This window comes from Pan paniscus, chromosome 22 (genome assembly GCF_029289425.2).
Source record: "Pan paniscus chromosome 22, NHGRI_mPanPan1-v2.0_pri, whole genome shotgun sequence".
Classification (NCBI taxonomy): domain Eukaryota; kingdom Metazoa; phylum Chordata; class Mammalia; order Primates; family Hominidae; genus Pan; species Pan paniscus.
The window spans coordinates 40,920,255-41,059,196 of record NC_073271.2 but is presented as its reverse complement, the minus strand read 5'-3'; the positions used below and the strand labels follow the sequence as shown (position 1 = coordinate 41,059,196).

The 138,942-nt window shown below is 57.5% G+C and overlaps 4 protein-coding genes and 1 long non-coding RNA gene across 10 annotated transcripts in view; 4 read left to right on the top strand and 1 right to left on the bottom strand.

Annotated features, from left to right (window-relative positions):
• The first annotated feature begins 5,154 nt into the window (after positions 1 to 5,154).
• Positions 5,155 to 10,679, top strand: LOC130541123 (uncharacterized). The gene is made up of 2 exons (XR_008955167.2): positions 5,155 to 5,437; positions 10,231 to 10,679. It is a non-coding gene; the product is annotated as an uncharacterized LOC130541123 (long non-coding RNA).
• Positions 10,680 to 33,348: 22,669 nt separating this feature from the next.
• SLX9 (SLX9 ribosome biogenesis factor) lies at positions 33,349 to 74,188 on the bottom strand. 5 transcript variants are annotated; one of them, XR_010111079.1, is made up of 8 exons: positions 71,703 to 71,940; positions 68,118 to 68,226; positions 51,972 to 52,040; positions 44,953 to 45,100; positions 42,791 to 43,017; positions 42,248 to 42,307; positions 38,780 to 38,848; positions 35,621 to 35,687 (listed from the first exon to the last, which is right to left on the bottom strand). XR_010111079.1 is itself a non-coding variant. In XM_034948155.3 (6 exons), the coding sequence occupies exons 1-6, from the start codon at positions 71,829 to 71,831 to the stop codon at positions 35,564 to 35,566; spliced, it is 648 nt and encodes a 215-aa protein (XP_034804046.2). In that variant the 5' UTR covers positions 71,832 to 74,188; the 3' UTR covers positions 33,349 to 35,563. The 5 variants fall into 5 exon arrangements, 4 of the variants coding, with proteins under 4 accessions (XP_034804046.2, XP_034804047.2, XP_034804048.2 ...); XM_034948155.3 differs by lacking the exons at positions 42,248 to 42,307; positions 42,791 to 43,017 and having other exon boundaries at positions 33,349 to 35,687; positions 71,703 to 74,188; XM_034948156.3 differs by lacking the exons at positions 42,248 to 42,307; positions 42,791 to 43,017 and having other exon boundaries at positions 33,349 to 35,687; positions 38,780 to 38,845; positions 71,703 to 74,188.
• Positions 74,189 to 74,252: 64 nt separating this feature from the next.
• On the top strand, positions 74,253 to 77,190 carry LOC100985595 (uncharacterized protein encoded by LINC01547). Its single transcript, XM_008977536.5, has 3 exons — positions 74,253 to 74,368; positions 76,027 to 76,290; positions 76,821 to 77,190. Exons 1-3 carry the CDS (start codon positions 74,303 to 74,305, stop codon positions 77,103 to 77,105), a joined length of 615 nt encoding a protein of 204 aa, XP_008975784.1. The 5' UTR covers positions 74,253 to 74,302; the 3' UTR covers positions 77,106 to 77,190.
• Positions 77,191 to 83,089: 5,899 nt separating this feature from the next.
• On the top strand, positions 83,090 to 125,956 carry ITGB2 (integrin subunit beta 2). Its single transcript, XM_003823822.5, has 17 exons — positions 83,090 to 83,396; positions 91,008 to 91,237; positions 101,044 to 101,104; positions 101,457 to 101,545; positions 104,737 to 104,917; positions 108,286 to 108,456; positions 110,103 to 110,344; positions 111,361 to 111,516; positions 112,676 to 112,771; positions 116,629 to 116,718; positions 118,132 to 118,272; positions 119,684 to 119,871; positions 121,657 to 121,901; positions 122,383 to 122,602; positions 122,983 to 123,185; positions 125,007 to 125,173; positions 125,479 to 125,956. Exons 3-17 carry the CDS (start codon positions 101,047 to 101,049, stop codon positions 125,539 to 125,541), a joined length of 2,310 nt encoding a protein of 769 aa, XP_003823870.2. The 5' UTR covers positions 83,090 to 83,396; positions 91,008 to 91,237; positions 101,044 to 101,046; the 3' UTR covers positions 125,542 to 125,956.
• An 11,772-nt stretch (positions 125,957 to 137,728) lies between these two features.
• Positions 137,729 to 138,942, top strand: part of PTTG1IP (PTTG1 interacting protein) — a 26,035-nt gene continuing 24,821 nt past the window's right edge. Inside the window, exon 1 of one of the 2 annotated variants that reach the window (XM_034948232.3) lies at positions 137,729 to 138,380. In XM_034948232.3, the coding sequence (XP_034804123.3) occupies positions 138,266 to 138,380 (115 nt within the window). In that variant the 5' untranslated portion in view covers positions 137,729 to 138,265. The remainder of the gene's footprint in view (positions 138,381 to 138,942) is intronic. The other variant, XM_034948233.3, reaches the window with a different exon arrangement.

Below are 138,942 nucleotides of genomic sequence, written 5' to 3'. Positions count from 1 at the left end.
AAGACAGAAGTTATCCCCAAATTGATCTACACATTCAGCAAAATCCCAACTGAAGTCTCAAAAGGCTTTTTTTTTCGAAGAGGATTTGACAAACTCATTCTAAAATTCATATAGAAAGGAAAAGGCCCTATAACAACCAGAACATCGTTGGAAGATAAGAGCAAAGTTGGAGGATTTACACTAGCTGATTTTTAGACTTTATAAAACTGTAGTAACCAAGACAGTGTGTTTATAAAATGCTCAGAAATAGAGCCATACACACATGGATAATTGGTTTTTGACAAAAGACTCTCAGTGAAGAAAAGAGAGTCTTTTCAACAAGCGGTGCTAAAACAACTGAATAGCCACATGGAAGAGGGAACATTGATCTATACCCCAGGGCCATATAAAAAATGAACTCAAAATGGATTATAGACCTAAATGTAAAACCTAAAACTATAAAACTTCCAGAAGAAAACATATGAGAAAATCTTTGTAGGTTAGGCAGAAATTTCTTAAATTCAACACCAAAATAAATGAATAAACTAGAATTCATCAAAATGTAAAACTTCTGCTCTGCAAAAGACATGTTTAAGAGAATGAAGAGATTGGCAACAAAGCAGGAGAAAATATTTGCAAATGATGAATCTGATAAGACTCCAGCATGCCTTAAAGAACTCCCAAAATTCAATAATAAGAAAACTAATAACACCATTAAAAAATGGGCAAAAGTTTTGAATAGAAAATCCCTCAAAGAAGACATAGAAATTCAGATCAAAACACAAAAAAAGATGATCGACATCATTAGTTACCACGGAAATTAAAACCACCATAAAATGCCACTGTCCACGCATTAAAATGGCTAAAATGAAAAAGACTGACAGTATCAAGTGTTGATGAGGATGTGGAGTGTCATGGTTGAATGTCTGTGTCCCTCCAAAATTCGTATACTGAAGCCTTAGTCCCCAGCAGGGCTGTATTGGAGATGGGCCTCTAAGGAAGCAATTAAGGTAAAATGAGGTCCTAGAGGTGGGGCCCTGATCCAATAGGATTAGTGTCCTTATGAGAAGAGACACCAGAGAGTTTGCTCTTTTTTCTCTGCATGTGTGCACTCGTGAAGGCCCTGTGAGGATACAGCAAGGAGGTGGCTGTCAACAAGCCAGGAGAGAGCCCTCACCAGGAATCAAATCTAGCAGCACTTTGGTCAGGGACTTCCAGCCTCTAGAACGGTGGGAAAATTAATTTTTGTGGTTTAACCCCCACCCCCTTTCTGTGGTATTTTGCTAGAGCAGCCTGAGCAGACCAAGATATCAAAAACTGAGGATGTGGAGAAACTGACACTGCTGGTGGGGGCAGAAAATGGAACAGCCGCTTTTAATAGCAGTTTAACAGTTTCTTAAAAAGTTAATGATATGTGGCCAGGTGCGGTGGCTCACTCCTGTAATCCCAGCACTTTGGGAGGCCGAGGCGGGCGGATCACAAGGTCAGGAGATCAAGACCATCCTGGCTAACATGGTGAAACCCCATCTCTACCAAAAATACAAAAAAAATTAGCCGGGCATGGTAGCGGGTGCCTGTAGTCCCAGCTACTCGGGAGGCTGAGGCAGGAGAATGGCGTGAAGCCGGGAGGCGGAGCTTGCAGTGAGCCGAGATCGTGCCACTGCACTCCAGCCTGGGCGAGAGCGAGACTCCATCTCAAAAAAAAAAAAAAAAAAAAAAAAAAAAGTTAATGATATGCCTTCCACAGGATCCAGACCTTTGACCCTAAGTTTTTCGTCAAGGGAAATGAAAGCATATACGTCCATACAAAGACTTGTCTACAAATATTCACAAATGTTCACAGCAGCTTTGTTTGCAGTGGCCACGGACTAGAAACAGCCCAAATATCCAGCAACAGGGGAACCGGTAAACAAACTGCAGTCTCTCCTTACAGTGGAATCCTAATAGGAATATGCCACATTGATCCACACAGCAGCACAGACGGATCTCAGAATAATCACTGCAGTCTCTCCATACCATGGAATCCTAATAGGAATATGCCACATTGATCCACACAGCAGCACAGACGGATCTCAGAATAATCATGCTGAGTGACAAGAGCCAGACCAAAAACAAACAAACCAAAACAACAACAACAACAAAAAAAAAACCATACTGGATGATTCCACTGATATAAGTTTCTAGAAAATGCAAACTAATCTATAGTGACAGAAACAGATCAGTGGTTGCCTGGGGATGGGGTTACTCGGAGAGCAGAAGGGGGATGGGGTTGCACAGAGGGACAAGAGGGAATGTTGGGGGTGCTGCATAGGTTCGTTATCTTGATTGTGGTGATGTTTTCATAAGTGTACACGTGTCAAAACTTGCCAAATTGCATGCTTTAGAAGTGTGTTTATTTCATGTCAGTATTACCTCTGTTTTTAAAATTCTAGATAATGACGACTGCAAAATGGCAGGATAAGGATGTCCAAAAAGCCTCATTGATGAAAGCAATGAGAACGCTGGCAAAAATGATCAGAATCAGCTTTTTCAGACCTCTGGAAATTAACCAAAGATTTGCAGTGAGGAATGAAATTTCAGTGAAAAGCAATATCCTAGCAGCCACTGGGGTGGAGAACCGAAGCCGAGCTCCCCCAAAGCCTCTTCCCAGAGAACTGTCATTATCTAAGCTGCCTCTCTGTTCGGTGGAAGACTCTACTTGCAAGACTATCTTTGCCTGATTGACTCGGAGCTTAACCAGTAGGAACAGCCCAGGGGCATTTGTTAAAAAGAAGAAGAAGAAAAAAAAAAAACAGGCAATTATTTAACATTGCAGGTGCCTGAGGCAGTGGATAACAGGTTGGGGGGGAAATAGGCTAACAAAAATGTTTAACAGGAAAATCTGGGGGAATGAGACATCCATAGGGAGATCTGAAAAGCTCCTGCATACTCCTGGGAACCTCAAAGGCCAGGCTCATGCCCAGGGCTGTACACGTGCTCAGTAAAGGCTTGAGAAGACCATGTGCTCATCTCCCACTAATCGTTAGGCAGGCAGCGAAGGCTGAGGCAGAGTTGACAGCTGCCTGGCTGAGTGTTGACGGCATGCCCCGTCACTGCACGGAGCTCCTCAGCATAGACGGAGACTCTTCAGTCCCAGATGCTTAAGGAAATCTCTGCCCAATTATTCGATGGCCACTAAGCTAAGCGAGCAGAGACTTCAGCGGGCACACATGATAAAGAACATAGATTCAACAGAATTTGTCCAGAAATCACTAAACAAATAACAATAACAAGTAGAAACAACAAACTCGGGGAAGGGAAGAGAATTTGATTTCTAGAATTACAACATTCTATTATATTAAATGTCCAGTTTTCAAAAAAGAGTTTTAGAGATATACAAAGAAATTTTAAGAAGTCTCAAACATGGGGAAAAAAGCAAACAATAGAATCTGTCCCTGAGAAAGCCCAGAGATTAGAGTTACTGGACAAAGACTTTAAATCAGTTGCTTTAAATAGGTCCAAAGAACTAAAGGAAACTATGTATAAAGAGCTAAAAGAAAGTATGAGAACAGTGTATCACCAAGTAGAAAATACAACAAAGAGATATAAATTATTTCTTTAAAAAAAATTCTGGAGTTGAAAAGTACAATAACTCAAATGAAGCTTTCATTGTAGGGGCTCACCAGAAATTCGAGCAGGCAGAAGAATCGACAAACTAGAAGACAGGTCAGCCTGTCCAGCTTGAGAAACAGAACAGCAACGAAAACAACATGAATGATGAAAAATGAACAGAGACCTTCAGAGACCTCTGGGACACCATCAACCACACCAACACACACATCATGAAGTCCCACAAGGAGAGAAGACAGAGGCAAGGGAAGAAAGAATATTTGAAAAAATAACAGCCAACTCAACTTTGATGAAAACATTAATCTACGCATCCTAGATGCTCAACAAACTCCAAGTAGAATAAACTCAGAGAGATCCACACCCAGACACATCATAATCAAGCTGTGAAACGTGAAAAGCGGAAAGAATTCTAAAAATAGCAAGAGAGAAGGGACTCATCTCATACAAGGAATCCTAAATAAGATTAACAGATGACTTATTAGAAGTCATGAGGCCAGAAAGCAGTAGGATGACATATTCAAAGTGCTGAAAGAAAAAGACTGCCAACCAAGAATTGTATAATAGTATAGCTATCCTTCAGGAGTGAAGGAGAAATTAATACAAATAAATAAACAAAATAAAATAAAATATAAATAAAATTATATAAATACCATGTATTATATATAAAACTATATATATTAAAAATTCTAAATATAAATACAATTATATATGTGTGTGTGTATACATACTATATATCAATATTTTTAACAGTTTTTAAACAAAATCTGAGATAATTCATCACTAGCAGACCAGATACTACAGGGAGGTCTACAGGCTGAAATGTAAGAACACTAGACAGCCACTCACACCAGCTTGAAGAAATAAAAACACTAGTAAAGGTAACCACGGAAGTCAATACAGAAGACGGTGTGAATGTATTTTTTTAATCTTGTATGCTTAGACACAGAGTTACCATATGTGTTAAGCTGTTTTTATGGAGCTATAAATACCTGAGACCAGGTCATTTATAAGAGAAGAGAATTAAGTGGCTCACAGTTCTGCAGGCTGTACAGGAGCATAAGGGCTTCTTCCTCTGGGGAGGCCTCAGGAAGCTCTTACTCATGGCGGAAGGTGAATGGGGAGCAGGTGAGTCACGTGGTGAAAGCAGGAGCAGCAGGGTCGGGGAGGTGCCACACACGTTTAAACACCAGATCTCACAGGAACCCAGAGTGAGAGCTCACTCTTCACCACGGGGATGGCTCAAGCCATTCCTGAGGGAGTCACGCCCGTGACCTAAACACCTGCCACCAGGCCCCACCTCCAACACGGGGGATGACAGTTCAACACGAGGCTTGGCAAGGACGTGCGTTTAAACTGTATCACCATACAACGCGGGAAGTCTAGGCCTGGGCTGATACTTAAGGACAACTGAAAACAGGTCCGCACAAAACTTGTGAATCAATGTTGATCACCGCGTTATTCATCATAGCCAACAGATAAAATCAGCCCAAATGTCCGTCAGCTGATGGACAGGTTAAAAACGTGGCCCATCCATGCAACGACATGTGGCCCAGCCTCGAGAGGCAGGAAGTACCGACGGGTGGAGCGACACAGAGGAGCCTCAGAAACACCCACCATGCTGCTGCCCGCAAGAGGCAGACGCGGAAGGCCACGCGCTCTATGACCTCATCCATGGGAAACGCACACAGGCGAGGGCTGCCAGGGCCTGGGAGGAGGGGACACAGGAGCGCCGGCTGTGGGGATGGTGTTTCTCCCGCGGGGGGTGGCCGGCTGACCCTGGTACTGCACCGCAGTGGGGGTGCACCGGATGCCACTGAACTGCCTGGACTTTCAAGAGGTAAATTCCGAGGTATGTGAATTACATTTTAATTTAAAAACACTCTGTGAGAGCCCATTTTTGTTAAAGATGCCATCTATGCTTAAAAACCTGCACCAATGCCAGGCCGTACCACTGTGGGCCCTGGTGCCTCCACCCAGGAAGCAGTCCAGCTGCGAGCCCAGGCCGATGGGGCCAGCACGGATGGGAGGGGGCGTGGAGGGGCCCACAGATGCTGCGGCCCAGCCTGGCCTGAGAGGGGCCACCTCTGTGCTGGGGCTCCCAGGCACTCACCTCCCGTGGCAACTACTGGCTCCAGTCCGCTCCCAGCCCCTCTGTGGCTTTGGAGGCCGAATCTGCCTGCCTCTGCCATTGATTTCCAATTCCAAGGATGTTGTGTTTACAGTGTAGTGAGATGGGTTTGTGTTTCTGCAGGAGATTCTAGAAGCCAGACCTCGGAGTGGGGGAGGTGCTAGGCCTCCCTCCCACCCGGATAACCTGACCCGGAGCCTGGGGAAGCTGGCTCGGCACCCCCAGCCCTGACCTCTCCTCGTGGGCCTGGCACGGCAGGCTCTGGGCACAGCCAGGACCCCCAGGGCCTCAGTCTAGCCCCTCATTTTCCAAGGAGGCAACCAAGGCCCAGCCAGGCTTTCAAGGCCGGGCAGAGCCAGCCTGGAACTCAAGTCCCCAACTCCCAGTCATGGAATGTTGTACAAGAGGATTCTGGCAGCCAACCCTGACATCTTTAAAAATGTTCTTTCTGGCCCTTAACTACTGGGGCAGCACAGTTCCTAGGCTGTCTGTCTTTGTGCTGGGCTGTGCCTGGCTTTGTCTGTAGCTGTCAGTCCTATTTTGTCCGCTAGGAACAAGGCCAGGGCAGCCTCTGTGATCCCCTCGAGCTGGCCAGTCTTCCCTGACCCTTCCCTCTCGGCCCCTGGCCTTGCTGTAGTCATGTCCATGGACACCTCCTGCCCACCCTGGCGGGCACCACTGTGTGGACACAGTCCTGGGAGGGGTGGGGGGCACCACTTTGGGAACGGAGGGTCTGAACTCTGCCCTGTCTTTGAGCCTTTGTTTTCCTTGTGTGCAGACGAGTGCTCCAGCCAGGTCCTTTCCAAAGTCTCGGCCCCCTGCCTGGTGCAATCTCTGCCTGACAAACCCGGCCCCCCGAAGTGCTCTCACTCCTTCAAGTCTCATTTTGTTAACAGGGGGCTGTTCTTGTGGAGGGTCCCACACCCATTGTCTTAGCTGACCCCACAGCAGGGAGGTGGGGAGGGCAGGGATCTTCTGCCCACTCTGAGGACAAGGAGACAGCCTGGAAGGGGTGGCTGGAGGGTCTGGCTCTGTCCTTTCCGCTCGCTGGGCCAGGAGCAGGATCCCAGTTGCCCGACTACCCTGTAGTCCACACCTGGAGGATGCTGTCACTCATGAGTGCCCCGGACCTGGGGCGCTGTCCTGGCACTTAGCACCCCTTCCAGATGAGGGGGCAGCCCAAGCAGGCACCTAGCAGGTGGGAGACAGAGCTGGGCCTGGCACCAACCTGGCTTCCTTCGAGGCTTTATGGGTCCCGGGGGCATCTGGGAAAACTCTTGAGTTGGGTTTTGGTAGCAGGAACGGGTCAGGCCCCACATCCCAAGCAGAGGCCGTGGGGACTGGGAGGCAGCTCGCTGCCCTAAGAGGACAGTACTGGGGCCCCAGGCCCGGAGATGAGCCGCGTCCCACCCCACGTGATACACCCCTCCCCCTGCACGCGGCAGGCCCCTCACAGGGCTCTACTCCAGGGCGTGTGCTGGCGGCTGGGGAGGCCCGAGAGGATGGTGGTTCCATGGAAATGGGAGAGTGGACACTGTCCAGGGCGCCGGTCCCAGCCCCAGGGCCAGCGAGGTCAAGGTCTCCTTGCTGGGCCTTCCTTCCACTAGGGGTGACCACAGGAGGTGGTGTGAATGCCCGCAGGGGCTGTTCTGATCAAGTTCACTCAGCCTCTCCCTGTCTGCGTGTCAAGGGCACGCCAGCAGGCAGGGCACTCCCTGCACCGCCACACAAACCGGCATCTTCTTCGTCCTGACTTGAGTGGCCTCCAGCCCCCTCCCCAGCCCCTCCCCAGCCCCCCACCCAACTCCCTCCCCAGCTCCCTCCCTAACCCCTCCCCAGATCCCTCCCCAGCCCATCCCCAGCTCCCTCCACAGCTCCCACCCCAGCTCCCTCCACAGCCCCTCCCCAGCTCCTTCCCCAACCCTTCCCCAGCCCCCTCCCTAACCCCTCGCCCACCCCTCCGCAACACTTCCCCAGATCCTTGCCCCACCCTTCCCCAACCCCCTCCCCAGCCCCCCTCCCTGACCCCTCCCCAGCACTCTCCCCAGACCCTCCCCAGATCTTCCCCAAGCCCCTCTCCAGCCCCTCCCCAGCCCCCTTCTCAGCCCCTGGGTGTCAAGGCTGTATCGCGGCCTCTTGCAAGGACAGACCAGCTGGCCATGGTGCTGGCTCTTGGACTTTCTGGAGCAGCCCCCTGGAGGCCTAAGGGGGCTGGGGCAGGGGCAGGGGCAGACACAGTCCTTCAGCCCCCGTGCCCAGCCCACTCACAGGAGAGTTAGCAGGGCAGACGCCAGACCCCAGGCGGGGACTGACTATGGGCTTGGGACAACAGTACCTCGAGGGGCAGCAGCCCCCAGGTGAGCAGGGCTGACTCAGTAGCTGCATGGGACGTTGGGCCTCCAGCCTGGCCGCATTCACACCTGGCCATCCTGGCAAGCTCAGGGCTGAGACCAAGTTCTGGGGGTGCAGAGCAGCGCCTCCAGGCCTGTTGCCCCAGCTCAGCATCTCAGGATCCACTGCCCCAGCATGGGTGCCCTGCAGGGGGCCGGTCCTCCCGGGACCTCCACGTGGGGACATGGGCTGCCACCGGACCCACCCCCCTGCTGCCATGGCTGGATCCAGGGCCGCCTTCCTCTGCAGACACTCGTGGGCAGGGGGGTGGGAGCAGGAGCCTAGGGAATGCAGGAGACCCCGACTGCAGTTCTGGTTCAGCCGCAAACCGGCTGCGTCCTGGCCCCTGGTGGCCACGTGGGCGCGTGCCATGCTCTCAGGCGTGTGGGGCTCCCATGTTCACGGCTCCTGCCTGGATGCCCCTCCACGTCTGTGTACATCCCTGCTGCTACCAGGCCCGGGCTGATCGAGCGCAACCAAGGCCCAGCCTCAGAGCCCACGCTGCCTCCCGGCCTCTCCTGCCCCACAGGCCCTGGCCCAAGCTGGTGTCCATGCTCCTCGCTCAGAGCTCTGCCAGCCCATCCTCCCTGGCTTCCTGCCACTCTCTGTGCGTGAGTCACTGGGCAGGAGCCACCACGCCAAGAAAGGAAGCCGATAGGGTGGAAAGCGTCCTCAGTGTGTGTGGTCAGGGGCACTGGCCTGGCCACCTACTGCCGTGCCCCCAGGACGAGTGACGGGGGGCTTCTTCTCGGGTTGCACTTGGAGTCACAGACACCCCGGGGCAGAAGAGCCATGAGTACTTGCGGGGTCCAGGCTTCGGCTCGCGCAGACGCTTAGGCTGAGGCGCTGCGGAAATCTGCAGGGTCTGGTTTTGGATCCGATTTACGTCTCTGCTCTGTCGCCAAAGTTTTGCCTTTTCCGGAATGTTACAGAAATGAGGTCTCACAGGATGCGGCCCGTCTGGCTTCCTTCACTTAGAAAAGCGCGTTTAGGACTCGCCTGTGCTGTGAAGGGCCAGCGCGAGCCTTTTGCCCCCAAGATTCTGCGGTATGGGGGGTCCGCAGCTGTTTTATCCCCTCGCCGGTGATGGGCACCTGAGTTCTCTCCAGCGCGTAGGGGGTTACACACCAGCATCTCTCCACATTCACTCCCGGGTTTTGTGTGAATACAGGTTTTCGGTTCATTCGGGTGCACGCCCAGGACAGGTTTCTGTTGAGCCCTGGCTCCTCTGACTGGAGGGTCCGCCCGCACAAAGGGGTGGTCACGCTGGAAGTGCTGAGTGTGGGCAAGGAAGTGCAGCAGCCTCAGCGGCAGTTTCCAGAATGCTCTTCCTTGGCGGGCAGAGGCAGCTTGCTGGGAACCCAAGGCTCCGCAGGTTTTGCGAGTTTGGTAAGAAGGCATCACACGTGAGACGCACAGGTGCCTGCAATCACTGGTCCTCTACGGCAGCAGCGAGCAACTCCCTGACCCCGGAGGTGGGGACGGGTGGGGCCAGGCCACCTAACAAGTGGCCCTCAGGACTTGTGGCCTTCCCATCCATGCTCCACGCCCAGCATGGGTGCCTGGAGGTGTTGTCCTCACTGTGTTAATGCCCATGACACAGGAACTTGGGGGAGAGATGCCAGCATGGCGCCCAGGGTGGAGTCCCTGTGGGGCAGCCTGCGTGGGGCACCGCTGTGACCCAGGAATGGACTGAGCGCCCACCAGGGGAGGACCGTGAGCACTGTCCCTCTTGGGTTTCCTGTGGAATTGGGGGTGGGGGTCTGGCCAGTGAAATCTCCAGCACCAGGGTGCCCATCCGACACCCGGCTGCCCATGTGCAGTGTTTGCCAGTTACTGTGGTGTAAATATTCCTGCCTGGCTGATCTCAAAGCAAAGCGCTGAGCTAAGCTCCACACGGTGACTCGGACAGCACCGCACGGCGGCCCCAGCACCTGCGCAGCACGGACTCCCTAAGGACTCTGGGCAGAGGGAGTTTTAGGGGTGCAACAACAGCTGTGAGGTCCCCGGGGCATCCTCCCGGCCACCTGCCACCAACACAGCCCAGCCTCTCCATCCTGGAGGCCCCTGCCCCGGGTACTGCAGAACCATGTGATATTTGTCTGATGCCCTCTGTCTTCCAGCTCTGCTCTGAGGCCTGACCGTCCCTGGCCGCCAAGTGTCTGCTGACTGAGAGCTCCAGCTCCGGAGAGGTGCCCAGTACCTGGTGAGCAGAGGGACCTGAAGGAGCAGGTGCCTCTTCCTCAGATATCTGCAGTCACTTCACAGTGAATGAGGCTCCAGCCGGGTACCCTGAGAAGTGGCCAAGACCCTACCTAGGAGGAGACCGCACAGCCATGGCCAACGTGGAGCTCTAACTCAGGGCTCCAGCCTCCAGCCCAGTCTTTTTCCTTGAGTAGGGACGACCCCCACAGCGGCCTCTCCGCATTGCTTAGGCGGGGAGCACATGTGGTGAAGATGGGCAGCCTGCAGGTGCCTGCTACGCGTGGGGGCCACGGCCGATGGAAAGCTCAGTCATGAGTGAAAACAGAGGAAGTGTGTCTGAAAATATAACAAGTCAGTGGGAAATCAATTTATCAAAAGCAATTTAAAGCAGCCTTGCAGGAACACGGGTCCACACTGGCAAGGCCATCGCTCACCTGTGGGCTGTGTCTGTCCATCCACTCAACAGATCCATGAGCCTCTGCCCGGCGCCATGCCCAGCCCAGGGGCGCCAGCCCCCCGAGCTCATGGCCGGGGTGGGGCTCCTGACAGATTCCTGTGGGCAGTGAGGGCCGAGGTGCTGAGGTGCCAGGCAGCCTGGCAGCAACCACAGTTCTGCTTGACCCTGCAGGGGGGACGTTTGTGCAGAGCCGCCATGCTGCCCGGTCGGGGGTCCCAGGCACTGGTCACGCCCAGGACTGGCCCCACGGCCAAGATGGTGCCGCACAGCCTGGCCTTTTGTCAGGTTCCTGGGATCCACACAGATGCGAGCCCCGACCCTGCACAGAGCCCCAGAGCCCTGGAACCCTGGCTGGCAGAGACAGACAAGAGTGAAGGGTTCCTATTCCCCTTTTCTGAGACCGGAAGGGCCCCCTGGGCTGCTGTCTGGTGAGCCGTTGCTCTGCACGGGGCTTGTCTCGGGCGAGAGGTAGGCAGAACTGGCCTAGGAAGCAGCTCTGGCCATGCCTCCCCCACCGTCTTCAGGGAGCCAGGCCCGTGTTACCAGCCCTGTTCTCCCGGGAGAGGCAGGGTGGCACACAGTGCCTTCCCCAAGAGGCTCCTCGCATGAAGCACAGAAGCTGCTCCCCCTGCGAAGCTCCCAGCCCAAGGTGAGGGGACAGGGCACCATCCCGCCAGGCTCCCTGCCAAGGTGAGGGGACAGGGCACCATCCCGCCAGGTTCCCTGCCAAGGTGAGGGGACAGGGCACCATCCCGCCAGGCTCCCTGCCAAGGTGAGGGGACAGGGCACCATCCCGCCAGGCTCCCTGCCAAGGTGAGGGGACAGGGCACCATCCCGCCAGGCTCCCTGCCAAGGTGAGGGGACAGGGCACCATCCCGCCAGGCTCCCTGCCAAGGTGAGGGGACACGGCACCATCCCGCCAGGCTCCCTGCCAAGGTGAGGGGACAGGGCACCATCCCGCCAGGCTCCCTGCCAAGGTGAGGGGACAGGGCACCATCCCGCCAAACCTTCTGGAGCGTGGGTCAAGGACTGTGGCGTGGGCAGAGGCTCCAAGGACATGTGGTCCAGGTTCCTGTTTCAGATGAGGGAAACTGAGGCCAGGGGGTCCCCAAACCACTCCCTGCAGGGTCAGAGGTTGAGCTCAGCCCGGCTGAGCCCCGCTCCTCGTGCACCTGTCTCTCCCCGTCCCAGGGAGGCTGGAAGGTGCCTGATGGGGCCCAGGCCAGGGGACCCCTCCCACCCTCAGAAGATGGGGACTGGGGCGCAGGAGGTCCAGAGGGGGCAGGCCAGACTCTGGCTACTGTCCCTGCTGCCAGCCCGCGGCCCGGTGCGGGGACAGCTCCACACAGCAGGGACGGCGAGGGCGTGCAGGAGGGAGGCCAGGCTGTCTCCACTGCCACTACCACTGCCCAAGGGACGCCTCTACGGCACAGCACTCGTGGCCCTGGGTGAGGTGGAGGGAGAGCCAGGCATCAGGCCAGCGAGGCTTCAGAGTCCACACGGCGCTGGCATCTGAACCAGCAGGGCTGTGGGACCTGAGCAGCCAGGTGGCATCGTCTGCCACAGGCCCGGGCCTCCCCCGACACCCCTGGCCACTGTGGAGGCTGCAGTCCGGTGCCACCTCCCAGGGGGCAACTTCAGCCTGTGCTCCTCCTCCTGGCCGTGAGATGGGCCCAGGTCCTGCCCCGCACAGCTGGGTGTGCTGCCTCAGACCGAGCCCACCACTGAGGGAGATGCAGGGGTCCACACACAGCTGCTGCCACTCGGCCCCGTCGGCTGCTCCCCTGCAGGGCTCATGTGAGCGACCCCCATCGCCGGGGGAGGAGGAAGCAGCCCGTGGCCCAGCTCCCATCGCCGGGGGAGGAGGAAGCGGCCCGTGGCCCAGCTCCCAGAGCTGCAGGGGCATCAGGACAGTGGCTCCCTCCCGCCTGCTGTGGAGGTGGCCTTGAGGCCTCAGCCTGGCCCCCGCCCTGCCACCCTGCTCAGCCCAGCAGCAGAAACAGGACTCAGGGCCCCATCTCAGAGGGCAGGAACAGAGCTGGCATTGGGCCGAGCACCCCCGTTCCCAGCTGCTCAGGGCTGAGCAAATCACAGCTCTGAGCAACTCTGACCCTTGGCACCCACCCTCCTCCCGGAGCACCACAGTTCCCGGGGCACCCACCCTCCTCCCGGAGCACCACAATTCCCGGGGCACCCACCTTCCTTCCCAGCGTACCCACCTTCCTCCACGGGGACCCACCTTCCTCCAGGGATACCCAGGTGCCTTCCTCTCAGGGCACCCACCTTCTTCCCAGGCACCTACTTTCCTCCTGGGGCACCCACCTTCCTCCGGGGGCACCCACTATCCTCCCAGGATACCCCATCTTCCTCCCATGGCACCCATCCCATCTTCCTCCCAGGGGCACCCACCCCATCTTCCTCCCAGCGGCATGAGGCTCCTGGGGAGCTGTGTCTGCGAGGGCAGCATGTCTAGCCTGTGTCCAGTCCTGGGCAGGGAGTCTCACGACAGCCTCCAGATGCACCTGCACCTGCCCAGCCAAGGTGGCCTTGACCAGGCCGTGCAAACACCAGGGCCTGGCCTCTCCCACATGGGGTCATCTGCTCACTGAGGGAGGGCTCGAGGCTCACCCCACAGCCCCTTCCTCCTGCCACAGGGAACAGGGGACCAGGGCATCCTCCAGAGCAGTCCCCAGGGTGCAGATGGCCCCAGAGCCCCCAGACCAGCCCCAGCCCCGGGCTCCTGGACCATGGCTGGAAGGGATCCTCCCGCTCAGGGCTGGAGATGCCTGGCCTGGCACCAGCTACTCAGCCTTCTCCAAGGCGCTTTTAAAAACACCCAGCAGCAGCACCTCATCCTCAGGGCACCCGCAAAGCTGAAGATGCAGACAAACAATACAGGGTGAGACTCCTGGAGGCGACAGGGCTGAGCTCGTGCCCTGTGAGCTCTTTCCCAGGTTACAGAGCTGAAAGGAGCCCAGGGACCTGGAGGAGGCTGTGCCAACCGCTGCCTGGTGGCTGGAGGTTGAGAGGCCAGCAGCCGCCAGCCTGCCCACGGGCACTCAGACCCACGGCCAGCGGCTTCTGGAGCAGGCCAGCGGCTTCTAGAGCAGGCCAGGCGGAGGCAGTGAAGCCCCCTCTCGGGGTCTGTTTCTTGCTTCCACCCAAAGCCACTCTGGGATCTTTTTGATGTGCCCTTGGATGCCCTTGTTCAGTGAGGGGGGCAGGCAGGGGCAGGCGGAACAGACCTCACCACTGAGCGGCCCCCAGAGCTCCTCCCCAGCCTCCCGAGGACCTCAGAGGGGGGCCCTTTCTCTCCCCTGCATCTTGGCCAACGGGTCCTGCACTGGAGCTGGGGCCTTGGTCAGACTCCAGGGGCCTGAAAGTCTCCTCCTTCCCCACTGAGGCTGGGAAAGGAGGCAGGTGGGCCTGGAGGCTCAGGCGGGGCCGCTGCTGGGCACCTCACTGGCTCTGCACCTACCTGCCCATGGTGCCAGCTGCCTTGCCTCTGCGTCCCCAGGTCACACATACTGGGAACCCCATGTGGCCGCCCCCGCAAGGTTTGCAGAACCCGTCCCGAGCCCCCCGCGTGTCTTTCCCAACATGGGTCCCCTGTGGGGGGTGGGTGGGACCCTGTCTTTGGCTCCCGTTCCACACCTTGCCCTAGCCGGCAAGGGCTGCAGACTCGGCCGACAGGCCAAGCTTGCCAGAATCACTGGTCCCATGCAAAGCCAACACCCAACTCCAATGGGCGGCAAAGCGCCGCAGGCACAGAGCCTCCTTTCATCTCTGCAGCAGGCTGAGTTTAAAAAGCAGATTTTCTACACAATGTCCTACGCGAGTCTCAGCAGAGCTCAGGCCACGACCTCCAGCTGCCTGCAAGCCTGCATCTTCCTTTGGGAGGCTTCCCCCCTCACCCTGCATCAGGGCCCAGGCTTGAGGGGTGATGGAGGCAGGTTCCCCTGCAGCCGGCGGTTCTGGGAGCAGGTGCCTGAGGCGGAGGCCATGGCCTCTGAGCAGGTGGCAGCTTCGCCCCCACCAGAGCCTGCAGCCCTCACAGCATCCCACATTGCCCCAGCCTCTGCCTGGGCCAGGCCCTCAAGCTGCTGGCTGGGGTGCCCAGACTGTGGAGGCAGTGGTTGAAGGCCAATGGCTCCTGGTGTCATTAAAGACTCTGTTTTTACCTCCTCTGGGCCTCGGGAGACCAGCCTGGCACCAGAGGAGGGGCTGGCAGAGCCCCAGGCTCCAGTCCACACCCACCGGCCCCAGGTCTGGCCACGGGCTGGGCCCTGGTGTGCAGACAGCAGTGGCCACTGCTCCAGGGCCTTTGCACGAGCCTGCCGCAGGTCCAGGCGGTCATGGGGAGTGGAGCCGCAGCGGCCTCTTGTTTTCCTTCCCCTCTTGGGAGACGGCTGCTCCTCCTGGCTGTTTCCAGAAAGTGTGTTTGTTATTTGGCTCCTGGAAACACCATCTGATGAAACAGCCTCTGTTGGGCTGGCCTGCCAGGCGGAGGCTGTGGGCGCCCAGGAGTCCCACCACGAAGCAGGTGGCAGAGGCCCGATAGCCCCACCCTGCAGGCCGGGACCTGGCACCTAAACAGGGAGATGGAAGAACATGGAAAATTCCCTAAGAGCAAATTGATGCTCAGCTTCCGCGGGCACCAACTTGCTGCGGAATCCTGCTTTGCAGATCATCGTTCCTCGAGCATTCGGACGCCTCGGGCCCCAGAAGTTCAAGAACAAGAAAGCTCTGTTTCATGCAGACACGCTCATGCATGCACACATGCTCACACATGCACTTATACGTGCACACACACATGCATGCTCACACGCGCACACGCACTCACACGCACTCACACACGACACAGGCACGCTCACACGCACGCACTCACACGCACACACACTCACGCACTCACACACAACACACACACACGCACACTCACACATCCATGGCCATGTAGCCCCAGTCTCAGCATCATGTCCTCTATTTAGAAATATTGGCTAAACACCTAATAAATAACTAAACAGAAATGTAATCTTTAATAAAGTCTCATAAACCAAAAGCCAGCTGGCAGTTCCATTTGGAACATCCATGAACATAGCTGCATTTATAGGAAAACTTCTCCGTCAGTGATGCTCCCATGTGTGACAGCCGCCCCCAGATGTCCTTCCTTCCCCTCCACACCCCCTCACAGCCCAGGGCCCTGGGGACACCGGTGCTGAAGGGCTGGATCTGATGGACAGGCCAAACCCAGGCCACGGGCCACAGTACTGAGCAGGCGGGGCCCTCAGGGAGGGACGGGGCTCCCTGGGCCAGCCCTCTGCCAGCCGACCAAGACTCACCCTCGATGGTGCCCTCGACCTGTCCTCCCTCAGCAGCCTGTGGCATCCAGACCAGTTCGTGGCCCCTAGGAGGGGAAACTGAGTCCCAGCCCCAGGGTCCTCCCTCGGCTTCACTGGGTGCCCCATGGAGGAGATAGCCAGGATGTGTCACCTGACAGGCTCACCAGAACCAGCACAGGTAGGGGGATGGGGCAGGTGGGGACAGGGTAGGTTGGGATGGGGCAGGTGAGGACAGGACAGGTGGTGGACAGGTGGAGGACAGGACAGGTGGTGGACAGGTGGAGGACAGGACAGGTGATGGGGTAGGTGGGGGGATGGGGCAGGTGGGGGATGGGGCAGGTGGGGGGATGGGGCAGGTGGGGGGGATGGGGCAGGTGGGGGGATGGGGCAGGTGGGGGATGGGGCAGGTGGGGGGATGGGGCAGGTGGGGGGGATGGGGCAGGTGAGGGGATGGGGCAGGTGAGGGGATGGGGCAGGGGAGGGGATGGGGCAGGTGGGGGGGATGGGGCAGGTGAGGGGATGGGGCAGGTGGGGGATGGGGCAGGTGAGGGGATGGGGCAGGTGAGGGGATGGGGCAGGTGGGGGATGGGGCAGGTGAGGGGATGGGGCAGGGGAGGGGATGGGGCAGGTGAGGGGATGGGGCAGGTGAGGGGATGGGGCAGGTGAGGGGATGGGGCAGGGGAGGGGATGGGGCAGGTGGGGGGGATGGGGCAGGTGAGGGGATGGGGCAGGTGGGGGATGGGGCAGGTGAGGGGATGGGGCAGGTGAGGGGATGGGGCAGGTGGGGGATGGGGCAGGTGAGGGGATGGGGCAGGGGAGGGGATGGGGCAGGTGAGGGGATGGGGCAGGTGAGGGGATGGGGCAGGTGAGGGGATGGGGCAGGGGAGGGGATGGGGCAGGTGGGGGGGATGGGGCAGGTGAGGGGATGGGGCAGGTGGGGGATGGGGCAGGTGAGGGGATGGGGCAGGGGAGGGGATGGGGCAGGTGGGGGGATGGGGCAGGTGGGGGGGATGGGGCAGGTGAGGGGATGGGGCAGGTGGGGGGGATGGGGCAGGTGAGGGGATGGGGCAGGTGAGGGGATGGGGCAGGTGGGGGGGATGGGGCAGGTGAGGGGATGGGGCAGGTGGGGGGATGGGGCAGGTGGGGGGGATGGGGCAGGTGAGGGGATGGGGCAGGTGAGGGGATGGGGCAGGGGAGGGGATGGGGCAGGTGGGGGGGATGGGGCAGGTGAGGGGATGGGGCAGGTGGGGGGGATGGGGCAGGTGAGGGGATGGGGCAGGGGAGGGGATGGGGCAGGTGGGGGGGATGGGGCAGGTGAGGGGATGGGGCAGGTGAGGGGATGGGGCAGGTGGGGGGGATGGGGCAGGTGAGGGGATGGGGCAGGTGAGGGGATGGGGCAGGTGGGGGATGGGGCAGGTGAGGGGATGGGGCAGGGGAGGGGATGGGGCAGGTGGGGGATGGGGCAGGTGAGGGGATGGGGCAGGTGAGGGGATGGGGCAGGTGGGGGATGGGGCAGGTGAGGGGATGGGGCAGGGGAGGGGATGGGGCAGGTGGGGGATGGGGCAGGTGAGGGGATGGGGCAGGTGAGGGGATGGGGCAGGTGGGGGATGGGGCAGGTGAGGGGATGGGGCAGGGGAGGGGATGGGGCAGGTGGGGGATGGGGCAGGTGAGGGGATGGGGCAGGTGAGGGGATGGGGCAGGTGGGGGATGGGGCAGGTGGGGGATGGGGCAGGTGAGGGGATGGGGCAGGTGGGGGATGGGGCAGGTGAGGGGATGGGGAAGGTGAGGGGATGGGGCAGGTGGGGGATGGGGCAGGTGAGGGGATGGGGCAGGTGAGGGGATGGGGCAGGTGGGGACAGGACAGGGTTGGACTCCAAAGGGAGGCCGGCAGCACTGTGTCCCGGGGATGCTGACAGTGGCCCAGGAGGGGTCAGGTCTCCTCCCCAGCCAGCAGCAGGGCCGTATGCTGGGAACAGGACCTCGTGGTGAGCAGGTGGGAAGGAGGTGGGTGGAGATGGTGGGTAGGGCTGCCTGGAAGACTCCCCAGGGATGGCCATGTGTGTTGGGGGCACTGCTGGAAGGACGGTATGGCCAGCAGGAAGTCCCAGGGACAGGGGTGAGGCGGCTGGGCCAAGAGCCTGGGTGTGAAGAAGTCACCCTCAGCAGGCTGGGCCCCCGGGCCCCGGGGGGTGCTCAGGGAGGGTGAAGGGAGATGGGGAGGAGGCTCAGGCCTGCCAGGAGCCGGGTCCTGGTGGGCAGCAGAGGGTATGGTGCCCGGCAGCGCTGAACGGGAGTGGGCGGGAGGATGTGGAGCCAGGCCAGCCTCAGTTCGGGGGTCCTGGGGCCTGTGTCCAGAGGCGAGGCCCACACAGCAGCAGGACTGGTCCTGCAGGCATGTGGCCACAGTGAGCAGGAGTGGGGGCTTTGGGGCCCTGGCTGCCCAAAGCTTGATGCTAACCTAGGGCCAACCAGACCCCACATTCAGGGCATACCCCACAGCGTATCAGACATCTATAGCCGTGTAGCAAATAACCCCAAAACGTAGCGGCTTAAAAACGCCTCCACATGTTAGCTCCCCCGTTTCAGGGGCAGCATGGCTGGTGGCTGTGGCTCAGGTGGCAGCCACGGGCAGCCCCTCGTCCAGGACGGGGCTCACGGGGCTGTGGGGAGGCCTCAGCCCCTGACCACGTGGCACCCCCAGGCTGCCAAGTCTCCTCCAGGTGCTGGAAGCCACAGTCTAACCCCCTAGGCCTGGAAGTAGCCTCCCTTGTGCTGTGCCCGCCATGGGCTGTGGTCACATGGGTCACCCTAAGGCCACGCGGGCGGGGCTGCACCAAAAACATCAACACGGGGTCAGGGCGTCCGAGCCGCCACAATGCCAGCTCCTGCAGTGCTGGCCACGTGCCCGGCAAGGAACCCTGCACACAGACCCTGCTCTGCCCACCCCCCAGGGGTCACGAGGCACACAGACCCCGCTCTGCCCACCCCCCAGGGGTCACGAGGCACACAGACCCCGCTCTGCCCACCCCCCAGGGGTCACGAGGCACACAGACCCTGCTCTGCCCACCCCCCAGGGGTCACGAGGCACACAGACCCTGCTCTGCCCACCCCCCAGGGGTCACGAGGCACACAGACCCTGCTCTGCTCCCCCCAGGGGTCACGAAGCACACAGACCTTGCTCTGCCCACCCCCCAGGGGTCACGAGGCACACAGACCCTGCTCTGCCCACCCCCCAGGGGTCACGAGGCACACAGACCTTGCTCTGCCCACCCCCCAGGGGTCACGAAGCACACAGACCCTGCTCTGCTTCCCCCAGGGGTCATGAGGCCCTCATCCTGCTGGGCTAGAGGCGGTGGCCTCTGCCCTCATAGTGGCTACTGGGAGACCATAAGGTGGTGGCAGCAGTTGCCTGTGCAGAGGTGTGCTCAGTGCTCAGGCAGGGAAACGTGCACACACACACTCTCACACACACACACACTCACGCATACATGAGGAGGGGCTTTTGGGGGAAGAGGAGCCCAGGGAACATGACTCCTGGCACCTTCCACGGCGGGACTAGGGGTCGGGGGTGCAGCAGGAACTCTGGCCTTGAACCCAGTGGCTCCGCCTCATCTGGGGCTGCTCTCACCAGCTGTGCGGCCTGGGTGACTCCACGGCTCTGGGTCGTGGGCCATGCTTGGTGCCTGGGGGGCCCGGCCTTCTGTGCCTCAGTCTCCCCCGCCCCCTGCACAGCAGGCTAAGGGCGCCTGATCTGTGGGACTCGGGGAGCTCGCCTGATCCGTGGGATTCGGGGAGCTCGCCTGATCCGTGGGACTCGGGGAGCTGAGTGGGATAATTTTTGGAAAGAACTGCCAGGGCCGGCATCAGTGAAGGCACGAGCTTCTGGCCGCCTCTGCCCTTCCCTTTCCCAGCTGCCCTGCAGGTGCCCACTGTGGTCTGGAGACGCGGCTGTGGACGCCGTCTGCTTGCGCTCTCTCCCTTTTTTAGCCCGAGGCTGAGCGGTCCCTCCGGACTGAGGTGCGTGGCGCCTGGCTCTTGACTGGCAATGGAGACGCTCCCCAAAGCTCCTGGAATGTTACTGACCGCCGGGCTGGGATGGCGCTCACATTCTTCTAGGTGTGGATAGTGGAAACCAAACCAAAATATTAGCACAAGGCTAAGTTTGTTTTACAGCCTCCTGTAATATATGAGGTGCTTGTTTGGATTTTATCTAAACAACTTTCCCTGCACACCCAGCAGCTGCTGAGTTTTGGCTCCCGGACCCTGGAGCCCCTGCCGCCGAGGCTGGGGATGGCGGCTCCAGAGGTCATTCCTCCCCCGGAAGACACACGCTGGCCCTGGGCCAGGGGACCCTCAGCGACGGGGTCACCCCAACGTTCTGGAGGCTGCGGTTCTGCTTCCTCCTGGGGCTGAGCTGAGCAAGCTCTAGCTCTCGGGCCGAGCGCAAGGAGGGCAGGAGTGATGTCTCCAACTGTGCTGAGGTCTGCCCTGGGTGCAAGGGCCCTGTGTTTTCAGCACTGCCGTGTGGCCCGTGGATGCCCTAGGCCCCTGGACAATTGATGCCTGGGGTCCACACTCCTGGACAGGCCCCCGGACAGTTGATGCCTGGGGTCCACACTCCTGGGCAGGCCCCCGGACAGTTGATGCCTGGGGTCCACACTCCTGGACAGGGCTCTGGACAGTTGATGCCTGGGGTTCACACTCCTGGACAGGGCTCTGGTCAGTTGATGCCTGGGGTTCACACTCCTGGACAGGCCCCTGGACAGTTGATGCCTGGGGTCCACACTCCTGGACAGGCCCCTGGACAGTTGATGCCTGGGGTCCACACTCCTGGACAGGGCTCTGGACAGTTGATGCCTGGGGTCCACACTCCTGGACAGGGCTCTGGACAGTTGATGCCTGGGGTCCACACTCCTGGACAGGCCCCTGGACAGTTGATGCCTGGGGTTCACACTCCTGGACAGGGCTCTGGACAGTTGATGCCTGGGGTCCACACTCCTGGACAGGCCCCTGGACAGTTGATGCCTGGGGTCCACACTCCTGGACAGGGCTGAGGAGGTGGTGTCCCCAGACTTGCCCCAGCACAGCTGTGGGGGGCACCCGGACACCCGCCCCAGCCTCAGTCTCCCATCCCAGCTGGCCCTGACATGGGTGCATGTGACGCCCTCCTGGTCTTGGCCTCTCAGACCCAGCTCAGTCATGGCCATCCAGACCCTTGGGCTCCGGTGTCTTCCCAAAGCTCTGAGAAGCACCCCCTTGGGGCAGCCAGACCCCTGACCACCCTCCGAACCTCGGCTGGACTCCCTGTGGCCCAGTCCGGAAGGGTTCTCCTCGGAACAGAGGGCAGATGAGGCAAGAGTCGGTCCGAGTTCTGCCCTCTGGCACCGGCAGTGCTGTGAGGGCCCACGGGACGGCTCAGTGGTCCCCAGGGACCTCAGCCTTCGGGAAAGTGCAGCAGAGACCTCAAGGCCCCCCGCGCTCAGCTAACGTCGCCCTCGCTCATCCAGAGCACAGCCCGAGCTGCAGGAGGGCCAGGAGGGCAGATGCTCCACAGCTCGGACAGCATCCATAAGACCCACATGGAGAAAACAGCAAAGGCCGGTGTGGGACGGAGAGGACGTGAACGGCGAGTGCTCGGAGAACAAGCACGCCAGCAGCGAACCCAGGGGGACCAGCCCAACAGCCAGTGCTCTGAGACACCGGCCAACGGCAATGCCCCATCCTCACCGCGAACGCCACTGTGACGCGCTGACAGTGGATGCGAATGCGTGACACAGACAGCGAGTGCCAGTGTGACCGTCACGGCTGATGCTGAGCACTGCACCGACACACCACAGAATCTGCAGGCCCAGGGCTCAGCTCCTGCTTGCGGGGCGCAGGCCAGCCCCACCGTCCGATGTACAGACCAGCATGGGCACCTTAGGCCTCTCCACCCTCCTCTGCCCAGAGCCTGCCACCATCCGTGTTGCACAAGGGCCAGGTGTTGCACAGAGAGGCCACGTGCCTTGCCCCAGGCTGCCAGCTCCAGAGAATGGTGCGGGGACACCATGGTCATCTGGCCCCAGGACTGCTCCTGACCCTCCTGGGACGGATCCTCCAGGCAGAGAGGGGACGCCATGGTCATCCGGCCCCAGGGCTGCTCCTGACCCTCCTGGGATGGATCCTCCAGGCAGAGAGGGGACGCCATGGTCATCCGGCCCCATGGCTGCTCCTGACCCTCCTGGGATGGATCCTCCGGGCAGAGAGGGAATGAATCACATTCCGGATGGTGGCTTCAGGTCAGAAAGCTGCCAGGTCACCCAGGTGCCATGCGAGCTGCTCCCCGGAGACGGCTTTCGGCCTTGGGTTTATCACAGCGGCTGTTTTCCGTCTGCCAAGCCAAGCCTGGCTTTCATCTCCCCTCGCACAACGGTCTGCTTCCTCAGCCTCTGGGCTTATAGTGGTTTTCTTTTCTACTGTCTGAAATTGAATGTTTAGTTCATCTATTTTCTATTCTCTCATTTATAATAAAAACATTTCAGATGAGAAGTTTTCCTCCCAGTGTGTTTCTGGCCACCTTCTGGAAGCTGCCCCGCGCTGTCTGCCACAGCGGCATCAGCTCCTCTCTGACCTCACAGCGGCTCTGGAGGGCATCGAGTGAGTGTCCAAGCACCTCTCACCTCAGTGCGACACAGGGCTTGTTTCCAGCCTTCCTGTGTGCCTGGGGGGCGCCTCACGTGTGCACATTGCAGCTGCAGTGGCACTGTTCCCAGGGGGCCGACCTCAGCTGCATACTCACCCGCCAGAGTGTGGAATCCCACAAACAGGGTTTCATCAAACAGTGACAAGGAGACAGGAGCAGGCCCCACGGTAGGATGGGGAGGGGACTGTCTAGTGAGAAACTCAAGGGAACAACCTTGTCAGAGGCCCACAAACCCAGAGAACACAGGGATGGGGCTCATCCTGGAATGTCAGGAGCAGGACAGTGGCCCTAGCATCAGGACATCCGAGGGCCAGACCAGTGCTGGGACCCCTGGGAGTAGCAGGTAGTAGTGGGCAGCAGCGGCCTCAAAGAACCCCAGGACCCCCACCCAGGGGGAAGTTCCAGGTGGGGACAAGGACAGACAGGACACCTGGTCCTGAGAAGCCACACAGAAGCCTTGCTGTCAGACAGGCCTCCCTCAGGCCTGGGCTGCCTGGCTCTGAGCCCCCAGCAAGGTTTGCAGCTCTGGGGAGGGGAGAAGTTAGGGGTCCTGACCTCTATGCGCACCAGGTCGGGGAGCAGCAGGGCAGGCAGGGTGGGGTCCCGCCTTGGGGGACCACCTGCCAAGGGCAGGGCAGGGGCAGGGAGGTGGCCGGCAAGCACGTCCCCGTCCCTACCGGCTGCAACTTCAGTGACACTGCTGAAAACCTGCAACCCCAAGGTGTCAGAGACATGACTCCTGAGCTGCAGGGCAGGCCTCTGTTCAGCCAGGGCCGGATACCAGCCAGGAGGAACCCTCTGCTGCCCCAGAATATGAAATTGGAACAGAAGGTTACGGGCCAGTTCACTCATGGGCAGAGGACAACTCCAAAATGAGGCCCCAGCAGGCAAAATACAGCCCGGCCCGGGAATTCCCGTCCCTGAGCTCGGGACTTCAGAAACTCAGGCTGTGCAGCACGCAGGAGGAAAACACCTTTCACCTGCCAGCAGGACAAACAATAGAAAAACACAATTTTCTCAAAGGGCACCGAGAGGAAAGTCAATAAAATCTCCTCCTGACAAAAGTGTTCCACAATTAGGAATGATGGGCTTTATCCCTACTCTGATAGACTGCGTGCATAAAAGCAAATGCCTACATACTGGTTGAGAATGCTTGGGTTTGCCTCTAAAACCATGCACATGCACACGCACGCGCGCATGCACACACGCACGCGCGCACACGCACGCACATGCACACACGCACACACACGCACACGCACACATGCCCGCCTGCCCGCACACACACGCACACACATGCACACATGCACGCAAAGGCGCCCACATGCACACACACACATGCACACACAGGCGTGCACACACGCACACGCACGCACACACGCACGTGCGCACACGCACGCACATGCGCACATGCACACACAGGCGTGCACGCACACGCACACACATGCGTGCACACACATGCACACATGCCCCCTAGCTCCGCCCCGGAGAGCACGGGCGAGACTGCGGGTGTGTCTTGACTTTCTAGGTGCAATTGTGCTTTTCAGCAGGCTTTCCCCTGAGGACTTTGGGAAACCCTGGGGCTTCCTTCCTTGGGTTGCGGGAAGGACGAGGCCACTTGGATGCCCCCTCGGCAGGGGTCAGTGCCGCGTGCCCATCCTCTGCAGCTGCAGCACCTCCCCTGGCTGCGGAGCACTCACGTTGTCGTGACAGGAGGTCTCCTTTGGGGAATCGGGTGAACGGGGACCTTGCAAGCCGGTTGGGAAGCCCGTGTGGACCAAGAGCACTGGCCCTGGCTCCGCCGCTCTCCACACCCCAGGGGGGGACACCTGAGGAGCCCACACAGCCACAGACCAGTTGTTCTTCCAGGAACGGGGGCTCTGGATGGGGCCAATCTCATTGCACGGCCTCCACGGCAGCACATGGCCCCTAAACATCTTTGTGCAGCTTCTACGACTCTGCCCTGGTCCCAGCCCACGGGCTCCAGCCTGTCTGGGTGAAGCGCCTGCAGCGGCTCTGGCCTGGCCCACACCTCCCTGGCCAAGTCGGCTGTGAATAAGCCCTCCCCATCCCAGGGACCACAGGAAGGGGTGGTGAGGAGTGGGAGGGAATTGGGGGGCTCTGCCGAGCTTCCCCTCCAGGAAGGGCCGCAGGGCTCAGGCACGCAGATCCCAAAAGGTGTCTGACTTCCGGCCTTGGAAAAGAGGGCCAGGAGGGATGCACAGGGCCACGGGACAGAGGGGCAGGGACAGGGCCACCCATGGAGCAGCTGGGAAGGCTCCTCGGAGGAGGCAGCCTTGGAGTACGCTGGGAGGAGACTGCGATGGGGGACGTGGCAGAGATGAGTCTGCGGGCAACACTGCTGGGGGCCTGGGGATGAGCAGAGGCCTTGGCTCCAGCTGTGGTGGAATGGGACCTTCAGGGAGAAGGCGGGTGGAGCAGTGCCCGGCGGGAAGCCCACCCCAGCCTGGCTCTCGGAGCTGGGCCTGCCTGGCTGCACTGGCCTCTCCTGCAGCCGAGGTCGCAGGTCCTTGGAGCACACAGGAACCCCAGGGCCGAGAGGCTGGTCCCAGGCCTGTCCGTCTGGCAATGAGAACCACCAGCTGCTCTGTAACCAGCCTGTGCTTCTGGGTCCCACCTGCCTCGTCTAAACCTGGACACCAGCCCACCCCCTGAAGCTTGAGTGGGGAGTATGGGGCCCCCCACCCTGAGCAGCCAGTGGTCAGCACGGTCCCCGCCCCGGCCCCTGGCATCACCCCCGGGGAGTATGGGGCCCCCCACCCTGAGCAGCCAGTGGTCAGCACGGTCCCCGCCCCGGCCCCTGGCATCACCCCTGGGGAGTATGGGGCCCCCCCACCCTGAGCAGCCAGTGGTCAGCACGGTCCCCGCCCCGGCCCCTGGCATCACCCCCTGGGGAGTATGGGGCCCCCCCACCCCGAGCAGCCAGTGGTCGGCACGGTCCCCGCCCCGGCCCCTGGCATCACCCCTGGGGAGTATGGGGCCCCCCACCCCGAGCAGCCAGTGGTCAGCACGGTCCCCGCCCCGGCCCCTGGCATCACCCCCTGGGGAGTATGGGGCCCCCCCACCCCGAGCAGCCAGTGGTCAGCACGGTCCCCGCCCCGGCCCCTGGCATCACCCCCTGGGGAGTATGGGGCCCCCCACCCCGAGCAGCCAGTGGTCGGCACGGTCCCCGCCCCGGCCCCTGGCATCACCCCTGGGGAGTATGGGGCCCCCCACCCCGAGCAGCCAGTGGTCGGCACGGTCCCCGCCCCGGCCCCTGGCATCACCCCCTGGGGAGTATGGGGCCCCCCACCCTGAGCAGCCAGTGGTCAGCACGGTCACCGCCCCGGCCCCTGGCATTACCCCCAGGCAGGGCCTTGTCTGAGTGGAACCAAGTGCCCCTGGGCTCGGCTGTCCTCTGGCCTGAGTCCTCGGCCACTTCTCACTGAGCCCGGGGGAGCCAGGATGCTTCTGGGAAGGAGGAACGTGACCAGCATGGCACCCCGGAGCCTGGGGTCCACGGGCTGGGTCCTAGGGATCCCAGGGCCCTGCGCCATCCTGAGCAGAGGTGGCTGCTGCCTCGTGTCTGCAGACCTGGAGCCCCAACCCTCCCCATGCACCAGGCCACAGAGGCTGGCTGACACTGACCAGCAGCAGTGCCTGTTGGAAAGGATTTTGGGTTTTCGAGACACCCATGCATAGATGCCTCCTGGTGGCACTTTCAGCAGGGCCCTGAGGGTCAGTCCAGCTGGGCTTGGCCATGTGCCCACTGCCCAGGGCGGGGAGGCCCAGGCTGGTTGGCAGCTGAAGGGTCCAGTGGAAACAGGCGGGGAGCAGCAGCCGCCAAAGGATGGGGTCTGGGGCCAAGGCAGCGCGTCCATTACAGGGGCACAGAAGCCCCAGAACAGAGCTGCCGGGAGGGTCTCAGGGGTCAACTCCAGCTCCCCTGGCTTACGGAGGGTCAACTGAGGCCCACAGAGGGAGCATGACCTCCCCAAAGCCTCAGCCACCAGGTCTGAGGCCAAGCCAATAGCAAACCACCCACTGGGCCTCATGTTGGGGGCAGAGACCTCACCCTGGGTCCTGCTCTCCAGCGGGCAGCGATCACGGCATGTGGTCAGCGGACACAGGAACCCGGGACCGCAGGCCGCAGAGCTGCCGACGGGAACAGAGATGCCCTGGGGCTCCCTCCCAGCTCTGTGGAGGGCTCCCCAGAGTCCAGGCCTTCCTGAGGCTTCGATGGTGCCGGGTTCTGTCCCCAGAGGCCAGAGATGTCCTGTTGGGGTTTTGGCCACCCCTGCCCGGGCTGGCCTGGGCCCCTGGCTGAGCTACCCACTCTCTCCCAGAGGTGGTGCAGGCATCTCCTGGGGGCATACTGGGGTGCAGGTGAGCGGCTGTCTTCTAACAGACAGCAGGTGTGCCCGTGTTTCTGCAGCAAACAGGGCACCGTCCCTGCTCCTTGGGACAGGCACCCTCTCCCCCTAGAGCACTCCAGCAGCACCAGACCACAGGGGCCTGACAGAGGATCAGCCCTGGCACGCCGTTCACCCCCCACCCGCTCTGGACTTTCTTTCTCTCTGGAAAATGCAAGCTCCTGCCTGTAGGGCTGGGAGTGTCTGTGACATGGGGCCCCTGCCCGAGCCCAGTCAGCCCCAGAGGATTTGCAAGCTGCTTTCCTGTCCCTGCCCATGGCCTGGGCAACAGGGGTCAGATACCTTCCCTGGAGGCCAGGGAGCTTCCTGCCAGCTTCCCTGCTGCCTCCATGCTCAGTAGCTGTAAGCCAAAGCACCAGCTTTGTGGGGCCCACAGCCTCATCTGGGGGACTGGGATGCAGACGTGACAGCTGGGGCTCTGGCAGCCGTTTGGCATGAGAACGAGGGAAGGGTGGTGGCCCCGGGCTATCAATGGCATCGTAGAGGCTGCGACTGCCTGTGCCCAGACTTCTCACTTTGAGACGGAAAGGCCCACTGCATTTTAAACACAAGCCACCAGGACTTGGGTCTTCTCTTACAAGCAGCCTGCCATGAGACTAGGAGGCCGGCAGGCCCCGCTCATTCCCGGGCCTGGCGAGCCCGTCCCTGCCTGTTCCACATGGGCTTGAGTTCTGCCTGCCCCTGCGCCCCACCTGCCAGAGCTCATCCTAAAGCAGCAAAGTCGGGAGTGGGGATCCTGGTCCCCGAGCACCTCCTGGCCGGAAGCTGCCTGCTGCCCACCCAGCCTCACCTCCACCCTCCTCAGTCCCCACTGGGGCTGTCTCTCCAGGGCCCAGGGCTGACCACCCTCCACTCAGAACTCTCCCGCCTCCCACAGGTGCCCCTTTCCCTCCCGGGAGACTTCAGGGCCGGCCCAAGGGCACAGGGGACAGGACTTCCTGTGGCCATCCTATGCCCCCGTGGCTGAGCTCCGAGGGGGCGGGCTGGAGCAGGGATCACGGCTGTCGCACAAATGAGACAGAGCTTGTGGGACCTGCCAGGGACAGGCTTCAGGCAGCGGGAGCCAGGCCCTGTGTGGGTGGGGGCAGTTTCGCCGGGGGTGGAGGGGCCGTGGGGCAAAGGCCAGGTCCAGTCAAACCCCAGGCCACCCAGGAGCCATGCAGAGTTCCAGAGGGGAGAGACAGAAGGCTGCCCCCATCCCACAGGAGCCGCACAGACAGAGGCCCGGCCGCATTCTCCAATTAAACATCAGGGTTAATTAGAGTCTTCCGGGCCCAGGGGAGGGGGCCGAGGTGGAGTAATCACGGCTGTGCCAGGAAATCCAGAGCTAAGGCCGGGGGAGGAGGGGAGTGTGCTACCCACTGGGAAGGCGGGGAGGCCAGGACTCTGCCACCCATGAGGGGCGCCCCGGCCATGCCAGCTCCAGGCTGGAGCACACAGGTCACACTCGGCTCAGCGGGGCCCTCACGCTGCCCGTCCTTACGACTGCGTGTGGTCACCACCACCATCGGGGCCAGTGGGGGATGCCAGAGCCCGAGAGGCCATAGGCCCAGCATGGGGGCTTCTCCTGAGACAGCAGGGTGGGCGCCAGAGTGTTGGGGGTATGTGGGGGGCTGTGTGTGGGGGGGTGTATGGAGGGGTGTGTGGGGTGTGTGGGACTGTGGGGAGGTGTGTGGGAGGGTGTGTGTGTGCAGTGTGTGTGGGATGTGTGAGTGGAGGGGTGCAAGTGTGGGGGGTATGTATCGGGGTGTATGGAGGGGTGTGAGTGTGGGGGGCATGTGTCGGATGTATGTGTGCGGTGTGTTTGGGGGTTATGTGGGGTGTATGTGGGAGGTGTGTGGGGTGTATGGGTGTGTGTGGGGTGTGTGTGTGGGGTGTGTGTAGGGGTGTATGTGGAGTGTGTGTGGGGTGTGGGGAGGGGTGTGTGTGGGGGGGTGTATGGGGGTGTGTGTGGGGTGTGTGGGTGTGTGGGGTGTGTGTGTGGGTGTGTGTGTGTAGGGTGTGTGTAGGGGTGTATGTGGGGTGTGAGTGTGTGGGGTGTGGGGAGGGGTGTGTATGTGAGGGGATGTGAGTGTGGGGTGTGTGGAGCGGGGTGTGAGTATGTGAATCCCACCCCTGAACTTGGAGTTCGGGAGGGAGGGGCTCAAATGGAAAAGATTCTGTCTCGGACCCTGTGGAGGGGCAGCCCCTGCCTCTGGCCCCGTGACGCCCTGGCGCCGCTCCTCCTGGGACACTGGAGTGTGCACCGCGGTCCCCCTCACACAGACCTGAGCACAGCAGGAGGCTCAGCAAGTAACACGGGGCCTGGGGTGGACGCCGACCTTGAACATGGAGGGGAGAGTCAGAAGCTCCGTGCTCCTGAATCTCAGCGCCATCACCTGGCTGGCTGGGGAGGGAGGCTCTCTCCTCTTGGGCCTCAGTTTCCCCACTCAGGGCTCCAGGGCCTTCTGTCCTATGTGGCTCCGGCCACCGGGAGATGAGGCCTCTGCTCCACAGTCTTGCAGGGACTCTCAGGCCCCAGGTGCCTCTGCATGTGTGTCACCGGGAAGAAGTATTTAGAATCAGAAAACATGTCATCACCGGTTTTCTCTGAGAAATACCCCACCAAAAATTTTAAAATGAAAACTTCCTCATCTTCAGGAAGACTGAAACAAGCCAGGAAGAGGCCTGTCATTATCACCCTGACCCACATTATTTTAACATCTTTGGAAAAAACACTTTAATTGGGTCTGTTTGACTTTAAAAGAAGGGAGCTTTCCATGAGGGTCTCAGCGCCAGGAGCCAGGGCCCAGCACAGACGCCCCAAGACGGCAACTTCAAAGGGGAAGGAGGCAAGACCAGCATCCTGCCTCCCCGCCCGCCGGCAGCCACCCCGGCATCCTGGAAGCACTCACTGATAGCGGTGTCCCTGGAAAACCCTGGTCACGGCGGCAGCTGAGAACCCACCAGGCTGGAGGGGCCGCCGGGGGCTGCAGGCAGACAAGGCCTGGGCGGCAGCCAGCACCCACCAGCGTCTCGGAGCAACGACAGTGGCTGCCGTCACCGGCGTTATCGCCACACAGGGAACATTCCAGAATCAACACGCCTGGTGTTTGTACAACACTTGGCTTCCAAGCAGCACAGAACCCTGACTCACCAGCCTGGGGGTCGCGGCTGTGCCTTGCCCCTGCCCGATGCGGCCCGTCACCGCCCTCCCTCCCCACACAAGACGAAGGTCACAGACCCGATGTAACCTTCAGGGACAAACTCAGGCTGGTGCAAGGGCGCTGTGGGGCCTGGACAAGCCAGGTGCAGGCCTCATCAAGACAAAGCCCTTGCGTGGGGCACTCTCAGAGCCCAGCGATCCAGGCAGCGGAGCAAGGGACCCGAATGCAAGCCAGCCCTCAGGGCCAGCACAGGGTCCCGCCGCCTCCCAGGGCCAGCACAGGGTCCCGCTGCCTCCCACGGCAATGCTGCACGGAATACACCCCTTGCCGGGAGCCGACCCACTCACGCGTCTGGGGTGATCTGGGTGGACCCCACCACGCTTGCCCACAGGGGAAGGTAGAACGGGCAGGCTGAGACGGACAGCTCAGGGAGAGGTCCATCGGGACGCTGGAGTCAGCTCCGTGTGCAGGGCCCCGTCCAGGCCCCGCTGTCCCCACTGAACACCACACGCAGGCTCTGTGTGCAGGGCCCCGTCCAGGCCCCGCTGTCCCCACTGAACACCACACGCAGGCTCTGTGTGCAGGGCCCGTCCAGGCCCTGCTGTCCCCTCTGACCACCACCCGCAGGCTCTGTGTGCAGGGCCCGTCCAGGCCCCGCTGTCCCCCGTGAACACCACACGCAGGCTGTGTGTGCAGGGCCCCGTCCAGGCCCCGCTGTCCCCTCTGAACACCACACGCAGGCTCTGTGTGCAGGGCCCGTCCAGGCCCCGCTGTCTCCTGCCTCTCATTCACTCATCTGTGCACAGTCCCAGTGCTGCTCACACAGCACGCACAGGGCAAAGACCCTGCTCTCAGGAGCTTTCCTTCCGGTGAGGAAATAAGAAAGGAAAACCAGGGCCCAAAGTGTCCAGGAGCATCGTGGCCAGGCCAGGAAGGTGCTGGACAAACAAAGGCAGGGGCCGGGTGCTTCTGTTTGCGCTGGGAGATCGGACCCTGAGAAGGGGCCAGAGGTCTGGGTGGGCAAGGGGAGCCGGCGTGGACGCCCCCACGGGCCCTGGAACAGCTTCCACCTTCCTTCCCTCATCCTCACATCCCAGCCTCAGCCCATTCGTGGCCATCAGCAGCCCCCTATGGCTGCCCAGGCCCCAGCTCCTGGCCATGAGGCCCCCACCGCCTCCGCAGCCCCCACCACGCCCATGGTGCTCAGCTCCAGCTGCAGGCCCCCTCCCACCTGCGGCAGGGGCGTCTAAAACCCTGGTGCCCAAGACCACCCCCTAGACTGGAGATTTCCCAAAACTCACGTCCCCCAGAACCTCAGAGCCGGACCATATTTGGAACCAGTCAAGATGAGGCCACACTGGAGCAGGGAGGGCCCTAACCCAACATGGCCGGTGTCCTTATGGGACGTCACAGACACAGGGACGCGAGTGACGTGGCCACAAGCCAGGACACCAAGGGCTGCCGGCATCTGTGGCACCAGGAGGAAGCGTCTGGAATCAGAAACACAAGTAATCACCAGCAGCCGGACAGGCAAAGAAGGACCCTGCCCTGCAGCCTGAGGGAGGCGGCTCTCGACACCCCAAGTGCAGACCACCGGCCTCCGGGACACAGACAATGCACTGTTGTCTGACGCCCCCACTGTGTGCGTTTGTCGTGGCAGCTCCAGAAGCCAGCGAGGCTGGCCAGGGTGTGCGGGGCCTGCCCCGGAGCAGTGGGAACGGTCCCTGCTTGCTTGAGGACCAGGACGGCAGTTGGTGACGGACACATAGCTCCTGGGAACACGGATTGCTGACTCAGTGAGGGGCCTGAGAAGAAGGGGAGGGCCAGGGGCTTTCTTGGGGAAAGGCGGATCCAATAGCTGCTGGGTGTGGGCCTTACAGAAGCCTGGTAGGTGCTGAGAGGTGGTTTCCTCGGCCCCCCTTGGAGCGGCCACACTAAGTGCAGCCTGAGGACAGCCAGGGACAAAGGAGATCCCGGGCGCCTGGAAGGAGAACCTGGGCCTGCCCGGGGCTGAGGGAGACCCCCCAGGGCCTGTGGCCATCCCAGCCAGGAGCCCTTCACTCTGGGCCAGGCATTTGCTATTCCTTTGGCCAACACCCCACACCCCCTGCAACCAGACACTGCCCTTCCTGCGGGACTGGCAGGGTGGGGGGCTCCTCCCACTGCCTCTCCTGTCTCCCACTGTGCCCTGCAGTCCCCCATATGCCAACACTGGGCCTGGGGCTGAGGCACCCGGGATGTGCCCAGCCCAGGTCTGCGGGCCTTGAGCCTGGCATCCACAGTCCCGGCCCAGAGCTTCTCAGAGTCCTGCAGGCCAGCGCCAGGCACCTCCAGGCCCCAGGAAGCTTTGATCTGCTGTGTTAACCCTTTAACTGGGAAAAATGCACCGAGGGCCCAGGGTCTAAAAGGCATGAAAGCCGAGTCAACTGCAGAACTTGTTTAAATTGATGACCGAGGGATTCATGTTCCTGCTCCTGAAGCTCCTACAGTCATCCTCTCTGATCTGCTGATTCAGGGGCTCTACCCCAGGTGTCTGTCCAGAGAACGCACACACCCCATCCTCCGCCTGCAGCCTCCCTCTCAATGGTGGCCAGGAGCGCTCAGCTGACAGCCACGGAGAACCCCACGCTTGGACGCTCTTCTGTCACGGGATGACCCTGCCCCAGCTGTGGCCTCAGCTGAGGGTTGGGCTCTGCACCTGCAAAGAATGCTGGGGTGGCACCCCCGCAAATACTATCAAGGGCTACTTTCCTGGGACAATCTGCATCCATCTCAGCCGATGGGACACCTGCTGCCACTCCTGCCCAGCCAAGTACCCGTCGCTGTCCTTCCACGGCACCCTCCTCCACACGACTCTCAGGCACCGCCGGGGGCTGCTTACCCAGGGAGGAGTTAGAGGCCCCTGAGCCCGCAAGGATCCCTAGAAGAGGGGCTGCGAGCCACAACCAGACAGGAGTCATTTCAAAACCAGGAAGCAAGAAGCATTTTTACATTTTTAATTTTTAGAGACAGGATCACCCTGTCACCCAGGTGGGAGTGCCGTGGCGCAATCTTGACTCACTATAGCCACGGCCTCCTAGGCTCAAGCAATCCTCCCACCTCAGCCTCCCTAGTAGCTGACTACAGGCACGCACCACCACGCCCGGCTAATTTTTGTATTTTGTCAAGATGGGGTCTCACTATGTTGGCTGGTCTTGAACTCCTGGCCTCAAGTGATACGCCTGCCTTGGCCTCCCCAAGTGCTGGGACTACAGGTGTGCACCACTGCGCCCGGCCAGGTTTCTCACAAGAAACCCAGACCGTGGGATTGGGATGCTGGAGGAAGTGGAAGCCGCCCCCGCCGCCTCCCCACCGCGCTGTGCTCTGTGCATCCCGGACGCTGTTCCCGACACGCGCTTGACACACGCTCCACAGGCGCTCCACACGCGCCCCACACGCACTCAACACTCGCTCAACACGTGCCCCACACGCACTCAACACTCGCTCAACACGCGCCCCACACGCACTCAACACTCGCTCAACACGCGCCCAACACGCGCTCCACACGCACTCCACACTCGCTCCACACGCGCCCCACACGCCTCCACACTCACCCCACACTCGCTCCACATGCGCTCCACCACAGGAATGGTTTTGTCGCGAGCACTGGTTTGTGAGCAGCTCCTCTGAAGCGAGAAGCCCGTTCTCTAAGGAGCTGGGGCTGGGCAGCCAAGCCAGCCCCGGCCGAGGGAGCATGGGATCTGCTGCCTATGGCTCCTGTACGCCCGTCTGTCCCATCGGCCGGGGCCTTGGAGGGTGTCCGGGCTGTCTCTGTGGATGCCGTGTCTGCTCGTGTCAGGGAAGGGCCAGGACACTGAACAGAAGGGACACAGGCTCCAACTCGCCTCGGCCACCCACTCACCAGGCAGCCTTGGCGGGGCTGCTGGGGCTATGAATCCTAAGCAGGCAGCAGGGCCAGAGGAGGTCGGACCATGGGGGCTCACAACAAGAGGGGCTGTGCATAGGGGCCACCCACATGCCCTGGAGCCAGGAGGCTCCGGAGTCCCTGGGACCACCCCCACTCCAGGCAGCCTGGGAAGGCTCAGGGTGCTGGGCCCCCACCTGGGAGCTGAGAGTGGTCCTGCTCTGCACTTCCCAGACACTCTGAGTGGGGTACACCACCACATCCAGCCTGCCCAGCCCCGCTGCAGGACATGGGCCAGCGAGGCCCTGCAGGGCCCTGGGACGGGGGGAGCTCGGGCAGGGGGAGCCAAGCTGGGCCTCAGGGGCCTGGGGACGCACCACCCCCTTGCTTTCCACAACCTGAAAAGAAGGACTGATCAGTCACTGATTCACAGTCCAAAAACCAACCCCCAAATCCCAGGGCTTCCAGCAACAAAGGAGGACCTCTCTCACTTCCGGGTCAGCAAGAGCTTCAGGGCTGGGCCCACTCCGCGTCTCCTCCCTGCAGAAGGACCCTCTGCTCTCCGCCCCCAGAGCAAGGCAGTGGGCTGCCTGGGTGTGGAGCAGCTGGGTAGGGTGAGGGCAATGGGTGGGGTGGGGGGGTGCAGCCCACGGGGTGCAGACAACAGGCGAGGAGCAGGCCGGGGGCCTTGCCAGGGCCATCTGTGTCCCTGGTCACTGAGGGTGGCAGGGGAGACTGGAAGGGAAACAGACCCCCAGGTGGGGAAGGCCCTGAGCCAGCCCCCACGGCAGCCCCTGCAGGCCTCAGTGCTCCTGGATCCCACCAGGGCCGCAGCAAGAACCGAGGCTGAAGCAAATCAGGGCGGCCGGTGGCACAGCTGGGGCCACACCCAGGCACAATTCCTTCCCAACACAGCCAGCAGACTATCTTGGGGGCACCAGTGCCTGCTCAGGGATGGACTTGGGGCCTCCACAACTGCAGTCCCCACAAACCCAGTGCACGGTCCACCCTGACTGCGTGGGGACTGGGGCCCCCAGTGGAGAGATGTGGCTTGTTGTCCTGAGGAGAGCAGGGGCAGCTGTCCCAGGGTGTGCCCAGCCCTGTGAATCAGGGAAGCAGCTCATGGGAACGGCCCTGGCAGTGCAGGGGAAGTTCACAGAGCCATTTATTGAGCCCCACAACCGACCAGAGGGAAGGGCGTCCACCAGGCTCAGGCCATGGTCCTTGAGGGGCCGGCGCTCTCTACTTGGCCCACACGTGTCCTGAGGAGTTGTGGCATGCCCGCTGCCCTGGTCAGAGCTGGCCGCCATCTTCCAGCTGCATCTGCCGGGCCAGCGTCTGCCCGATGGCCACCAGGGGGCTGGCTCTGTAGGCCGGACTGGCCAGCAGCTCCTGAAACCGGGTCCTTTCTTCCTCGCTGAAAGAATGGAGACCACAGATCAGCAGGCAGGAACCCCCGGACCCCTCAGCACCCCCAGCATCTGACACAGCTCAGCCCCTCAACACCCGGAAACGTCAGACACCGAAATGAATGGCAGAGGCCTGGGGCCACCACGGGACTGAGTACTGGGGCCTCGGAAACTTCCGGCAGGAGGGGAGAGGCTGCCCCGGGCCCTCCTCGTGGCCACGTGCATCCGAGAGCCCTGGCAGTGCCCACTGTGGGGTCTGCCGTTGAGGTGTCGCCTGGCCAGCAAGTCTGGGGCTGACGGGGCTGCTGCCAAGGCTGAGAAACGGGGCGGCGACTCACAAGCCCTGCAGACTCACACCTTACATAAGAGATGGCTCGCTCCACGGGCAACCAAAACAGGTGCACACGGAGGAGAGCCGAGAGCCGAGACCCGAGAGCCTGAGCCGGCAGAGGCCTGCGGCAGAGTGGGGCGCGGCAGCCCCAGATGGGTGCCACGGCGACGACCCAGCACAGCACCAGCTCACCCCAGCCGCCACCCAGCCCGGCGGCCACTCAGCTCCTGCTCTAAACCCGGAGCAGCCAGCTGCATGCCAGAGAGCTGCCCTGTGGAACACAAAAGGTGACCTGGGTCCCCTCTCAGGCACAGAAGCCTCGGGGGCAGCCCCCAGACGGGCTCTGCCGCAGCTGCCAAGAGGCCCTGAGCCTGGTGGCGGGGAGGTGGGGCCTGTACCCCTCCGGCCTGTGTGCCCCGTGTGCACGGAGCCTTGTGCAAGGCTGGACCACACTGGCCCTAGTTTCCTGGGCAGTTGACAAGGCTCCTTCACACCCCACTGGATGACTGCCTGGGCGGGGTGCCTACACACCAGAGCCACAGAGGACAGTGGGGCTGGGGCCGTCTCCACAGCAGGAGGCGGTCAGGGCTCTGCTGGTCACTAACCACCACCTCCTCCTGTCACTGCCACCCTGGCCCCAGCATGGCAGCTGGGGCTGTCCCCGTAAAGTCAGGGTGAAATGCCCCAGTCACAGCCTGGACATCACTAGTGATCTCTGGGGCTACCAGGACCCAACAAGGCCCCACCTGGGGCAACTGAGGAGCTGAGGCCAGGGGAAGGCCCAGGCCAGGTTCTTAGCACTGTGGTCCATTGGGCAGAGTCCTGGGTCAGAGCTGGGGAAGGAAAGGAGCCGTGACAGTGACACTTGGAAGCGAAGCTGCACGGGGAGGGGCTGCAGGGGGAGCCTGTGCCTGCGCCTGAGTTTAGACACTATGGGACACGGGTTCGGTGCCCCTGGCACTGTGTGGCTCCCATGCTGGGCCAGGCCTCCAGATGCCATCCTGGACAACCGTAAACAGAGACCCATAGACGGGGCCTCCCACCTGAGAGAAAAGCCCTTCCTTGGTTTCGTACTCAGAGGAGCAGCCTTGGGGCACAGACCACCAGCTCCAGGAGCTACAAGGCTCATGCTCAACATGAAGCCCCCAGGGGAGCATGACCCAGGGAGGGGAACACTCTTGCTTCCCACTGGGATCTTGGGATCGAAGGATCCAAGCCACTCAAACACCTGAGCCCTGTCCACACGCGCCAGAAAGCACCATGGACATGAAAGGGAACAGTCCTCTGGCTCCAAAACACGGAGTGAACAAGGGGCCTCCTGCTCTCCTCTCAGAAGCAGCGAGAAACCAAACTCGATCTTTGATGAAACCAGGAGACCTGTTAACCTGAGCTGCTTCAAAATGCCGCGACTGCAAGGACATGGGGGCACCAAGGGGTGCGGGCGACAGACAGTCTGCGAGAGGGAAACCCGTCGCCCTGTCCAGGCAGGGAGGGGCTCCCTGGACCAGGCTGTGCACTGGGGAGAGGCGGAGAGGGAGGCCAGGCAGGACGATGGCCACACGGAGAGGGCTCTGCTGTTCGCAAACTGTCTCCAGACAAGACTGGCCTGGGAAGAACTCAGTTCATAAACAGAGAAGCAGAAACCAAAGAGGACAAACACAAAGATCTACGGGAAGACCCTGCTCCTCAGGAGGCCGAGGCAGGAGGATCGCTGCAGCCCAGGAGGCGGAGGCTGCAGTGAGCCTTGATCACACCTCTGCACTCCAGCTTGGGCCACAGAGCAAGGAACTGTCTCTAAAAAATAAAAATAAAAACTTTTTAAAAAACTAAAAAAGACAGTTTACTATACTATCTATACTTCACCTAGACCCTACAAAGTGTCTAGAGTAAAAATGGATTATAGAACACGAGATGGAAGACAAATAGATTAGAGAGATCCAGTAAGTGCATAATTGGTGCCCCTGAAGAAGGGCCAAGACAATAAAGAAATCTTTGGAGCTACCATTCGACACCACCTTCCCAACATAACTGTACTCACAAAACAGACACCAGCTTCTAAACATAATCGTACTCACAAAACAGACTTCAGATTCTAAACTGGAAGGGCACAACGGGCCTCGGTAGAAACTGACACAAAATGTTCCCTACTGATAAATACCTTAGCAAAGTCATTTCAAAAACAAAGAAAAAAAATCATTCCAGTAGCTAACTAAAACCATCTTACAAGGGTGTAAAATGTGGCTCTCTCAGTGGAAACTGGAGCTGAGTCTACAAAGAGGCAAGAGCGTGGTCTGGAGATTTTTGTACCCAAGAGGACAACTGAGTACAAATTTCTGCAAATCAGTGTCCTAGCCCTGCTAACTGGAGGCCGCAGTGCCCAGCCACAGAACCAAACATACCATCCAGATTTCACCCAGCCAGCGGAGGGGAGGGGCGGAGACGGGGCTGCGTCCACCCATCATTTTAGATCCATGACTCCCCTTGGAAGCCTTCCTGGGAGGCGGGACTTGACCCAGGGCCACAGGACCTGACTGCACTGAAAAGCCCCCCTGGAGCAGACAGGCAGGAGCCAGCGGAGCAGCATGGAGGGGACTAGAGGCACGGGCGGGGCTCTCAGCCGCTGAACCCCTGGGAGGGCAGGCTGGAGGCGCTCAGGACCCCTGGAGAGGGCGGGGTGAGGGCACACAGGAGCTGAACCCCTGGAGAGGGTGGGCGGGGTGAGGGCACATAGGAGCTGAACCCCTGGAGAGGGTGGGCAGGTGCACTCACAGAAGCTGCTGTCTCTGGGCTGCGCTCATCCGGCTGAGCTCTGAGGGCCGGGGCTTGTTGCTCTCCCTGCTGTGGACACAGAGAAGCCACGTCAGTCAGCATCCAGCATCCCCTAAACACCTTCCCGTGGGCAGAGGCTGGCTCCTCCCTTCTTAGAGCAGACGTCGTGGTGGCCAGAGGTGACCAAACCACTGCAGAACCACAAGTTCCAAGCTGCACTGTGGCCGTGGAGGCGGGACCTGGACGAGCAGTGCAACTGCCTGACCGTCCTGTGACCGCCCCAGACAAGCAGTGCAACTGCCTGACCGTCCTGTGACCGCCCCGGACAAGCAGTGCAACTGCCTGACTGTCCTGTGACCGCGAGCCCCAAGCTGCTCCCTGTGGAATCTGGTGACTCCTGCAGCTCCTCCTGGCTCCATGGGACATGGAGGGAGTGGTCAGCCAGGAACACGTCTCACGATATACAGCGTCTCCACCCCACCTGCCTGGCCAGGGCAGGCTACGCAGACACCTCACACTTCGGGCCAAAGGACCCTGGCAGGCACAGCCGGTCCCACTCCCGCAGTACACACCACTTCCCAGGAAGGCTGAGTCACCCACCCAAGCCTACACGTCCCCAAGTCCTCTCTTTAGAAGAAGGCGCACGCTGTGCTACAGTGGGAAGCTGCACCTGCCCTCCTGATGACTGAACTTGGGGACAGGGGCGTGGACCCACCGTAGATCCTGCCCTGCCTGCACCTGCGGGGGGTGCCAACGAGCACTGCAGTCCCCCATGGACAGGTGGAGGAACTGAGGAGGTTTCCTGAGTGCTGCTGGCTATTTCCTTTAGTCCTGGGATCTCCAAACCACCGAGCTGGGCCTTGACTAAGGGCACGGGCGGGCCAGGACACTCTCATCTCTGACGTCCACCCCAGGCAGGCTCCGGCTGCCCGCGGAGCTTCTCACCCTCAGTTAACCGTGGGAATCTTCGGGAGCTCGCCTGCACTCCCTGTGGTCAGCCGGCCAAGGCAGCCGCCCACCTGGCCCAATGTTCACATGGGACAGCGACCGGGGCCTTAAAAGGAACAGAGAACCCGCAAGGCCACACCAGGCACCTTCTCAGATCTGCCGTCCACACAGTGAGATGGGACCCAGACGACGGCGGGAAGGCAGAGCCGCGGAGTCCTCAGACCAGCCCTACACTTAGCCTCGGGCCAGGAGACTTCATCTTTTATTCATGGATCTCTTAAAATATGAACGACAGACATTTTGTGTCTGCCCAAAATAGCCCTCAGCGCCCGCTTTCTTTTAACCCTAGCTCTGCGCTGATTTGGAGAAGGACTCAGTCCCCATCCCTTCCTGCTCAGATGACAGTGGCAGATGACAGCCCCTTGCATCTCCCGTCCCCTCTGCCCGCTCAAAGCCACAGCTCCATTCATTGCAGGGGCTCTGCCGGGGCTGACGACATCTCCCCACGGCCTCTCCTGGGCCAGCGTTGCCCCGATGCAGAAGCTCTGCCCCCCTGGCCAGCCGACCCCCTTCCTGTGTCCACCCCCGAGCAGCAGCTCCCTCACTGACTGCCCAGAGCTGTCCCGGGTCCCCACCCTTGCAGAAGCCATCAGCGTGGGGCCCCCTCCTCTAGGTGCACCCCTGGTGCCAGGGCTCTGGGCAGCCACGTGCTGGGGTCAGGAGACCTGAGCCCGGGTCCAGGACAGCCTTCCTGGTTGGGGAAACCTCGGGCCCTGGAGCTGCACCCTCACTTTAAGAGATGAACTAGCAGTGGGGGTGGGACCAATGCCTCCCAAGGTCCCAAAGCAGAGGAGCTGCACCCAGTGGCACCTCCCCTCCCCACTGCAGGGACAGTCCCCCACCCACGTGTCCCACACCCCATCCTCCCAGGCGGGACGCACAGCCTCCCAGTGGGGTTTCCGGAGTTCAGGGCCCCGGGGACAGAGTGCTGGGCAGTTACCGTCATGGGCCAAGGGCAAGCACCAGCAGGGACGGACGTGACTCCACGAGGCCTAACAGCAGGAAGCCGAGGAGGAATTGGAGCCTAACTCCGCCCAGTGTGGACCCTCACCAGCCCCCACGGCACTCCCTCCAGGCAGGAGCAGCGGTGTCACCACCACTCCCCGCCCGACAATCACCCACAAAGCGCACACAGGAGGTGGAGGTCCAGAGCGTGGGGGGTCCCCTCCCGACAATCGCCCACAAAGCGCACACAGGAGGCGGAGGTCCAGAGTGTGGGGGGTCCCCTCCTGACAATCGCCCACAAAGCGCACACAGGAGGTGGAGGTCCAGAGCGTGGGGGTCACCGGGGTCAAGTGTCGCTCGATGCCTGCTTCCCAGCCAGGAGTGACGTGGACCCCAAACACGGGCCCTGCCCTGGCCTCTGAGATTCCAGCTCTGCATCCCGCACCCCAGGGGCATGAGGCCCTCAGGGGAGGGCGCCAGGACAGGGGATTGAGGGGACTGGGTTGGGAGGGGACTGAGGGGACTGAGGGTTGGGAGGGGCCGTGGGGCAAGGACCCAATGCTTGGGTTCCACAAGGACAGCTCTGCCAGCCCAAGCCATATGTTCTCCCCGCTAGGTGGGAAGGGGAGAAGTGAGAGACAGAGCTCCAGGCTGGGAGGGAGAGGCTGTCCACCCTCCAGCCTCCCAGGCCACTGGTGCTCGCCTGCTGACCCCTCAAGCCCAAAGCACATCAGAGTCCAAGAGTGGTGGTCAGTGGGGCAGACCTGCCTGCCGGGACCAAGGTGCAGTTCCCAGAGATACGGCCCACTGCCCAGGCACGCCAAACCCCAGATCCTGGGACAGGCGCACCGAGCCCCAGATCTCAGGGTCTCAGACCTCCTGCAATACCAGGGCCAGAGCTCCCTAGAGAAACAGCAGGACTGGCAGGAGATGTCCAAGATGCGCCTGGGTTACCTGTTGGTGCTCGGCAGTGGGAAAGAGCTAAAAATACGACCCCGACGTCAATGGGGCCAAAGGGAGCTGGAGGCAACTGCAAGAACTCCCAGCGGCCAATGCTGGAACAGTTTCGGCACCAAAATCAAGTAACAGTGTGTGTAAACTAAACATCCATCTGTCCAGACCAACACCGACGCATGAGCGACACATACACGGGGAGAAGAGACAAAGCTCCTTTCCCAGCAGGATTCCAAACAGTCTCTGTCACTGCTGTGTCTTCCAGGAGGTGGAGCACAACCCCCACCCCGAGGCCAGGGCTGCAGAGCGACTTCCTCCCAAAGCGGACAGCATGGAGGGGGGGCCTCAATCCAGCAGGGGCAAGCTCAGCCTCACGGTGAGTCAGGTGATGGTGTGCCCAATACAGTGAAGTGACAGTGGCACTTTGCCTCTGGGGGCTTCCTCCCCAAACCCAGTCCCTTCTTGTACCCATGAGAAAAACATCAGACAGATCTCAGCTGACGGGCAGCTTCCTCAGAACAGTCAAGGTCATTAAAACCAAGAGGAGTCTGAGAAACTCACAGCCAAGAGGGGCCGAGGGAGCCGTGACATCTGAATGTCACGTGGGATCCTGGACGGATCCTGAGGCAGAAAGAGTCCGTTAGGGAAAAATGAAGGACACCTAAGGTATGGGCTTTAGTTAACTATTAATTACTTAACGCTCACTATTTCTCTGTTGATACTGGTTCCTTCCATGTGACGAACGTACCACACTCATGTCAGAGCAACAGCATGTGGGGACGGGGGAGCTGCACGGAGCTCTTGGCACCATCTTTGCCATTTTTCTACAAATCTAAAGCCTGTCTAAAATAGGGCTGATTCCAAGAGCTCCCCCAGGGTCAGGAGGCACTGCTGCCTGAGCCACATCTGAGGAGGGACGGGGACTCCCAGTGACAGGAGGCTCTCAGGGCTGAGAGCAGATGGGCCTTCCCAGCCCAGAGCCCCGCAGGGAGGCAGGGGCACATCCTCCTCGGCCTGGGGGCTGGGTGTTGATACAGCCCTCTCCCTTCTGGGAGCGCCAAGCACATTTTTCAGATGAGAAAACTGAAAACAGGGAAAGGATACTTGACCAGGGTCACATTTTTTGTCCAAGAACCAGGAATGTTCGGTTGTCACATCTCCACTCCGGGCGGCCGCTCCTATTCTGGACCCAGTGCTCTGGTGCCTCCGCCGCGGGATGCCAGCCTGGAGCTGACTGGGCCTGCAGCGCGTGACCTGCCACCCTCAAGCCTGGGCAGCTAGGCCATGAAAGGATGGACCCCAGGTTTGACACTGCACACAGCCCCTGCTTTCTGCCCAGATGGAAAGTTAGTAGGAGAAAGAAAATTTATTTTTTAAACAGCAAAATTAGGCCGGGCGCGGTGGCTCACGCCTGTAATCCTAGCACTTTGGGAGGCCGAGGTGGGTGGATCACGAGGTCAGGAGATCTAGATCATCCTGGCTAACATGGCGAAACCCCGTCTCCACTAAAAATACAAAAAATTAGCCAGGTATGGTGGCAGGCACCTGTAGTCCCACCTACTCGGGAGGCTGAGGCAGGAGGAGAATGGTGTGAACCCGGGAGGCGGAGCTTGCAGTGAGCCAAGATCGTGCCACTGCACTCCAGCCTGGGCGACACAGCAAGACTCCGTCTCAAAAAAAAAAAAAAAAAAAAAGCATAGAGATGACACAAATGAATGAGGAAGGCCCAGAAGCTGAGACAGAACAGAGTGGTCCGGCCTCTTTCCAGCCCTGAAAGCTGGGCTGTGGCTACACAGGCCCCGCCTGAGCCCAGAGCCTCAGCACCCACACCTGGGCGGTGCCTTCCAGCCACAGGGGAAGGGCAGAGGCTGCTCTCCTTTCACGTGCATGTGACCCAGGCACAAAGAGCCTGAAAGCCAAGCTCCCGGGAGAGGGGCGCCACAGGCAGCAGCTTATCAGCAGGCTGCATCCCCTGCGAGGTGACAGGGAGGGTCATGCAGCCGCTGCCCTCCTGGTTGAGCCGTCCTGGGGTGCACACACCACAGCAGGCTGGCACACGGAACACTGTCCACATTGTCAGGGCACATGCAACCTGCCACTGGCAAATGGCTCACTGGGTGGCGGGGTTGCGTCACCGGGTGGCGGTATCTTCATTGGGTGGTGGGGTTGCGTCACTGGGGGTTGTGTCACTGGGGGTTGCGTCACTGGGTGGCAGGGTTGTGTCACTGGGGGTTGCGTCACTGGGTGGCGGGGTTGTGTCACTGGGTGATGGGGTTCTGGAGGGAGCACCTCAGTGCGTCAGGAGGAGGGCTCATGCTCAGGACCAGGCCTTGCCCAGGGCAGGGGGGTGGAGGGGCCCCACTGGGGTCCAGGCCCAGGCCCAGGCCCGCTGGCTTGGCTGCTCATGCACTAAGGGCCCAGAACCCACCACCCCAGCTCTCAGCAGGGGGCGGGGGAGGGGCGCTGTGATGCCAGCAGCCAAGGGTGGGGCAGGGGCCTGCCTCTTTCCTGAAGAACAAACCACATCCAGACCCGTGGTGAGGCTGGGAGGCATGTGCTTCCCACACAGGTAGGTGCAGCTCGGGAGAGCAACCGCACTCACATCAGGCCCCGTCCCTCCTGGGGAGGACGCACGAGGCAGCTCCCGCCCCATGAGGACAAGCTCTGGGATGTGTGTCCCAGGGCCCTGCATGAGTGGGTCCCACACCCTCACCACACCCGACAGCAGGCCTGAGCCGTCCTCACGGGCCACCCTCTGTGCGACAGAGTGAGGGGCAGGACAGGGTGTGCAGTGTTAGGTGGGCGTCAGGGAAAGGTCCACTCAGGAGGGGAGACTGGAGCCCCTGTCAGAGGCACAAGAAGAGCATGGTGGATGCTCAGGGGCCTCAGCTGAGCACAGCAGGGTCTCTGTGGGGTGGAGGCTGTGGCAGAACAGTGAGTTGGGGGGACCCCCAGTGGGACACGGCAGGAGCTGTGGCCAATGTTGGGGGAGGGGCACATGAGGGAGCTCGGCATCAGCAGAGCCACCAGGCTCCTCACAAGGGTGGGCCTGGGTGCCCCTGAAACGTCCCCCACAGCCCCCGCCGGCCTCATGAGCTCACGCCCTGAGAACAGGGTACCTGCGTGGAGCACTGGCTGGAGCCCCAGCTCTCGGCCTCTGCAGGCTCAGGAACCACCGTGGCCCGTGGGTCCCACTCATATCCCTCCACCTCTGGACCCGGGTCAGCCCCACAGCTTGGAAAGGGCCACCCCTCCCGGACACTCACCTGCGGGCCTGGCGCCGGCTGCCAGCCTCGAGCCCCAGCAGCTCGGGCAGGGCATCCCTGAGAGGGTGCAGGTCCCCCACCACCACCGTGGCCCTCCGCCTCCGCTCCTCCCTGTGCTTCTGCTCAGCCAGTTTTATGGCTTCGATTTCTAAGGAAGGAGAAATGATGTTAGAGGCAAACAAGAGGCAGAGGAGGAGCCCAGGCCCAGAGCCTCTGGCCCACGAGAGACCTGGCGGGGTGCCCGGCCCTGCTGCCTCTCTCCTTCCCGCTGTCGCCCCCATTCTGCCCCTGGGAACCTGCAGGGCAGGCAGGCTTGAGTTATTTTCTTCCCCTTAATGACAGAGCTGCGCTTTTTAATCGCAGGGCTCACAATGAGGTGGAGCTGCAGCCACTGAGGATTTCTCCTGCAAAGGGACGCTGGCAACTGTGGCCGGAGCGCGCGTAGGGGAGTGCACACAGCCACCGAGCAGAGGGGACAGAGGGGAATAAGGAAAAGGGGCTCTCAACTTAAGATGGCAAGTCACAGCCTGGGAGGCTCAGCGTTGTTCCCAGGAGGGAGAGGGCTCCCCAGAGGGAAGGGGAGAAGCCGCAGGACAGACCTGAGGGCTTGGGGCCATGGGGGGTGGCAGGTAGGGCTGAGGCCTCCACGCTAGAGAAGGGATTTGGGCAGGGTCTGGACAGAAGGGGCATGGCCTTGGGATTTGATTTAATTTAAAAATGTATTTATCTCAAAACTGCTAAGAGAACACATGCTCGGACATGCTGCTCACTGTACGTGGCTCCTGGAGGCTGTGGAGCGTGGACAAAGCCTGCTCTCTTCAGGGCAACCCAGAGGGACAGGCCTGCAGCTCAAACACTGCCAGCTCGTGACACAGGCCCGGGCATGGCAGACCTGTGCCCCCTGGGGGGAATGCCCAGGTTTCCAGAGGTGACAACAGCCAGCTCCTCTCCAATCCTGCTGTCTGGGACAGCGGCGCCCCTCTCAGCCCCCAGGGCAGATGGCTCGCAGAACAAGGTCTGAAGGGCCCACCGTGACCAACCCAAAGTCAGGGGATGCCACCCTGCCCTGGGTCCCTGTAGCAGGGTGTGTTTACCTGGCTCCAAATCACCGACAAGAACCTGGGACAAAGACCACCCTTCCTCTGGGTCCTCAGCCCCCAGTGCAGGTTGAGAGCTTGGAAGGTGTGCACCAGCTCTCCACAGCCTTGGGAATCATGGGGGTTTATAAGGTAAGAATCCAGCGCTTACTCCACCCTGCCTGGACTGTGGTAGACACGTTACTCGGCACCTCATCAAAAGAGAGCCAGGGCACCCTGGAAGCTGGGGTAGGGAGGGGCGGGCCAGGCCAGATGGCTCCTTCACAGGCTGCAGACCCAGGCCAGGAAAAGCAAAGCAGAGGCGTGTGGCTCCCATGAGGACAGACACAAAGGCTCGCACCTCAGCAAGTCAAAGCCAGAAGCCTTTCAAAAGAAGGATACCTTGTGCCCAAGCAGGGTGAGCCCCAGGCATGCAAGGATGGTTCTCCCGGGAAATGCCTCAGGGTGACCCTCCACAGTGGCCACTCAAGAGGCAAGAAAGCCTATGGTCACCACCACCAGTGTGCAGAGGATTCTGCACAATTCACTGCCCACGCATGAGAAAAATTACAATGAAACCACAAACGGAAGGAAGCTCCTTGACAGATGAGCTGCTAGAAACCCACAGTGAGTATCACATTTCAGGGCCAAACATTAGATACTCAGTGATAAATCCGAGCAAGGAAAAGATGACCACAATATCGACAATCCCACCCGGCCCACTCAATTCTGAGGGGGAGGGAGGGAGCGAGGCAGTGGTGGGGCGGGACCCACGGCCTGGGAACACTCAGCACTGCTCTCATCTGCAGCACCTAGGGGAGGTCCCACACAAACACCAGCTTCCAAGCAGCCAGGAGAACCAACGGGAGAGTGCAGTTCTTCTCTGTCAGTTACTCCAGAAAAATCGGATGCTGCCTCAGTTAAAATTTCAACGGGATTTTTAGTCAAACCTGTGCAGCTAATCCTAAATTTTATTTTTTAAAAGCAACTAAATGCATAAGAATAGTAAAAATATTTTTTATAAAGAACAAGCAACAAGAAAGTAGGGCTATCGGATATTAAAGCAAATTATAAAATAACAGAAATTAACAGCATGGCAAAAGTGCTGATGAACACTCAGTGGACGCAGGGCAGACCGGGCAAAGTGTGAGCATGACACGTGAGGTTAGATAAACTGGGTCCTCCTGGGGAAAGAGCCAGATCCCCTCTCACACTGTTCCTAAAAATCAGTATGTATGAATTAAATACTAAAAACAAAGAGGAATCAAAGGCCAAAAAATACAGTAGAAGCCACTCGACTGGATTCGAAATCAAGGAAATGTTGCACCTCATAGACTGGCAAATTTTTAAATGTTTCATAATATCGAGTGTTCGAGGACGGAGGGAGCTGGTGGGTGGGTGTGAACTGGCCCAGCCGCCTTGGAGGACAACTGAGGGTTGGGAAAGTCAAGTGGGACATGTGTGTGATTCCAACGACCCACCCTCCCGCCCACAGGGCATGGGGAGCCACTGTCCACGGCACGGCTGGGGCACAGGCTGTGTGGTGGAGCATAGAGGCGCTACCTGGGCGCTGGGGAGGTATGTGGACAAAACAAAGCAAAGCAAGGGATGGAGAGTGACCGGGGGAGCCCTCCAGGAGTGGGAGGGCCCTGCAACGGGAGGAACAGCAAGGACAAAGTTTGCAAGCTTGTCCTCACAAAGGCGAGGTGGGATGGTGCGTGCAGATCCACAGGGAAAATTTCAACACATATTGGGGAAAAAAAGCAAATTGAGGAAAAAAATCCACACATACAGAAAACATGCATTTCTAAAGATCCTAAGGAATCTACAAAATGACTACCAGATCTAATGCATGATATTAGTAAATTCATAGGATACAAGATTAGTATTTTAAAAAACCAATTGTATTTTAACATACTAGCAGAGAGCTGAGAAAAAACTGCATTTATGACAGCATAAGAAAGTATAAAATACTTAGCAATAAGCTTATTATAAGATGTAAGATCTCTACACTAAAACTGTATAACACTGATGATGAAATTTAAATGGTGAGATATACTATGTTAATGAATTTGAAGATTTGCTTTGCTAAGATGGTAATTCTGAACTGATCTATAGATTCAATGAAATCCCAATCATAACCCCACTAGGTTTTTGTTGTTGTTTTTAAAGAAATAGACAAGCTAATGATAATTTATATGGAAATGCCAAGGACTTAGAATATCCAAAACAACCTCAAGACAGACGAACCAACAAAAAGGACTTATGTTACCTGACTTCCAGACTAATCCTAAAGCTATGGTAATCAAGACAGTATGGTTTTTGCTAAGGTACAACAAATAGAGCAATGGAACAGAAGACAGCCTAGAAACAGATCCACACTTATGAGACTTTCTGATTTTTCACAAAGGCAACAAAACAATCCAATAAGGAAAGAAAAGTACTTATAACAAATGGTGCTGGAACAGCTGAATATCCATATTAGGGGGAAAAAAGGAACTTAACCACTAACACCACATAGACAAACAATTCAAGATAGAAAAAAAAAATATGAAAGCTCAAAGTATAAAGTTTTTAGAAGGAAACAGGAATAATATCTTCATGACTTGGGATTAGGCAAAGTTTTCTTAAATAGGACACACATACATATACACACACAATAACTAATATAAATTAAACTTCTCAAAATTAAACTCTCGTTTATTTAAAAAAAAAAAAAAAGTTCTCACGCCTGTAATCCGAGCACTTTGGGAGGCCAAGGCAGGCAGATCACGAGGTCAAGAGATCGAGATCATCCTGCTAACACGGTGAAACCCCATCTCTACTAAAAATACAAAAAAATTAGCCGGGCACGGTGGCAGGCGCCTGTAGTCCCAGCTACTCAGAAGGCTGAGGCAGAAGAATCGCTTGAACCCGGGAGGTGTTGCTTGCTAGTAAGCCAAGATCGCACCACTGCACTCCAGCCTGGCGACAGAGCAAGACTCTATCTCAAAAAATAAATAAATAAATAAAAATAAAGAAAATGAACAGGCAAGTCACAGTCTGGGAAAAACATCTGTAAAACACATATCCAACCAAAGACTGGACTCTAGGACAAAGAACTCTTAGAGCTCAATAATAAAAAGACAAAAAGCCTCATGAAAAATGAATTTCACTAACGCTGAAACACAAATGGACAGTAAGCACATGTAAATGCTCTTTTGGTGGCAACGGAAATGAGTACCACCGTGAGATACCATTTCATGATTACCAGACGGCTGAGGCTGAGGGGACGGCAGGCCACGTGTTGGCAAAGCTGAGGGCCAGGAGAACTCTCACAGGCTCTGGTGGGAGTGTGAGTGTACAACCACTCTAGAAAAGCGTCTGGCAGCTGCTTATAAAACTAAACATACACCTACCCTATGACCCAGCATTCCATTCCTCAGCACTTACCCAAGAGAAACGAAAACATGTCCACAAAAAGACTTGTAAAGAATGTTCAGAGCAGCCTTATTCACAGTAGCTAAAAATGGAAAAAAGCCCAGGTGCCCATCAGCAGGAAAGTGAGTAACAAATGGTGTATTCATACAATGAAATACTTCTCAGCAATCAAAAGGCATGGACTGCTGCTACATGCAGCCTGGATGGGTTTCAAAACCATTACGCTGAGCAAAAGCAGCCAGAAGCAGAAAGAGTGCATCCTACATGATTCCATTTATACGGAGTCTAAGGCAAGAAAAGCTCAACTGTGGACGACAAAGGGTGACACAGCTGTTGTTACCTCTGGGGCCAGTGGGAGAGGTAATTGACTGGGGGGGTGCGTGACTGCCGGGGAATGGTGGTGATGGTCCATAACCTGAACAGGATTTCAGCTGCACAGGTGTCTACAACATTTGTCAGCAATCATTGAATGGCACACTTTAGATTTGCATTTCATTTTATGTAAATACAATCTTCAAAAGAAAAAGAAAAAAAAAGAACCATGAACTCTAGCAGAATTATTTGGGGTGGAGTGTACTGATGTCTGCCATTTACTTTGAAACGCATTTTTAAAAACCCATGTTGGTAGATGGACAGAAACTGCTAGATGAACGGTTATGTAATAAAGATTGTAAAATCTGTGTGGTGGGTACAGGGTATTCACTATAAAATTCTTCCCACTTTCCTAAATAAAATTTTTCATAATAAAATACAAAGTAAAAGTAACTTGGGAAATGTAGCTAAAGCTGTATTTAGAGATAACTTACAGCCTTTCACTCCTGAACAAAACATATACAAACAGATAAGTAGAGTAACTGAAACCCAAAGAAAGCTAAAACGGGAGTGATCAAAATAAAAACAAATAATTTTGAAGACAAAAGAGTAGAATTGGTTATTAAATACATTAATTAATTATTAAATGGAAGAGACAAAACTTCTTAATTTAATCAGAAATGAAGGTGGAGATACAAGTAAAGAACGATAAAGAAAATAGAATATTTAATAAGAAGGCAACTAACATATGAAGACTGAGATCTGACTAAATTTGATCATTAACATTATTTAGAGACAAGGACCCACTCTGTCACCCAGGCTGGAGTGCACTAGTGCAATTACGGCTCACTGCAGCCTCAAACTCCTGGGTTGAAGCGATCTTCCTACCTCAGCCTCCTAAGTCGCTAGGACTAGAGGCTCAGAGGCACACACCACCTAATCTGACTAATTTTTACATTTTTTGTAGAGACAAGGTCTCGCTATATTGCCCAGGCTCGTCTGAAACTCCTGGGCGTAGGTGATCCTTCCATCTCAACCTTCCAAAGTGCTGGGATTACAGGCATGAGACACCATCCTCAGACAAATTCGATCATTTTATGAGTGGCCAAAATTGACTCAAGTTGTGAAAAACCAAAAAAAAAAGGACCAAGTGCCATGGAATAAAATTTACACATCATCAAAGAATTACAGCCTAGAAAATCAGGGTCCAAATGGCCACAGTCCAGTAGCCCATCCAAATCCACTTTCACAGCTATGCTAGGAACTGTGAAAAAGAAAATGGAGGAATGAATCATTTCCCTAAGAAATATCCAAAAAGGGACAGAAACCATAAAACTAATAATCACGAAAGAAACTGACAAAGTTTTCTAGGTCCTACCTCTGAAAAACATACATTTTCTTTAAAACCTCCAAGGAAAAAATAAAGCAGATAACATAAAAAAGAAAATATTCCAAATTAATTTCACAAAGGTAGCAGAATCACACTAAAAAGATAACCGAAAAATACAAAATAATTTTGACGAGAAACAATCTTAGAAAAACACTGGCAAATATCCAGCACCACGAAAAATAAGGAGATACTCCAAAACAACCTGAGTGGGAAGTGTGGCTTTCAGCCTGCGGAGACGTGCGGCTGGGAGCACGTGGCAAGGCTGACCTCAGAAAAGAGGGAGCCACAGGCCTGAAAGGGTCTGGGGACACCAGGGGCCCTGCCCACACCCACGCCGCTATGCGCAGACACTGTTTTCACCGCGGGCAAGGCCTGGAAGGACTTCACATACCACTGCAGGCATTTCTGAACCATAAAAACTCCACAAGCACAGGTTACTTCCACAATAAAAAATTTCACGGTGGGGAACAAAAATAGGTAATTTTTACAAACAAGGAGCCGAGAGCAGCAGCTTCCCAAGGCCGTCCTCCAAAGGGAGGCAGCCCAGCTCTGCAGGTGCCCACACGGACGGGGTGGCAGTGCCATCCACAACAGGCCAGACCGGCTTGGCCATGCTGCCAAGTCTTCATGGCCAACCTCTCTGTGCCTCCACTGTCCTTCAGCCCCTACAGCAGCCTCTGAAGTGTCTTGGGTGATCCCCTTGAGCACTCCTCGGGGAGTGTGGCTGGTGTAGAAGGCCAGATGTGAGGCTGTGGGAATAGGAGGGCCCACGGGATGGGACTTGGGCCGGCAGCTGCCTCAAGACGCAGGCATGGACTTACTCTGTAACCATTGCTCACGCCTCAGCTTCATTTTCTCCTTCTTGGGCAAAACGGTCTTGGCCTCTGCACCTGAGGAAAGAGAACACGGGAGTGAGCAAAACGTGTCCAGGTGGCACCCCCATGACCTGAGAATGGGCTGGGGCGGGTCCTGACTGCAGAGCTGCCACAGTCACTGCAACTGGTCTGGCCTGTGCCAGCCTCTCAGACTCCCGGGCTCTGGACAGCACCAGGGGCACCTGCAGCACGCCTCGGCCCGGCCTCGGGAGGCTCTCTCAGCAGCGTCCCCCCACAGTGATGGCCTGGCCACTCACCCCGGCCCGCCCCGGAAAGCAGGTGTCCCAACGAGGAGGCCTCCTCCCCACTCATGCCCCGAATGACTGTCAGGGCAGTCACTGCAGTGAAGCCATGCAGGAATGCCCGACGGCTCATGAAGGGGGCCACGAACAGGGCAGAGGCCCTTAGGGGGACATCCCCAAGATCCCGCGTGGTCACGTCAGGCCCAGCGACGTACGTGCTCCCTGCCCCCTGCCAGGCCCGACGACGTGCTCGATGACCAGAGGCTTCATCCCTGGACCCCACAAAGCGGCCCTCTCAGGGAGCCTCCAAAAGTGAACTCCACAGGCGCCCCTGTGCTTGGTCCACGCGGGGCCCAGCCACCTGCCCGGTGGGCGGGGAAAGGAGGCTCATTTGCTGCGGGGACAGGGTCAGGGGTGGGATGAGCCTGCAGGGCTGTGCAGGTGCGGACAGGTGGAGAGGGCACTGGGTGCTGCGTCTCTGACTCCAGTTTGCTCTGAAACAGAGTGGACTCAAGGGCATCCCCATTTCCTCGGCCTTAACTGATTTCCCGAGACGGTTCAGCCTCGGCTGCAGTCTCCCCAGAACACATCTCCCAATATCTCTTTTAATTCATGCAGACCTTCCTGGCTTGTCCAACAAATCCACCATGTCTAATGAAAAACAAAGCAGAAGCAAGCCCTGCCTGGAGAAAGGCAGTCGCTGTGCTCGGCATTTCAGACTTCACTTCAGGAGCTGGTGTGAAACCTCCAAGGCCCAGGGCTCCCGCAGGATTTAATCCCCTCCCACAGCTTCCTGGTGTGCCTGGGTTGACCTACTTTCCTCCATAGCATCCCGACCTCTCCCTCCCGACCACAAAGGGGAGGGGCTGATTCTGCAGCTTTTCTGTAGTTTTGAAATTGTTTCAAAAGAAAAATGAATCTAAGACCAGTGGAAACTGACCCGAACAGTGACCTGTGTTGTGTTGGAATGAAGAAAATGAGGCCTGGGCGCAGGCCAGGTCAGGAACGCAGCACAGTGACCCTTCCCGGCTCTGGCCCCAGGGAGCTCCCCAGCCCCATTGCCATGGCACCAGGACAACAGGAACCAAACACACCGCTCCTGCAGGAGGAGAGGGCTTGGAATGCTGCAGCTGGAGCAGAGGCCGCCTGGAACTGCTGGCGGCGGCCCCACGACCCCCAGCGCCCGCCGCTTTCCGGGCCCGAGGCGCCCTTGCTGAAGTGCCCCAGCACAGGTTCACGCCTGCTCCCCCTTCTAGCCTCTGGATGGGCTGACGGGTGTTCACTGAGATCGAGTCGGTGCCGCGGGCTATGGAGGGGGCTCACCCTGTGGGTCCCGATTCCCTCTCCCCCGCAGGCCCAAGGCCACATGGACAGGGCAGGTGGGCGCACCCCACCCTGTGTTGGGGACAGTGTGAAGTCCGCTCGAGCTGCTCCGGTTTCTAAACTTACCTACGACAAGGCCAGCACACCACAGCTCTCGCAGGTGCTGTGGAAGCACAGGAGCGTCCCGTGGGTGCAGCAGAAACGCCAGCTTGGAGGAGGGCCGGGCTGGGAGTGCAGATGCTGGGCCTCAAGCAAGGGTGTCTGGAGCCGCTACTGTCCTGGGCCTCGCCCCAAACCCAGATCCTAGCAGCACCAGCACTACAGCCCCAGTGGCTATGGGGAGGGGAAGGTCACCAAACACGTCTGATTAGTGACAAAGTGACGGCAACAGGGGCCACACCTGAGGCAGGTCATCCGCCGAGCCCGAGCTTCTCACACGGGGCCTGGAAGTCCGAGTGGGCACCAGGAATACCAAGCCAGAGGTGACAGTAAAAATGACTTCATACAATCGCCAGCCAGCCGAGCTGAGGCTACAGAAGGGTGCACACTCAGAAGGGCAGAGGCGGCTGCGACCTCGGCTTCCCACTCTAGGCAGACAGGCTTCTTCCTCCGTGCCCTGTCTGCTTCACACCCTAGGCCACCTGCTGCACGGGCGGCTCACACACTGCCACTCCTTCTGGCCCGCTCAGTCCACAGCTCAAAGGTGTCAGGAGACGGGCAAGTCCCCATTAAACTGAACCTCACAGAACCCCAGCCAGTGGCTGAGGCAAGGCTAGACAAGGTGCTCATACCCTCATTCCCCCCAAAACCGAGACAGGACCTCCCAAGACAGAGCCCAGGCCTCCCTGTGGGGGAACATGCTGCAGGTGCCATCCACTCCCCCTCACACTCGGTGGAACCCTCTGGGGCCACCTGTTGCTACTGGCAGTGAACAAGCCCAAAGGGTGAAAGACAAGGCCGCAGGGCATGAGGTGGCTCCTGTGATCTGGGTCCTGGGGCCCGGTGGTATCCAGGGTGCTCCTGGCTGCCACAGTGCCTGTATCTGAGCTGGACTGCAAGGCACAGGGCAGATGGATGGTGGAGATGAAGAGGAGGAGGATGAGGAGAAGCCGTGCCCTTGCCTGAGTCTTCAGGAGCCCAGGATGCAGCTGCCACGGAGCGATCTGCATAGAGGCACCGGGCTCACGAGCAGCGTGTGGGGACTGACCGTGTGGGACAGCCCCTCCGGCCCAGTGGGAGGCACTCTGAGGAGGACTCAAGGGCCGTTCAAGGAACAGCCCCTCTAACCCTTGACTCTGGAAGACCCCGCCTCAGCCCTGCCCTTGGGGAGTGACTAGAAACCTGCCCTGAGCTGACTCGTCACAGAGCTCTGGGGGTGGCTCTGGTCCCTGGAACGCCGGCCGGCCCGGCAGAAACCTGCAGCATGAGCTGAATGGCCCCGCACAGAGAGAGGGATGGGTGCACGCAGGTACAGGCTGCCTAAAAACCCTGACAAGAAAAGGGAAGGTGAGACACTGCCATGCAAGAGCCAGGGCCCGTGCTCTGGAGCTGCAATTCCAGGTACACTGGGCAAGGCAACCGCCCCACCGGAACCACAGCCTTCCCAGCTGCCACGGTGCTGCCTGGGCTCTTGCACTCTAACAAAGGGGCCCCGGGAACAGACACGGTAAACCAGCCTCAGTGGAGGAAGCCACACATGGCAGCTACACAGCACGCCTGTGCCGCAGGCAGCTCACCTGGTCCCCAGCCCTCACCAGGTCAGCAGACACAGAACCAGGCTCACCAGAGTTGGGCTGTGGGGTGACACGGTTCACGGGGCACGTGTTCTGATGGACCCTAAGGAAAATCAGCATGAGACCGGCTTTTCCGTGCACGCCATCAACAAGCCGTGATTCTCACTCCACAAAGATCTGCATGAGGCTCAGGACAGAACACACGACGCGATGCTGCTGGCACGTGCTGCTTCATCTCGGGCTCGGGTGCCGGGAGATGCTGCGGCCTACAGAGCCACTCAGATGCTGCCAACACCACCCAGGTCACCAGCTGAAGCGGCACGTGCCAGCAGCATCTCGTGGTGCTGAGGTTCTCCTTGCCACGCCTTCTGGGTGAATGCAAGCTGAAATGCATCGTAGGACAGGCCGTTTGGGGAAAAATGAAGTGGGAATCATCCGTCTCACCCTATACACAAAAATAAAGTCCTGATGGATTAAATACATTAAAAAGGCACTACAAAAGCACTGCAGAGGACACAAAGGGGCCACAAAACACACAGAAAACACCGAATTTGCTACAGAGAAACTTTAAACCTCCGCAGAGAAAAAAATAACATGAACAAATTCAAAAGAACTACCAACGAGGGGGAGACAGCTGCAGTTAACGAAAGAGATTGCTTCCTTCCTACATAGCTTTTTCAAACCAATCAACAGCCGAAAAGAAAAACAGGAAAAGGCACATATAGGCAGCTCACAGCGATGAAGGCTGAACGTAGCCTTGCTGATGAAAAGCCGCGCATTTTACAAAGCAGGCACCGCAGGCTGGGGTCCACATCGGCAGACACCTCGTCCATATCCTCCAAAGGTACAGGCCGCAGGCGGAGGCCGACTTGGGTGCTGCTCCCGGCGGTGTCTGCAGTAGGCAACCTGGGAACGCCTGTGAAGTATCAGACGTTCATCCGACTGGATCAGCAACTCCACTGCTGTGGTTTGATCTACAAATGTCTTCACTCCGTTTTCAAGGATGGCCCACACTCCCTATAGAGCTGGGTGCATCGGACAACAAAACCTCAGCAGCCGTGATGTAAGGCTGCCTTAGAACGCAGCCCAGGGAAGCAGCAGGGGCAGACACACACCCACTTGTAAAGAAAAGAGGGGGCCGGGAGCAGCAGCACGTGCCTGTGGTCCCAGCTGCTCAGGAGGCCAAAGTGGGAGGGAGGATTGCGTGAGCCCAGGAGGTCGAAGCTGCAGTGAGGCCAGATTGTACCACTGCACTCCAGCCTGGGTGACAGAGCAAGACACTGACTCACAAAAAAAAAAAGTAAGGAGCAGATAGACCAAGTCTGCAGCGGGGAGGCTGTCACTTAACGGTAGTTTGCATTGAGTTTTTCACGGTATCTATCATGTGCCACTTTGCACAACTTCATGTAGAGGCAGTGCTGCAGGAATAAGCTGGAGAAAGCACAGCTTTCCCTCGGAGCGCTGGTGGGCAAGCATGTGAGGGGGTGGTGCACGTGCCTAGCACCGCGGCAGCGGGGAGAAGCAGCAGGAGCACAGGGGACTAGGAGCGGGGAAGCGGGAGGGCTGGGTTGCCCTGTCTCTCTCTGTTTTCCAAGCTTTCTTACTTCTTTTTTTTTTTTTTTGAGACAAAGTCTCACTCTGTCGCCCAGGCTGGAGCGCAGTGGCACGATCTTGCAATCTCTGCCTTCTGGGTTCAAGCCATTCTCCTGCCTCAGCCTCCGGAGCAGCTGGAATTACAGGCACACACCACCACACCCAGCTAATTTTTGTATTTTTAGTAGAGACGGGGTCTTTCATGATGTTGGCCAGCCTGGTCTCAAACTCCTGACCTCAAGTGATCCACCTGCCTCTGCCTCCCAAAGTGCTGGGACTACAGGTGTGAGCCACCGTCCCCGGCCTCTTCCTTCTTTATACTACATGTTTGTCATTAGGTGTCCATTTTAAAGAAAAACCCAAAGACCTTTTGAAAAATTGGTAACAAATCGTCCTGGTCAAAGACAGCGTACTGGAACAAACCAGGCACCGCCATCCAGGGTCCGCATCGGCAGACACCCCCCGCCGAGGTTTGTGGCGAGGAAAGTACCAGCGGCACCACAGGGAAGAGCAGTCACAGCCAAGAGCACCTGGGGGGTGGCGCTACCCAGGGACACAGCCAAGAGTGCCTGGGGGGTGGCGCTACCCAGGGACACTGAGACGCAGAGCACCAAGGTGACGCTACTGTGCTGAGGAGCCCAGGCTGCAGGGCCGGAGGACGTTTCCACCACTGGGCCCTGTGCCCACCTCTGCAGTCCTGAGGAAAGGCAAAGGGCTCACCTCAACTCCCTTCTCCCAGGACCTGAGGGTGGACATTCAAAACCACAGACAAACCTGCCGACAGCCGGAGCTCCCAAAGTGCCGCATCGGGCAGCCCCCACCCTCCAGCCAACACCATCCACCCCAGCCAGGGGTTCGACATTCCTCCCGAGAGAAGGTGGCCTGGGAGACGGGGCCCCTGAGAGAAGGGTACCCAGGAGCACTGGAGACAGCCTGTGCACGGCGCCCACAGAACGCTCGGCCCCTCTGCTCCCCTCAGCAACCCACCGACCAGAAGATGCAGAGTCCACGGGATTTGGCCTTGCAAGTGTCATGGAGCTGATACAAACAAGAAACGTGGGCTCCAAACCCCACAGGATTCTCTCCACAGACACAGCAGCAGGCTCCTGGCACACTCCACACCCACCCCCAGTGTTAGCTCACCCCACAAGGACCCTCCAGAACCCCAAGGGCAGTGCAGCCAGCGGTGGATACAGCATGTGCCCCGGGAGCAGCGTGGCTTCTTGCTGTCCTGTGAGCTCCCAGCCAGGGTAACAAGGCAAGAGAAACACGTCAAAGGCCTAAGAATGGAGAAGCAAGAGACAGAACCACCGCTGTCCCCATACATGGCATGGTCGTGATGCAGAAAATGCCAAAGGATCAACAGCTACTGGGACTGAGGGCTTCAGCAAGGCCTTGGGGTGCGGCCGAGGTTTGCGGCGAGGAAAGTACCAGCAGCGCCGCAGGGAAGAGCAGTCATGGCCAAGAGCTCCCCAGGGGGTGGCACGACCCAGGGACACTGAATGCAGAGCGCCAAGGTCACGCTACTGCACTGAGGAACCCAGGCTGTGGGGCCAGAGGGCACTCTTGGCCTCCTGAGCCACACCTGGCCTGTGTCCTCAGCATCTGCCCAAACTACCCCTTCCCACCTGGAAAGGAAGAAGCCCCAGAGAACTGCTTCAGTCCTAAGTCAACACAGGACAGGCTCCCAAGGCCCGGACACAGGGCCCCACTGCCGGGGATGGTGCAGGACAGGCTCCCGAGGCCCGGACGCAGGGCCCCACCGCCGGGGATGGTGCAGGACAGGCTCCCGAGGCCCGGACGCAGGGCCCCACCGCCGGGGATGGTGCAGGACAGGCTCCCGAGGCCCGGACGCAGGGCCCCACCGCCGGGGGTGGTGCAGAAGAGGCTCCCGAGGCCCGGATGCAGGGCCCCACCGCCGGGGGTGGTGCAGAAGAGGCTCCCGAGGCCCGGACACAGGGCCCCACCGCTGGGGATGGTGCCCGAGGGAGTGGCTGTGCTGCTCACCTAGAGGCATCCTGCTCTGGGAGGTACAGCCACTCGCAGCTCTTGGTGGGTTCAGCTGGTCTGGGGGCCCACCTAGGGAACCTCGCAAGACAGCCTCCACGACCTGCCTACACCTCAGACAAGCACACATCAGAAAACCACAGTGCCCAGGGCCCCTGAACGTGACAGGCCGGCCATGCGCCCACAGAGGAAGGGATAGCCCCGTAGCCAGGGGGCACTCGCTGCCACCTCCCATGAGGAGCAGTGTCTGAGGAGTGAATGAGGAGAGCCTGCTGCACAGGCTCGGCCTGGGCCTTGCCAGGCGGGGTCTAGAAAACACACCAGGTGGGGTGCCAAGGGGGAGGCTGCCAGAGGCAGGGCCCTGGGGACCTCCTAGTCTCAGGATGGCACCTGCAAGTCAGAATGAGTGCCACACCCAGAATACAGTGGCACCTGGGGCCCCAGCCCTTCCCTGCTCACCCCTAAGTTTCCATTTGAAAACACTCAGCTGCCCTCCCACCCCAGCTGTCGATGAGGACAGTGACGTGCAGATGGCCTCAGCAGGATGCTGCCAGCCAGGCCCCACCAACCGAACATGTCAAGAACCTTAAATAGCTCCAGCCACCGAGCTCCAAGTGCCAGGTTCAGAAATAGCAACCCACATGCTCAGACACTGCCCCGCCGTCTCCTAGGCAGGGGGGCGCCCGGAGCACATGACACGGACACCCACATAGCAGCACCCCAAACGAGGGAGGGTCTCGTGGGGCCACACAACCCCAACTGTCCACCCGGCCAAAAGACCTCTGCTGGGCGTGGGGCCACATAACCCCAACTGTCCACTCGGCCAAAAGACCTCTGCTGGGCACAGCATCCCCCATGGGAGGGCGGTCCTGAAGCAGCTGGGGCCAGTCCTGTAGGGGAGAAGGAGGGCCCTGGGGCCAACCTTCTGGTGATGGAAGGCGGCCCCGGGAATCCCCAGGCCAGGCCCAAGGTGATCAGGCCACACACTCTGATGTGAAAGTTCCAGAAACAACTTAAACATCAGCCCTGACAGCAGACAGCTCTGATGAGGAGGACTCACTCCCTGAGTGGCCAGGGAAGCTGCCGATTGCTGTCTGGCAAATAGAAAAAGGCAGTGGCTGAGCTTCCTGGGGGCGAGCAGCGCAAGCCCAAGACGGCGGCCCAGGGACCTCGGCGAGCCGGTGAGATCCAGACGTGCACGGCCCACAAAGGCCACACACGACGGGCGAACCCTGCTCGGACAAAGAGCAGCAAGGGCTCCTGAAGACACTGCTAGCTAAGGGCCTTTCCTGAGATGCCCCACCCCGGTTAGTGATCGGCACGTGCAGCAGGCCTGGGCGAGAACACATGTAGGCGAGAGATGGTGCCCACACAGTGCCCTCGGGCAGTGAGAGATGGTGCCCACACAGTGTGCTCGGGCGGCTCCGGGGGCAGGGCCTGGCTTTTATCTCCCAATGTTGCGTATTTGTCTATTCTGCAATGTGTGCATACGCGCTGCTTTCTCAATCATGAAATGTTATTTTCTACAGAAGTAATTTTAGGTAAAAGTTGAACCCTAACCTTCAAGTCTCAGCCACAGGCATGACAGTGAGTGGGGCACAGTGGGCAAAGACGCAGACGTTCACCCTGTGCGTTGAGGACTCAGCCCCTGGATCCAGATGGTAGAGCTGGGACTTGAACAGGACGGGCAAGGGCCACATCCACAGCCTGTCCCCCTGCTTCCTCCCAGGCTGTGCAGCAAGCCAGGGCCATCCATGCCCACTCTCCCTGCCTCTCTCCTACCTCCCTGCGCGATGCCGCAAGATGTTGGCCCCTTGGATGGCTGTGGGCTTCAGCGCCACCAGGAGATGGGAGCCTCCTCTGCGCCCAGTATGGCAGCAGCCACGGTTTCATCTCAAGCTGAGTGAACAGGAGCCAGGCCATGAGACACAGGCACAGGAGAGGCTGGCCAAGCCCAGAGGAATCTTCTCCTGTGTGTTCTGCTGCTGCTGTGTGTTTAAACCATTTTTAAGGCCTTTAAATCAAACCGGCAACTGTAATCCGATGAAGGCTTAGCCTGCTGCACTGTGCCCACGACACGTGTACCCAGTCGCCGCCACGTGCTCCAGGACAGGGACCAGGTGGGGTCACCGTGATCCTCAGGCACAGGTGCAGCCCACACCCGCCTGGGCCAGTCTCTGTGCTCAAAGTTCTATGAGGATAAACCCACAGCAGTTCTACAGCAGCCCCCCGACACCCCCCTTTCGCAGATGAAGGAGGTGATCGCAGAAACCCTGAGGACGCCGGCAAGGAGGTGCAGGAGGCTAGAACCCCAGAGGCCCTGGCTGGGTCCTGACTCCCACTAAGATGGGAGGAAACAGCACTATGTCTGGTCCAAGTCAAATGCCTCAGCATGGCACCATGTGACTGCGTGACCGTGGGCCTGAGAAGCGCCACCAACAGGGCCACGCTCCCAGCCGGACTGGCATAGGCCACGCCTCCGACCCCTGGTCTAGCGTCTCAACAACACGTGGCTCACAAGGATGCCTGGCTTAAGAAACAACAAGTCATTGGGCTCCCAACATACCGGCTGGCACGGCCACACTCTCCGCAGGAGCGCAGGTAAGAAGGCGCGCCACTCCCAGCCACCGCACCACGCAGCCAAGGCAGGTGACACACAGGGAGCTGCGGCCGAGCCGAGGCCATCTGACCCCAAGCCTCGCTTCCACAGAGCCATCTCCATGTAACTTCCTCGTCAGTTTGTTCTTATTTTAACTTGGGAGTAGATATAAGCAACAAGTACATTCTGCATGGTTTCTGTCATACCCTTGACTTCACAACTGTAAAAAAAGGTCTTAAAAAAGGGATTTTTTTTTTTTTGAGATACTGGAAAATAGCAGAAAATGAGCTCATTCTGTTTTCAGGCAGGCACCTGGGACTCAAGCCCAGAGACACAGGCAGGGTGGGGCAAGGCTCATTTTCTGCCATTTTCCAGTTATCTTAAAAAAAAAAAAAAATCCCTGAAGACAACCCTGTAACCCCAGAGTCTAAGGCAACCCTGTAACCCCAGAGTCTGTACTGTCTGATGAGGAGCTGGGACTTCCCAAGTCTCCGCTGTGCAAGGCAGGAGGGAGAGCCTGCGTCTCTATCCCGGGACTGTCCCACACCTGGGCTGACCTGACAAGGACACAGCTCTGCTGCCCTCTGCTGGCCAGATCACCAGGGCAGAGGGACGGCCAGGAAGCCAAGGTCGCGCCCTCCACCGCAGGTGCCTGGGGGTGGAGTGGGGTCTAAGCAGGTACGATCACCTGGGCAGCGCTCTGTGCTGACCGGGGGAGCCAGCCCTGCCCAAGGGCTGGGTGCAGGAGCTCGGGATGTCCTTGCACCACAGCCTGGTGGCCTCGTCACCCAGTCCAACACGCCTGCAGACGCAGACGTGTTCCACTGACAGCAGCAGCAGGTCGTACACAGCCGGGAGACGCAGGCAGAAGCGGCAGGAGTGGCTGCCGGAGCAGCAATGGCGGCGGTGGGTGCCCTGTGCCCTGCGTCTAAGAGTAGGCCTCTGTGGCTTCAGAGCCTAGCCCCATGGTGCGCTCTGGCCTGCTGCGGCTGCACAGAGGGTTCTGGGGAGTAGGTGGGGCTGGGGCCGCGCTTTGGGGACCCGGACAGCAGTGTGGTCCCTGTGTCCACCCGGCCGAGGGTGCTGGGTTCCTCTGGAGGAGGCTATGGTACAGGGCCACCTGGGCTGCATCCCTAGGATCCACCCCACATCGGTGTGACTGCCAGGCCCGACACTCCTGACAGCCGGGCCCAGGGCCCAGGGCCCACAATCCACTCACAGATCAGGAGCAGCCCCCGGGCAAGGTCACAAACCGTGTGAGGGGGAGCCAGGGCTGCATGCTCCACAGAGCCAGCAGGAGCAGGAGCAAGCAGCAGCCAAGTCGGGGCTCGGGACCCTGGCCTCTCTGCACTCTTACCCTTGCAGACTCAGAGATGCCTGCTCCTGCTGCCTGGCCTCTCGCTGCTTCCAACGGCCACTCCAATCTCAAAGAGGGGGTTGGGGCCAAGCCCGGGTGCTGTCAGAGCCCGGCTGGGTGTGCACACACTCAGACCCTGCCACCTTGGCCCCCTCTGGACCTTGGGCATCAACAAGCTCTGGGAGGAAGCCAAGGCGGGGGCTGAGGGTGGCTTGGCGCTGGCCTGCAATGGCCGGACCCCACACTTGCTCACACACACACTTCACCACTCCACGCCTGACTCCAGTCTCCCTTGGAGGCATGAGATCCAGGCCAGTAGCATGAGCTGAGCTCAGCCTGCCAGGCCAAGTGGGTGAAATGAGCCCAGCGGGCCCGGACAAAACTCAAGTAAAGGTGCCACCGGCCACAGGTATCTGGCCAGAAAAGCAACACCCCCAAAATCCTGTACCACCACCGGCACCTCTCATGGCCCCCCCGCCCCCAAGCCATCCACTGTGCTGTGAGCTCCCTCTCCAGCAATGGTGACAGGCCTCCCAACATCCTCTGCTCCAGGGGGCCCCAGCCCCACCCGGCTCTGAGTCCACACCAGGCCTTGCCCGACCCTGCCTGTGTCTGAGCTTGAGTCCCAAGTGCCTGTCTGAAAACAGGCGGGCTCGTTTTCTGGTATGAAGGAACACAGAACTAGAAATCCAATTCTAAGTGTGCTCCATGACCGGCTCCCCAGACGCCCGATGCTCCATGACCAGCTCCCCGGACGCCCGATGCTCCACCACCAGCTACCCGGACCGCCCGATGCTGCACGACCAGCTCCCCGGACGCCCGATGCTCCACGACCAGCTCCCCGGACCGCCCAATGCTCCACGACCAGCTCCCCGGACCGCCCGATGCTCCACGACCAGCTCCCCGGACCGCCTGATGCTCCACGACCAGCTCCCCGGACCGCCTGATGCTCCACGACCACCTCCCCAGACGCCCGATTGCCCGATGCTGCATGACCAGCTCCCCGGATGCCCGATGCCAAGGATTGGCGCCGTGCCCAAGGCTGGAGGATCAGCCACCACTGGACACCCGGCCGGCTGCCAGGCTCTGGTATCGCATAAGCCAGCTAGAGCTGGCCACACAGCACGCACAGCAGGTGGCACTGCGTTGGGGGAGGCTCAGGAGACGGGTGCTCACCCCGGCTCTGCCACAGGTCCCTCGCCACCCCTAGAGCGGACATGGAGGAGCTATAGCCCCGACATGGGGTCCACAGGCTGCCGCAAAGCCCCTGCATGCACAACGCGGCCCACAGGCAAAGCTGAGTCCTGCTGGGGAGGTGCAGGGGGTCTTAGAGAGCTGGGGCGGGGAGGGGACTCTAGGCCAGCCTCAGCCCTGCACCCATGCCCTCCCCCTCCCGTGGCAGGAGGCTGCAGAGCTCAGAGGGTCCCTCCCAGGATGCCCGTAAGGGTAAGGCAGGCTCCAGGGCACAGGAAGGGAAACGGGTCAGATGTGGCTTCCTGGCGAGCTGGGATCCCAAGGGCTTGAAAAAAAACATAGGAAAGATGCCATGAACTTGTTAGTCACAGGGACTAACAAGCCCCACCACTTCCCAGGGCTAGAGGGGGAGAGGAGGGGCGCAGATGGGCACACGGGTGTCCACCAGGTGATGGGCCACAGCCTAGACCCCTCCCCTGGGCCACCCGGCTCCTTGGCCGGAGACGCAGCATGCAGTGCTATTCCTGACTCAGGCAGGGCACGGACGATGAGACACATCTTGGGAAGGCGGTGTCGCACTAAGCCAGGCAGATAGGCACCCACAGGCCGCCACCTCACCTCCATAGCCAGGCGGGTCATTGAAGGGTGGCGGCCAAGTCACAGGATGCAGTATCTGCATGACATGGGCACTCAGGCCCCAGCACAAGCCCGGGGTGGGGTGGGGGTAGGGACGCAGGGCACCAGCCAATCAGGAGCTGAGGAGACCACACCAAAAAAACAGAACTGTTCCTGGAGAGAAGGAGGAACGTGGTGAGGAGCAACTAAGATGCAAAGGACCCCACTGAGGCGCCTGGATACCTCGGAGGCCTGAAGAAAAGGGGCTGGAGCCCCCAGACCAGGGCAAGCCCCTCCGCCTGTGGGGCTACTCCTCTAAGGGTCTGCAGGTCCCACCCATGAGGGTCTGTGGGCCCTGCCACCCTGCCAAGCTGGTGCTTCACATCCCAGGGCAGGGGAAGTGGAGGCCTGTCCCTCCGTCTGAGCCCTCTGTGATGTCCGATGGTCCCCTTCATCCAGCCCGGGGCTCTTCAGTGCAGAAAACCCACAGCAGGGCGGTGGAAGGAATATGCACCAGAACCGTGGGCTGAGAGCCACAGCCAGAGACGGCTGGCCAGAGGCCTCACTCCAGGAGGGCTGTAATGGGGGCCCACGGCGATGAGCTCAGAACGCCCCTCCCACAGGACAGCCACCTGGAACGCACCTCAGGGACAACCTCCAAGGCACCATTTTGGAGCACCTTCTCCTGAATCCCCCTGGGGCACCAAGGCAGAAATCACAGCCATGGGCAGTGCACAAAGCCACCGGCTCCTGGCCAGAACCACTAAGTGCCTCCCCAGGCCAAGGCTCCTCCCCAACACCCAAAACCCTGACCCTGCCGCACCACTCAAATAATTCCCATCCTTGTGCCCCTCAAGGCGGGCTATGGGAAACACCTGCACACAAGCAGGAAGTGCCAGAACGGGCCACGCTACTGTCAGCACGAGCTCAGGGCTGGGGAGCGCCAGAACGGGCCACGCTACAGTCCGGTCAGCACAAGCTTTAAGATTTTTATGCACAAATAAGGGTATGTGAATTAAGAAAAAATTAATTACCCAACGGACTCACAAACAATAGAATCTTCAAATTTTTTCAACTTATTGTTCAATTATTTCAAGAAAACATTTCTATGCTCTACTCTGATAACGTGGTTCTGAAATTTGAAATCAATCTTTGACATTGTAAAGTTCAAGCTTCTACCCTCTCCCACCAGTTACTCTAAATTAATGAGGTTTGAGCTTACAAAAAACAAAGACCAGGCCGGGCGTGGTGACTCACACCTGTAATCCCAGCACTTTGAGAGGCCAAGACAGGCAGATCTCCGAGGTCAAGAGATCGAGACCATCCCGGCCAACGGGGTGAAACCCCATCTCTACTAAAAATACAAAAATTAGCCAGGCGTGGTGGCATTAGCTGGGCGTGGTGGCATGTGCCTGTGGTCCTGTCCCCGCTACTCAGGAGGCTGAGGCAGGGGAATCACTTGAACCCAGGAGGCGGAGGTTGCAGTGAGCCAAGATCATGCCACTGCACTCCACCCTGGCGACAGAGCAAGACTCTGTCTCCAAACAAACAAACAAACAAAAAACAAACAAACAAAAACAAAGATCCAGCGTGGCTCAAAGGAGAGGCCACAGGGCTGCTGGGCACGACCTCAGCCCAAGAACGCTGCGAGGCCAGATGTTGCTAAAGAGGAGTTTCCCTGGTAGGCAAGACGGGTCGTGAGCGTGACGTCTCCCTAAATTAGGAGGGGAAGAGGGGACGTGACAGTCAGTGCAGCAGGTGACCTTGGGGACCAGATGAGCCACAGGGGCTTCAAGGGAGAGGGCCAAGAAAAGGCAGAGGAAAGAGGCTGCTGTGTGAAAGAGCTCTGAGAAGCTCAGGCCAGAGCCAGGTCACTGAGACCCACGACTCCCATCCCCTTGGGGACAGCCTTAAAGGCCTTGTCAGCAACCAGGGACACAGCTCGGGCGGACCACTCACATCAAGCGTTCCTGGCTGGAAGGCACAGCTTCTCTCTGGAGTTACCTGGCCTGGTCACCTCACCAGGTCCTCCTTGGAGAGAAGGAGCAGGAAGCCAGCACTGGTTAAATGTACCTGGATCTTTCTAGAGGCACAGTGAGGCCCTCAGCATCTATGAGCTATGTCTGTCGCTGCTTTGTGGACAATGGAGCTAAGGGTCACAGAGCACCCATGATCACATGACTTGTGCCCAAGGAATTAGGGCTGGCCCACCTCTGGGCAGCTGCAAAACCCACTCATCCCCAGCCTTCCCACCAGACCAACCTCGGTCAACAGATGCAGAGCGGGCACCTCCACAGCCTTCACTGCACTGTTTTAAACGTTTCACACCAACTACCTCATCTCAACCTCAAAACTGCAAGAACTTAAGAGATAAATACTGTTACCTCCTTTGACAGGTGCAAAGCCCAGGCCCAGAGCGATCAAGTGTCCAGCCAGAGGCTACCAGGTGGTGAGGGGCAGAGGCCCAGAGCCCACCCATCTACAGGCCCCAGACCCGGCTCCTGCCCTGTCCTGGCGCTCCCAGCTCTGCTGACTGTGAAGCCACGTGCAGTCTTCACTGTCACACTGGTGCTCTGAGCTCTGCCCCTACAGCCAGGCCCTCTCCCTCCCCAACCTATGGCTTCCCGAGGCTGTCAAGATGTAAAAAGTATTCCTTGTGCTCCTCACCGACTCCCTTAGATAAGTGAAGGAAGCTTTTTCCTGGATTTATCCCTGGGGAGTGACACTGCTCACCATCCTCCAGCCAGAAAGTCAACACTCCCGGCATTGACCATGGTGGCCGGGAACTCTCTAAAACACCTCAGACTCAGCAGGAGGTGCAGGGGGACTGCGTTCCCTGCTAAGCTCCGGACACTGGAGTGAGTGGGAGTTCCCAGACCCTCTCACTGGCCAGGCTGACGTGTGTGCTGCAGGGCTGCAAGGAGCACAACCAGGAGACGGGGAAGGGCTGTGCATGGATCTGATGAAACTGAGAGGACCCTGCTTCGGCTTCAGGATCTAAACCCTCAAGAGTTATTTGTACAAAATGATAAGCAGCTAACCTCTGCAACACATAAAGCACTTGTTTAAGAAAAGGATCAAAACTGCCCCAAACATACAGACAGACCACGAGAGAATCAGCACACACGGAGAAAACAGTTCAAACCCTGTAGGTCACCAAAGCCCAAGTTCGTGTGGCTTCAGCGTGGCTGCCAGGATGCAGAGCAGTTCTTGCAGAGCTGCGGGGACATGATGCAGCCCAGGGGCAAAACCGCAGCTGCAATCTACTCTGGGGAATCGCCCCAAGAAACAGCCAGGGGCAGCCCTTGCTCAAGGACATTGTCAGGTACAGGTTAGCTGGAAAGCTGCTGAGACCTCGGGTGTGTGAGTGAACAATCCCAGATCTGCTGGGCATCAGCATGGTAACCCGTGCACTCGAGCCTGCCTCACCTCTCCTGATGGAAGTGACGCTCCTCACGTCCAGCTCCAGCTTCTGAACCAAGGCGCTGGGGTCTATCTTGGTCCTGGCAAAGATGTTGGTGTTGATGAACGCCCAGTCCTAATGTCCCCAACAAAAACGGACGAAAAGAAGAGGTGTGAGACTTGCTCTGTGGTTTCAGCGGGACATTAAAGGTGAGGAGAAGATGGAGGACAAGAACCTGGATTCCCCAGCTTCTCTGCCCGGGAGGACCTGGGGGAAACAACCCTCACCTCCCAGAGCAGGAGCCTCCGGTTCCAGAGCTCCAGGGCAGACCCGCAGCGCCCAGGCCCACCTGCTCCCTGCCTTCAATCACCAGACGGGCTTCACTCCTGGTTCTTCAGGAGTCAGGACCAGTATCTCAAGAACCAAATTTCCTTCCCAACCATTTCGTCTCACTCTTTCTACAACATTCTCCTGTGTCACAGAAGAAACCTGCAGCTGAGCAGATGAAGGATAGGCAGCTCCCAGCCTGCCAGCTCTTTCAGCTCAGACTGACCACATCCCATCAGAACTACTCATCTCAGCAGCCTCTCTGCCAGGTCTGTTTCTGAGCCACACTCATCCCTGCATGAAGATTTCAGTTCCTCCAAGTCAGCTGCCGACCACACTGTGAGGAGACAGAACCCCCCGGTCCCTGACCCCCGTGCTGCCCGGCCCATTCATGTGCAAGCCTCACTGACCTTGGCAGGGAAGGCGGCATCGACCTCAACAGAGGTTTCTGAAGGGGGTCAGAATACGCCACCCCAAAACATGTCACTTTGGCAAAATAATTATTTTGAGCTAAAGGCACTTAAAAATATAGCAGGTACCAAGAGGGCATATTAATCCCCTCCCTGTTTTTCCTGAAAGGAGATAAAACCCCCATATGGAAGATGCCCTCCTACACCAGAAGGCAAGTGACATTCTTATCATCAGGGACGGATCAGAGGAGCCAAGAGCACTCTGTACAGACACACCTGGTGAACACAACCCCTCCCCTCCTGCAGCCTCCCCACGTGGTTTAGTTTTCCACAACCGCCTCCGTTCAACCTCTCACCCTCTCAAAGAAGCACAAAGTTCTCCCACTTCCTTGTCTTCATTTCCTTATAAGGCTCCCATGTCACATAAAACTTCAATGAATGGGTACGCTTTTCTCCTGTTAAATCTGTTTTATGTAATTCTAAATCTCAGGCCCAACCTAAAAACCTTGAAGGTAGAGATAAAATATGGCCTCGCTCACATTACAGAGGAGGAGACAGGATGCAGATGAGGTAGAAGGCATCCAGGGCACCAAGAGGTGCCAGGCTGGACTGCAACTCCCCAGGTGCCCTCACCCACAGCACCTGAGGGAGAAGTCCTTGGTCTTGGAGGGTTACGTGGCAGGGACAGAAAAGTCGGTAGGTGGGAAAATATCAGACTCACGGGGGAACAGTGCTGGAGACCAGGGCAGCCTTCAGATGGGCAGGCAGGTGGCTGAGGCAGCACAGGTAGGCTGAGGCCTCACAGGCAAACAGGGACCAGGTGGGGACAAGGGGTGCAGCATGCAGCCTTCCAGATCATGAATGTATGTTGGTATACGGCAGACGACTGCTTTTCCCACTGTACCTGGGACATTCTCCATGGTAGCACTTTATATCTCATTAATGCATATTTTTGGAGCTTAATAAAAAAATGCTGGCACAGGTTTCAATGAGCCAAGACAACTAAGGGCACGCCCCTCTCCTGCTAGTAGAGAGAGATGTCACCTGAGAAGCTGAAGCTGCTCCTGCCCCATCTCTGGTGTCCTGACACGGAGCTCCTGCCCAGGGGCGGTAGGCTGCAAAAAGGAAGAACTCCATAGCTCTGCCAGAGGGGACTCGCTTTGTCTGGAGCTCCTGCGAGGGCTCTCACGCCTAAGGGTGTTGTTGACCAGGAAGGAGCTCTGGGTGGTGACGGATGCAGAGGGCAGGGTGCCCAAGGCTCCTGGGTAGACAGTAAGCCCCTCTGACCCAGGAACAACTCCCAGGAAGTCGCATCCCTGGCAGTCTGGAGGCTGTGCGCATGTTCAAGGGCGCACCCTACCAGGAGTGAGCAGAGGGACTCTGTAAGCTACTAGTCCTTGGCTGTGCCTCTGAGGGCAGAAATGAAGGTCAAAAATGTGAACACGCTGAACCTGACAGCCACCTCCAAGCCAGAGGTATCCAGTGGTAAAAGGCAAAAACCCACTGGCCAAGGAGGCTTTAAGAACAATTGCTGACCAGTGAGGAGCTTAAGCAGATCCAACTAGCCAGGCTAAAAGAGGAAAACAGGAAGAAAAAAAAAAAAAAGCCAAGGGGGCACATCAGAGGCTGCACACAGCCGGAAGGGGACAAGGAGAGAGGTCACATAGTTCAGTTCCAGATCAATAAACAAAGTAATCAAGCAGATACTAATCACTGGTTGCTACAGGACTATCCAAAATGCCCAATTTTCCACAAAAAGTGATACATTCAAAGAAGGCCCACCTGCTCCTACCTGCCAGCATGAGCCAGGCAACAGAAACTGCTTTGAGCAGCCCACATGTAAAGAATTCAGAGTAGGCATTATAAATATTTCTAAGGACTAAAAGAGACCGTGTCTAAAGAATTAAACGAAGGTATAATGACATTCTCACATCAAACAGAACACATCAGTAAAGAGAAATTATTTTTAAAATGAGGAGGAACAGGAGAAGAGAAAGTAAATAAATCCTGGAGTCAAAAAAAAAAATGAAAATTTCACTGGAAAGGTTCAAAAGCAGCTCTGGGCTGGCAGAACATCAGTAAACTTGAATTAAGATAGATTATGCCATCTGAAGAAAAGAGAAAAACTGAGTGAACAGCGCCTCAGAGCACTGTGGGACACCATTAAGCACGACGTACATATTTACAATGGAAGTATCCGAAAGAGAGGAGTGACAGAAAAGGGCAGAAAAAAATATCCAAGGAAATAATGGCTGAAGACTTGCCAATGTAACGAAAAACATTAACCTACACACGCAAGAAGCTCAGTGAACACGCAAAATAAATGCAAAGACACCTTACACCAAGACACATCGGTCAAAATATTTAAGGCAAAAGCCAAAAAAAAAAAAATCCTGAAAGCAATAATTCCATTCACATGCAGTGTCTAGAATAAAGACAGAAGGTAGATTCGTGCTTGCTTGGCTGAGTGGGATGGGGAAACAGGCAGCTGACTGCTAAAGGGAACGGGGTCTCTCTTCAGTTTGCTCTCCGTTCTTCTCTAACTCTGGGAACGTCCTTTCCTTTCCTGGGAGCTCAGTGCGATTCAGGAACCTCTGGGGTCCGCGTGGCAACCCTGGACCGCAGCGGGAGGTTCCTGGCTCTCTCCCCTCCCCGGGAGCGGCGCGAGTCCGTGTGCCCAGGACGGCAGCGCAGAGCGGTGCCTCGGAGTTTACGACGCTTCGCGAAGCAAGAAGGTCGCGTCTGTCGCGCAGCAAACGCCCGCAGAGCCCGAGGGAAGGCCGGGGTCGCGGAACCCTCCCGGAGGCGGCGCCCCGCAGCTCACCCGCCCTCGGACCCACGCGGCAGCCCCCGGCCAGCGCCTCCCCAACTCACCTTCCCCGCGGCCGAGGCCGGCGGAGGGGTCGCCTCCGGGGCAGGGGGCGCGGGGCCGGGGGCGGCCTCCCCTTTCGGCCTCACGGCAGCCTGGTGCACTCGGGCGCGCAAACCCCTCACTTTCCCCATCTTCCCGGCGGAGCACGGCGAACGTGCGGAGCGCCTCCCGGAAGCTGGTCCTGCGTTCTCGCCGCCCGGCGGAAACAGGCGCCGCGGCTGCCGGGAGCCCCGCGGGCGCCGGAAGTACCCGGAAGCGGCTCGGGCGGGCGCAGGGTAGGGGGTGTAGGGTGGCGGCGCTCCGCCTTTCACCGACGCAGCTGGGAGAAACAGACCGGAGGACGCGGGTGGCGCGGAGCACGAGAAACAACGAGTTTCTGTCTAGATCGTGGGAGACCCAAGCCCGGGGTTCCGTCCAAGGTCGGGGATGGAGAGGACGCGACCCCCGCGGCAGTCGAGATGGCCTTTTTAAAATTCTATATTTGAGAAGGAGTCTCGCGCTGTCGCCTAGGCTGGAGCGCAATGGCGCGAAATCGGCTCATTGCAGCCTCGACGTCCGGGACTCGAGCGATCCTCCCGCCTCAGCCTCTCGAGAAGGTGGGACCACCGGTGGGCACCGCCACGCCCGGCTAATTTTTATTAATGTTTTGCTACAGCCGGGATCTTGCTGTGTTGTCTGGCTGGTCTTAAACTCCTGGGCTCCAGCGATCCTCCCTCCTCGGCCTCCCAAAGCGCTGGGGTTACAGGCATCAGCCACTCTGCGCCTGGCCAAGCTAGTGCATTTTAATTGACTTTCACTTCATGTCAATTTATTTTTTACACTATTCCATTTAGTCCTCAGAACAGTTCCTTAGAATTGGGTATTGCTCCGTTTACGTGGGAAACATAGCAGCGAGGTAACGGGATGGGTCCCGTGCTGGGAACGGGAGGCCTGCTCATCTGACTGCTTGCACCCTGTGCTGTCTATGCTGGGCGTACTGGGGTGCGTTAGGGAAGAGACCACAGGTACGATGCAATGCCTGTCCTCAAGGAGCCCATTGTTCTCATGGGAACACAAAGCTGACACATCGAAAACAAACTATGGAACAGGCTGTGGCTGGGGGCCATGAAGGAAGGCTGCCAAGTCGGGGCCCAGCCAGGTAGCAGCCACACCTCTATCTACCCTGTTCCCCAACACTGGGCACCAGCACTCGCCTGCCCAGGACCCACAGTGAAAACCCAGCCACAAAAAAATGCACTTTGGAGAAGAGTAGCAGGTCCCAGGCAGAGCCAGGGCCACCTCTCAGAAAGGACATCAAGTTTCTTGCCCAGCTGAGAGATGGACAGATGACCGCACAAGCCACTCACAGCCCAAGGTGATAGACTCTAGGATATATTCAAGGCTGAGCAACTGGCTTCAAGTCGTGTCTACTTACATATTCAAAGACCTATTGAGCATTCACAAGTCATTCTTTTTACCCTCCAACTAGCCGTGTTCTCAACCAGTCTACCTAGGAATGCTGTTGGCTGTGAAAACTCCAGAGATGAAAACTCCAGAGGCTGGTATCTTTAGAGTTCCTTCAGGGTGCGTTCAGCATCTGAGCCTAGCGACTCTTGAGGTGAAAGTGCTGATCTTTTTTTTTTGGTGAGACAGTCTCACTCTGTCACCCAGGCTGGAGTGCAGTGGCGCAATCTCAAAGTGCTCATCTTTATGTACTTTGGATGCCGGTGAATGCCTATTGTTTCAGCCAGCTGGATCGCTTTACCTGTTAACCATTCCAACGTGAGTTTACTTCATGGAATTGTGCCTGTTTATAAAGAACATATTCTAGCTGGGCGCGGTGGCCCACGCCTGTAATCCCAGCACTTTGGGAGGCTGAGGCAGGCGGATCACCTGAGGTCAGGAGTCTGAGACCAGCCTGACCAACGTGGAGAAACCCCATCTCCACTAAAAATACAAAATTAGCCAGGTGTGGTGGCGCATGCCTGTAATCCCGGCTACTCAGGAGGCTGAGGGAGGAGAATTGCTTGAACCGGGGAGGCAGAGGTTGCAACGACCCAAGATCGCACCGTTGCACTCTGGCCTGGGCAACAAGAGCAAAACTCTGTCTCAAAAAAAAAAAAAAAAAAAATCTACATTTAAAGATCAGCCTCTTCTTCCACTGCCAGCCCAGTGTTTGAGACTGCTATGGTTTGAATGTTGGTCCCCTCTGAAACCCATGTTGAAATGCAATTGCCGTCATACTAGTATTAAGATGTGGCACCTTTAAGAGGTGATTAGACCACAAGGACTCTACCGTCAGGAAAGGGTTAATGTTATCATGGGAGTGGGTTTGTTATCAAAGTATTTTTCATAAAAGGACTAGTTTGCCCCCCTTTTGGCACACTCTTGCCCTCTCTTTGCTGTTCCACCATGGGATGACACAGCAAGAAGGCCCTTGCCAGTTGCCAGCTCTTCTGTCTTGGACTTCCCAGTCTCCAGAACCATGAGCCAGTAAATTTCAGTTCATTATATAAATTACCTAGTCTGTGGTATTCTGTTATAGCAGCACAAAACAGAGTAAGACAGTGACAAAGATACTCACCTGTACAAAGGAGGAAGCTTCAAAAGAAGCCATTCATGTATGGGGTGGGACTGCAGAAGGACCACAGTAGAGAATCCCTCACCAATAAGGAACTGTGTTAATCAGGTAACTAATTAATTAAAAAAAAATTAAGAGACAGGGTCTCACTCTGTTGCCCAAGTTGGAACAGTGGTGCAATCATAGCTCACTGTAACGGTGACCTCCTGGGCTCAAGTGATCCTCCCATCTTAGCCTCCTGAATAGCTGGGAACACAGGCATGTGCCACCACACCTGGCTAATTTTTTGGGTTTTTTTTTTTTGGTAGAGACACAATCTCCCTATGTTGCCCAGGCTGATCTTGAACTCCTCGGCTCAAGTAGTCGTCCCACTTCAGCCTCCCAAAATGCTGAGATGACAGGCGTGAGCCACTGCCATGTGGCCCCAGATTTTCTTTTTTAAAAAGTCATATATGTACATGATACTGTAGGGGAGGCAAATATCCACCTCCCTCCTCTTAGGTTCCTGGCTGGGCCTGGGAACTAAGTTGAAATCAGATGGATTAACAAGAGAAATGTATACAAATTTAATGTCACTTTTATGTCACACAGGACCCTCCTAAGGAAGCAAAGACCCAAAGAAGTGACGAAACCTATGTGCTTTTGCAGGAGGCTGAACAAAGAGGCAGTTGTGGAAAAGTAAACCGTGTGGGGAGGCTTAAGAACGACAGGAATTACTTTAATTACTTTAATGTCTGTACAGAATTCTGTCGGCTATGACGTGCTTCCCTGTAGAGGAATCTTTCTTTGCCCGGTACAGGGAAGGCATCTTTCACCTGAGCGTTTTTATCTCCTGTCTTCAGGAAGAAAAGGAGAGATCCGATGATGCTCTTGCCTGTGCCATTTTTCAAGTGCCTTAGGTAGAAGTGATTCTTATGTCAAAGTGGCAGAGTGAGCCACCCTTCGATCCCAATGGAAACATCCTAAAAGGTGTTGACAGTGAACAGTTCCCCTTCCTCCCCTGACGCCAGAGCCTAGTTCTCTGCCCACTTGAAACCATGATTATGGGTTTCCTATCACAATTCTGTAGACTTTTATACAAAAAGAGTTTTATCTATGAGAAAATATTTTTCAGTGATCCTGTTCTTCACACCAATTAAACCTGACTGTTCCCTGCTCCGCGCCTGGCTTCTCTCACGTCATAAAGATCTTACCGTTTGCCCCTCATTCCTCCTGTCACTCCATAGCGGCTGCAGAGGACACTGGATGTGACATGGCTCCATCAGTTCCCACATGGCTTGTTCCCTCTCTCCTGCTGTAACTGACATGCTGGCATGCACATTGCCTTATACATACAAACAGAAGCTTTCCAAAGAGAAGTTTCAGGAAATTCACGTGGAATGTTTGGCAGTTGGTGTATATAAAAAGCTCAGGCCTGGCCGGGTGCAGTGGCTTACACCTGTAATCCCAGCACTTTGGGAGGCCGAGGCGGGCAGATCATGATGTCAGGAGATCAAGACCATCCTGGCTAACACGGTGAAACCCTGTCTCTACTAAAAATACAAAAAATTAGCTGGGCGTGGTGGTGGGCGCCTGTAGTCCCAGCTACTCAGGAGGCTGAGGCAGGAGAATGGCATGAACCGGGGAGGCGGAGCTTGCAGTGAGCCGAGATCGCACCACTGCACTCCAGCCTGGGCTATGGAGCGAGACTCCGTCTCAAAAAAAAAAAAAAAAAAAAAGTAAAAATAAAAAACTCAGGCCTGCTGCTCCCTTCATGTTGTACCCAGGAGTGGCCAGAAGGCTCCTCTCCAGGCCTCACAGGGGGAAACACTGGTCTAGTGAGAGACCTGGGTCCTGCCCATCAGGACCGAAGCGGCACACGCGAGGATCCTGCAGGCCAAGAGACAATAGCGATTACAAACCCCAGCCCCAGCCTTGCAGCTGACCTTGCAGGTGACGCCCTGCCTGGGTGTCTCGGTGCAGCTGCACATCAGGGGCCTCTGCTGGACAGAAGCTCTGAGTCCACACTCAGCCCCCAGGCGCTGGAGCTGGTAGGTGACACGATGCACTCTTATTTGGGATTCTACTGCCTCTTTCTGTTCAACAAGTGAAGCCTCAGAATGCAGAGAGGGGGCTAGGAGAGGCCCCTGCAGACATGCTGGGCTTCATGGGGCCTCACGGCTGTCCAGAGCCAAACCATGCGGTGCTGCTCTGCTCCAGCCATGGCCAGTGGTGAAAGGGACAGAGGGAATCACTGATGCCTGCAAGGATGCTCTGACCCCTCAGGAAGGCTGCCCAGGTGCCCACCTTCAGGGAGACCCACAGATGCCCCATGCTGGGGGGGCACAGTATGAGTGGCTGAATCCTTGCAGAGCCAGTGCTAGGCCTGGACCCCTGCAGATGCAGGGGGTGCCCCAGGGAGGGTCTCCATGGACTCTGAGCCTGCCTCTGCCCTGGACTGTCTCCTGCTCCTGCTCTCTCCTCTCTGCCCCTGGAGTGGTGTGTGCTGGCTCTAGGTCAGTAGGAGGCTTCATTCAGAAATGCCTTTCAGCATGCTGCCCAGACCACGTCTCTGTTTCAGGAGCACTGCCACGAGAGGGGATGCTGCCGTGGCTGCGCCAGCTTCAGCCCTTTCCCTGCACCGAGATGTCCCAGTGAGCGGCTGGGTGCTCACAGTTCCCGTTGGGCCATCAGAGAAAGATCAAAGATCAACCCTCCCCCATGGGCTCTTGCCTGCCTGCCAGGTGGGTTTCCTGCCTGTCTCCCAGCCCCCAAGAGCTCCACGGACTCTGCCGGTAGCTGCTTTAAAGGAGGGAGGGAGTTTTCTGATCCTCTGGACATCCCTGGGGCTGGAGCTATGGGCTGAGCCATAGGAGAGCCAGCCCAGCTCCCTGGGGTTTGGGGGCTGTGTCTCTCCATCCCTTAGTAAAAATACAGCAACTCCCAACTCAGAGTCGAGGGTCAATAGTCACAAAACCTTGGTGCAGCCTGGAACAGGCATAGAGGTCTCAGCAGAGCTGCCCAAGGACAAGACCTAAGATCCAGCAGGGAACTATGTAGTCACCCCGAGAGGCCCAGCTCTCTCCGTGAGCTCTGGGCCTAGGGTGGGGGTGGTTGTCGGTTCTGCGCGCACTGTTCCCCCTACATGATGGGTCCATCCCACTTGGCTTCTCTCACTCGCTTCCCTCCTGTGGAGAAGCCTGTCCAGGTATCACTGCCTCCAGGAAGCTGTCTCTGATTTCTCCAGTTGAACAGTGAGATTTGCCACACCTCACATGCATCGCTCTTGTCCCTGGAATTGTAACCATAGGTTTTCCTGTCTCCTGGAGGACAAGGATGAGGGCTTTCCACTTGAGTCTCCCTGGTGGAGCCCAGCTCCTGACATACCTGGTGAAAGTTCTCAAGAAAAGAACATGGAAGAGGAATGTGGATAACAACCCTGGCTGCCTGTGTGTTCCGAGCTAGGAAGATGTAATGTCCCCACAAACGGGGTAAATGGCTTGCCTGCGTCACAGCTGTCTCAAGCCCAGGCCCTGGGCACCAGCCCAAGCCCAAGGACTAGGTCCAGAGCCACACAGCGCCAGGCCACATCCGCCTCACCTGGGACCCTTTGTGGGGTACAGTCTCCGGCCCCACCCAGACCTGCTGAATGAGAGACCCCATGGCAAGGACTCAGCCACCTGCAGTTTCACAAGCCCCCAGTGGGTTCCTAGGCATGAAGACCACCGGATAGAGGCTGAACTGGCAGGAACCTGTCTTCAGCCCCTCCTCACCCCAGCCGGGCCCTGCCTCAGAGGCAGCACCCAGGACGTGGCCATGACCCGTGGACTCCACTCAATCCCTCTTCTCCAGGAGCCATGCAAAGTGTCAGCCAGCCAGGCCCCTGGAAAGCAGTCGTCACCTCTTAAGGCATTGCGGGTGTCGGCCCTGCAACTGCCAGGTGCAGCACACGACCCATGTCCGGTGTTCGATAGCAGGGAGCCATGACCTGGCAACGATTCCACGCTCAAAGGGGCACCCAGGGGGCCCTGGGTCGGGGCGGATCAGCTTTCCCGGGCACATCTGCCTCATTCCAGATCTCCAGGACTCATGTCTGTGACAGGGAGGGAAGGCTCTGCCCTGGCCTTCCGTCAGCTCTGCCAGTGCAGGCTGGGCAGCCTGGGCTTTAGAGCTGGCTTCTGCCCACACTTTCTCCGTGAAAGGAAAACAACGCTGAGGCTGCCAAACGCATCTCAGATGCGTTTTAAAAAATTCTGGTCCCCTCTCTCTGTCCCATCATCTGCCTCGGGGACTTCCTCTCTCCGTGGTTCTCACCCCATACTCTGTCACTGCCACATTTTCACCTGGGCCTGGCCTTTGTCTCCACCTGAAACTCCTGAAAATCTTGAAATGGATTTCTAGGTCACTGGGGACTCCGGCAGCACATTCGGCTTCAGAAAAAAGGGCGCCCGCGGTCCCCCAGCACCTGCCCAAGCCACACCCCTAGCTTCCCTCCCTATCCCTGCAGCCTGAGGGTCCCTTCAGCCACCCCTAAGTCCCCACCTGGGCTCCTGCCCCGCCCCTGGCTAGCAGCGCCTTCTCCACCGGGGCCCCTCTGCTCACAGAGCCCCCTCACCTCCCTGCGGATGAGGGGCCAGGCCATGACCCTGAAAGCCTAGCCCTGGCCTTGACCTCCCAGGAGCGCCCTCCCCGCCCTCTCCCGGCCCCATCCTCTGCTGCTGGCCTCTGGGTCGTGTCCCGCAGACTGAGCTGCGCTTGGGGGTCCTGGCGGCCTGGGCCGTCCCGCACCGAACCCAGGCGGTCGGAGCCCGGCGGGGAGGCGCGAGGTCCTTCTGGGGGCTCCTCCGACGCCTTCTCGAGTCGCCTGAGGGCGCTGCTTCCCCGCGGTCGCCCCGGGTTTCTGCGGAGCCGGGGCCTTAGCCTCCGCTCTCGGGAGACCCGGTGAGACCCCGGGGAGGCCGCTGGGGAGGCGCGGGCTCTGCTCCCGGGTCCCAAACGCACCGGCTGCCCCTCAGGAGGGAAGGCGACCTCCACCCACGGCGCTGGCGCCCGCACGGCCGCTCCTCCCGCTCCCGCAGCCTGGACGCCTCCCGAGGCCGCCCCTTCGGGCCCCACGCGCGGCCCCATCCACAGGCCGGGACTGCCTTCCCGGAGCTGGCGGCCCCCAGCCTGGAGGACCCGGCCCCAGACGCCCTCCCAGCCCTCCCCAGCCCACTCTGGCTCCGCAGCCCCCGCCTGGTCTGAGTGCGGGTCTCTGGCCCCGGCCTTTCCCGGGGAAGGAAAGCTCCCTTCACGCGCCCCAGGGAGGCGGCCAGGCTCGGAGCGTGGAATCCCTGCCCGCCGCGGACCGCAGGTTTTGGGCAAGCGCTGGCCTTCCTGAGCCTCAGTTTCCCCATCTCTACAATGGGGACGGCAGGGGTTTTTCTGAGGACCCCCAGGAAAAGCTCCAGGAAGCGCCTACTCACAGCGCGTGCTCAGTGGTGGCCCCGGAGCTGGAAGGGAGCAAACGCAACGGAATACGGCCGGGGTCGGGCGGTGGGGGTCTGGGTCGGGGTCAGGGTGGGGGTCGGGTCGTGGTGTCCGCGGCGGGGGAGGCTCCGCGCACGGGCTGAGCAGCTCCGGACAGCGGGTGAGGGAAGGCGGCTTCCTCCTTCTTCGAGACCCATCCTCGTGCCCAGGGGAGCGCCTCAGGGAAGGAGGAGCCACGTTCCAGGGCACCTGGCTGGGACCTGCCGCAGCCTCTGCGCGCAGCGGGCTCCATCCCCCGGGCCACGGATTGGGAGACTGAGGCAGGCGCGAAGCCCGCCGCCCAGCCTCCGCTAGGGAGACCCGGGCCACCTCCAGGCAGTTTTCCTGAAGCCCGGGGCCAGGAGAAGGTGAGCGGCTGCCCGTCGGGGGTCGCCTGCGCCGGGTGGATGCGGCGGCACTTGGGTGCGGTGGACTCCCAACCTCACTGTCCGACCAAAGGATCGCCCCGGCTGGGCGGGGACCTGGCGCGCCTAGGCCGGGAGGGGACAGCTGGTTTCGGGCGGCCTCTGCCCCAGTGACCCGTAGACTTTGGCTTTGGTTCAGGGATGTCTGGGGTTAAAAATGATCGTTTGGGTTCCCGCAGTACTGTTCGCGGTCTGAGCATCTCCACAACGCGCACATTCCCATAATGAATTTCCGAGAACCGGCACGCGTGCCTCCCCTCTTGGCTCCTGGGACTGCGAGGCCGGATCCAATCTGTGCGCCTCTGTGCGCAGGGACGGCTGATGGCCCGGTTCCGCCTGTCCGTGCCCCAGGATGCTACAGGCAGCTCAGATGCAAACTCTTTGGGGCTGTGGAGTTTCCGCATTGGGAAACTCTTGCCATAAAAATAATCGTGCTGTAATCCCCAGGGACCATTGAGAGGAAGTGGTGAGGGCGGGGGAGGCGCGGGAGGAGGAGGCTGGGGGCTGAGGTGTGCTGGGGTGGGTAGGAGACCGGCTGCGCCCAGCACGGAGCCGCTTCCTGGTAGCCCTGGCGGCATCACCCTTGGGTCGGGTTCCAGAGCCCGGGGGTCCTTTCAGCTTTCCGTTCCTTTTCCTTATCCTTCGTCCCTCTCTCCAGCTAGAGAGGGGCAGGCTCTGGGGTCTGGGTGCTTTTGTTTTGGAGCCATTTAACTTGAGTTATAATAACATGCTTTTCTGATTATAAAATTAATGCATGGCTACCATAAACAATTTGGAAAAGACAGAAAACAAGTTAACACGTTAAAATCTCAATCCTGTCTGGTGAGGACTGCAGTGAAGCCCAGCTGGCCACCCCTTCCGGGGCCTCTGTTCTCCCCAGGGCCTTGCAGCCTTTCTGGGCTTGGCATTGCTATGGCTAAAGTGTGAAAGGGTCATGCAAGGCTGTCAGCCCTGCGTCCCCCACGTGTGACTGCATGGGGTCCCACCCAAATCGGAGTAATATACCCACTCAGCCTCACCCCTGCTCTGCTGGCCCCAGGGAGGAAATGCTCATCATTGCATCCGCCCACCCCACCCCTGCAGTGCCACATTCACCAGCCTCGCTGGGCATCTTCCCCCTCCCCGCCCTCTGCCCCTGCCGCATTCACCAGCCTCACTGGGCATATTCGCCCTCCCCGCCCCTGCGGTGCCATATTCACCAGCCTCGCTGGGCATGTTCCCCCACCCTGTCTTCTGCCCCTGCCTCATTCACCAGCTTCACTGCCCCTAGACTTCCCTCACTCAGCAGCCTCTGGGCCCCGGTCCCCACTGCCACTCCGTGTTCCCAGGCTCTGCACTCCCAACCCTTCATCTGCTCATCCCTGGGAGGCAGACCTGTCACCTCATTTACAAATGGAAAAAGGTGCCTTTCAGGAACTGACCTGAGGCTGTGCAGCCCCCTGCCTAGCAGGTGCCTAGCGGTTGCTGCTGTTTCTATCAGAAAGAAAAACTAACAGGGGGAGGGAGGGGGGAGGGCTGCCCTCCAGCCTTCAGGGGCTTCATGGGTGGAGGGGGCCGGACCTTTCTGGTCAGGTCCCTCTGGGTTGAGAGGTCATCTCCGGGCCAGGACTCAGAACTGGAAGAGGGAGGGGCAGTGAGGAAAGGTCCCTGCCTGGCGGTGCTGCCTTCCATGGGGGCCTGGTGGGGCAGAGGCTGGAACACCCACTTGGGGTTTCTGGTGGGAACTGGGGAGCTGGGTGGGGAGCCTGAGTCCCCTCAGAGGAGGAGTCATTTTGAAACTGGAGGGAGAGGCTAAAAGAGGAGGCTGTGGAGAGACCTAGTGTTGACCAGGGTCCAGCGTCAGGGTTTAGGTTCTCTAGCTCTTCCCCGCCTCCAATGTCCTCCATGTCCGCACCATTCCCACGTGCCTGTGTCCCACCCCTTCTCCCACACACTGTCCCCACTCCCCATGCCCCATTCCTCTCCAGAGAATCACTGGTCTAGAATAGAGACCTACAAACTTGGGCCCTTAGGCTGGCCCTCCACCTGTTTTTGTCAATAAAGTTTTATTGGAACACAGTCATACTCATTCACTTTCAGAAGGTCTATGGTCACTCTGCTGCCACAATGGCAGAGCTGAGTAGTCACGGCAGAGACCATTTGGCCAGCAAAGCCTAAAACACATACTGTCTGCAGGGGCTTCCTGGGTGGAGGCGGGGTGAACCTTCCTGGTCAGATCCCTCTGGGTTGAGAGCTCTTCCCCCTCCAGGGAAGAGCTTGCCCACCTCCGCATCGCAGCTCACTTTTATGGAGCACTTTCTGTTCTGTGCCACCCGAGCCCATACCCAGGCCCAGTGAGCTCTGCACATTGGTCATCCCCTCACTGCAGGGGGAGGCCCCAGATACCACCCACAGGACACATTTGTGTGTGAAGTGCCACACTAGGGCCCAGAAGGGACAGCTCCCCACCAGGTAGGGACAAAGCAGGGGTAAAGGGAACACATGGGCCGGCCTATGAGCTGGACCCTTCAGGATGGGAAATGCGTGAACGGGGTTGCAGAGGGGGTTGGTGAGGGGCTCGGGGACAACACAGGTGTGTTCAGAGACAGGGCGGGTCATTAGATTTGATGGAGGCTTGGGGTCCCTGAGCTTAGGAAGCCCCCATGGAAACCAAGTCACAGGCATCCAGGGTGAGGAAGGCAGCCCACAGGCATCCAGGGTGAGGAAGGCAGCCCACAGGCATCCAGGGTGAGGAGGGCAGCCCACAGGCACCCAGGGTGAGGAAGGCAGCCCACAGGCACCCAGGGTGAGGAAGGCAGCCCACAGGCACCCAGGGTGAGGAAGGCAGCCCACAGGCACCCAGGGTGAGGAAGGCTGCCCACAGGCATCCAGGGTGAGGAAGGCAGCCCACAGGCATCCAGGGTGAGGAAGGCAGCCCACAGGCACCCAGGGTGAGGAAGGCAGCCCACAGGCACCCAGGGTGAGGAAGGCAGCCCACAGGCATCCAGGGTGAGGAAGGCAGCCCACAGGCATCCAGGGTGAGGAAGGCAGCCCACAGGCATCCAGGGTGAGGAAGGCAGCCCACACTTTTCTTGGAGACACATCCCCAAAGACGTCCTTGCGTGGCTCCGTTTGGGCGGAAACCATGAATTGAACGGGAAAAGAAATATGTCAAGTATCAGAAAGAAGAGTGGCATGCTTTGACAGCAAGTGGACTCCGAGTCCAGGGCAGAGCCTCAGTTAGGGTAAGAGGCACCCACCCGACCCAACCCGACCTGACCCGACCCTCGGGAGCCCTGCTCTCTGGTCAGTTGGCCTTCGTGGGGGTGGGGAGGTGGGTGGAGGAATGAGGTTTAGTGGTCTGTGAAGGTGGCAGACCTTGTTTTGGTAGATGAGGCATTATCTCCCACTGCCCCACCGCATTCGAGCTGCTTTCAGTCGGCTTGGTGCTTTTGCTCTCTCTGACCATGCAATTGTCGTTCACTGCTGGGCCATGTGGACGGACTGGAATTACAGTTTCGTCTCCTCCAGTTTTCCCCCTGGAGTCCATCGTTGCTTAACTGTTTTCCTTGTTCCATCTCCTTTGAACATTGAGCATCTTCCCACCCCCAGGGGGCCTGGAAGCCTTCCCAGCATAACTCCCCACCCAGCCAAGGCTACCGGTCAGTCTGTCCCTGGACAGGGGGTGACAGGTGAGCCTGTCTGGCAGCCCTTGCCAGGGGCTGTGAAATCTTCCTTTGGGTGAGTCAGGGAAGCAAGAATGCCACCTCCTCAGCTCTCTCCCTCAAGGAGGAGCCACACCACGCAGAGGAAGGCAGAGGAGGGAGGAACTGTGCTCCCAGTGTGGGAAGCTGCATCGGGGGGTGGGGGGCACAGGCCCACCCAGGCCACAGGGGGATGGAGGCTGCCCCCAGCTTCTCGCAGCCCTCCCTCCTTCCTACACTCACCTGCCTTCCCCGGGGCAGATCTCCATTTCTGCATTGCACCCGGCCTGGTGGCCTGGGACCAGCCCTGATGGTCGGCCTGTTTGTATGGATCTGTGGGGGATCCCATGAGAAAGAGCTTGTTGGAGCACCCCACCTGGGGCACCCAACTCCATTTCCTGCCCCGAGCCCTCCCCACTCGCCTCCAGGGAGTGTGTGTCACCTCCTCCCCTCTGCCAGCCCTGCCTGCAGCCCTCTTCTCCGCCCCCGCCCCCGCCCCCAGCCTGCAAAAGGCCTCACACGCCTTCAAAGGGAGCTGAATCAACACTGCAGAAGGAAGTCACTGGGGGGAAGAAGTGAAAAAGAAAAAAAAAGGCCTACGTGGGGGCAGGGTTGGGAGGAGACCAGAGTTGGGTTGCAGGGGAATTTGCAGGCAGGTTGGAGGGTGGGCGGGAGAGGGAAGTGTGGTGAGTGACTGGGAGGGAGCAGCGGTTCCCGGGTGGCCCCCAGGGTCCTCGTGGGGGTGCTCTCCAGGCAGGAAGGGGCTTTCTGCCACTTGGACATCTCCCCGTGGGGCCAGACCCCAGGGGTCTCCAGGGCTGGTTAGACCCCGTTCTCATCCCTTATGAACCTCACTGACCTGACTCTTCCCTTAGTGCTGCCAAAATATTGCAGCTCCCCAAGCACCTCTGTGAAGTGAGCCTGGAACCACCCCCTCCCCACTGGCCCTCTCCATCCTTAGCATCTTTCTTGACCTTCAAACCCTGCTCCTATGGGGTCTCCTCCGTGGAAACTTCCAGAATCCCACCTGTCACAGAGAGACCTTCTTCCCAAGCTCTGGGGTTGTGTGTTATGGGGATTGAAGCTGGGCGAAGGGAAGCTGGGGGGCCCAGGCCAGCGTCCAGTATGGGAGGGCAGGAGAGCAGCCCTCAGGCTCTGAATCTCCTTCCCCATCTATGCTCACCGGCTGCCCCTGCTGCCTCCACGTGTGGACGCTGGGTCCCTCTCATCTGCCTTGTGTCATGGCTGACATGCTTGTCTCCTGAACTCGATGGTCTGTTCTGGAGCTCAGGGTCGGGCAGCCTCAGAGCACACAGTTCTGCCAGGCAAGCACAGGGAAAGGCTCAACCAACCAACCCCTGATGACAGCAGGTAGTTTTCTGGAATACATAACTGAAAGTGACTGCAAATGGAATTTCTGGGCTGACTGGAGGGAAAAGATTGTTCCCAGAATCCTGCTCCAGTCCTGCTCACTCACGCCTGGCTTCAGAACCTAGCTTGGTGATTCAGCAGATGAGAAACCCGGAGCAGTTGTACCCAGACATGCAGCCAGTTTCGCCCGCCTGACTCCCTGGGCTCTTAGGGACGGACTCCTCAGTCCTAGCTTGGGATCAACATCTACTCTTTCCTGTGGCTGCTTGGCTGGAGGGCCCTGGGAAGCAGCCCGGCGTGGCCCCACGGATGCCGGTTGCCGGTGCTACTACATTTCCTTCTGTGGTCGCCATTTCCTCATCAAAGCAAGAGGGCAGGGCAGCAGGCCTCCCGGCTCCGTGGAGCCTGTGATTTTTCACTCCGTGCAGCCACACCTGATATTTTTACACTAAACGCACCAATTACTCACTTGTCTCCACAAAGAAAAACGTGCACAGCCTCTGACTTCCAGCCTTGTGCAATAGGCACGTCAGATGGGGGATAGTAAGATGAGTGCTGAGTGAGTCCCCAGAATGGAGGTCTGGGTCCCCCCATAGCAAGGTCACGGCTCTGGGAAGCCCCACGGTCCCTAGCCCCTCCCCTCCACTCCCTCCACCAGCCTTTATTTATTTATTTAATTCATTTATTTATTTATTGTATATATATTTTTTGAGACGGAGTCTCGCTCTGTTGTCCAGGCTGGAGTGCAGTGGCACGATCTTGGCTCACTGCAAGCTCTGCCTCCCAGGTTCACACCATTTTCCTGCCTCAGCCTCCCGAGTAGCTGGGACTACAGGCACCCGCCACCATGCCCAGCTAATTTTATTTTTACTGATTTATTTTTGTTGTTGTTGCATTTTTAGTAGAGACAAGGTTTCACCATGTTAGCCAGGATGGTCTCGAACTCCTGACCTCGTGATCCACCCGCCTCGGCCTCCAAAAGTGCTGGGATTACAGGCGTGAGCCCCCGCACCCGGCCTCTAACAGCTGTTTTAATGCTCCGTGTGATCATTTCAGCATTGAGATTATCTCAGAGTTGGCATCTATTAGTTATCTTTTCTCTTACAAGTTCTCAAGGTTTTCTTTGTTGCTGTTTGAGTATTTTTGGGTTGTATCATGGACATTTTGAATGTTATTTAATAAGACTCTGGATTCTACTAAAATCCTCTGGACAACAATGATCTTTTTGTTTTGCTAGCAGTCAGTCTGGTTAGGGTTAGACCACAAGTCCAGACCTGCCTCTTGTGGGCTGTGGTTCTCATGTGAGTTCAGCTTTTATTTTTTCTTTTCTTTTCCCTCCCTCCCTTCCTTCCTTCCTTCCTTCCTCCCTTCCTTCCTTCCTTCCATCCTTCCCTCCCTCCCTTCCTTCGTTCTTCCTTTCTTTCTTTCTGACAGGATCTTACTCTGTCACCCAGGCTGGAGTGCAGTGGTGTGATCTTGGCTCACCATAGCCTTGGCAACGTAGCGAGACCTAGTCTCTATTAAAAAAACAAAGAAAGAAACAACAACAACAAAAAGAAAATTTACGGAATTGTGCAATCATCACCACAATCTAATTTCAGAGCATTTCCACCCCCTGAAAGATCCTTCTGCTCATTTGCAGTCACTTCCTCCTAGCTCCTTTAAAAAAAAAAAAAAAAAAAAGATATAAACTATTTTAAGAATACAGAACAGCATGGAGAGCACTAGCACCAATCCCCAAACAGCTACCTCTCATCTTACCAAATCTTAACATGTTGCCTGACTTGCCCAGAACTTTTTCTTCCTTTTTAGTAAAGAAAACTCTACAATAGAACTTTGAAGCCCTCTGCTTCCATCTCCCAGGCCCGCAGCCTTCTCTGTCTTCAGAGGTAACCACTGTCCTGCTCTAGGGGTGTCTGGGTCTGCAGGGACGAGGTGCATGTTATTCTGCAATGCCTCCTTCTACATTTTGCTTTTCAGAAGAATCTCAGTGTTACGGACCTGTGGGTCACGAGGCTTCAGAGCAGCACTTCAAGGGCTCTTATTCATTACCCCGTAGCGTGAGTGTGGCACCATGGATGTATGCGATCTAGGCTATATTTGGGTCCACTTTTCAGGAGTGCTGTTTTTTTTTCTTTCATGCCATCCTTTGGCCAGCATCTAATTTCATTCAATTGTGTCCATGAATTTGGCCTCCTTATGATCTTTGTGCTTTAGAATATGTGGTTATTTCCCTTGCGGTCTAGTAATTATGTGTTTATCATTGTCCCACTTTGTAACATAATTGTGTTTAAGTTGGAGACGAACGGTTACACTCCTCAAATTCTCTACCTGCCAAATTTGCATTTCTATTTGATTTTTTCTTGTTTGTTTGTTGTTTTTGTTTTTGAGACAGAGTTTCATTCTCGTCACCCAGGCTGAAATGCAGTGGCACAATCTCGGCTCACTGCAACCTCTGCCTCCCAGGTTTGAGTGATTCTCCTGCCTCAGCCTCCCAAGTAGCTGGGATTACAGGCATGTGCCACCATGCCCAGCTAATTTTTGTATTTTTAGTAGAGACAGGGTTTTGCCATGTTGGCCAGGCTGGTCTTGAACTCCTGACCTCAGGTGATCCACTCACATCAGCCTCCCAAAATGCTGGGATTGCAGGTGTGAGCCACCACGACTGGCCTGATGTGTTTATTTCTGAGAGAGATCTGTTAGAGATATTTGCTGTTTGGGGCTGTGTCAGTTTGCTTATATATTTGTCAGTCTTTGTTTTATATATTTTGAAGTTTGGCACATAAAGGATTATGGCTGCTGAACTGTCTGTGGATTCTGACTCTCATTGGCTACATCTTCCTTTGTCCATTTGATGCATTTTGCTTTGATTTCTATCTTTTTGATGTTACACGATATCTTCGTTAGTATTTTCTAGCACATACGTGTATTTTCCGTTTCTTTATTTTCAGCCTTTAGTGTTCTCTTTTAACAGTTTATCTGATAGAGAGCCTTCTTTACACTTTTTACTTTTTAATTGTGATAAAATATACATAACATAAATTCACCATTTTAACCATTTGAAGTTATGCATTTCCGTGGCATTAAGGACACTTAGTACTGTGCAACCATCACCACCAACTTCTCCAAAACCATTTCATCTTGCAAAACGGAAACTTTATACCCGCGAAATAATAACTTTACACTTCCTTCAAATGTTTTTTTAATCTTACTACAAAAAATTTCACACATCTACAAAAGTAGAGAGAATAGTTTAGTGAAGCCCTATGTCCCCAACAGTGGCTTCAAAAATAATCAACTCACAGGTGATCTTGTTGTATCAACACCTCTCCCGACTCTCCCCCAACCCAACCCACCCTCTTTATTGGGAAATAAATCTGAAACATTATACTGCACCATCTGCAAATATTTCAACACGTAACTCTAAAAGATGGGGACTTTTTAACATAACCACAAACCATTGTCACACCTAAAACAATTAACAATGATTTTAAAATATGGTCCATGCATTGCAATTGGTTCTATTAAGAGATTAAATCTCTTAATCTAAAGGGTCTCTCTCCCTTCGTCTCTCCTCTTGTACTTTGCCGTTTGCCTTGTGAGGGTTTCTTCAGCCTGGATTTTGCTAATTGCATCCCTACGATGTCATCTAACACACCCTCCTGATGCTTCTTTGTAGATCTAAATCGACCTGATTCAGGCTCAATAGTAACATTTGTTCTTTCTATTTTTCTTGATTTCTATTGTTATTTCATCAAGACTAATTCATTAAAGGTGTGTGCATAATGTCTGCTGCGTCTGTGATGTTCGCAGCGATGGTCATTGCTTACTTTAAGTCATCAGTGGGTGTAGTAGAATGATATTCTCTTTCTGTCCTTCTTCATTATTTTCTAGGCTAAGTCTGTAATGAGAAGATACCCTTGACAGAGAACATTTCATTGGAACTTGTTTTGTCTCTTTATTTCTAAAACCCAATGCAAGACCTTGTTGATTTAAAACAGGAAAATGTAACCCATTCACAGGTGCTGTGATTCCTGATGGGTTTGAAATTATTCCCAATGTTTTATTGTTTGGTTTTTATTTACCTTTCTTGTTTGTTCTATTTTCCCTTACTTTTTTCTTTTAAAGGATTTGCCTTTTGTTTTTTTTTTTTTTTTTTTTTTTTTTTGCTCAGTTGCCCAGGCTGGAGTGCAGTGGTGTAAGCATGGTTCACCGTAGCCTCAACCTCTTGGGCTCAAGCAATTCTCCCACCTCAGCCTCCCAAGTAGCCTGGACCATATCACGCGCTACCATGCCTGGCGAATTCTTAGAACATTTTTTTGTAGAGATGAGGGTCTGGGTCTCCAAATGTTGCCTAGGCTGGTCTCGAACTCCTGGGCTCAAGTGATCCTCCCACCTCGGCCTCCCAAAGTGCTGGGATTACAAGTGTGAGCCACCACGCCCAAAATAAAGATTTGTCATATTTTTTTTCAGGTATATACATGCTATTTTTATTCCTAAGGAGACTCTTGAATTGTTAGCGTATATGCTTAGATATTTTCTATCAAAATGCCCACTGACAAGTATCTATATTCCTCCCCAGATAGGATGGAATGGCAATGTGCTCCCTGGCCCCTCCCAACCCAGTCCTCTAGGCGTTTTGTTTCACAGCGTTAATATTTTTACCACTATTTTTTAAATCAACAGGTTATGACATCATAATTTTTGCTTATTTCTTTGCCCAACTTTGTATCATCTGCTCTTGTATTTCTCATGGATTTCTTCATGTCTATTTCTGCAAGACATCTTTAAAACAGAGTTTAGGAGCCGGGAGCCATGGCTCACGCCAGTAAGCCCAGCACTTTGGAAGGCAGAGGTGGATGGATCACTTGAAGCCAGGAGTTCAAGACCAGCCTGGTCAACATGGTGAAACCCTGTCTCTACTAAGAATACAAAAATTACCCAGGCATGGTGGTACATGTGCCTGTAATCCCAGCTACTTGGGAGGCTGAGGCAGGAGAATTCCTTGAACCCGGGAGGCAGAGGTTGCAGTGAGCCGAGATCACGCCACTGCACTCCAGCCTGGGTGACAAGAGCAAAACTCTGTCTCAAAAAAAATTGAAAACATAAAAATAAATAAATAAATAAAACAGAGTTTAGGGTAGTAATGTGTCTGAGTCCTTGCTCTGAAGATGTCTGATTTGGGTTTTTTTTTCTAGGTATAATCTCTTTCCCCCCTCTTCCTCCCTCTCCTCCTCTCCCTTCTCTCTCTCTCTGAGCCTGTAGTATTTTCCCTTTCGTGTTCTGTGGTATCCTCCTAATGTCCCTAGTGAACAGGACCTCATCCATCCATCCCTGGGGTGTTCAGTGGCCTCGCAATCCACGTCCCCGCCCAGATCTGCAGCCTTCCTCCTGTGACCTGAGTGTCTCCTCCTCGCTGTCCCTGTTCTGTCCCCTCCCGCCCCCACATGCAGGTGGATGTCAATGTGTGCACGCACCCAGGTTTTCTTGCCTGTTCCCATCTCTTTATCCTCCTTGGCTGGTTCCTCCGCTCCATTCTCTGGCTCAGGAATTTGCTCTCCAGGGTTTTTCATTCCGCTCTGTAGCAGAATGTGCTACTATTGCTTTCCAGCATCAAACTTTTGACTCCCATGGCCTCTGTGTTCTTCTTCCTAATGGGTGCCCTCTCCTCTGCCTGGCGCTCCTGGAGGCCGGGCCCCTCTCCCGAGTGTGAATCTGATGGAGGCAGGTCCTTCTCGCCGGGACCTCATGTGAGAAATGACATGTCCCACCTGTCTCAAGGGGCCGCTCTCTGACATCAGAGCCGCTGTAGAGTGGAGAGGGGCAGGGGTGAAGGGCCACGGTGGTGCAACCCACCACTTCCTCCAAGGAGGAGCTGAGAGGAACAGGAAGTGTCAGGACTTTAGGACCCGCGCCTCCAGCTGAGGTTTCTAGACGTGACCCAGGGCAGACTGGTAGCGAAGCCCCCACGCCCAGCCAGGAGCACCGCCGAGGACTCCAGAGCACCAAGGGTGAGTGTGCAGAGGCCCCGCTATGTCCACGGTGATTTTTGGAGGGAAGCACTCTCCTGCCCCAGCCTGGAGTGACCCTGGTGGCCCTGCTCATGGCCCCGGCCCAGGGGTGTCTGGCAGGAAGGGGTCTCCAGACCGTCTGCTCCAGGGTCCCCTTTGAGACCCGGCAAGGGGAAGTGCCTGCCACCAAGAGCAGAGCCACATGGTGTGCTGGGAGCGCTTGCGGCTGAGGATGGGGCCAGCATGGGAGGACAAGGGGCTGTGAGGCCGGCAAGGCCAGGAGGAGGCTGGGCCCACAAGCCCCTAGGGGGACGGCTGGGGGATCCTGGTGCTCCGGGCTGGGCAGGAGGCAGGTTCCCGGGGCCTCCTCTGTGAACCTGCTGCGCCTGCCTGTGTTAGGCCCTCCTGTCTGCATGCTGCCCTGCCTGGCTACAGTGATTCCATCTCCAGATCGACTCGCAGTGTGTGGTGTGTGATATGGTGTGGTGTGGTTCGTGGTGTGTAGTGTCGTGTGTGTAGTGTGGCATGGTGTGCATGTATGGTACACGTGTGTGGCATAGCGTAGTGTGGTGTGTGTGTGCATGTGTGGTGTGCAAGTGTGCGTATGTGATGTGGGGAGTCTGTTGTATGTACATGTATGGTGCACATGTGTAGTGTAGTGTGGTGTGGTGTGGCACATGCTCCACGGTCCTCTGGGACCCTCGAGCTTCCCTGCCTCCTCCGTGGGGACCCCTGGGTGACGTCTTGCTGTAGGGGAGCGGGCACTGCTGTGCAATTCTGGTCGAGTTGGTTCAGCTGGTGACCCTGGCCTCCCCACAACAGGCTACTGGAGGCCATTCCCAAGGTCCTGGTGGGAGGGGGATTGAAGCCACGCCCCTGGGTCCCAGGCCCACCTGGCCCCCTTCCCCCAACACTGCACTCTTGGGGCCAGCCCTCCCCATGCATCCTCCACCCCTGGCACCACCCCTTGCATCACCGTCCCCACACCCAATCCCCCCTCCCCTGGATCTGGGAGCTGGGATTCTGCCCTGCTGTCCCTGTCCGTCCGGGGCCCCTCTCCTCTGTCAGTTCCTGGGTGGGGAGAAGGAGGGGTGGCATGGCTGCAATGGGGAAGGGGGGGATGGCCGGAGAGCACAGCCTGGGAGCGAGCTGTGGGGGCATAGGGGACACTCGCTGTCACTCGCCTTCCCCGTGATGGTGGCGCGACGCCTGCGGGTTTGGGGGCTGAGGCCGGATTCTGGAGGCTTCACAGAAATGAGCTGCTAGAAGCTCTGGGCTGTCTGCCGTCACCCCAGCGCTTCACCATGAGTGGCTTTGCGACTCCATGCCCAGCTCACTGCAGAAACCCCGGGGGCCAGCACTTTACCAAGAGTGGCCTCCAGACTCCACATTTTAGGAAGGAACTCCCGCCCCATTCAGCTCGCTGTAGAATCCCCAGGGTCCCTGCCAGCCTGGCACCCAGCGTGCCCCTCAGTATTCTGGGGATGAGTGGGGGAGTCCCTCTGCTGGGAAGAGGTCCCTGGCTACGTCCCTGCAGGGCGGCAGCTGAGCCCATGCCTCGGCCCCAGGGCCAGTCCCCGCCGGGTGCCATCCTGAGCAGGGCCACAGAACGGATGTCCCACATGGCCAGGACCCCTGTGGCCACCTGACCCCGGGGGGCTGTGGCCCTCGGTGAAGCAGGTGACCGGGCGGGCTGTGGGGTTTGGTGTCAGCTCCGCAGCGTCACTGCCACTCAGCGTATGAGTTTCCACTCCCAGCAGTAAATGAACTGATGAGCAACCGAAGGCACCTCTGAGTGCTGAGAGAGGGGAACGCTCAGCTCCTAGTGCTGGGAGAGGGGACGCTCAGCTCCTAGTGCTGGGAGAGGGGAACGCTCAGCTCCTAGTGCTGGGAGAGGGGAACGCTCAGCTCCGAGTGCTGGGAGAGGGGAGGCTCAGCTCCGAGTGCTGGGAGAGGGGAGGCTCAGCCACCCAAGGGCCTTTGCCCCAAGGGAGTAAATCGGGGCATTTCCTGGTGGGTGTGGGCTGGGCTGGAGAAGCTGGGCCTCCTGGCAGGGGCTGGCATGAGATCCAAACACTGCCCAGGCAGCTGGACACTCCTGAGCCTCGAGCTTCTCACCTGAACCACAGCGTGGTAACCCCTGCCCCTCAGGCAGCATCAACATGACCTGCCTAGTGCACAGTGAGCCCGAGGCAACACGGCCACCACCGGGAGACTCCCTGGGGAAGAGGCCCCCAGACAGCGAGGTGCCCATGAAGGAAGTTCTGCACAGGGGCCGCGGCCGTCCAGGAGATGGGAGGGGCCCTGTCTGCACCCTGTCTGGAAGGGGCATGGGGTGAGCAGGCTATTTGGTCCCCGGCGACTCAGTTTCCCCATCTGTGAAACAGGAGGGGTGGTCTGGCCAATTGTGCGCACTCCAGCTGTCTCTATAGTCAACCATGTAACTTGAACTCACTTCCCCAGGGCTCCTGCCAGGCCCAGGTCTGTCCACTCTGGCCCAGGCTGGGCCCCACCAGGTACCAGGGCTGTGGGGCATTTGCCTCTGTGGATGGGGCAGCGTGACGCCTGTGGCGATTCCATGGAACAGGTCCTGTGTGGGCCCCCCTTGCTGCACTTGTGTCCTGTGTCAGAGAACCGTGGTTCCCGCCTGAGGCCATGTCACCGGAGGCTGGCTCCTGTTCCCGGAGGAGAATGCCAGCTGCCACAGGCGTCAGTGACACAGGCATTCGCCCAGCAGGTACAGCCCAGGTCGCTGGGAAGCCCCAACTCAAGGGGCTCTGCAGTGGGCGCCTAGCAATTATGGAGATGTGGGTGATACCCACCCCAAGCCGGACCTGGTGCCAGCAATGATCCCTCCCATTCTGCTTGGCACAAACTGGCACTGACACGGGGCATTGATTAGGTGGTTGCATTTGTCGATTCCGAGCCCATGTGTGTGGAGCCCAGGCCCTGAGCGAGCACAGAGGGCCCTGGTGCTGTCCTGAGCAGAGGCCCCTGCCCACCCGGGGCTGCGTGTTCTCTCCGGCCATTCAGGGTCCGAGAGTGCAGAAGAGTTAGCCCCAGAGGAACACCTTCCTGCCCAGCTGATTTGTAAACAGCCTCGCTGGGGACACATGTTGGTGTTGGGAGTGGTGGAGGTTTCTGTGTGTGATGGAAACTTGGGGTAGGTGTTGGGGAAAAGAGGTGCTGAGAGTCTCAGCAGAGGGCAGAGTCCAGGAGTCCTGGAGTGCAGCTCCCAGCCCCTGTGCCGTGCCTAGAAGAGAGGCTGGCAAGCCCCTGTCCCATGGATGGGTGAATGGGTGAGTGACAGTGGCAACAAGCCCATTCCAGCAGGGAGGTCCCACCGCCATGAAGCAGCATCCTCATCAACGTCACAGTAGGAACAAGAAAGCCGGTGGCTTTGGAATCTGGAGAAGCAATTTCAGCATAATTCGTCGACCACCATGAAATTCCATTTTTAAAATGTCCTTTATTCATTTATCACAAAAAGGGTGGAAAATACAAACAGGAATAATGAAAATTGAAAATACTCATAGTGCCACCACCCAGAGAAATGCAGAATATTTTGGAACTGTGTCTCTCTTTTTTTCCCCATAAATTCACTTTTACCACGAAGCCAAGCTGCCCTGAGCAGCTGTTCGCATGTTTTTGTTGCTGTGTGGGACTCCATAGCGCAGGCACCGAAACTGCCAAAGCATCTTACAGGTTGACGGCTACACAGGGAATCAAGATATTTTGGCTGAAATCCCTGGTTCTTTCCTGGGGTGACTCATATGTTTCTTAGCCAGTTTTCTTCCTTCTTTTGTGAATTACCTGCTCAGGGTGCCACACCCTTGAAACATCCTTGAATGGAGTATTTACCTTTTTGTTATTAATTTCTAAGATCTCTTTAGAGATGAAGATTACCATTTACCTTTTGCACTAGAGAGATAATAGCTATTTCCTCTATGCAATTTGTTATGTACAACATGTGCCATTTTTAGAGTCTATCTTCTTGCTATTTTCCCCCTTAGCTTTTTTTTTTTTTTTTTTTCTTTTGAGACAGTTTCACTCTTGTTGCCCAGGCTGGAGTGCAGAGGTGAGATCTCGGCTCACTGCACCCTCTGCCTCCTGGGCTCAAGTGATTCTCCTGCCTCAGCCTCTCGAGTAGCTGGGATTACAGGCGCCCGCCACCACGCCCAGCTAATTTTTGTATTTTTAGTAGAGATGGGGTTTCACTATGTTGCTCAGGCTGGTCTCAAACTCCTGACCTCAGGTGATCCGCCTGCCTCAGCCTCCCAAAGTGCTGGGATTATAGGCATGAGCCACCATGCCCGGCCTCCCCTTAGCTTTTATGCTGAGGTTTCCTTACTCTTAGATACCTATTCTTCTATTTCCTTTATTGTTTTATTCCCTAAAACTGAAGTCCTACACATTTGTGGCCATTCTTTTATGTCCACAGCAAGAGCGTCCGGGGCCTCGGCCTCACGTCGCCACCCAGAGACAGACAGTCTCCTTCATGTTAGACGGAGGAGTGGTGTCCCCTTGTCTAAAATGCTGTAAATATCATTTGATTTCCCTTTGACTTCAGGTATTTAGCAGAGTACTTTAGCATTCCTTATTAACATGTGTGTGTGTGTGGGGGTGGGGTGTCTCATTTTATTTAATTTGGCCAGAAATTGTGGCCTTTAAAATTTGTGCTATCAGGCCGGGCGCAGTGGCTCATGCCTGTAATCCCAGCACTTTGGGAGGCCGAGGCGGGTGGATCACGAGGTCAGGAGTTCGAGACCAGCCTGGCCAATATGGTGAAACTCCATCTCTACTAAAAATACAAAAATTAGCTGGGCCTAGTGGTGTGCACCTATAGTCCCAGCTACTCAGGAGGCTGAGGCAGAAGAATTGCTTGAACACGGGAGGCGGAGGTTGCAGCGAGCCGAGATCTAGCCATTGCACTCCAGCCTGGATGACAGAGTGAGACTCCATCTCAAACAAACAAACAAACAAACAAACAAAACTGTGCTATCAAACTTCACAGATAGTCAAACCAACGGTAGGAACACGTCTCCCTGACCCTTGGGAAAATACACTTTTGCAGGGTCGCAGGTTCAGAGGCGACATGGGCTGGGTTTTCCTGCATCCTCTCTGCTCCGACTTGTTCCTATTTGATCTGACCTGTTTTTGTCCCTGGATTTCCTGGAGCCTCTGTGATCCAAGGACAGTGTTCCAGCCCCCACCTGACGGCACTTCTCTCCAGTTCTTTATCACGTTCCTACGAAGCAGGAATGAGTCCATCTTGATGCTCTGGCTTTTGGCTTAAAAGGTGGATGCCTAGTTTATAATCATCCCTGGAGCCTTCAGTTCCCAGCGCAGGGGTTGGCTCCCATGTCCTCTTCCTTCCAACCTTGTCCCCTGCCGACATCGTCCATCACTTCCCGCGCACCTCCGAGTCACTTTGATGTGAGCGTGTCTCCTCTAAGACAGCGCAAGGTGGGTTTCAGCACAGGCAGGAGGAAGCTCTGATGCAAAGTTCTAATGGGTCTGCGGGGCCTCTGGTTCCTCAAGCAGTCTCGTCTTAGGGTTTTACGGGGTTGCAAAAAGGAAGCCTGAGACTGGGCACGGTGGCTCACGCCTGTAATCCCAGCACTTTGGGAGGCCGAGGTGGGCGGATCACGAGGTCAGGAGATCGAGACCATCCTGATTAACACGATGAAACCCCGTCTCTACTAAAAACACAAAAAAATTAGCTGGGCATGGTCGTGGGTGCCTGTAGTCCCAGCTACTCAGGAAGCTGAGGCAGGAGAATGGCATGAACCCGGGAGGCGGAGCTTGCAGTGAGCCGAGATCGCGCCACTGCACTCCAGGCTGGCGACAGCGAGACTCCGTCTCAAAAAAATAAAAAGGAAGCCTGACCCTGCTGGATTCCTCTCCCAGCATAGGCTCTGCCCTCTCTCTGCTGTCTTGCTTAAAGTTTCCTTTCTTTTTCTTTCCTTTTTTTTTTTGAGACAGGGCCTCGTTCTGTCACCTAGGCTGGAGTTCAGTAGTGCCATTAGGGTTCACTGCAGTCTCCCCGTCCTGGGCGCGAGTGATCCTCCTGCCTCAGCCTCCTGAGTAACTGGGACTAGAGATGCATGCCACCATGTCTGGCTAATTTATTTTCTATTTTTATTTTTTGTAGAGATAGGGGTCTCACTGTGTCACCCAGGCGGCTCTCAAACTCCTGGCCTCAAGTGATTCTCCTGCCTTGGCCTCCCAAAATACTGGGATTGCAGGCGTCAGCCACCAGGCCGGCCTCTTCCTTTCCTGTGTTTGCTCCTGTTCTCCTGTCCTCGACTTCTGTGAAAGGGTGTGTGTGATTTGGCCCAGATCTGCTGCAGATCTCTTCTGACGCCGCTTTCGTGTCTCAGAGCCTGAATGTTCAGAGCTTTGCTCACCGTGAAGTGGGGTTCTTGTTAGCTGTGTCCATTTGGTGCCCGGGAGGGAAGGGCGCCTGGCCCCTGAGGGGTTGTCCACAGAAGGACGACCTCGTCCCCCCGGTCCTGCCCCCTCAGCCCCCCGCTCCCCCTGTGCAGGGGACTTGGTGACAGGTACCACTTCCTGCAGCTGGGCTGGGGTTGCACCAGCACTTCCCTCTCAGGCAGGGTTGAGGTCAAGGGCGACTCTGATGCAAGGTTCTGAGAGGCCTGTGGGGCTGTGGATTCCTAAGCAGCCTCAGCTTTGGGTTTTGCACCTTAGGTCTTGGTAAGGGGACCCGCCCGCCCTTAGACGGGGGAAGTCCAGGAGCTGGAGGATGAGGAGGGCACCCGCCCCCAGTGTGGGGCAGCAGGGAGGGCCTCAGGGTGATCAGGTTCCAGGCCAGAGCTCTGGGGCCAGCTCAGGGGCTGGGGTGGGGGGTGTCTGTGCTCTTCCTCCCCTCCTGCCCTGCAGCTCTGCCGGCTTAGCCTCAGGGCACCAGAGGTGACAGTGGCCAGGCACCTGCCTGTTTGCCCGAATGCTGCCCTACATCTGTGCCTTACCCATTCCCATTCCCCAGGGAGCTGGCACAGGCCCTTCGACCACCTCCAGGCACACGGAGGAAACCGAGGCAGATAGGCCTGATGGGGTCTTGGTCTCTCAGGCCTCAGGTGAGGCCCTGGATCTCCGTGGGCCATCCTGGCTGCTGGGCAGAGGGGCTGCCCTGCCCTGTTCTCCCACAGAAGGGAGGCCGGCTGCCAGGCTCAGTGCACTGCCTTACCTCCTGGAGCGGACCTTCGTCCCCAGCTGTTTGTCTGGGCTCAGCCACTGGCAATGGGGGGTGGGGCAGGGCCTGGCTTCTCTTGTGCCCCCAGCTCCAAGCCCCCCAGGGCTGCTCATGGAGGAGCAACAGTGGGGAGAAGGTGGCTCCCCACCAGCCCCCTTCCTGTGGTCAAGGTTGGGGTGCTGTGGTCTCTGAGCCAATCCTGCTGGAATCAAGGTGCACCCCCCTTTCCCTGTGGGCAGGTGGGGGTGCCCAGGGTAACTGGGCGCCAGGTCCATATCTTGCTGCTGCTGGGGGCCTCAGTTTCCCCATTTGAGGGTACGAAGTGTTTGCATGCCGCTGGTCACGACTGTGTTAGGGGTGGAGACGTCGTGTCTGCGGCCCCAGGGAGAGCGTGGAGCTGGGGTGTGGGTCCTTACCAGCCTGGCTGGGGCTGCCAGGGGAGGTCTGCACCCCCTCCCCACTTGGCGCAGCTGCGACCTGGGGGAGTCCTGAAGCCGGCTGGACCCTGCACCCTGGGGGAGTCCTGAAGCCGGCTGGACCCTGCATCCTGGGGGAGTCCTGAAGCCGGCTGGACCCTGCACCCTGGGGTAGCTCCAGCATGCACAGGGCCTCCGGTCAGCTGAGGGGCTGGTGGGCACTCGTGGCACCGAGGTCAGTCCAGGCGCAGGACTTTGAGGGGGCCCAGATGGAGAGCTGGAACTGGCCTCGGCCTGAACCACAACCCCCAACGATCAGAGATATGGGGGCTTTCAAACACAGGGTGGGCCCAGTGTGAACCAAAACTACCTCCTCCAGGAAGTTACAGCAGGGTGCAGGTTCTGTTTTTGACCCCAGGAGGGGAAGGATCAAGGGTTCCCTTTTGACATTTTTGAATTCTGATTATAATTTTGCTGGGAACCAGGGAATGAGGTCACCGCCAAAACAACAGGACCTTGGGGCTTGTTGGGGCGTCTAAGCTGTGGGATCCTCAGATGGGCCCCTGGTGGGTGTTCCGTCGGCCTCAGAGCCCCCAGCACAGGTGCAGGGCTTTCGGGGGATGGAGGGGAGCCAGGGCCTGTGGCTGAGGGCACCCAAGCCTCCTGGGCCACAGCACAGCACCCAGCGCTGTCTTCAAAGCCGGCAGGCCCTAATTTGGGGCTCTGCTGGCTTGGGTCTGCCCACTGAACCTTAGGTGACCCTGCCAGCACCACCCGAGGGAAGGGAGTGGGGCAGGAACGCCCCAGCAGCCTGGGAGGCCATGAGAGGAACTGGCATTTGCTGGGGGAGGTGGGTTGATCTTTGCTTCTGACAACAGCCCCAGGGTAACGGAAATGTCTTCCTGCCCACCATGACAGGAAGGCTCCTGGGTACCCCTTCTCAGTACCTCTCCACCTTCTTGGTGCCAGATAAAAGGGTCCCAGCCAGCTATAACGTTCTCAGGTCCTGGGAGGTCAGACCCAGGGGCCCACCCCACCTAGGAAGCCCTAAGACCCCCCAAGGAGCCGACCTAGGCCTGGTTTGGGCACCTCCAGGATGGAGGGAAGGGAGCCCAGGGGTGGAACGGCCCTGCTGCCTGCTAGGAGGTGCTGCCGGCCTCCAGCACCAGGCTGAGGCCTGGTTCCGTCATTTTGCCTCTGGGGCCGAGGGCCTGTGAGTGACCACCGAGCCGCCCCTGGCTGTGGATGTGTGGATTAAGGACAGGGTGGGTGTGTACCTGGAAACAAAAGGGCAGGACCCCGGCAACTGGTGGCTTGGGCAAGTCAGGTGACTTTTTTTCCCACCTGGCAGGGACTGCAGGGCTCCTGGGCAGGCCTAGCACACAGCTTGGCACCCCTGGGCATCAAGCCAGCTTTCTCTTCCTGGCACACAGCCTGGCACCCGCGGGCATCAAGCCAGCTTTCTCTTCCTGGCTATGTTTCTGCCACAGAGAGACAGGGCCAAGCCCGGCTCTGCTCCAAGCACAGACTCTGCTCACGGAGGACCTGGGGCACACTGGGGCAGAGTGCACACACCGGGTGTGTGGGGTTCTGGTGTTTGTGTGCGTGTACATTTGCACGTGTGTATGGTGTGTACGTGTGGTGTGTGTGTCTGTGTGGTGTGTACGTGTGTGTACATGTGCATGTGTATATTTGTGTGTGGTGTGCAGTGTCTTGCGGGGAGTATGGTGTGGGTAAGGGGTGTATACATCTCTGTGTGTACATATGTGTGGTGTGATGCATGTATATGTGTGGTGTGTGCATGCACGTGGTATGTACATGCGGTCAGGCACGCATCTGCATGCACGTACACGTGCATGTGTGGTGTGTGTACACGTCTGCATGTGTGTGTGTGCCTGTGTTGTGTGTCTCTGCAGGGGCCCGCTGCAGCTGTCCTGGGTGCCTGGCTGCTGAGCAGGTGTGCTGCCCGCACTGCTGGGCCCGGGATCCCTCCCTCCCTGGCTGTTGGCAGCTGGGCCCAGCGCAGCTGTGCTGGCCTGACCCTAACCCACCCCCTGCAGCAGGGACAGGGCCCCAGCTCCTTGTCCCAGGCCAGCTCCAGGAGGGGAGCTTCATGGGTGGTCAGCCCCAGGGGTTGGGCCTGAGACCGTCACCAAGACCCCTTCCCTCCACAGGACATGCTGGGCCTGCGCCCCCCACTGCTCGCCCTGGTGGGGCTGCTCTCCCTCGGGTGCGGTGAGTTCTGTGTTCCAGGGAGGGGACTCCACGCGTGACATTCTGATCAGGGAGAACAGGGCCTGCCCTCATGTTCCCATAGACAGAAGTTCCCGGGAGGCTGGGGAAGGACCTTGCCACTGGGGGTAGGTCGGGGACTCAGGCCTCGTCTCCGCACGTGCCAGGAGGCTGTAGCTGTGCTGTTTCCCGAGGGCCCCTCTTTGCACCTGGGGGTGGTGGCTGATGCAGGGCCCCCTCCTGGAGGCTGCCTCCCTGTCTTTTTGGGCCTCCTCTGACCTTCCTGCTCTACTCCCCCTTGGGTGTGGGCAGGGCGGCCCAGAGCACCCACTCACCAGCCGGCCTCGTCCCTCAGTCCTCTCTCAGGAGTGCACGAAGTTCAAGGTCAGCAGCTGCCGGGAATGCATCGAGTCGGGGCCCGGCTGCACCTGGTGCCAGAAGCTGGTAAGTGCCTCCTGGGCCCCTCCCCACCTGCCCAGCTCCTGGGTGGGGGCCCTTTCCGGCCCCTGAAGCCAGTGGCACCCAGAGGACTAACAACTCCATTTTCTTTTTGAGGGGGTCCCCAGACCCTGGCCTCACCCTCCCCTCAAGCGGCCCCTGAGGTTCTAATGTGTGGTCTGTTTGGAAACACACACAGAACACACACTTGTATGTTTTCTCAGCCATTTCCGAGTAGGTTGTAGACATGGAACCCTTTGTCTCTTAGTACTTCAAGGGAGGTCTTTCTTAAGAACAAGGTTTTCACTTACAAAACCACGTAAGCAAGTGCAGAAACACGCGCGCTTCTGGCCCCGCATCGCCAGCACGCTTTCCTGCAGAGTCAGCAGGTTTGGGGCCAGTGACGGGACCCACCAAACACAGCCCTCATCAGAATCCAGGGGCTTTGCAGGGACAAGGTGGCCGAGAGGAAATGTACTTTGATGTAAATGTATTTTGATACATATATATCTATATTTGATAAATTCATGTATCAAATTCAGGAAATTCAGCATTGGTATCTCATTATCATCAAACCTACACGCTACGCATATTTTATTGGTTGTCCCAATGATGTCTTCGTGAGCATATTTTCCTGGTGGATTTTGTCACCCAGGCTCACCCTGTGCTCAGCTGTCTCAGGCTCAGAATCTCCTCACTCAGGCTCACCCTGCACTCAGCCGTCTCAGGCCCCAAATCTCCTAACCCAGGTTCACACACTGTGCTCAGCCGTCTAACGCTCTGAATCTCCTCACCCAGGCTCGCCCTACGCTCAGCCGTCTCCTTGGGCTTCTTGAATCTGGACAAGTCTTCAGCTTTCTTTGTCTTTCCTGTCCTTGGGCGTTTCTGAGGAAGTCAGGAGAGCAGCTTTGTAGCATGACCCTCAGGGGTCTTGTCTGGAGTTTCTTCTGCCTGGACTCAGGTGTGCTTTGGCGGGAGCCCCTCAGTGATGGTGTCCTAAGTGCCCATGAGAGGCACTGCTGTGGCCCCGTCCCAGTCTTGATGAGGTCAGCGTGGACGGCTCTGCTGAGACGGCATCCCCCCGGCCTCCCCATCCCGCTGCACGATCCCCTCGCAGCCACTGTGGGCTGGTGACGTTCTGCCCTCATCAAATCGCACCCACAGGCTCAGCATCCGCGGAGGTCCCCGCCTGAAGCCGCCATCACTGCGATGGCTGCAGATTGGTGCCGTGCTGGTCCCCACCTGCCACTCACGGCTGCCAACCTAAGGAAGGGTCTCTCCTTCTCTGCAGCCTCTCTCTCATCAGCGTGACCCACAGTTTTATTTTGTTCAGTAGTGCATGATCTGTGGCTGTCCTTTCTTCCCCGAGATGCTCAAATCCACTGGGTCTGGCTGCGTGTCCTGTCCATGCATCCTCATTCTATTGTACTGAGCACTTTCTTGCTTTCTGGAGCAACATGATGCTGCAGGCCCATCTTCATGTCCCTTGCCCCAGCCTGGAATCAGATGGTTTTCTGACGGCTCGGGTTCCTTTCCCTGAGAGTCTGGGCTCCAGCACCGTTGTAGCCGGACAAGCCGCAGACAGAATTCCTCAGACACCCGGTTAAAGAAGGAAGGGATTTATTTGGCCAGGAGTGTCGGCAGACTTGCGTCTTAAGAGCTGAGCTCCCTGAAAAAGAAATTCCTAGCCCTTTTAAGGGCTTACAACTCTAAGGGGTCCACGTGAAAGGGTCGTGATAGATAGAGCAAGTGTGGGGAACGTGACTGGGGGTTACATGCATCAGCTGACAGAACAGAAAGTTTTGCAATGCTTTTTCATACAATGTCTGGAATTTACAGATAACACCAGTAGTTTTGGTCAGGGGTTAATATTATTATTATTATTATTATTATTATTAGTTTAACCACCAGGGCCGGGTGGTGGCGCCAAGGTCGTCTGGCTATTTATCTTACTTCTGTTTCTTTCCAACTTTTTGCTTTCTCACTTTTCTCCTGTCTTATAAACTAGAGAAGGGGAGGGGGTGGAGAAGAAGGGGAGGGCAGCAGGAGAAGTGGTGTCTCATTTCTTACCGTCAGCAGCTTCCTCGTTTCTCAATTTTGCGTCCCACGGGGAGCAGCTTTGGGTCCTCCAGCCCACGCCACCGCGGCGAGCAGCCCCCGGAGGAGAAGCCGGGTGGCTCCTGTCTGTCCTCGGACTGAGCAGGGTGGCCAGGCCCCAGGTGGAAACCACCTTGGTCAGGCTGGGTTTTTTCCCTCCCCTTTCTGGAGGTTTTCAGCTCCTCTGAAATAAACACCTTTCAGTGAGATTTGTTTGTTTCTGTGTGGATTACATTTAGGCTTTCTTTTCTCTCTTGCTGGGATACTTGCTGATGTACTTTTATTTCTGGAGGACTTCTTTAAAAACTTCTGTGGTTCCAAAAGTCAGAGCCCTACAAAGAGGCACCCTGGGGACTGTCGCCCTCCCCTCCCACCTGCCCCCCTGCCTGCGGGACTCACCAGCCTCTGGGGGCCGGGCTTATCCTCCTGAGCTTCCCTCTACGAAAGCAAGTGCACAAACACGCGCTTCTGGCCCCGCATCACCAGCACCCTTCCCCGTAGAGGCAGCAGGCTCGGGGCCAGTGACGGGACCCACCAAACACAGCCCTCATCAGAATCCAGGGGCTTTGCAGGGACAAGGTGGCTGAGAGGAAAGCGCCCTGGGCCCAGGTCTCCCAGGCTCCCCTCCAGCTTCTGTTCTTCTAAACTTTGAGGGGCTTGGCCCAGGACCCTGCCCATGTTCTGGGTTTCTTGGGGGCCTAGGGACTGTCACGTTCCTTTGGGACAGAGCAACTCCCTTGGACAAAGGTTCTGCTGATGAAGGGCTTGAAGCCCCTGGGCCAGCTGCTAGAGGACACTGAGGCCTCTCCTCTTGGGTCAGCCTTGGGCTGGAGAGTAGGTCCTGAGTCCTTTCTGCCGCTAGAGGCAGAGGAGGAGGTGATACCCTGCCCCCCAGGGGTCTGCTGTGGCCGGGAGCCTTCAGGGAGGGGCTGTCTGGGAGGCCGGAGGAGCTCCCTGTCTCTGTCCACAGGGACTTCTGTCCCAAATTCCAGGCACAGAGGAGGAGGGGACAGGGTGGGTCCTCAGTCCTCCATGGCCAGTCAGCCTCCTGCAGGTCCCGCAGTGTGGCCCCCTCCTGACCCCTGACTCCCCCTCCCCAGAACTTCACAGGGCCGGGGGATCCTGACTCCATTCGCTGCGACACCCGGCCACAGCTGCTCATGAGGGGCTGTGCGGCTGACGACATCATGGACCCCAAGAGCCTCGCTGAAACCCAGGAAGACCACAATGGGGGCCAGAAGCAGCTGTCCCCACAAAAAGTGACGCTTTACCTGCGACCAGGTAGGCTTGGCCTCGGTGGTGGTGCCAGGCACTGTCTGTGCTGGTTATTGGCTCTGGCTGGGAGCCCGGCCCTGCTCTGGGGTGTCAGGGCTGCCCAGAAGGCATGTGTCCGGGTCGGACAGGTGTGTGGGCCAGTGAAGCCCCAAGGCTGCTGGAAAGCTGAGCTCCTCAGTGCCCTTCCGCTCTGTCCTCAGGTGGAGCTGCCCCAGCCCTTACCATCGGTGCCCAGTGTCTGCACTGTCTCGCAGCCCGACGTTCTGCACCTTTTTTTTTTAAAGGGAGACCAAACCATTTGCAAAACACTATTCTGTTACACACTCAGAAGGCCAGGGTACTCTTAGAAGAGTAAAGGCTCTGATCAGTCTTGCAGCCAAGAGACCTAAGTAACTGTTTAAACCAGTGTTGCCCAAACCGACTTGACCAGAACACCTGTTTCGACTTGACCAGAGCACCTGTTTCAGAACACAGTCCCCTGTCAGTGCTTTGAGAAACGCCCTCCTTATCAGTGGCTCACGCCTGTAATCCCAGCAGTTTGGGAGGCCGAGGCGGGTGGATCACTTGAGGTCGGGGGTTCGAGACCAGCCTGGCCAACATTCTCCTGCTGCGGCAGGAGAATCACTTGAACCTGGGAGGCAGAGGTTGCAGTGAGCCAAGATTGTGCCACTGCACTTTAGCCTGGGCGACAGGGTGAGATTCTGTCTCAAAATGAAAAGAAAGGAAGGGAAGAGAAGGGGAGGGAAGGGAGGGAGGGAAGGGAGGGAAGGGAAAGGGAGGGAAGAAACGAAGCGCCCTCCTTGCTCCAGGAAGGCAGGTGTGGTGGTGCAGCAGATGGGAGAAGGAGGCCTGGTGTGGCCACCGACCTGTGACCTCCCAGGCCACAGTGAGGCCAGGGAAGGAAGGGGAAGCCATCTCCCAGGGAGAGGGTGCAGACGGGGCCGGGGTGACTTTAGAGGAACCAGCTGGTGTCGGACAGGCTGGGGCTCAGAGCTCTGCCCTCAGGGGAAGCCCAGGTCAGCGGCCACTGAGTTAGCCTTGGGGCAGAGTGGCCCAGGGTGCAGGCGGCCAGGTGACAGCCAGCAGCAGCCGGGAGGGAGGCGGCTGGGAGACAGTGAGGGATGGGGCCGAGCCAGTGGGGAGGTCCTGCAGGAGCAGGGGCCAGGTGTCCCTGGGGGCAGCAGGGGACAAAACCCCACCCTGGTGGTAGGGTCAGGCCTGCCCCTTGCTGCCCCGTGAGCAGGCACAAGCCCCTTCGTGCTGGAACCTCCACCTCTGACCTCAAACTTGAGGGCCTGGCCCTGTGGCCCCTGGAGGCAGCTCTGATGTATTTTCCCCACGCCCCACTTCACAGTGAGGAAACTGAGGCTGACAGAGGTGTTGCCTGTGGCCAGAGTTTGTGCAGCTCTGTGGTGCTGGAGGTGTCAGGAAGGATCGTCCTGGAGGGTGGGGGTGCGCCTGAATGGGGGCATCCTTGTGCCGTGGGGAAGGGTGGGGGAGTGGCTGCCCACGGCCTGGCATGCATCCCCACTGTGCAGGGGGCAAATGCGGTGGCCTCTGGGAGGGCACAAGTGAGCTCGGGTGGGTGCAGGTGAGGGTCGGCAAGCTCGGGTGAGCACCAGAGAGAGATCTTAACAGCACCCCAGGGCCACAGGCTCCCAGAGCAGGGCGGCAGGATCTGGGAAGGGACTGTCCTCTCGCGGGGTCCTGGCCCTACCCCCGCAGCCTGCTGGCCCTTCGCTGAGCCTCCACTCTGGAAGGGAAGGGACGGGGCTCCTTGGTCAGCCACCAAAGGCCTAAGTCTGTGCCCTTTGACTGCAGCACGGCCACACTGCTCGTGGGGACATGGTCTTGGCTGCCTCCTCCATGTCGCTGCAGACGCCGCACAGCCCCCAAAGCCAAACACATTTACTGTCTGGCCCTTCATAGAAAGTGCTTGGGGTCCTTGGCCCAGAGGCCAAGTGAAGCCTCTGAGGGCTGCAAGGCACAGCAGGGCGAGGGCCAGGGCCAGGAGTGCCGGGTGTGAATGTGGGTGAGTGTGTGTGTGTGTGAGCACGTGTGTGTGGTGTGTGTGTATGCATGGTGTGTGTGGTATGTATGTGTTTAGCATTGTGTGGGGTGTGTGTATACGTGTGGCATGTGTGTGTATGGGTGTGAATGCATGTGTGTGGCATGTGTATATGTGTGTGGCATGCATGTGTATGTGAGTGCATGTGTGTGGTGTATGTGCGTGAGTGCATGTGTGTGTGTTTGGTGTGTGTATGTGTGTGCGAGTGTGTGTGCGTGCATGTGGTGTGTTTGTGTATATGAACAAGTACATGTAGTATGTGTGCTTTGTGTCTGGTGTTGTGTATGAGTGTGTGGTGTGTGTGTTTGCGTGCATATGTGGTGGTTGGTGTTTGTGGTGTGTGTGCATATTTGTGGTGTGTTTGCTGTGTGTGGGTGCCATGTGCGTGTATATGTGGGTGTGTGTGTGCTACGTGTGACTGTGTGTGCATGAGGTATATTTGTGTGTGAGTATTGTGTGTGTGCATATATGTGGGTGTGTATGCCATGTGTGACTGTGGGTGCATGTGGTGTATTTATGTGTAGGAGTGCGTGTGTGTGTGTCTGTGTGGAGGGGCACATACCCTTTCTCCCAGGGCGTGGCAGCAGGCAGGTTGGGGGTGGAGTGGGGCTCTGCACTTGTCCTGCCGCCCAGGGGGGCTGAAGGCTGGAGGGTGGGGCAGAGGGGACAGGCTTCGTCACCCTCCCTCCTTGCTCATTCATTAACATGATGTGTGTTTATGGAGAGCTGACTTGTACCAGGCACGGTCTGGGAGCCAGGGACACAGGCTGGTTGCGGTGACAGGTAAACAGACAGTTACACAACCGCACGTGTGACTGAGATGCAGGCGAGCGGAAGTCCAGGGCTGGGATGGAGAAAGGGGCCTCCTGGGGACGGCCCGCGTGGGCCTTGCTGGGAAGTGCCAGGTTCGTGTGATGCCTGTCTATGTGGCTGCTGATGAGGGCGCCCGTGGGACTGCAGGCATGGGGCCCGGTTAGGTGTGAGCCCAGGTGAGCCGCTGGCACTCTCAATGAAAGGCGTCCCCAGTGTCGCTGGCGTCAACTCTAAGCACCCCAGGCGGGTTTCAGTGTCACTGCGAGGCACATGCCTGCATCCGGGAGTCATGTCCTTCCTCTGAAACTCCAGCCTGCCTGGACATCCTGTGTCTGGTCCTCAGCTCTCCTGCCAGGCGGGGAGAGGGGAGGTCAGGAGGATTTGGGGGCTGGAGGAGAGGGTGCCAGTGCACAGCCCGCTCGGGGCCACACGCCCCCAGACACCCTGTGTGAGATGTGAGGTGTGGCTCCTTTTGTTCTGTCCCCACCGGCAGGCCAGGCAGCAGCGTTCAACGTGACCTTCCGGCGGGCCAAGGGCTACCCCATCGACCTGTACTACCTGATGGACCTCTCCTACTCCATGCTTGATGACCTCAGGAATGTCAAGAAGCTGGGGGGCGACCTGCTACGGGCCCTCAACGAGATCACCGAGTCCGGCCGCATTGGTGAGGCCCAGGCACTGCAGGACAAAACCCAGTCCTTTCCCAGGCCCCAGCCACTAAGGCCAGGTGCTGCAGGGCGAGGCCCAGTCCTTTCCCAGACCCTGGCCACTCCTGCCTGTGGCCCACACACCTCCTCGCACTCAGGTCCCCAGGGTAGATCTGGGGGCCCCAGATGCAGGTCCCCCCAGGGCATCCACAGGGCTGCAGTCGGCCTGCCTCCCTGCCAGGGGCCACACCCAGTCCCTGGCTCCCCAACACTTGTAGACGTTGTCCAGCCCTCCACTTCCCCTTCCATCTTCTACTTCCTTTATTTATTTCTTGGTATGTTTAAAACACAAAATTCTGACAGTGCCAATTATTAAACTTTAAAGACCACAACACATATAGACGGCACAGCGACGGCAGCGCTGAAGAAACCACACAGCAAGCTCTGCTGGGCCAAGGGCTCCGCTCTACACCAGCACTGCCTCGCCACAGAGCAAGTCTCCAGCACACGTGTGCGTCAGTCACAGCGCATGTCTTCCCCGCCGGGCGTGGCTTCTCACATCGGCACTCTGCCACCTTCCCTACATGCGGGGATGCACACACGCACACTTACACACACACACACGCACGCAAATGCATGCTCACACACAAATGCACGCTCATGCACGTGAATGCACGCTCACACACAAATGCATGTTCACACATGCAATGCACACTCACACACAAATGCATGCTCACACATGCAAATGCACACTCACACATGAATGTATCCTCACATGCACAAATGGATGCTCACACACGCGAATGCATGCTCACACACAAAAGCACACTCAAACTCAAATGCACACACACGTGAATGGATGCTCACACACGTGAATGCTCACACACATGCTCAAACACACAAATGCATGCTCTCACATGTGAATGTATGCTCACACATGAATGTATGCTCACACGCAAATGCATGTTCACACACGCGAATGTATGCTCACATGCACAAATGCACGCTCACACACGTGAATGCATGCTCACACACAAATGCATGCACACACACGTGAATGCATGCTCACACTTGCATGTGCACACACATGCACACACATACACACGTGCAAGACCACATGTGCACACAGACATGCTCATGTGCACACTCATGATCACCCATGTATGTCTTCACTCACATGTATAAATCATACACAAACACACATGCCCACATATGTACCTGGTCACCTATGTGAACTAGGTGTGTCCATACCTGAACATGCTCACATGCATACAGGAATATGTGCACACACAGTTGTGCTACGCATGTACACACGCATGTTTACACATGCAGATGGCTGCACACACAGATACACATACGCACCTGTTCACATGCCCACATGTATACCTGGTCACACACATACATGCAGGAACACACATGCATACACTTATGCTCATGCATGTACATGATTGCACACTCCCAGGTTCACACACACGCCCACATACGTTCACATGCGTGCTTGCACAACGCACATGCTCACACACACACTCCACATGTGCCATCTTGCTTTCTCCACCTCCCTGCTAGGAGAGAGGAAACAGGCTTGCCCTCGTGCCCCTTTGAAGCTGGCCCTCCCACCTGGGCCCAGCCTGCCACCTCCCCAGCCCCTCCATGTGCCCTGCAGGCTTCGGGTCCTTCGTGGACAAGACCGTGCTGCCGTTCGTGAACACGCACCCTGATAAGCTGCGAAACCCATGCCCCAACAAGGAGAAGGAGTGCCAGCCCCCATTTGCCTTCAGGCACGTGCTGAAGCTGACCAACAACTCCAGCCAGTTTCAGACCGAGGTCGGGAAGCAGCTGATTTCCGGAAACCTGGATGCACCCGAGGGTGGGCTGGACGCCATGATGCAGGTCGCCGCCTGCCCGGTGAGGCCGCTGCCCCTGCTTGGGTCCCCACGTTCCCCCAGTGTGGGGGGCTCTGTCAGGCGCTGTGTGGGGGCAGGGGGGTACCCTGGCCGGCAGGTCGTCTAAGGGACTCCAGCCTGGGCCTGGGGAGAGCAGCTCCTCACCCTGCTGCTGCCCATGCAGGAAAGGGCAGGAGGAAGGGAGGGTGGCCACGAGGGCTTGAAAATCATGCGCTGATTTCATTGTTTGCTGTGAATTAAATTTGTGACCCTGGGCAAACCTTATGAAGCCTAAATATTTTGCGAGCGGCCAAGGGTGGAACAGGGCCGCTAGGCAGCAGGTCCCATGATTCCTGGGGTGGAACCACCCTCCTCCCTCCAGGCCGGGTGGGCGCTGGCTGCCCAGTGTGTGTCGCTCTCCACGTCCTGCCCACCCAGTTTGTGACTATCAGCCTAACAGAGCAGCCACAGTCCCTGGGCTATGTTGAGGCCACATGCACTGTCCTCCCCTCACAACCCACCTTAGCTCTCCTGCTTCCCTGCAGTCCCAGCGCAGACACACTGCTCACAAGTGTGAGGTCACAGCCTAGGACACGCACGGCCCCCACATGCGCCTGCCAGGGGCTGTCAATGGTGGACTCAAGGCCTGCTGGGCCCCTCAGGCTCGTTTTCCTCCGTGTTGCACTCGTTCTGCGTGTGGCCCATGCGTCTGTGAGGGTTTTTCCCCTTGGGGATGGTTTCCTGAGGGTTTGTTCCCAGCTCTGAAGTGCAGGGACCGCAGCCATGTCTGTCTCCTTGCCTTTCCACGTGTGCCTCCGCTCCCTGTGCCTCACACGTGCACGGGGTGTTTGAGGGCCGTTGTCTCCTCCTGGGCGTGGCGTCTGGGGGAACACAGCTGGGTCCCTGAGACCCAGGGGAAAGGGGGACCCACACCAGCCTCCGGGCCACCCCACCAGCTCTGCATCGTCTCCTCTGCTCCAGAGGGCTCGGTCTGGGAAACTGAGGCAGGTAACCCTGCCCCCCACGCCTTCTTCTCAGGAGGAAATCGGCTGGCGCAACGTCACGCGGCTGCTGGTGTTTGCCACCGATGACGGCTTCCATTTCGCGGGCGACGGGAAGCTGGGCGCCATCCTGACCCCCAACGACGGCCGCTGTCACCTGGAGGACAACTTGTACAAGAGGAGCAACGAATTCGTAAGTCCCCACCCTAGGCACCCGGGCACCACCTGGCAGGACACCACTGACGGAGGAGACAAGGGTGGGGTCTCCACCTGACAGAGCCTCCTTCTGACCCAAGGAGCAGATTCCTGAGGAAACTTCTGGAAGCCCCAAGTGGCAGCGTGGGGTCTCCCTGGACTGGCCTCAGGCCAGGGGAGGGTGGGGTTGGTGGGGGCAGCCAGGCTGAGGCCCGGCCTCGCCTTGTGGGACACCCAGGCCCTGTTGGTCTCCAGCCCCACTGCCCCCCTACCTGGGCTGACAGCTGCTGTGGAGGTATAGTAACCGCCCCCAGGCTACAGCTGCACCCTGCCGTCCCCGCCTCTGGCCAGGGTCCCATCCCCGAGCATCTGCCTCCTCCCCCTCCCGGCCTCCCCTGTACGTTCCCTGCTGCCCCTGAGTCCGCCTCCTCCAGTGTGGCCCCTCCCTGCCCCTATTGCCTGAGCTGGGTGAGGGGCTGCGGGGACCATGAGGAACATGCGGGGAGGGACAGAGGCGAGAAGGGGCCCAGGATGCACGGGGTTAGGATGAGCCTCTCTGCGGAGGCATCTCAATGGCTCAGAGGGGCCAGGACTTCTGGCTGGGATCAGCCGTGGGCCGAGAGGCAACCACCGGTCACAAGGGGCTTGTCCTCGCTAGCCGTGGTGCGACGCTCTTGCAGCCTGACGTCGTAGGCTCTGGGGGCCGCAAAGGACTTTAGAGATACAAGACTCAGGTCCTCTGCCGGGAGCCACAGACAGGGGAGGGACGGCCCTCGGGTCCCAGAACTCGGGTACGGAGAGCCGCACCTGACACTCATGGCCTCTGCCGAAACTGAGTGTCCCTCAGTGCGAAAGCAGGTCCACCGTGTGGGGAAGGCTGGGATTCTGCCCCCGTGGACATCCCCAGTCCCACGGTGAGACGCCTCAAATGCTGCTCATGCCTGGACTCTGAAAGCCCGAGTCTATGCACACGTTGCCCAGAGGGCGTGGCAGCTCTCTGCCCTGCACTCCTGTGTGGCAGCCTCTGCCTCTCCAGCCTTCCCCAGAGAGGGTTCGAAGCACGGGCAGGGCTGACGCTGAGCGGGGCAGACAGGGGCGGGTACCTGGAAGCCTTGTCCTGGACTCGGGGCCAACTGAGCAGGACCTCCTCTCTCCAGGACTACCCATCGGTGGGCCAGCTGGCGCACAAGCTGGCTGAAAACAACATCCAGCCCATCTTCGCGGTGACCAGTAGGATGGTGAAGACCTACGAGGTGAGTGCTGTCGGGTCCCGAGCATCCATTGGGTGGGGGCACGTTTCAGCCACGGGCCAGACCCAGCGCCACTGCAGGTCTGAGCGCCACCTCCGCATGCTGGGCATGTGAGCAACCAGCCGGCCCAGGTCACAGATCCCCCTAGGTGAGGAGCCCGAGGCTTCCCGTCGGGGACAGGACGCCTGCGTGTCGATAGGAGGAGGGATTCCTCCCCGTCCCTGAAACTCAGCTGTGTTAACAGCATGTCTTGGCATTGGTGATATTTCTGTTTTTTCCTGGAATACAACACAATTCTTTATTTTATGGAAACACACTTATTTTATGCTCACATACATTTGAACATCAACACTCTCCGTGAAGATAAAATTACACAAAAACGTTCACAAGCTTGGAGTGCGGAGTGGGATGAATTTCACGAAGGAAGCACAGCTGATAACCAGCCTCTGCTCCTAGAAGCAGAGGCCCCCAGTCAAACACGTTCATCCTGCATTTCCGCTGCTAGTGCCATGTGTTCAGCCTGAGCAGGTCAGTGCGTCAAGATGCTCAGGTGCTGTCGGGGTTCCCAAGACCTTTCTCAGGATCAGTGATTTGCGGGAAGGACTTGCAGAGCTCAGGAACCAGTAAACTCACAGTTACAGTTTATTGCAGAGCAGCCCCTCCTGGGTGCCAGCCGCTGCCCGAGGTGTGAGGATACAGACAAAAGTCAGCAAAGGTCAAAGGTGCACAGGAGAGAAACCAGGCACCAGCTCCCAGTGTCCCCTCCCTGCGGGGGTGTGGGCGGCGCTCCATCCTCCCAGCGATGACGTGTGGCCTCATGCACAGAACATGGTCCCTAGGGAGGCTCTCGAGCCTCGGCGTCTACTGGGGGTCAGTCACAGCGGCGCAGCTGACACCCCATGGCTGACCTCAGTCTCTAGCCCTCCAGAGGTCAAGCTGAAAACTGTCCAGGGCCCCACCCCAAATCACACTGTGGGACTATCCGGTGTGACCTGAGGCCCCAGGAACAATGACACCCCCATCGGGTAGGATGTACCAAGGGCTCAGAGGCCACCTCTCAGGAGCTCAGCCGGGGTCTACCACTCTTCGGCATGTGTGCGGTGTGGCCAGCCAGGCCTGCTGGGTGGAGCCTTGACTGCGTAACAGGGATTCACTAGAAGGAAGGAAACACTGCACGCCCTGCTGAAAGGAGCCTCCGCCCATAGCAGCCTGCACAGTGTGTGGCCCTGAGGCCACAGGGACAGAAGGACTGAGCTGGAGGAAGGAGGTGGTTGTCATTGTACTTTACACAGCCACGTGCCCCGTTCTTCAGGGTGGACAGGGCCCTGGGTGGCTCACCTCACACCCAGCTCTGTTACTCACCACAGGACGCCCTAGGCCCTTCCTTACCCCGAGCCCTCAGTTTCCTCATCTGTGAAAGGGGCAGTGGTGCCCGGCCGGCAGTGCGTCGTGGGTACTGAGCTCACCCACTCGGGGAATTCACAGAGCAGCCGCCCTAAAGGGCCCGATTACCCTCATCCGGACAGTGACCGACCTGCTGGCCATTCCAGGGCCATCACCGCCATCTTCTTCAAAATGGCACACGGGAAACCAGGGCCCCCGCTTCCCCCTGCCCGGGGCTCTGCCCAGCTGGGCAGCCTCACAGCCCCTGCCCTGCTGCTTAGGCTGAGGAGACATACTCGGGGTTTGGGGAAGGAAAGTGCCCGGGAGGGCCGCTGCTTTTGTAAAGTGCACATTTGCTGAACTACAGGGATCCATTGTCAGGCCCGTATCCCAGCTACAAGCTCAACCTCGTGGTGTGTTGGGGCCGACAGCGAGACCAGCGGTTCCTGCCATAGGTTCCCCGGGCTCTGGAGTGGGAGCAGGACCCTGCGGGAGACACGGGATGGGGGCAGGTGTCTGGGGGACCCTCCGAGTGGGCACCCAGAGCTGGTCAGGCTGCCGGGACAGTGGATCAGCGCAGGGCAGGGCTGGGGCTGGACATCCACGGAGACCACCTGCTGGTCAGGATGTCACAGCCCTGTGTCCCATCTGTAGGTGGCCATGATGGTCCCCTCCTCACCAGCAGTAGCAGGTCCCAATCCTTTGCCATTTGTCATGGCAGCCAGACTCTGGGCGATGGTGTGGCACCAGGGCCAGGCATTGGAGGCAGGTAGAGTGCACCCCATGCCTACTGCTGAGCCTTGGGGCACACAAGCCTTTCTCAGCCTTTCCTGGTCACCTTCGGGGGTGGTCAAGGCAACAGGCAGCGAGTGTGGACACACGTGCCACGCCCCCTCCGAGTGTGTTTCTGCACCAAGCGCACAGCAGGCTCAGCAGGACAGGATGTGGGAGGGCCCAGCTCTCCCAAGACAGGGATGGCCCCAGACTGGGACGGATGGAGGTGGGCGGTGGGTGCAGAGGAGGGTGGTGGCCAGGCTGTGACCGGCCCCAGGAGCTCCATGGAAGGGACTGCGTCCATTCAGGGCAGTCATGGGAGGGTTTGGGCGGGGAGGTGACCCGACCATCTGCTCCGTGTTCCTGGAAGGTGAAACGATGCCGCAATCTTCCATGAAAGGAGCTGAGCATGTGTGAGCGTGGGGGAGGCTGGCCGCGCCCCTGTGCATCTGGCCGGCCAGAACCGATGTCACCGGGCTGTTTAACACCCATGGAAACTCAGTAGAGTGCCCAGAGCCAATGGCTTCCTGGTGATTTTACTGTGATCCTCCCTCGTGGGGCTACTTCCGCCTAACACCTGTGTGGTGGTAGGAATTTCCTACCTGTGTGGTGGAAATTCTGGCCAACACTGGCCACCATGCACGTCCTCCCAACCCAGTGATGTTGCCAGCTTGAAATCCACCAGGCAGGATCACTCACACCAGAGGCAGGAGCACTCACACCACAGGCGGGAGCAGTCACACTGCAGGCGGGAGCACTCACACCGCAGGCGGGAGCACTCACACCGCAGGCGGGAACACTCACACCGCAGGCGGGAGGACTCACACAAGCCTGGACAATGCTGCAGCTCAGGGCTTTGCTTTCTTTTCTTATCCTCATGATGCAACAGTAAATTTTTTTTTATTTTTTATTTTATTTTATTTTATTTTATTTTATTGAGAGAGAGTTTTGCTCTTGTTGCCCAGGCTGGAGTGCCATGGTGTGATCTCAGCTCATTGCGACCTCCGCCTCCCGGGTTCTCCTGCCTCAGTCTCCTGAGTAGCTGGGCTTACAGGCGCCCACCACCATGCCCAGCTGATTTTTGTATTTTTAGTAGAGATGGGGTTTCACCATGTTGGCCAGGCTGGTCTCAAACTCCTGACCTCAGTGATCCACCCACTTTGGCCTCCTAAAGTGCTGGGATCACAGGCGTGAGCCACCATGCCTGGCCTGGGTTTTTTTTTTTTTTTTTTTTTTAGACAAGGTCTTGCTCTGTCGGCCAGGCTGGAGTGCAGTGGTGCGATCTCAGCTCACTGCAACCTCCACCTCCTGGGTTTAAGTGATCCTCCTGCCTCAGCCTCCCGAGTATCTGGGACTACAGGCATGTGACGCCACACCACTCTAATATTTGTTCTTTTTGTAGAGATGGGGTCTTCTTATGTTGCCCAGGCTGGTCCTGAACTCCTGGGCTCAGGCAACCTTCCCACATCGGCCTCCCGAGTACTGGGATTCCAGGCGTGGCCCCTGGGCAGCTCAGGGCTTTTACCCCCGAGAACCTCTTACCACACATCACTGACCACACACTCTGGGGACCAAGTGCAAAACTGCGCTGAGGACCGTCCCAGCCATTTTGCAGGTGCAAAAGCCCCTGGGGTGAGCCCAGTGCGTGGAGATGCCGTGGCACAGGTCCTAGCCGTGCCATGTCTGGTTTTCTTGCCCAACAGAAACTCACCGAGATCATCCCCAAGTCAGCCGTGGGGGAGCTGTCTGAGGACTCCAGCAATGTGGTCCATCTCATTAAGAATGCTTACAATGTGAGTCTCCTGCACCACTCAGCTGGGACCCATGGGGTGGCCAGCAATCTCCCCACTGCAGGTCAGCTCCTGCTGCAGGTCAGCAGGAGGGTGGTCTGGGAGGAAAGCCCCTGCCCCGTGGGGCAGCTGCAGCCTCCCGACCCGCCCTCGGGCCTCCAGGACACCCTGGCCTGGCACTTCCACGGGGAGCTCTGGGTCCTCTCTCGTTGATGTTGTGGGCGATGCTCCCTGAAACCCGAGCTCCGGACTCTTCATTCCAGACTTTTCTCTGCGGGTCTCTATGGAGAAGGGGGGTGGACAGCTCTGGTGGCAAACAGTGCAGCTGGGGCAGGAGGAGGACACAGGAAACCCCCACGGTGGACTTGGGCCCTGGGAAGACACCCTGGGGGGTGGAATTCCTCTTGCTCTGTTCACCTGTCCTGGGCAAGCTCCAGAGAAGCCCTCACCCCCTGAATTTCTCCCTGGTGCACGGCCCATCGAGCTGCACCCTGGGCTGCTCCCCTGGGGAGCCCATGGCCCTGGTGGACATAGGTAGGAATAGGTGCGCACTAGGTGCCACTCAGGGCCCCAGGCACCAGAGGTCCCGACTGCTCTGGAAATCTACCCCCAGGTGAGAGATGTTCTCAGAATTCTGGCCTGGATCCTTCTAGGCCAAAGGTCCTGCTGGCTTGAGGGAGCTCAGCACGTTAGCGCCTCCGACAAATGCTGGGTCATTGAATTAAACTGAAGGCCCGTGGAGGAGGTGCCATTTGCTTCTCGTAGCCTCCCGTGAGCCCCAAACCCCCAGAGCAGACCCTCCTGGGTGCCAGCCACTGCCCGAGGTGTTTCTGTCCTTACACAGAGGATGCAGGTGACGCCACTGCCCTGGCCATTCACCCGATGCCCCTATGAACCTGTTCCTCTGCCTCCTCTCAATTTCCGTCTGTCTCTCAGTCTTTGTCTCTCTTTCTCTGTCTCTCTCTGTCTCTGCCCCATCTCTGTCTGTCTCTGTCTCTGCCTCTCTCTGTTTCTCTCCATCTCTCTGTCTCTGGCTCTGGCTCTGCCCATCTCTGTCTGTCTCTGCCTCTCTCTGTTTCTCCCTATCTCTCTTATCGCTTGAACAATTTATGCAGCTCCTGCCCTGTGCTAGGTCCTGGGGACTCAAGGCTGAGGAGCAGCAGAAGCTCCCATCCCTGAGTCTCACACCCTGGCTCCATGCTAGTCCCTGTGGTCGGGCTGTCTCGAGGGCAGGACTGTGGCCCTGGCAGCCCTGCCATCCTCAGCACATCCTGCTGTGCTCTCCTCTGTGTCATTAGCTGACACTGGGGACTTGCGGGGAGAGCAGAAGTGGAGACGGGTCTAAACCACTGGGCCAGGCAGGGCCAGGACAACAGAAACACTCGCCCCCTAAGAGTAACCGCTCTCTGCCCGCAGAAACTCTCCTCCAGGGTCTTCCTGGATCACAACGCCCTCCCCGACACCCTGAAAGTCACCTATGACTCCTTCTGCAGCAATGGAGTGACGCACAGGAACCAGCCCAGAGGTGACTGTGATGGCGTGCAGATCAATGTCCCGGTGAGCCTGGCCACAAGGGTCCCCATCTCAGCTTGCTGAGGGGCTCTGGAGACAGCCAGAAGGAGCCAGGGTCCCCATCCCAGCACACTGAGGGGTCCTGGGGACAGCCAGAAGGAGCCAGGGTCCCCATCCCAGCACTCTGATGGGGGAAGGGAGGGGCACACAGGCATCAGAGGCTGTCTGGGAGCAGGCAGCATCCACTGGCAGGTCCCTGTTTCTTTCCTTCACCTCCTCTCTGCCGAGGCCAGACGCTTTCCTTGTGAAGCTGATGTCAGGAACGTCAGTGAGAGGGTGCCGGGAGGGTGCTTCTCAGTGAGAGGGTGCTGGGAGGGTTCTTCACACACGCCTTGGCCCAAGAGTCCTACTCATCAACCTGGAGCCCCAAATCCCTGGGTCAGGCCACTGCAGACTGAGGGATGGAGTGATGGCTGCACCCCCTGGGGGCAGACGCCGGACACACAGAACAGGCACAAACGGCAAACCTGGGTAGGGTTAGTTGTCATGATTTTCTGCGTGTTTCATTCTGTTTTTTTGACAGAAACATTAAGGCATGGGCCACACAGGTGGTTAGGAATGGACACTGAGTTCCTTCCCTAATCTTTCAGGTTTAAGTTTATTATCCAATCATTTGTTGTTTTTTTTTGTTTTTTGTTTTTTGTGTTGTTTTTTTTTTGCTAGCTGTGAAATAATATTCAGTAAGACACTTGCTTTCATTGCATTTTCTTAATATGACTTTGGAATTCCTCCAAACATGTTTCTTCGTAAATGCTGCCTGTGGATTTTTTTTTTTTTTTTTTTTTTTTGAGATGGAGTTTCGTTCTGTCGCCCAGGCTGGAGTGCACTGGTGCGATCTCGGCTCACTACAATCCAAGTGATTCTCCTGACTCAGCCTCCTGAGTAGCTGGGACTACAGGCGTGTGCCACCACGCTCGGCTAATTTTTGTATTTTTAGTAGAGACAGACTTTCGCCATGTTGGCCAGGCTGGTCTCGAACTCTTGACCTCAGATGATCCACCCGCCTCAGCCTCCCACAGTGCTGGGATTACAGGCGTGAGCCGCGGCGCCCGGCCGTCCCATGGATTCTCACCAGAACGTTTCCCTCATGTTGGGTGGTCCGAGTGGGAGTGTGCTCAGCTTATCCTGATTTGCTGTCTGCGTGTCACATGTCTCTGCTGATGTGTGGCCGGGGAGATCCTGGTGCCGGCCAGCGCGGGAGTGCGGGCAGAGCACCTCCTTGCCGGCTGACTTCGGCTCTCGGATCTGAGCATGAGCTCTTCCTGCTCCTGGTCACCCCTTCCTCCCCACGCTGAACCCCCCAGGACCCCTGCAGAGGCCAGGAGGTGAGGGTTGGGAGCCGGGCTGCCACCCTGGCCGCCGAGGGTCCCCACCTGAGCCCAGCACTGCCCTGCAGATCACCTTCCAGGTGAAGGTCACGGCCACAGAGTGTATCCAGGAGCAGTCGTTTGTCATCCGGGCGCTGGGCTTCACGGACATAGTGACCGTGCGGGTCCTTCCCCAGTGCGAGTGCCGGTGCTGGGACCAGAGCAGAGACCGCAGCCTCTGCCATGGCAAGGGCTTCTTGGAGTGCGGCATCTGCAGGTGAGGCGGGCGCAGGTCCCTGTTGAACCATCCCCAAGCCCCACCCCACAGGGCAGGTGTCAGCAGGCAAGTCGGGCACAGGTCTCCATGAAGCCTCCCCCAGCCCCACACCAGAGGGCAGGTGTCTGCAGGCGAGGCGGGCGCAGGTCTCTGTGAAGTCTCCACCAGCCCCACCCCACAGGGCAGGTGTCTGCAGGTGAGGTGGGCGCAGGTCTCCGTGAAGTCTCCCCCAGCCCCACCCCACAGGGCAGGTGTCGGCAGGTGAGGTGGGTGCAGGTGGCTCCATCCCTTCCCCCACCCCACGGAGCAGGCATCCTGGGGGCCCCCTTCTGCAGGAGGTGGGGAGATTTGGGATTGGAACCCAGAACCCCTCGGCAAGCCCTCACCCGTGCTCCTGAGCCAGGGCACCAGCAATGCCAGCCTGTACTCTACACTCTCTGGCCATGGAGGACCCAAGGCAGGGGACTTGTGGGCAGGAGGACCCCCTCACCAGAGGATGGAGGCCGATCTCAGGGGCACAAGGAGTCCCCGCTGGGCATGCCCATGGCCTTGAGTGGGTCACTTTCTCTGCCCGACCTTCCTTGACCCTAGGAGCTGGCTTCTCTCTGACCTTGGGGACCCAAGGCCATCAGGCTGGCAGCCCTGGGGCATGGGTAGCTAGAGAGCCTCCTGGGACAGGTGACGGCTTCTGGGAGCCTGGGCCGCATAGGCCACCTCTCGGGCGTGCACACCCCCTGCCAGGCGTGGGCACCCCACCTCAGGGAGAAGTGGGGGACAGGTGGACCCAGTGGGGATGTTCACATGGCACTCAGCCAGGCGGCCTGCCCGGGGGCTGGATGGCTGTCCCCCTTTCCTTGCTTGCCTGGCCAGAGCTGCTAGGCCGACCTCCCAGGACTCTGCCCCCTTTGCTCTGGTCACCTCCTCCCCTGTCCTGACCGCGGTGCCAATCCACATCCTGGTGGCAGTGCCCTTCCTCACCTTCAGGTCCCCGCTGCCCCCAGCCTCCTCCCATATCTCAGGACAATGACGGTCTCTGTGGTCTTGGTGGTCTCTGTTGCTGTCCCCGTGCCTCAGTGGCCACCCCGCCCACTGTCCTGGGTGTGCAGCCCTGGGGCGGCCTCTTCACGGGACTGTAGGGGTGACTCAGTCGGAACACTTGGCAGGTGTCGGGGGGTGCCCTGCCACAGGTACTCAGACACTCGGTCCTGCAGCTTCCTCCTCTGGGGAGCAGGAGAGCCCGTGGCAGTGCCGTCTCTGAGGACGCCTCAGGGTGGGTGTGGCTCCTGCCTGCCAGCGGCTTGATGCCAGCTTCCACATCTGTAAAAACCCCTTGTCCCTTCATTCTCCCACAACCTGGCCTGTCAGTGCACGAACGCAGGAGGGAGGGCGGGGCTGTGGCAGGTGGCAGTGCCGAGTCCCCGCTGGCCACCATGAGGGGCACGCAGGAGCAGACACCAGCCACTCACAGAGCACCAGTATCACAGCACAGGCCATGTGCATGGCTGCAACACAGCTCCACAGTGAGCCTGCCAAGCCACTGCATGTGCAGGCCAAGGCCAGGTGTCTGCTTTCCCCTCGGGACATCCTGGGGAGGGAACGCAGGGCCCCTGTACGTTTTGAGCACAATTAGTCCGTGGCAGGTGCTCAGTAGGCCTCGAGGAAAGCACAGACAATCTGCCATAGGGGTGTTCTCCACCAAGGGCAAGGGGCCTGGAGGACAGGGCGGCTGTCCCTTGTCCCACATCACTGGGGGGAGCCTGACCTTGGGGCCTCTCCTGTCCCCAGGTGTGACACTGGCTACATTGGGAAAAACTGTGAGTGCCAGACACAGGGCCGGAGCAGCCAGGAGCTGGAAGGAAGCTGCCGGAAGGACAACAACTCCATCATCTGCTCAGGGCTGGGGGACTGTGTCTGCGGGCAGTGCCTGTGCCACACCAGCGACGTCCCCGGCAAGCTGATATACGGGCAGTACTGCGAGTGTGACACCATCAACTGTGAGCGCTACAACGGCCAGGTCTGCGGCGGCCCGGGTGAGCCCGTGGGTCCCTGCTGGACAACGGCCGTCCTACGGCACAGACTTGGTGTTGGGGGGTGCGTTCTGGACCATTCGACGAGTGGAACAGAAAGGGGGGATCCTGAGGACAGACAGTGCAAGTCTCGCCCAGCCACCGGGCGTCAGCAGGAACTTGGATGACCCTGCACCCCGCCCTGCCTCAGTTTCTGTGTCCATGAGGACAAGGCGTCCTTGTGGGGAGGGTCCACAGGAGGAACGGTCACAGCCCTATTGAGGTCCCATCACAGCAGGGCAGGGGAGGTCCAGACTGGCCAGGAGGCGGCCACGTGGCTGGCGGGGGCAGAAAGGCCTGGCTGGTGGCCCCATGCCTTTTGCTCAGGAACATCCCCCAGGCTGGAGGAGGCAGGCGGGCCGGAGGGAGCAACCGCAGTGGGGTTTCGGGCGGGTCTCGGTTCCCAGGCCAAGCAGGAGCTTAGCCGTGCTGCCCCGTCTTCCAGGGAGGGGGCTCTGCTTCTGCGGGAAGTGCCGCTGCCACCCGGGCTTTGAGGGCTCAGCGTGCCAGTGCGAGAGGACCACCGAGGGCTGCCTGAACCCGCGGCGTGTTGAGTGCAGTGGCCGTGGCCGGTGCCGCTGCAACATATGTGAGTGCCATTCAGGCTACCAGCTGCCTCTGTGCCAGGAGTGCCCCGGCTGCCCCTCACCCTGTGGCAAGTACATGTGAGTGCAGGCGGAGCAGGCAGGGCGGGCAGGGATCCCCACTCCCCGGCCACCTACCCAGCAGCCGGGCTCACTCGGGGACCCCAGTGAGCACCTCTGCACCGCGGGGTTCTCTGCGGGTGCATCTGGACTGAGGGGCCCTCAGCGGCCGCCGTGCCCCTGTGCCCCTCCTCCCTCCTGTGCGCACCTGCCGCGGGCCCTGGGATCAGGCTTCCAGTTCACCCGCTGCACCTGCATCTGCCCCACTTGGGCCCCCTCCTTGGCCTGAGGGCACCCCAACCCCACCTGCCCCCCCTGGTGGACACACACCCAAGCCCGAGCCCCCGTTGCCGGAGCCCCCGCACACCCTGGCACCGATGCTCACACCTGACTCCCCGCAGCTCCTGTGCCGAGTGCCTGAAGTTCGAAAAGGGCCCCTTTGGGAAGAACTGCAGCGCGGCGTGTCCGGGCCTGCAGCTGTCGAACAACCCCGTGAAGGGCAGGACCTGCAAGGAGAGGGACTCAGAGGGCTGCTGGGTGGCCTACACGCTGGAGCAGCAGGACGGGATGGACCGCTACCTCATCTATGTGGATGAGAGCCGAGGTGAGGCCGCTGGGGTGCAGCAGGGACCGGCTCCAGAGCTCCGGCTGCGGGGTCTCCGCAGAGGCGAGGGTGGTGCGGAAGGAGGATCTCACCTCCAGTGGTGTGGGCCCAGCAGGGTGGATGAGCCATGCGGGATGCCCTTGGCATCGCAAGGAGGCCAGAGGCCGGTCCCCTCACCCCCAGCAGCCTCCCCTTTCCCTCCCCTCCTCACCTGACCCCACATCAAGCTGGGCAGCAGACGGCCTGTTCCCTGGGGGCACCACTGCTCCACACCGGGCAGGCCCACCAGCATGCCACACGGCCCGGGCCATCTCCCGCTGGATGCCTCATGGGGCAAGGCTTGCAGTTGCAGGTCCCCGGGGGTGGCCCGCGGTCAGGTTGCTGCGTGAGGCTCCCTTGAGGGGATTGGGAGATCCTGGTGCTCGGCTCTCAGCCCCGGAGGGGCCCAGGGCCACCAGGCACCACCGTCCCCTAACACTCTCTGCCCATCACTCGTTCGGCTCCAGTCCAGCCGGAACCAGTCCCAGCCCCACAGTGACCTTGGTGGCACTGACCCTGTCTCGTTCAGCTCCAGTTGGAACCAGGCCCAGCCCCACGGTGACCTTGGTGACACTGGCCCTGCTTCTTCAGGTCTCATGTTCCACAGGCTCCTGAGAGGCAGAGGGGCTGGGGCTGGGGGGCCGCAGGCGGACTCCATCAGGCATGGCCAGCAGCCGGCCAGGACTCTTGCAGAACTGAGACCTGGGAGCTCCTCCCTCCCCAGGAAGGGGCCCGAGGCAGGCGGCGGGGGTCTCTGAGCCTGTAGGTGACATGCCTGGAGCTCACAACCCACATGTGGGCCTGGGGCTGCAGACCCCCACCTGCCAGGGCAGGAACCCCTGCGGGCCACTTTGAGGGACAGACTTGGGTCACGTCTGGTTTGTGCAATCCTGGCCAAGTCACTTCACCTTTGAGGACAGATGAAGGAAGGCAGGTCCCCCAGGAAAGGCAGGATGGCAGGAGGGGGCACGGGGAGTGAGAGTGCAGGTCAGGATGGCAGGAGGGGCACAGGGAGGGAGGGTGCGGATCAGGATGGCAGGAGCAACCACAGGGAGTGAGGGTGCAGGTCAGGATGGCAGGAGGGGGCACAGGGAGTGAGGGTGCGGATCAGGATGGCAGGAGCAACCACAGGGAGTGAGGGTGCAGGTCAGGATGGCAGGAGGGGCACAGGGAGTGAGGATGCCAGACCAGGCCAGGGACTGCACTGAACGCTAGTGTCTGTCCCAGGGTTAGCAGCTGTGGGCCTGGCCCACTATGGCCCACAGCCCCCATGCTCAGGAGGTGGGCACAGCTGCCGTGGGAACCAGGACCTTGCGTTGCTCATCCTGGCACTGGCCTCACCTGCTGAGCTCAGGTCTCTGGTCTTGTCCTTGACGACCACAAATCACCTTCACAGTAGGGGGAGTGAACTCCAGCAGGGACCCTGAGCCTGGTTCTGAACTCTGCTGTAGGAGAGCGGGGTCCCTCGCACTGTCTCCTACCCCCCAGTATTAGCACTCTGTCCTGGCTGCCCGGTACCCTGGCCCTGCCTTCTTCTCTGTCAGCAGGGGTGGTGGCAATGGCCCTTAGGTTTCATTTGGAACCACAGGGCCTGGCCTGGAATCCAGCAGGGGCTGGGCCAGGTTCTCACTGACCCCTGGCCATGGTGATGGATGGTGAGCCGGGGCCCTGGGAACCTCCGTCTCTCTAAGTGCTGTGTTGTGGGGTGACCTCGGACCTGTGGGCACACGGCTCAGTGAGATGGGGCTGGACTGACGCTCGGGTGTGCTGCTTCTTCCCTAGAGTGCGTGGCAGGCCCCAACATCGCTGCCATCGTCGGGGGCACCGTGGCAGGCATCGTGCTGATCGGCATCCTCCTGCTGGTCATCTGGAAGGCTCTGATCCACCTGAGCGACCTCCGGGAGTACAGGCGCTTTGAGAAGGAGAAGCTCAAGTCCCAGTGGAACAATGTAAGTGGCTGTCCTTGGGGGTCCCACGCAGAGGGGCACGTGCGTCCCACACTATGCGACCTCCTGCTGCGGGAGGCCGTGGACAACCGTGTGTGGCTGCACCCCGGCCTCCCCAGGCAGCTTGTCCTCTGGGCGTCCGCCGCTGTGGGTGAGCTTGGCTGCCGGTGCTGGGACCCTGGGGGGGCTGCCCCACATCTAGCTCTTCCTCAAAGTGACGGCTTCCATGCAGGGAGTGTCCTCAGGGAGAAAGATTCTGCTCTGAAAACCTCCCACACTCACAAGCCCCTGTTTGCATTTCCCACCAGGATAATCCCCTTTTCAAGAGCGCCACCACGACGGTCATGAACCCTAAGTTTGCTGAGAGTTAGGAGCACTTGGTGAAGACAAGGCCATCAGGACCCACCATGTCTGCCCCATCACGCGGCCGAGACATGGCTTGCCACAGCTCTTGAGGATGTCACCAATTAACCAGAAATCCAGTTATTTTCCGCCCTCAAAATGACAGCCATGGCCGGCCGGGTGCTTCTGGGGGCTCGTCGGGGGGACAGCCCCACTCTGACTGGCACAGTCTTTGCATGGAGACTTGAGAAGGGAGGGCTTGAGGTTGGTGAGGTTAGGTGCATGTTTCCTGTGCAAGTCAGGACATCAGTCTGATTAAAGGTGGTGCCAATTTATTTACATTTAAACTTGTCAGGGTATAAAATGACATCCCATTAATTATATTGTTAATCAATCACGTGTATAGAAAAAAAATAAAACTTCAATACAGGCTGTCCATGGAAACTGGGCACTGTGTCCGCTGTATTCCCCCGACTGGCAAGGTGGCCAGGCGCACGTGGGCCCTGTCCTGCCCGCTGACCTTTGCCACACAGGCACACAGCTGGCTTCAGACTGTGGGGCAGGTTCTGTTTTCCCTTTTCCTTCCTCACCTGCTGGTCCATACAGAGCCCCACTCTGAGCCCCTGTCCCAAATCCTAGGTGCATTTCCGTAAACGGTGGTGGCCCCACCAAAGAGGTGCCTGCGGCGGAGCCTGGCCAGGGCAGAGGCAAAGCAGGAAAGTGGGTATCTGTCTGCCCTCCCTCCAGCCATCTACACCTCCTCTCCAGCCATCTACACCTCCCCTCCAGCCATCTACACCTCCTCTCCAGCTCTACACCTCCCCTCCAGCCGTCTACACCTCCCCTCCAGCCGTCTACATCTTTTCTCCAGCCATCTACACCTCTCCTCCAGCAGTCTACACCTCCCCTCCAGCCGTCTACACCTCTTCTCCAGCCATCTACACCTCCCCTCCAGCAGTCTACACCTCCCCTCCAGCCGTCTACACCTCTTCTCCAGCCGTCTACACCTCCCCTCCAGCAGTCTACACCTCCCCTCCAGCCATCTACACCTCCCCTCCAGCCGTCTACACCTCCCCTCCAGCTGTCTACACCTCTTCTCCAGCCATCTACACCTCCCCTCCAGCAGTCTACACCTCCCCTCCAGCCATCTACACCTCTTCTCCAGCCATCTACACCTCCCCTCCAGCAGTCTACACCTCCCCTCCAGCCATCTACACCTCCCCTCCAGCAGGCTACACCTCTTCTCCAGCCGTCTACACCTCCCCTCCAGCAGTCTACACCTCCCCTCCAGCCGTCTACACCTCTTCTCCAGCCGTCTACACCTCCCCTCCAGCAGTCTACACCTCCCCTCCAGCTGTCTACACCTCTTCTCCAGCCATCTACACCTCCCCTCCAGCAGTCTACACCTCCCCTCCAGCCATCTACACCTCTTCTCCAGCCATCTACACCTCCCCTCCAGCAGTCTACACCTCCCCTCCAGCCGTCTACACCTCCCCTCCAGCAGGCTACACCTCCCCTCCAGCAGGCTACACCTCCCCTCCAGCCATCTACACCTCTTCTCCAGCCGTCTACACCTCCCCTCCAGCAGTCTACACCTCCCCTCCAGCCATCTACACCTCTTCTCCAGCCATCTACACCTCCCCTCCAGCAGTCTACACCTCCCCTCCAGCCGTCTACACCTCCTCTCCAGCCATCTACACCTCCCTTCCAGCCATCTACACCTCCCCTCCAGCCGTCTACACCTTCTCTCCAGCCATCTACACCTCCCCTCTAGCCATCTACACCTCCCCTCTGGCTGTGCCTACACTTCCCCTCCAGCTGTGTCTATGCCTTCCCTTCAGCCATCTACTCCTTCCCTCCAGCTATCTACATCTCCCCCCCAGCTGTCTATACCTCTCCTCCAACTGTGTCTACACCTCCCCTCTGGCTGTCTACAGAGCCCCCTCTGCCTCCCACTGGGGTACTCAGAGGGGAGGGAGCCAGTTCTGCTTTAGTGGAAGTGTGGAAACAGCCCTGGGCTGTGCCAAAGCTGCTCACGGCCCCAGAGCAGAATTCAGCACCAAGCTCCACACAGATCCTGCCTGAGAGCTCTGGACACAAGCAGGCTGCTGGCCGTGGTTGCAGTTGGTGAACGTCTCAGTTCTAGCACAGGAAGGCCTTTGTCCTGGGAAACCCCTTAGTTTGTCTGGGCAAGCCACACAGCTGGCCACACTGCAAGGGCCACTGCAGACCTGCAAATGGGCACATGTGGGTGGCATCTGCTTTAGGTCCCCTACTTTAAAATTCTAACTGTGGCCAGGCACGGTGGTTCACGCCTGTAATCCCAGCACGTTGGGAGGCCAAGGTGGGAGGATTGGTTGAGTTTAGCAGTTCGAGATCGGCCTTGAACCTGAGGCTGTTAAGTTAGCAGCTGTTAACTTAACAAGAGTCACACAGCACACCTGGCGACCCAGCCTTGAACAGTGAGACTCCATCTCTACTAAACATTAAAAAAAATTAGTAGTGTGGTGGCACATGCCTGTAGTCCCAGCTACTCGGGAGGCTGAGTTAGGAGGACGGCTTAGGCCTGGGAGTTGGGGGTTGCAGTGAGCTGTGATTGCACCACTGCACTCCAGCCAGGGTGACAGAGAAAGACCCTATCTTAAAAAAAAAAGCAAACAAACAAACAAACCAAAAACGAACTTCTAACCGCGTGATAACCTCTTACTGTATATGCCTGGGAGACTTTACCTGGGCAGGTGGGAGGAGCCAGAAATGGCCAGATGCTCCATCACCGCCCACTTCCCAGCTCAGGGGTCCTCCACCCAGCCCGCACCTGGGGCTTTAAAAGCCCCTGCCCTGTCGGAGAAGGGCTGCCGTGACTGGCGTTCAGTGTTCCTCGGGGAGGCTGCTGTGCAGCCAGGGTGGACCCCCGCTGGCCTTGAGCCTCAGTTCCCCAAGGCTGGCCTTGGCAGCAGAACAAGCCTCACCTAGAAACCTGTCAGAGGCGCATTCTTGGCTTGGCCCCGGACCAGCTAGTCGGCAGCACTCCGGGTGGGCTCAGCAATCTGGGCTTTGCAGGTCCTCCAGGGATACTGATGCACGCTGTAGTTTGAGAACCACTAGACAAAGCTAGGAGATGGAGGTCAAATTGTCGACACTGGCTGGGCGCAGTGGCTCACGCCTGTAATCCCAGCACTTTGGGAGGCCGAGGTGGGCAGATCACAAGGTCAGGAGATCGAGACCACCCTGGCCAACATGGTGAAACCCCATCTCTACTAAAAATACAAAAATTAGCTTGGTGTGGCGGCACGTGCCTATAATCCCAGCTACTCAGGAGGCTGAGGCAGGAGAATGGCTTGAACCCAGGAGGCGGAGGTTGTGGTGAGCCGAGATCGCGCCACTGCACTCCAGCCTGGCAACAAAGCTAGATTCCATCTCAAAAAAAAAAAAAAAATTGACATCAAGGTATGGTCTACAGGGGTGTGTGCAGGGTGGTGATGCCCTCTCAGGAAGGAGGGATGGGGGAGGGTGACCTCAGGTGACCCAGGCAATCAGAGGGCCTGGCCCGGAGCACGTCCGGCAAAGATCAGATGCCAGCCCTGAGTGAAACCCTCCTCACAGGGTTACTGAGAATTCCAACGCAGGCTTTGGGCAGAATTGGAGTTAGGCACTGACCAGGGTATGGCAGGCACCACCACCCAACTCACTGCAGCTGCTAACTTAACAAGAGTCACGAGGCACACGGATCACCTGCTCCCCGTTGTTCCTACAGGTGGAATCTCTGAGCCTGGAACTTTTAAGCCAAGAATTGCTTAAGGTGTTTCCCACACCCTGAATTCCAGCAGAACAGCTGACGCCAACCGGTCTGAAGGCCCCACCAAGGAACCGACTCAGCTCAGGAATGTGGTTTCTTCATCCCCTATCCCGTGACTTCACCCCTCATACTCATCAATCAGCGATCCCCACGCCTCAGACCCCATCACCTGCCCAGACCCCTGAAAAACACCATCCCCAAGCCCCTCGGGAGGTGGGTTTGAGGTTTCCTCCCATCTCCTCGCTTGGCTGCCCCATGCGTCTTGGACTCTTTCTCTGCGGCAACTCCCTCTCTTTCAGTGTGTTGGTATATCACCATGCAGTGGGCAATAGGCCCTGAGCCAGGGTCCTAGGACACGTGCCCCCGCTCGAGATCCATCTCAGTGATTGCAGCAAGGGCCTGGATCACCCCCAGACGTGCCTCTAGCAAGACAAACTGTCAGATGCCCTCAATCCATTTTGTGGTTTTTCTGACCTTTTCCTGCCAGTTTTCAGAAGGTCTTTTTGACGTTCCAACCTTGTTCCAGGGAAATGAGGGGAGCTCCTGAGACATGGGGAAGAAGCACGGACTCCAAGGGTGAGCCCCCAGTCCACGTCCAGCTCTACTTCTTACTGGCTGCCTGACCTGGAACAAGCTGTGTTTTGTCTTGTCAAAAGTATAGGTGGAGGGATCACTAAAGCTTGGCCCTGGGAGGATGCCGAGAGGCTGGCACAGGAAGTGCTTTGAGAATCATAACTGCTCGCAAGGGATGGGCAACCGGAACTCTCTGTGCCTTGGTCAAGGACAAACTCCTGAGCACAAGAGACCTCGCGTGGCACAGACCAGCTCTGAAGCCATGAAGCTGCCAACCGTGTGCAGCCCCACAGGAGTCCTCCCACATACCAGGGGTGCAGGTTCCACACCACTGCTTAGTCCCATCATGGGAAATGGGCTCTGGCCTGTGGGCCCAGCCCTCTCTCCCTCCCTCCATGCCTCACCCCAGACCCTGCTGATCCCTGCCTGTCCAAGGCTCCACACTGTCTAGCCCCTTCCAAAGTGAGTCCAAAGTCTGGGACCTTCAGGTGCTCTCCTTGTTCTCCCCAGTGTTAAGCATCTGGTGGTTTAATGGGTTGCCAGAAGCTTCACTCTTTTTATGCAGCCTCTCTGGAAGTAACTCTTTCACCCACTAAGGAATGTACTCATAATGACCACACACACACAAAAAAAATCCAACTGCACAGACACTTAACCACCAAATAAACCCACTGGTGGAAATCCCCGGCAGGTGACTCCAATATGCACAACTAGGTGGGCACCCTGGAACTTCCCCTCTCTGGCCCCAGCCCACTGTGGCTGTCTGGTCCTGTGGACAGTCCTTTCCATTGCTCTGGGGCTCGGCTGTCATTTCTCCTAAGTTGATACCATTGTGACTGTATCAGTTTAATTCCCTAACCATCTTTCTTCATGGAAAGACATATGCACTTTTAATTCCAGACTGCTCTAAGTAATCATCCTGTTTCTCTAGAGTCGTTACGGCTGTACTTCCTGTACGATGTGCCGTTTGGGTCATTCCTCTGAGCTTGAAGCTCTTTGACAATTGAATATGTATCTTTGGATTCCAGACATGTTAAGTTACACAATGCCTCCCATTTCCTCTTTTTAAATCTTGACTTCCATGCGGTTAAAACAGGAACTGGGGTTATACCACGCATTTTTTGAACTTCTGCATTGTTAAGTTGTCCCAGAACTTAGTTATATTTTAAAATGCCATTGTGCATTGTTTCAAATGTGGTGATATTCACCGAGTTTTGGTTAATGTTTCCAAACACCTAATGTCCTTCAAATACCATTAAATTAGCATTGTGTGGTTGTATTGTTTCAGGGGCATAGTTCTAAACTAGACTTGTGTTTATTCTGTTTCTGCAAATTGACTTTTTTTTTTTTTTTTTCCAGACGTAGTCTCACTCTGTGGCCCAGGCTGGAGTGCAGTGGTGCGATCTCGGCTCACTGCAACCTCTGTCTCCTGGGTTCAAGAGATTCTCCTGCCTTGGCCTCCAAGTAGCTGAGACTACAGGTGTGTGCCACCATACCTGGCTAGTTTTTGGATTTTTACTAGAGACAGGTTTTCACCATGTTGGCCATGCTGGTCTCCTGACCTCAAGTGATCCACCTGCCTTGGCCTCCCACTGTTGGGATTACAAGCATGAGCGACTGTGCCTGGCCTGCAAATGGCTTTTTAAACATCTTTTGATACTATAGAAGATCCCAATGAAGATGTAAAGTATTTGAACTGGAAGATGTGGGTCAGAGACACAGTTTGCTGTCACTAAGGTCCCTTTGCATCCACTTTATCCCTTTATGCTGAGCCTGAGTAAACAGGACAAACGTAAAAAATGATGGTAATTTCTAGAATAAGTTAACAGTTTTTGTCACTAATTTTGCCAAGATCCCAACCAGCTATTTAGCCAGCTGTTTAGAGGAGGTTTTGGCTCTGAAAGGTTGGTTTATGTGGGTTTCACATCAGCCATGAATTTAGTGATGTTATTTGGTTTATCTGGGATATAGACACACCTTTTAGTTTTACGATAGCACAGGTTACCCTCGAGCTGCAGTGAGTATGTCTAAAGCCATATGGTTTTATAATACAGATTTTCTCAGGTAAGTTTATCATTTATCATGAGATACCTGGCTATATCTTAAGGCCTTTTGTGTGTAACTGGTGAGGGCCTCTACGTGTCAAGTAACGCCTTCAATACCCAGTTATGGCAGAAAGACGGAAGCTAAATGATGATACCAATGGAATACAGGATGAATCTGACAAGACTGTAGATGGGGAAGATTGGTGAGTGTGAAACAGTATGAAATATTTGACCTTGTGACCGGCATAACCCAAAGAACACTGTCCCAGCTGTCCCAGGGTATCACCTTCTGGTACAAGAGCCCATTTCGGAGGCTCAGTTTTCTTTGTTTTTGAGATGGAGTCTCACTCTGTCACCAAGGCTGGAGGGCAGTGGCACAATCTCGGCTCATTGCAACCTCTGCCTCCCGGGTTCAAGCAATTCTCCTGCCTCAGCCACCTGAGTAGCTGGGATTACAGGTGCGCCACCATGCCTGGCTAATTTTTATATTTTTAGTAGAGATGGGATTTCACCATGTTGGCCAGGCTGGTCTCGAACTCCTGATCTCAGGTGATCCACCTGCCTCGGCTTCCCAAAGTGGTGGGATTATAGGTGTGAGCCACCGCGCCCAGCCGAGGCTCAGATTTCTTCAGATGGGAGATGTGAATTCAAGGGTCGTCTTCTAATTTTATGGTGAAGGCTGGTCAGGAGTACCTGATAAGGTCCATAGCAGGTTGCAGAGACTTTTTTAAAAATGTCATTTCCAATAGACAAAATCTCCTGGTTGAAGTCTGCGGTCCTTGAAATTTTTGTTTCCCAGGAGCTCACTGTGAAAAGATTATTTTTGCCAATTATAATTTTTCATTAATTGTTTTGCAAGGGCACTGCAATAGCTGAATATGTCTCCCTTTAATATCATAGACGTACAGTTTCTTGGAGATAATTTCATGGGTCTGCCTAATTTTTAGCAGAGATAACTGGTGTTTTACCTAAAGGGGTCGACCTCTGATTAAGCAGAACCAGTAGAAGAACTTCTGACCAAGGAATTTGAAAAGCCTTGGTTAATTTTGCCAATTGAGTTTTGATTATTCCATTGGTGCATTTCACTAACCCAGATGACTGGGCGTGGTAAGCGCAATGGAAATGCTGGAGGATGGGCCAAAGTTTACATACTGATTGGATCATCCGTCCAGCGAAGTGAGTTCCTCTATGGCTACAAGTTCCAGAGTAACTTCCCAGATTGCAATACCTTTTTCTACAGCAATTTTACTCACTGCTAAGGCAGTGCTCTTCTGCATGGAAATGCCTCTGCCCAGTGAGAAAACACGTAAATTGTTACCAGAACATGTTTGTATGTTTCTGAGGGTGGCAACAGCATGGCATCTAACGGTCATACCTCACAAGGGCCTCGGGTAAAAGGAAATGTCCTTATAATGGTTTTCCTGGATTATATTTTAGGGAACTGTGGCAATGATTGTCTGTTTCGATCTTTGTGTTTGTAGAAAGCAAAAAGTTCCTCTTCAAAGTTTCCCTTCTTGTTAAAGAGTAAATCATAAGTGTTAAAAATAATAGTGTCTTTTAAAAACTAACTTCCTTCAAGCCTCCTGGCTTTGTGCTAATAACTGCTTGTTAAGCCCTAGCCTGTGTAGCTGTTACACATGCTCACGGGCACGTAGTACATTCTATGTCCTTGAACCTTAACCAGGATATTTGTGCTGGACCTGCTCACGGGCACATTCCAGCTCGCAGCCTATGCCCCTTCCCTATTTGGCATAAGCAACTTCCTCTTTTCCTTTGTCTTTCCATTACTTTTACCTATTCAGAAAAGTTTTAAACTGTTAGCCAATCGGGTTTTAGTTTAGATTGTGAGGTCTGGCTCCAGCCAATGGAGACAGGACACAGTAGCAGGGCCAAACAGCGGCAGGGATGAAAATGGCTTCCCTCCTTTGTTCAGGTGTGCTCTCGCCATTGTTCCATCTGTGATGAGCACCCCTTCTGCAGAAAGTAAAAATGGCCTTGCTGAGAGAATTAAATTTATGTTCGAGTGCTGTTTCTTTGCAGCACTTGGGAACAAGCATTCTGTTTCTAAATAACAATTTTTACATATAACAGTGTTTTAGGAACCCCTAAAGCATCTCCACCACTTTCATGTATTATACAAATAATAGAATGGAAGGTTATAATTTGTATGCCCCAAAGGCGGAGCATTAGCAAGGTCACGTTTGATCATTTCAAATGTTGGTGGATTTTCTTCTGACGACTCTAAAGTCCTGGCATGTCCTGTTTTTAGAGAGCGTATAAGGACTGAGCTTTAAAGAAAAGTTTGGGATCCAATTTCTATAATATCCTGCCAGTCCTCCACATGCTTTTGTTTCTTGGTTGTTGGTGGTGGAAAGCTAAAATTCCTTTCAGTCTATCTAGATTAGTAGAAAGTCTTTCTTTAGATATTAAGTGGCCCAAGTACTTTGTTTTTTATAAAATTGAGGTTTTTCTTTAGGAATTTTATGTCCCCTTAGGGCTGTTGTAATGAATGTATCCCATCTTCTATAAAAGCTTGTTTATCTTCTGAGCAAAGGAGTAAACTGCCCATGTATTGTAATAAAAAAAGTTTTTTAAGAACAAGTCAAAAGACTGGGCCCAGTGCCTCGTGCCTGTAATTCCAACACTCTGGGAGGTTGCGGTGGGCGGATCACCTGGGGTTCAGAGTTCGAGACCAGCCTGACCAACATGGAGAAACTCCATCTCTACTAAAAATACGAAATTAGCCAGGCATGGTGGCGCATGCCTGTAATCTCAGCTACTCGGGAGACTGAGGTGGGAGAATTGCTTGAACCCAGGAGGCAGAGGTTGCAGTGAGCCAAGATAGCGCCATTGCACTCCAGCCTGGACAACAAGAGCGAAACTCCTTAAAAAAAAAAAAAAAAGAACAAGTCAGTATGTAAGAGAACTGTCTTTGCATCAGTTGGGCTCTCAGTGTAGCCCTGAGCATGGCTGGCTGTGTGTATTGTCTGCCTTCCCAAGTAAAGGTAAAGAGAAATCAACACTTTCACCCACAGAACTACTGAAGGATGTGCTAATAAGTCCACTACACTAAAGGACTTTGATCGGGGTAGCCAAGAGGATTCTTCCAGTATCAGTGGAAGACTCTGACCATATTTGATCAAGTACTGCCTTTAGTAGGTTTTGTAATTCTTCATTATTCAATAATTCAGTGTCTTCTAGGGCAATTAGGGATCGCAATTGGGTTAGATTTTGAAACTTTTTTTATGTCTAGTAACTCAGCTTTCTCATCTAATTCTAAATACGTCTTCCCCCTTTGGGAGAAAGAAACGTGGGTATTATAATTCTAAGAAGTCTCCTTTTATAAGATGGCCGGCAGCTGATAGAACCAGAAGGAAAATGTGAGTCCCTTGTAAAGGACCTAGTTGAAAAGCTATAGGCTGAGATTTACATGCCGTTACAGGCGTATTAGTGACACCTACCCTTTGAACCTTTTTTTGACTCCAAGGAATGGAACCTTGTAACAAGACGGGATTTATTACAGAAAACATGGCTGCTCTATCAGCAAAAGCTTATGTCAGCAATGGGAACTTGTGTTAACTATTTTAAATAATTTTTATGGCCAGGTGTGGTGGCTCACGCCTGTAATCCCAGCACTTTGGGAGGCTGAGGCAGGTGGATCACAAGGTCAGGAGTTCAAGACCAGCCTGGCCAATATGGTGAAACCCCATCTCTACTAAAAATACAAAAATTAGCCGGGCGTGGTGGTGCGTGCCTGTGGTCTCAGCTGCTCGGGAGGCTGAGGCAGAGGAGTCGCTTGAACCTGGGAGGCGGAGGTTGCAGTGAGCCAAGATTGAGCTATTGCACTCCAGCCTGCGCAACAGAGCGAGACTCCGTCTCAAAAAAAAAAAAAATTATTTTTCCCAAAGTAGAGGCAGGGTCACACACTTGGGTATTTAAATTCTCTGGAAAAACCAGTGGGGTCCTGGTGAGCATCAGGAAATTCCTTGATTATACTTTTAAGTTCTACCTTTGACCATAACTCATGAACTAGGGCACATAGTTGTCCCCTATGAGAGACACTGGCTGTTTGAGAAATGGCCCCAAAACAGGAGAAGGAGGAGGAAGAAAGGTGGGTGTGGGCGAGGTAATTCAGACAACAAAGGATAAAGAGAAGGAGCTCAGGGAGGAGGGGGACAAATTTCAGTAGTCTTTTTTAAATTCAGAAATTATTTTAGATAATTTTTGTTTTTCTCTCATAAATACCTTTATTAGAACTTCTTTTGGATGCTTCCAAATACCATAAAAAATAACTCTCCCAAAGATTCTGTTTTATCCTAGAGCCAGCGTTTTCCAATTGAGCAAACAAGTAAATTAGCTTGGTGTTCCAATGGTACCCGGCTTTGGTCACTGAAATGTTTTTTCTCAAGTTATGTGAGACCATTTTTCTAAATATGACGAGAGGTGGCGCCATAAGCACTGCACAGGAAACCAGCTGGAGTTTCCAAAGATGGGTCCTTCCTGAAGGAGAAAGACTTGTTTTGGATGGACGATTGCCTATGAGTTCTCTTAAGTTTTAAAAGACTGTAAGGGAAAATCTGGTTACTCAAGAAGAAAGTTTAGACATGTCAATTGAACTCAGCTCCAGAGCCTGGCCAGTTTTAAGGATTACAAATTTTGCTTAAGCCACGATTCGCTTCTTTTCAAAGAGAAACTGCTTTCCCCTTCTCCAAATTTGAAGGAGAAAAAAGGTTGCAAACTTTAGCAAGACGAACAAAACCTTAACCTCGAAGGATAGTGTAACCACACACCTGCAAACAGCTGACTCTCTGGAGAAATAACAAACGAAACTCTTGCCTTAAAACCAAGCCTCAACTCCAGCGCTATCAGGTGTGGACCTGGGTAGGCGGAACAGAGTCTGAACCTCAGCCCTGGGAGGCTGCCAGAGACCCCGGCCAGTTCCCAGGCGATCGGGTGAACCAAGGCCGCTCCGCGGGTGCCAGCGCTCCGAGTGCCAGAGAAGTGGCTCGGATCACAAGAGGCTGGCTTCGGGGCCATCTGCAGGCGCCCAAATCCCAACCTAAAATCACCACAGGGTCAGAATCTAATGTAAGGGGGGGTTATTCAAAGGCAGTTGGAGGCTGGCCCACCCGGAAACACCAGCTCCAGAGGAATGGAGTCCGCCCTCGGAAGCGGGGAGGGGAAGGGTGCCCTCGGGCAGGCAGAGGCGGAGGCTTTTAGCAGGACCGCGGCGTCCTTCCTACGAGGTGGGCGCAGTCCTAGCGTTTGATGGACGACGGGCAGTGCCTGCTTCAGGGAAGGGTGCGGCAGTCACGGTTTCCCGTCTTCTGGTCTAAGCAGTGCAGAAAACGGGAAGTTCATCTACAAGGGTCATGAACTAAGAAGGCAGGAGGTTTCTGTCCCCGGCACCGGCGAATCCCGGCCCCGAGAAAGGAACTACGGGCGCACGGAAGCGGGCGGCCCCGGCTCTCGCGGGGCTTAAAGCGCGCAGTGTGTTCGGGTTCACACCTCTAAATGTATTTTTGCCATTTCTTAAGTAGCCTTAAAAATGTCCGTCACTATTTAGTCCTTTTATCCACCGAGGGGCCCGGAAGGCCGCAGCGAGGGCGTCGGCGAGAAGCCAGGGAGGAGAAACGGCGCTTCTCTCGGGAGTTTAGGTGGCAGCTTCAGCAGCACACGTTTCAGCCCATTCTGGGGCCGTTTCTAGTGTGGTTAACGTACAAAAATAAACAAATCCCCTAAAAGTCCCACGCGGACATCGGCGGGAGCCCAGGGCCGGACGCCGCGGTGTGGAGCGAGGGCGCCGGCGCGGACTATGAGGGCCCACCGCGCCTCGTCCAGGGCTCACTTAAGAGCAGCGTGAGCAGCGCTTGGGGCCGCCGTCCGGGACGCCCGCAGCCCTTTAGGATGGAGGCCGCCCTGACCTCCGCTACCGAAGCACCGCGCTCCCCTAGTCTCCTCAGCCGGTCGCCGTTCCCCGCCGCGCAGGCGCAGGAGCCGCGGCGAGCCCCTCGGACACTCCTCGCCCGTCGGTCACGCCTCGCCTCGCCCATCCGCGCCGCGCAGGCGCACTGAGCCTCAGCCGCTCTCCTCGCTACCAGGCGACTTTCCTCTATCGCGCAGGCGCACTGAACCTCAGCCCCGCCGGGAGGCGAGCCCGTTGGCGAAGGGGCGGGGCGGATGGCGAGGGAGGGGGGCGAGCTGCTTTTTGAGGCTGCGCACTCGCATGGCCCCGCCTCGCAGGTCCACTTCCGGCGCCGCGGCTGTTCCGGGCGGAGACCGCTTGTGCTAGAGTCGGAGTCGTAACGCTCCACTGACTGATAGAGCGACCGGCCGACCATGGCGCCCGGAGTGGCCCGCGGGCCGACGCCGTACTGGAGGTTGCGCCTCGGTGGCGCCGCGCTGCTCCTGCTGCTCATCCCGGTGGCCGCCGCGCAGGAGCCTCCCGGAGCTGGTGAGGGCGCCGGGGCGGGCGGGGCCGCGAAGGGGGCGGGGCGGCTGGTGAGTCCTGGTCGGGGTCGGGGTCGGGGTTTCGGCCAGGGCGCTGGGCTCGGCGGGCGGCCTGGGCCCACGGTCGCAGGCAGCGCCCCGACGGAGGCTCCTCGAGGGTCACGCCCGTTTGGCGGCCGCGGGAGCTGCCGTCGCGGCTGGGGCGCGGGCAGGGGAAGAGCCGTCTTTGTCTTTGTCTTTGTTTTGTCCAGTCGCTGCGGCCGCTCCTCGCGCGTGGCCGCGGGTTGGTCCTCGCCCGGCAGGCGGGACGCTTGGCACCTGCGGCCTCCCTTAGCCTCACTGCGACCCCAAACAGCACTCCTCGGGTTCGATCCCGAGCCGGGAAGCCGGCTCACGACGTGTTCGAGGTCGCACAGCTGGTCGGGGGCAGGCCGGGATGGCGGCCGCAGGCCCCTGCAGGGTGATGGGGGCCGCGGCCGGTGTGTCTCTACAGCCGCCGGCGTTCACGCCGCCAGTCCCTCCCGGCCGCAGTTCCACGCACAGCAGCGAACGCTCGCACTTATCTT

What these genes read in the sequence shown, in the direction of transcription:
- SLX9 (XM_063601282.1), bottom strand. Translation starts at nt 71,831, where the DNA reads ATGGGGAAAGTGAGGGGTTTGCGCGCCCGAGTGCACCAGGCTGCCGTG. An exon ending in CGTCACTTCCATCAGGAGAG is followed by an intron (nt 52,041 to 68,117) that starts GTGAGGCAGGCT and finishes CTCTTTCCTCAG; the next exon opens with GTGCAGAGGCCAAGACCGTT. An exon ending in AGCCGGCGCCAGGCCCGCAG is followed by an intron (nt 43,018 to 44,952) that starts GTGAGTGTCCGG and finishes CCATCTGGGCAG; the next exon opens with AAAGCAGGGGCTGTGTGCAG.
- LOC100985595 (XM_008977536.5), top strand. Translation starts at nt 74,303, where the DNA reads ATGGGGTGGGACTGCAGAAGGACCACAGTAGAGAATCCCTCACCAATA. An exon ending in TAAGGAACTGTGTTAATCAG is followed by an intron (nt 74,369 to 76,026) that starts GTAACTAATTAA and finishes TGTTGTACCCAG; the next exon opens with GAGTGGCCAGAAGGCTCCTC. An exon ending in GCCCCCAGGCGCTGGAGCTG is followed by an intron (nt 76,291 to 76,820) that starts GTAGGTGACACG and finishes TCTCTGTTTCAG; the next exon opens with GAGCACTGCCACGAGAGGGG.
- ITGB2 (XM_003823822.5), top strand. Translation starts at nt 101,047, where the DNA reads ATGCTGGGCCTGCGCCCCCCACTGCTCGCCCTGGTGGGGCTGCTCTCC. An exon ending in GCACCTGGTGCCAGAAGCTG is followed by an intron (nt 101,546 to 104,736) that starts GTAAGTGCCTCC and finishes CCCCCTCCCCAG; the next exon opens with AACTTCACAGGGCCGGGGGA. An exon ending in TCATTAAGAATGCTTACAAT is followed by an intron (nt 116,719 to 118,131) that starts GTGAGTCTCCTG and finishes CTCTGCCCGCAG; the next exon opens with AAACTCTCCTCCAGGGTCTT.